The sequence below is a fragment of the Pan paniscus genome, chromosome 15, assembly GCF_029289425.2.
Source record: "Pan paniscus chromosome 15, NHGRI_mPanPan1-v2.0_pri, whole genome shotgun sequence".
Taxonomy (NCBI): Eukaryota; Metazoa; Chordata; class Mammalia; order Primates; family Hominidae; genus Pan; species Pan paniscus.
Genome location: NC_073264.2, coordinates 97,159,373 through 97,303,551, shown reverse-complemented (window position 1 = coordinate 97,303,551; position 144,179 = coordinate 97,159,373). Strand labels below are relative to the sequence as shown.

The 144,179-nt window shown below is 45.9% G+C and overlaps 1 protein-coding gene and 1 pseudogene across 2 annotated transcripts; both read right to left on the bottom strand.

Annotated features, from left to right (window-relative positions):
• Positions 1 to 50,800: 50,800 nt before the first annotated feature.
• Positions 50,801 to 57,030, bottom strand: LOC134728913 (uncharacterized; annotated as a pseudogene).
• C15H14orf132 (chromosome 15 C14orf132 homolog) lies at positions 50,801 to 105,164 on the bottom strand. Of its 2 annotated transcripts, none has more exons than XM_008958280.5 (2): positions 104,916 to 105,164; positions 50,801 to 58,135 (listed from the first exon to the last, which is right to left on the bottom strand). In XM_008958280.5, the coding sequence occupies exons 1-2, from the start codon at positions 104,940 to 104,942 to the stop codon at positions 57,911 to 57,913; spliced, it is 252 nt and encodes an 83-aa protein (XP_008956528.1). In that variant the 5' UTR covers positions 104,943 to 105,164; the 3' UTR covers positions 50,801 to 57,910. The 2 variants fall into 2 exon arrangements, with proteins under 2 accessions (XP_008956528.1, XP_063452184.1); XM_063596114.1 differs by lacking the exon at positions 104,916 to 105,164 and adding an exon at positions 75,539 to 75,684.
• Between the last annotated feature and the right edge of the window lie 39,015 nt (positions 105,165 to 144,179).

The following is a 144,179-nucleotide window of genomic DNA, read 5'->3' as shown; positions in this document are numbered from 1 at the left end:
TACTTCTTTCTCTGTGTCCATGTGAAGTCAATGTTTAGCTCCCACTTGTAAGTGAGAACATGCGATATTTGGTTTTCTGTTCCTGCCTTAGTTTGCTTAGGATAATGGCCTCCCCCTCCATCCATGTTGTTGCAAAGTACATGATGTCATTCTTTTTTATGACTGCATAGTATTCTGTGGTATATGTGTACTACATTTTCTTTATCCAGTATACTGTCGAGGGGCACTTAGGTTGATTTCTTGTGTTTGCTATTGTGAAAAGTGCTGCAACGAGCATAAACGTGCATGGGTCTTTATGGCAGAATGATTTCTATTCTTTTGGATATATACCCAATAATGGGATAGCTGGGTCAAAAGGTAATTCTGTTTTAAGTTTTTTTGAAAAGTGACCACACTGCTTTCCACAAGGGCTGAACTAATTTACATGCCCACCAGCAGTGTAAAAGCATTCCTTTTTCTCTGAAACCTCACCAGCATCTGTTGTTTTTTGACTTTTTTTAATAATAGCCATTCTGACTGGTGGGAGATGGTATCTCATTGTGGTTTTGAATTGAATTTCTCTAATGATCAGCGACATTGAGCATTTTTTCATATGCTTGTTGGTCATGCATATGTCTTCTTTTGAAAAGTGTCTGTTCATGTCCTTTGCCCACTTTTTAATGGGGTTGTTTTTCACTTGTTAATTTATTTAAGTGCCTTATAAATCCTGAATATTAGACTTTGTTGGATGCATAGTTTGCAAATATTTTCTCCCTTTCTGTAGGTTGGTTGTTTATTCTGTTGATAGTTCCTTTTGCTGTGCAAAAGCTCTTTAGTTTAATTATGTCACATTTTCCAATTTTTGTTTTTGTTGCAATTGCTTTTGGCATCTTTATCATGAAATATTTGCCAGGGCTTATGTCTAGAATGGTATTTCCTAAGTTATTTTCCAGGGTTTATATAGTTTTATGTTTTACATTTAAATCTTAAATCCACTTTGAGTTGATTTTTGTGTATGGTGTAAGGAAAGGGTCCAGATTAAATCTTCTGCACATGGCTAGCCAGTTATCCCAGCACAATTTATTAAATAGGGAGTCCTTTTTCCATTGCTTGCTTTTGTTGGCTTTTTTTGAAGATCAGATGGTTGTAGGTGTGTGGCTTTTTTTTCTGGGTTCGTGCATCTGTTTTTGTACTAGTACCATGCTGTTTTGTTTACTGTAGCCTTGTGGTATAGTTTGAAGTCAGATAACCTGATGCCTCCAGCTTTATAACAATAGATTCTTACAGAAAGCTTTTTTCAGGCCATAGTCAATCTACAGTTGTGAATGACAAAGGAATACAGTCCTGCCATGAACAATAGTTATTTTCATTTCTGTTAATGAGTAAGATGAAAGTGAAACAAGGAAGACACGTGCCAGAACTTCACTCATTTATCAATGGCATAAATTACTTTTTTGCTGGATTATAAAATGGGTTTTGAATATTGGAGGAATATTTTCTCTTTTTCTTTTTTGTATAATTCACAATATAACAAGTACAGACACAGCACTCTTTTAGTTGAATCTGCATTGTTAACACCCATTATTTTTAATAGTAGACAATCAACAAAATAACAAATGAAGCTTTTATTTGTAGTATTTGCTGATTCCTGTGGTGTAAATTCTCCTATGGCCAATTACTGATGGACATTCCTGAATGCAGAGCTGGGAAATGTACGTATCATTACATAGAATTTTTGCCATGTAAATACAATAAAAATATGCCACAATGTCACAGGTGACTCAGGCTGGCCGGGCAGGGAGGGCCAGAACCCCTGAACACTGAGCGCACCCAGTCTGCCCCCAGCTGCTGCTCCCACCAGTGAGACCCACCTGCCTGGGTGGCCAGTGGAGACCTAAGCCCCTGTGACACCATGTGGCAGTTTCTATCCACTTTGGCAAATCTTCGTCTTCAACCAAGGACTCAGATGGGGGCTGGCTGAAAGACGGCACTCTTTCAAACAACTTGACTTTTATATTCCAAAATGGGGATTTTTTTAATGATTTTATGTAAACAACGTATTTTGTTTGTAAAAATTCGAATAGAATGATAAATAAAAACGGGAAAGTTTTCTGCCCTTCAGTCATTTCCCACTCCTCACAAAGAATCACCTCTAATCATTTGTTATCTATCCTTCCAGACAGTATTCCATGTGAGCATGTGTGTATACATTTAAACAGGATGGTATGACATTTTAGATTCTGTAACCTGTCCTTTTTACTCAATAACAAAGCATATATGGCATTTGTGATTGCATTTCCTCAACTATTTATACTGCCTAACCTTCCACATATGGATGGTTTCATAATTTACTTAATAAATCTCTGTTGACAAGCATCTAGGTTGTTTCTGGTGTTTGCCATGACAAGCAATACTGTCAGTTTTAACAAGGGGAAACATTATGGAGATAAATACAAACCTTCCACGTGAGATATCCCTCACCCAGAATCACAGTGGCAGTTACCATTTCTCTAGTGCCCGCTGTGTGTCAGACACCATGCCTAGGACTCACCCACTGCAGTGGGATAGCAGTGTTACTACTACACAGTAGACAAAGCTGATCCTCAGAGAGATTCAGTAGCTTCCTGGGGTCACACCAACCGATGAGAGAAGAGCCAGTATTCGAACCCCAGTCTGCCTGAGTCCAGAAGCCTCAGATCAGCCTGGCTTCTGCCAGGATGAGTGCATTAATCTTGCTTGTTATTTTCTGTATTTTATGATGTGTTGATGTCTTGGGGCCTTGCAGATCTGGGAGAGTCTGCCCCTCCCAGGTTTAGCTAATTCCTGGAGATAACAGACAACTTGCCTGCCAGCACACCTTTGATATACAAACAACCAGTCCAGAGCCCACAACCCAACCATCTCTTTTATCAGACCCTTACATACCAAGCCAATATTCCCGGTACCCTAAATCATCTCAGGGCCAGATACTAGACAACTGGGGATCACACCCGTAGATCAGAGCCCACTGAAATTATTCCAACCATTCAGTCCTCAGCTTACTTAGAATATTTACCATGTTTGGACCATTCCTTTCCACAAAAGCCACGATTCAGGGTCTGGTCATGCTTGCCCCTCGCTCCTCCTGCCTCCTGACCAGTACTGGTGCTTCCTGACATGGCCCTGCATGGTGTGGCGGATCCCTTCCTCTTAGGAAATAGAAATAGAAATATTGAACTCTCCTTGCAAGGCCGTCATCTCCACATCTGTCAACTAACCATCATTATAACAAGATCCCAGGCACATTTTAAAATAGCAAGGAGTCCATCTGGGCTCTGGCTAGGGACGTGGACTTCCCACCTTGGTTATTCCCCCTCCACCCTCTTGTCTGTCTCACCCTCCCCAGGACATCCGCCTTCCTCCACTAGTCTGTCCTCTATCCCTGCTCAGGCTTGGTCAGTTTCCCTAAGCCTGCCTAAGTCTAGACGATGATGCTCTAATTTGTTTAGACTGTTGTTTCCAAAACTCTGCTTGCGGATGTCCTGGGATGCTCACCCTGTGGGCACTCACTTCCACTCCTGAGAGTTTTACATAAAATTGCAGATAAGGAGAACAATGACAATCCTCTCCAAGATGACGAGGGCATGAGTGGATGACGTTGTCTGAAAAGAGACTGTGGGGGAAGCAACCATCCTTAGGGAAGCTGACTTATTCCAAGGTCCAACAAGTCTTCCCACAACAGAGTTTTCAGATGTCTAGAATATCAGACAGTGAAGGGTTTCCTAAATGAAATATCAAAGGGCTTCCAGTAAGCTTTATCTTGAAGTCAATAACCTCTTCATTTCCTTATAAGAATTTCTACAAGAGAAATTCTCTTCATAAAGCTTAGAGGGAAAAGAAAAAGCGGCAGGAAAAAAACAGAACATGAAAACTCAAGATACAAAATGATTCAGGATTTTTCCTCAAGTAGGAAACTGGACTGTGTCTTCAAGGTGAGCTTCATCATCCTTCTGTTGGGTCTCAGAAGGAGATAAGCATTCTTGGGAGCTGCTGGGATGCAGAAGAATCTGCCCACGTTGTGAGTGGCGGGGTGGGTGCTGGCTGGCTTCCCCCAACTCCACCCACTTGTCGAGATCTGTTGCACAGCTAAGATGGGACATTCAGGAACATGACCCAGAAAATGGACTCACAGGCTCTTGCAGTCAAAGAGCACATGACACTCATAGGAGGCCCCTGCAGACATCTCACAAAGTCTGGGTTTCTTTCAGTGTTCCACCAGCAGGTCCTGGGGGTTCTTCCTTGAGCCTGAAACCAGGTGGCACTAAGAGTGACCAGAGGTTCAGAGGAAGGACCTAGGGCAATGAGGATAGAGGGTAAAGAGAAGGGAGATGGGGCTCATTCAATGTCTGCAGTGGGTGGCCTGGTGGAGTTGTCCCCAGTAGCGATATGAGGAGGCTTGTGTAAATTAAGGAGCTAGAGGGAGGTGAGTTGAATAGGGTGAAGGAGCTACTCCTAAATCTCAACCCCATGTTCCTGTGGGGTTGGGGAATTTTGTGGGTCAGATGATATGATTCAGACAGTGGTGAAGCACAGTCAGCTTCCTACATTCTTCTGGAGTGCATCTGTGTGTGATGTGTGTGCTCTTGACTGCCCTGATACTAGGATGTCTAAAAATGTATGCCTCCTCAACCTCCCACAAATGAAGGCTTGGTGATGGTGGTCTAGGTAGAGCCTTAGCCACCCCCACTGAGTTTTAGGCAGCTGGCAATATAAAAGGAGTCAGGTGGGGGGGTTGCTGGGATACAGGAGGTCTCATCTAGGGCAAACTATGAGAGGGGTTGACGAATAGGTCTGTATTTCTAAGCCCCATATACACAAGCCCTGGGCCAGAGCTGTAGAGTTGAACTAGGCTTGGTGGGGGTGGGGGACAGGTTGATGATAGGCTTCAAATTCTGTGTGCACGTCATGGACCAGATGGCTAACACAGGACGAGGCAGAGCAGCAACAACTAGAGAGGCAAAAACATGTTAACAGTTCAGAATGGGTTTGGGGATCGTTCTATGTCTTTTTCCAGAAGTTTCATATACTTCCAGAGTGGGCAGTGGTGGGCTGGAGGTGGCTCATATGGGCTTACAATGGCAGATCATGTCTCTCTTTCCAACTCTCTGATCAAGGACATCAGGTTGGTAGTTTGCAAGTAGCCATGGTGGGAATATTTACACCATGGCAATCAGCAAGTGCTACAGACCAGGACTTCTTTTTCCCCAGAGAGCTGGTTGTTAAACATTTACCAGCACATAATGGGCAATAGGTAGAGTGGTAGTCGGGCACGTAGGAATCAGTGAGAGCTAACAGACAGCTCCTAATTCCTGCCTGAAAGAGGGAGGGTTTTATTTGGAAACTAGCCCTGTAGAGTGGGAAAAGCATGGGCTTAAGAGTCAAACAGATCCACCTGGGTTTGAATCTAAGCTCTCCTATGGATCAGCTAATAACCTTGGGTACATTGAGCTTCAAGGTCTTCATTTGTAAGAAGCGGGGACAGCAGTGTATCTGCCTTTTCATGGGGTGCATCTGGTGAGGCAGACACATTCTAGACACTGTCTCTAATACTCACATGCCTTGAATGCATGCAGAAAAACATACACTTGATCAATAAGGATCTCTTGGGCACCTACTTAGTACAGTGTGGTGGATAATGTGATGTCCAACAGGCCACCAGTCTGTGGGAGGAGTAGAGGAACAAGCTGCCATTCATGCAGGATAGAAGTATGACTTTGTGGTGTGACATGGCAGCCCACACACGGCCTCCAGTGACCCCCACCTTCTGGTGCTCACAGCTGTGTAATCCCCTATCTGTATTGTTCCAGGAGTGTTCTCTGCGACCAATAGCACATGGTAGAAGTGTGTGTTGTGTTTTCCTCTGTTAGGTCTTGAGGTCCCTCTCATGAGAGTGGCTGTAAACTCTACCCCTGCTGTGATGTGGCTTCAGGGATCTGGCCATGGATATTTATAGTGTGCCTTCCATGGGATATGTCTCTATTCTGGCAGACAACCTAATGCCTAAGTGCTAGACCCATGACCAGGTGTCCCTCTCCCTGAAAATTTGTTTACACTGGCAGACACCCTTGTGGCTCTTGTCTGACCTCTGTCCAGTTTATTCCTACCAAGATATCCATTCTCTGGAAGATCCCTGATGGAAAGAAGCTGGGTTTGGGTGTGTTAATTGGATGAGACTTAGAGGAGATGACATAGCAAAACACATGAAATGACAGAAGCAGTTTATTACTCACAGATCCCAGAGAGAAGAAGGCAGCATGCCTCACAGGGCCAATGGGAAGCAGGAAGCCATCCAGAATAATGCTTTCAAACAGTGGGTGGGGAGTAAGAGAGAGCTATAAGGCTCCCCACCCACCCACTTGGGTCTGTGGGCCCTAGCTATTATTGGGTCCAGGGCATTACCCAAGCAGGTTTCCTCCTGGGAAGTTCTAATTGGTGGGTTTAGAGGAAACAGGCAGTTTTCATGGAGTTATACTGTGATTGAGAGGGTAGTCACTGCAGCATATCTGTGCTCTCTATGTGGGGTATGGGAATCAGTGGGGTGCGTCAAGTAGGTTGTATCCAGCTGTCCATGGGGAGGTGTTCACCAGGAGGTGGTTGGTAAGGCAGGTATCTGGAATGACCACATTGAGGAACTGGAGGGTAGAGAACTGGAAAGTGTGTTGAGGGTGACCAAACCCTACTTCTGGTATAAGAAATTTCAGTGGCACCTGTAGTCCCAGCTACTTGGGAGGCTGAGGCAGGCGAATGGTGTGAACCCAGGAGGCGGAGCTTGCAGTGAGCCAAGATCGAGCTACTGCACTCCATCCAGCCTGGGCAACAGAGCAAGACTCCGTCTCAAAAAAAAAAAAAAAGAAAGAAAGAAAGTTCAGCTTATATTCAAAATGGACGCTGATACAACATAGCAGTAACAATAACTCACTATCTGCTGGGATGTGACTTCCAAGATTAGGTTATAGAAGACTTCGGCTTTGGTCTTGGGCTCTCTCTCGAGCCATTCACTTTGAGGGAAGCCAGCTGCCATGCTGTGAGCAGCTCTAAGGAGATACCCCATGACAAGGAACTGAGGACTTCTGCCAGTATGTGGTGAGCTTGAAAATGGACTCTCCAGCCCCAGTTGAGCCTTCAAATGACTGCAGCCCCAGCCAACAGCTTGACAGCACCCTCGTGAGAGACCCTGAGCAGAACCACCAAGCTCAGCCTCCCCTCAATTCCCAATGCTTGAGACTGTATGAGACAACAGATGCTTGTTTTAAGCTGCTAAATTTGGGGTAATTTGTTATGTGGCTCTAGATAACAAATCTAAGGATTGTGGCTAGAAAACTACCAGGTAATCTTATAGATGAGGAAGCATAAGTTGAAATAAAGAGAAGCAAATTACCTATAGAGTGCTAAGGAGGAATAAAGTCTTAGAAATCATCTACTTCATGTCATTAAAAGAGATAAGAAAGATATTTATTATTTATTATTAAACAGTTTTATCATGCCAACAATATTGTACCCATAATGCTATTCCTCCAGTGCATCAACTGTTTACATTTCTCCACAGCTCCTTGCACTCTTTAGCTATAAGCTGGATAGTTAATATCTTAGTGTACATGTAGTTTTGTGGCCAACTTTTAAAAACTTGACATTTACATGCTTTCATCTTTCTACAGTTATCACATTGATCATTGTAAATGTATATTAGTTTGGCGCAAAAGTAATTGCAGTTTTCACCATTACTTTCAATGGCAAAACCACAATTACTTTTACACTAACCTAATGGTATTTCACGGCATCAACAAGCCATATTTCCTGGGCTTCTTAGTAGACATTTCTGTTGTGCATGATAAATAACCTTTTAAGAAACAGCTACAGATGCTCCTCTAATTGTGATGGGGTTATGCCTTGACAAATCCATCGTAAAGTCAAAACATCCTAAGTCAAACAATCCTATGTCAGGGAGTATCTGTATATATGTGATTTTTTCATTTCTTCCCCAGTAATTTCCTTTGGATACATTCCCAGAAGTAAAGTGAACAGGAAAGCTGTGGTTTTTTTTTTTTTTTTTTTTTTTTTTTTTTTTTTTTGGCTCTTGGTGTGTACAGAAGGGTTGCTAGGGAAGGTGGCTAAATGTTGTTCATCCTACATTTCTGATATGCCTAAGGGGGTGGCCCCTCCAGGGGTGTGGCTCATCATGGTCTGACTGGCGTCTAGGACAAATTCACCTTGAAAGAAGGTGAAGGGCTGAGCCAGGAAAATAACGCACACTATTCTATTTAAAATTGACTATGTTCTAGTCAGGTCACATGCATTATTCTCATATCCACAACCTTAATAAGTGTGTGGGTGTGTTTGTGTGATGTGTGTATATATGTATGTATATATATATGTGTGTGTATGTATATATATGTGTGTCCCATTTTGTAGATAGAGCAAGTAAGGTAGTAAAAGGCGTGCAAGTGTTTTATCTTCAACAGATAAAACCAGTGGTTCAAGCCCAGACCTACCAGACTTTCACACTTGCACGCCTTTTACTACATGATATTGTCTTGAAATCCTCTTTTACTCCTCATGAGTGTTACGGTCTGTGACTACGCTGATCCCTGGCCCCCTTCAGTTCATAAGACCTGCAGCAGTTCCCTTCACACGGCCTACTGCAGTTTCAGCATCAACAGAACTGCGTGACTGCTTCTGTTTAACCACAAACTCATCTGCACTGGCATTTAACATTTTCTTCCTTTTCTCTAGTTTAACCCAACCAGGACGACTTAAATTTGAAGTGAAGGGACTTGTTAAAAGTCATCCACTGAATTAGCCATACCATTTCTGCTTAGCCCTCTCCCCATCTCCCCCATTTCCAGTTTATTCTTTTTTATTCCTCCACCACTTTCCCTGCCTTCCAGCCTAACGTTTGTACTCCAAAAGGAGGCTGAAAATAGCACCTTCTGGTCATGAACCAGTTTGCTCAAGGGTCCCCTCTGTTTGATAAGAAGCGAGGGTGTGACTGATTCCCATATCCATGTCCGTGCAGCTACACCAAGCTGGGACATCAACTTCCCCGCCACTTCTCAGACCACAGGAAACCTGGACGGCTGCCTTGGCCAACGTTTAAAGTGTCCATTTCCTCAAAGCTCTGTGGTCTCACCTCTCACCTCTGGCCATGGAATGCCTTCGCCCACGAATGTCTCCCTATATGGTGGTTGTTTGTCTACACTCTGGGCTAATTCCCAAAATAGGTGCTCAGGAAGTGTCTCCGTTCCACTCACTTAAGGAAGGGCGTCTTCCAAAAAAGGTTAAAGATATCCTGAGATGGAAATGGGGAAGGGGAAGGCAGAGAGACCTTTGGACTTGGTTATTAAGGAAGGAATGTGATATCTGGTGTTGTGAACTCCAAGCCCATTAATCAGATGTGAGAGAGGGAGAGGTGGCCTGGAGTGGCCAGGCTACTTCCAAAACAGGGACTTGAAGGAGTTGCATAGGTTTTGTTTTGTCATGAAGAGATTCTAGAATAGCTTCTTTTTCTTTAAAAAAAAAAAAAAATTGTCTGGGCTTGGTGGCTCACACCTGTAATCCCAGCACTTTGGGAGGCTGAGGCAGGCACATCTCTTGAGGTCAGGGGTTCAAGACCAGCCTGGCCAACATGGTGAAACCCTGTCTCTACTAAAAATACAAAAACTAGCCGGGCATGATGCCGTGTCCCTGTAATCCCAGCTACTCAGGAGGCTGAGGCAGGAGAATCACTTGAACCTGGGAGGTGGAGGTTGCAGTGAGCCGAGAAGGCGCAACTGCACTCCAGCCTGGGCGACAGAGCCAGACTCTGTCTCAAAAAATATATATATATATTTAAGGCAAAATTCACATTAACATAAAATTAATCATTTTAAAGCCCACAATTTAGTGGAACTTAGTATATGCACATTATTGTGCAACCACCACCCTTATCCAATTCCAAAACATTTTCATCACCCGAAAAGAAAACTCCGTGTCCAGTAAGTTACTCCCTGCTCCTTTTTCTCCCCAGCCCCTTTCAGCTACCAACCTGCTTTCTGTCTCTATGGATTTAACCATTCTGGATATTTTATATAAATGCAGCCATATAATTACTGTGCACTATGGCACATGCCTATAATCCTAGCTATTCAGGAGGCTAAGCCAGGAGGATGGTTTGAGCCCAGGAGTTTGAGGCCAACCTGGGCAATATAGTGAGACCCTGTCTCAAACAAGCAAACAACAAACAAAGGACAAATAAATGGAGCCATATAATTTGTGACCTGACTTCCTTTACTTAGCACAATGTTTTTGAGGTTCATCCATATTGTAGCATATATGGGTGCTTCATTTCTTTTTTATGACTGAATACTGTTCCATTGTATGGATGTACTGCATTTTGTTTATTCGTTCATCAGTGGACATTTGGCCGGTTTTCACCCGTTGGTTATTGTGAATAGTGTTGCTGTGACTATTTGGGCACAAGTATTTATTAATTGAATTTATTTCAGTTCTTTTGGGTATATATCTAGAAGTAAAATTGCTGGGCCATATGGTAATTCTATGTTTAACTTTCTGGGGAGTCACTAAACTGCTTTCCACACTGGCTGTGCCATTTTACCTTTCTACCATCAATATACAAGGGTTCCCGTTTCTTCACATCCTTGTCAGCACTTGCTATTTTTCATTTCTTTGATTATACCCATCCTAGTGCGTGTGAAGTAGTATTTCATTGAAGTGTTGATTTGCATTTCTCTAATGACTAACATGTTGAACATCTTTTCATATGCTTGTTGGCCTTTTGTATATCTTCTTTGGAGAAATGTCTATTTAAGTCCTTTGATCAGTTTTTAAGTGGGTTAGAATAGTTTTTAACCTCAGAGCTGAAAAGGCTTTGGGGATCATCTATTGCCTGCCCAAATTTCTCCCATTTTACAAATGAGGAAACAGAAACCTAGGAAGGTGCACAGGTATCCTTAAGATCACACAGCAATGACTCAACAAGAAATCAGAGCTCTTGACTGAATTCCGGACACCCCACATAGCCTATTCTTCACAGATTTGACCCAAGGGCAGATCACAATTCTAGACAGCTGGACTTTGGCTCTAAGGAAACCTCTAGAGCAGTAGATCCATGGTCCCATTGATCTGGCTTGCTGATCGCCCAGCTAATGGAGGTAGGGACTTAAGAGCAAGTTAATGACCACAGAGAGTGAAGCCAGCAGCACTCACACCTTAGTTAGCCTCACTCATCCTTCCAGTCTTTAACCCCTCCAGGTCTGTGTCCTTCCTGCTGCTTAGTTTCACCATATTTTCATTCATATGCAAATAGATGGGTGGGTGGATGGATGGGTGGGTTGGTGGTGAGGGGGTAGATGGATGGGTGGGTGCATAGACGGGTAGATGAATAGATGGATGGATCAATGGATGGATGAATTGATGGGTGGCTGAGGAGGTGGATGGATGGATAGATAGATGGACAGATAGATGGATGGATCGATCTATCTGTCTGCTCTTCTTTGTGCTCAGTTTTCTCGCTGAGAATGTCTGTTTCATAGTTGGCACTCACTGATGATGCAGGCTGAGTGGTTTTGTCGTTGTCCCTTTAGTTGACCTATTCTTCAGATTGCGGAATTTAAGACATTCACAAAGGCACAGTTCATGGAGGGAGCAGGGAATGGTTCATTCTTGCCGTTAATGTCTTCCTTCTCTGGATCTCAGCCTCTTCAATGCTTCCTCCCTCTCTTGTGTCTTCAGCCTGCCCCATTCTATCTCCTTATTAGTTCCCATCAGCAAAAAACATGCCTAGCTCTCTTATCTTTGCAAATGTCTCCCTTGAAATCATGCCCCACCCATTAGGGCTTTTTTTTTTTTTTTTTTGTCACCCCACACCAGCCATTGACAGGCAACTTCTTGAACAAATTACCTACTCTCTGTAACTCCTATTACCCATTCTTGCTCATTCTTCAACCAATCTTCTGGCTTTTTCCCCCCAGCCCCCTCACTGAAGTTGGTCCTTGCCATGGTGACCTGCATCTCTCTAAATGTGGCCTGTGCTTTGGAGACTTTATCTTGTACACCTCTCCACAGCATTTATACTACTGACTGTTCCTCCTTAAAACCCACTCCCTGGCATCCTCTGACAGTCACCTCTCCTGGGTCCCCTCTGCCCCAACCTGTTCTTCCTCAGACTCCTCTGCCAGCTCCTCCTCTTGTATCCAGCCCTCAAATGCTATAGGGTCTCATAGTTCTGTTCTAGGCACTCTCCATGCCAATACTTTCCATGCAGCAGATAATGACCATGAACCAGTTTATGATCCCCTAATTTCTATAGAAAACCAAGATCTCTCTAAACACTCAGACTACAAAGTCAACCTCTCATGGGCACACATTTCCCTTGAATGCCTCACTGGTACCTCAAACTAGTCATATGCAGAGCTGAATCCTTAGTCTTTCTCTCCAAATTTGCTTCTCTTCTCAGCTTCCCTTCTACAACATGCTTAAGTGTATCATTTGGGAATCTAAGTCTCAATTCTGGCCATGACATTTTATCAGCTCTTGTTCTAAGGGTTGCCCAACTTGCATATCAGGAAATCCCACAGCCAAATGGATGGGGGTAGCCGAGTCAATGTGCGCACTCACAGTATATAAGATCAACCCTGAGGGTTTGCAAGTTTGCATGTAACCAATCATAAGGGCATGAGCAGCAATGTCACTAGGTGACCAATCCCAGAAGGAAATGTCCCACTTGGAGCAGAACTCTGAGCTTTCATAGCCCAGGCACCCTTGTTGCCACCACGGAGCTGCATGCTGTGTCTCCTGTCCCAGTGCGAGAGGGTGAGCCTCTGGCTGGAAGCTCCTTGCTCTGAGAGAGCCCTTATAGCAAATGCAGTCCACAGTGAGAAGCGACAGCATCCGTAGCTATTGGGCCACCAATAGACTCTTGAGATACTCACCTGAGGGTGAGGTACTGTGGCTGTCTACCCCATCCTAAAAAAGTGTTTGTGTGGGGGCAGGGGGGTGCATCACTAGGAAGCTTTGGTTTAGAAAGACTGAAAAATTCTAGATAAGATATTGTTTTATATTGGATAATTCTACAATAAACATGAGTAATTTGAGAAAGCTATCTTTCAGTTTCCACTTATTACACTGAAGCCAGTGGGGCAGCCTGAGCAACATACTGAGACCAGTCTCTACAAAAAATAAAAAATTTAGCCGGGCATGGAGTATGCGCTGGGCTTGGCGGCATGTGCCTGTAGTCCAGCTACTTTGGAGGCTGAGGTGGGAGGATCCTTGAGCCCAGGAGTTTGAGGCTGCAGTGAGCTATGATTGTGCCACTATACTGCAGCCTGGGTGACAGAGCAAGACCCTATCTCAAAAAATAAAAGGAGCCAGCAGAGTGATTGCACTGCCACTCACTGAAGGTCTGAGATCCCCTTTTCCTCCCTCCCCTCCCCCTACTTTGACACCCTCTCAGGTCAAGAGTCCCACTATCTTCCCAGTTGCTCAAGCCTGAATGCCAGGATCCCTTCTGGCCCTCCCAGTTTACACCCCTCAGCCAATCCATCGCCAAGTCTGCCAACTCTACCTCTACAGTGTCTTGAGAATTAGTCACTGGAATGAGACTGCCAGAGTGTGAAACCTGGCCCTGCCTCTTCACTACTACTTGTTAACAAATGATGTTGTTTCTCAACCTTTCTGTGCCTGAGTTTCCTCATCTGTAAAATGAGAACTGTGCACAGAAACCGTTGTACTGATGTAATTATTAATAATACTCCCTTTCTCTCTTGAAAGTGTCCTAGTTTGGATAAATTATATGGTCAACCTAACTGATATGAATATTATGAAACCTAATCAAGGTTCCCTCTTCAGGCAATATGCCCATCCCCCTGCTGGGAATATCACTTTTATCTCACTCATTAATGCAAATAAAAATCTCGATCATCATTCATGTCAGAGCTGCCTTCCTTTGTCCATTGTAACCGCACATGGACTGTGGCCCGACCTCCCCCTGGTGCCCCCAGCCCTGCCCTGAGTCCTTCACTGGGAACCATCCTGTGTCTCACCCACTGTTATACTGTCTCCCAGGGGCAGCCCATGGCTGATGACTGGCTGATTAGGGATATGAAGATCCAGCCCATTTACTGTAATTTGGGGTAACTCTGAAGGGCCTCCCCAGCTCCAGAGTTTCACATGGGATTGTCTGAGGTCTCAGTTGTACCACAGTGTGGGTCCCTTCTCTCTTCCCAATTCTATCTTCCTCTCTTCCTACTGGGAATCCCTCGAGAGCAATACCCAGTAACCATTCTGAATCTGGTTCCCCATATTACAGTTCCTTTCCAAAGAACTGAATCTTAGACACTAGTAACAATCTTTGTCAACATTTCTTTCCAGCGTGGCTGTGAGCAACTTGAGGTCAGGGCCCATGTTTTCTTTGCCTTCCCGGTCTTGGCAAATGGCACATAGATCCTGCTCATCTTAGGTTGGTTGAAGTGCCTGAAATGCAACTGGAAGGGCGAGATGGTTACTACCCTGGGAACAAAAGAGGTAGATAAGTTAGAGACCTGGGTTAGGCACTTACCTCAACCTTCCTCTCCACCAGGAAGGTGGTCTAAGTCGGGTTGCTGAACACACACCTCCCAGAATATGGGATGCAACATCAAGGCTGACACAGCTCCTGCAAATGTGGGGTTGTGTCTGTGTTATGGGATTTGATGCTATTGCCTGCACTAATAGAAGAGCCAACCAAAAGTAGATTAAACTTTAAAGGCATTTATCATCTCAGATAGTAAGAACTCTTGAGGCAAGGCAGCTAAAGGGTTGTTTAGTCCTGTGGTTCAATAATGAGGATCCAACTCCTGTCTGCTCTGCCTTTTTTGACATGTTATCTTTAGTCCTTAGGCTTATCTCCTCATGGTCGTAAAATGGCAGCCATATTTCCAGACATTACATTTTCATCTGTTAAGGCCAGCACAGAAAGCCATTTCAGCCACTGACAACTGCACACATGAACTTCCCCCACTCAGGACCTTCAGGTGACTTAGATACGGGCTCCCTCAGGGGCCCTAAAGTTAGGTAGTCCAAATGTAGAAAGGACAGGAACAACCCACTTCTATAGACCCCACAGGCCCAGCTTCCTGGGTGAGTGGCCTGGGCAGCCCCACAGGACCCCTTGCTCAGTAAGGCCTAGTGCTTGGATTAAGGCTGTGCTGTTGCTGTCTTGAAATTCTTAACACTTTTATCTTTGAATCTGTTTTGTAAGTGAAGTCTGATGGGACACTGGAGCATGACTGTGACCCGAGGAGGGAAGTGCAACGTGTGTGTCTCTGTCCCTTGCTGCTCATTGACACAGTGTTCAAGATGCTCTATGAATCCACGATGCGTCAGTGATCGGTGAGACTCAAAGTGAGCACAAGGTAAGTGTGTTACAGCTACGACTGAATAGGGGGCTCTGCCACCCCCAAGGGGTCACATTCTCTTTTCATATCAGAACTTGCTTTGAAAGCACAAAGTAGGCAGTGGTGTTCTAAGAAACAGGAACAATCAAGGCATCTTGTCATATCCGTTCTCATTCATGTTGTTTCCCTGTATTGACCAACCATATAGGGTGACGATGATGGCATAGAAAGACAAGGAAAGATGGTCCCTTTCCTTTCGGTCCTGCTTTACTCCTCAGGAAGACGAAGGTAGAGTTTGGGTAGAATGTGCCCATAGCAAGACATGAAGGGGCTGGGCATGGTGGCTCATGTCTCTAATTCCAGCACTTTGGGAGGCCAAGGTGGGAGGAACACTTGAGGCCAGGAGTTTGAGACCAGCCTGGACAACATAGCAAGACCCTGTCTCTACACAGACACACACACACACACACACACACACACACACACACATAAAATTGAATTAAAATAGTTCAGCTAATTTGGTATTCTGTCTTAGCTGTACTGGTAAGAACAAATACATATGTATATATAAGCTACAAAATACAAATTGCATAATATCAGTGATTCCGCATGTAAGTTAAATGTCTCTATTTGCATTTAAAACTTGAAATGCACAATGTCAAGATGAACAGAATTTATGCTAATCATTTAACATTTTAATTTTTCTTTGCTTACAAAGTTAAATAGCAAGTAAAAAAAAAAATTCCATGACAGAGAGGGAGAGAGAGAGAGAGAGAGAGGAGAACAGCTTTATATTTTAGTACCTTTAATGGCATTTTTCTCGGTGTTTTTATTTTGCACTGGTGCAGATGCTGGAAGTCCTTTGAAGAAGTGATCCACAATGGAGTGAGTGTCTGGGACTTAGGCAGTAAGGTCCTTTGTTCTGGAAGATTTCAAACAGCAATTAGAAGATGTCTATAAGAGATGCGGTAGAAGATTCCTGACATGCGTACAGTGATCCTCAAGACTCCCTTTAAAGCTAATAATTCCATAACTTTTAGTCGGGGAGTGACAGGTCCACAGTCCCTTCTCTGATACCACTGGGACCAGATTATTCCAGAATTCAGGACTTTCATATCTTATAATGTATGCATATAACTTGCATTATGTAACACCCCTAGGGGAGTTTGGAAAGCACCCCAAAGCCCAACACACTAGTGTCTCTGGAGCAAACCATAAGCAGGTGACAAACACAAACCATGAAAAGCCTCATGTTAGGTTTAGCTGGGAAACAAACTCAGGGAGGTCAGATTGTCCCACCAAATATGGGAAGTCTTTTGGAATTTGAAGCTTTTGGACTTTCAGATAAGGGATTATGGATCTGTATGTGAACTCTTTAAGTCATTTCACAGACTGGAAAAAAACAAAACAAAAATCCCAAACAATGTATACATGGAGGCACCTGAGATGTCTTTAAATTTCATGATGGGAAGAAAGAAACCAACACTTGTACACTGGTTTAGACCTGATGAAAGTGCTTGGGGCTCCACTGTCTATTAGACACTCACCGTGACCTTATGAACGAAGACGCATCATCTCCATCCTTTGGGGACAGGGAAACTGAAGCTTCCACAGAGCCGGCATCACATAGTACATGCTAGTGCCTGTGTGAGAACACACAGATTTGGGACTTCAAATGCCAGGCTTTTTCTATAACCTCAAAAACCTCCTAAATGGTGCCCGGTGAATGTATTTCAGGCAGTGCTGCTATTCAGAGGGATGCCCCCATCTAGCTGTACTGAATGTTGGAGTTCTTCCTTTTAGGTGATATATCACCAAGACCCTAAGTCTGTGGAGGCCTCCAGCTTTATCCTGCTGCCCCAGAGTGCCCCAGACTCTCCCAAAGTGTAGTAACTGTGCAAAGGGCAGACGCCTGGCAGAACAGGGACCCCAGGGGCTGGAGACTGTACCCTATTGTAGCTACATATTTGGAATATCACACCTACTAGAATTGTGCTAAGATACTGACCAGTCCTTGAGTATGTTGCCTTCCACCAAGAAGAGAGCACTCCCCTCCCCCAGAGATGTTCTATGTGTGTTTAGCTGTGAAGCTCTGCACAGCTGCACGCTGGTATATCCATGCTTGCCTGAGAATCACAGCTGCCTGGAGCTCTTGGGAAACACAGACTCCTGGGCCCCATCCTGACCTATTACAGAATCAGAATCTCCTGACACAGGCCCAGGTGTTTTGTGCACAAACGTTCCAGCTGAGTGCCGCCTAGAGTTGGGCAAGTTTGGAGATCACCGTGGCACTCCATTTACTTTAGTAAGAAGGATCTAATCAACCCATTCAAATTTGCAGAGGCAACAGTAAGCAACTCTCTCTAGTTCTTCCACATAAGCACATTTAGAGACAAAATTTTCAGCTCTAATGGTTTCCACATTTCTTTCCTTGTCACTTCCTCCTTTTGTCAATGTCAATGTATATGTGTGTATTTCCAAGGATGCCATGCCTTGCCCCATGTCCTGTAGCAACCAGGCTGTGCCCACCCCACCCAGGCTGGCCGGGTGCTCAGTGAGCACATTCTCCACTATGCTTCACCCCACCCCATTGTGGAGATCTCAGAAACAGTGGGTTCCCCAGGTGACATTCAACCTCAGATGTGCATTTGTCATGCTCAGTTCTAAATTGGCTTGTTTTGGCAACCACCTGATGTTTCTAAATATGTGTTCTCCACATATCCTCTTGCCTGAATCTTGAGAAATCTACACAGGAACTGGTAGCCTAGCTACGGAGAGAAGGTTTTTTCCCCTTCCTTTTCCCTTTGAAGCTGCCTGTGGTTGCACCCAAACGCTGCAGATGCAACCATGGATGTGTGCGCTGTATCCTCAGCCAGCTCTGCGTCAAGAGCCTGCTTGGCGTTTTTATGTTTCCCTTCTTATGAAGGATAAGGAAATGTGGGGGCAAATGGAGTCTCTGTTGGGGACATTTTCAGCCGCCGATGCCACCAAAAGGAAGTGAATTTCTTTTCTGTTTATATCCCAGGAAATAATCTGTCACATTTGAAATCATTTCAGAAATATCTACTGCTCATAAACTTTCTGTTCCTTCATCCCCTGATCTGTTGATTCTGTAACATTATAGAGGGAAGGAAGAATGGATTAAGCAGCATAAAATACCATAAGTTCCTTAAAATGAGGATCCACATTTTCTTGTAGAAATGAGCTGGAATCAAAGCCCAGCAGCTCATTGTAATTCATTGGCTGTGTGACCTTATAAAAGTTACTTAACTTCTCTGAATCTTGGTTTTTCTTTACATAAAATGGAGATAATAATTGTAGTCAATTGTAAAAATGGTCACAATCCTCCACTCCTCCCCAAATGCTCACCACTGGCAGTGGGCTTTGCAGTTCCTCCTATCAAGAAGTGATGTCCATTTCCCATTCCTTTTTAACTTGCTTTGGTCAATGGAATGATAGGTGCTGGTTCTGAGTCTAGGTTCTAGGAGACGCATTGCACATGTCTGTCTTGGAACTCTGCCCAGTTGCCATGCGAGAAATCTGGCCTGGCTTGCTGGAGGATGAGAGACACGTGGAGCTGAAAGGAACCATTCCAAGGAAGGCCATTCTAAATCAACCAGCCTCCAGTCAACCCAGCACTGGGTACAAAGGCAAAGGTGAACCCAGGTAAGGCTAGAAGTTTCTCCTAGCTGAGCCCAATACAAACTGTCTACCTGCCAAATGGTAAGCTATATAAGTGGTTGTTTATTTAAAGTCACTAGTTTTGGAGTAGCTTATTATGCAGGAAATGCTAACTAATATAATGTGCTTGTCTTTCAGTGCTGTTGTGTAAACAAAATTAGGTATCACACATGAAACACCTGAATCCATACATACTGATGAACAGAACTTGTTTGGATGGATTGCTAACCCAGCTGCATATCCATAAATTGCATACTTCCTGTGTGAAAGATGTAAGCATCAGTGTCCATAGTGTATATTGAAAAATAAATGCATTTCCCTATGAAGATATAATGACACCATAGATAGAATGTTTAAAAAGAACCCATAAAATTTGCCTGTTATCCTACTGCCTCTACCATAAGGTTCAAATATCTTAGTAGGACTGACAAAATCCTTCAAAGTCATATTCCAGCCTCATCTGTCTTTTTAAACTGTGTCTACTCCTTGTTACCTCCATTCATAATAAATGACATCTGAGACATTCATTATGTAAAATTTCCTTTTAGCTTTGGTCCTTGCTATGGTTTGGCTCTATCCCCACCTAAAAAATCTCATCTAGAATTGTATCTCTTCTAATCCCCATGTGTTGTGGGAGGGACCCGGTGGAAAGTAATTAAATCACAGGGGCATGTTTTTCCCATGCTGTCCTTGTGTTAATGAGAAAGTCTCACGACATCTGATGGTTTTATAAAGGGCAGTTTCTCTGCGCATGCTCTCTTGTCTGCCACCATGTAAGACGTGCCTTTGTTTCTCCTTCCCCTTCGGCCATGATTGTGATGCCTCCCCAGCCATGTGGAACTGTAAGTCCATTAAACCTCTTTTTCTTGGCCAGGTATGGTGGCTCACGCCTGTAATCCCAGCACTTTGGGAGGCCAAGGCAGGCAGATCACCTGAGGTCAGGAGTTCAAGACCAGCCTGGCCAACACGGTGAAACCCCATCTCTACTAAAAATACAAAAAATTAGCCAGGTGTGGTGACACACCCCTGTAATAGCTACTCAGGAGACTGAGGCACAAGAGTCTCTTGAACCTGGGAGGCGGAGGCTGCAGCAAGCCGAGATTGCACCACTGAACTGCAGCCTGGATAACAGCCTGAGACTCCATCTCAAAAACAAAACAAAACAGAATAAAACAAAACCGCTTTTTCATTATAAATTACCCAGTCTCAGGTATTTCTTCATAGCAGTATAAGAATGGACTAATACAGTCCTTAAAGAAACAAAAAACTCAGAGGTGAAATGTGTTTTCAACTAACGTTATGAGGTATGATTTACATGTGTATAAATTATAGTGTACAGACTGATGAGCTTAGATAAATGAATTTACCATATAACCACCATCTCAATCAAGATAAAAGCATTTCTGGCACCCCAAACATTTCCCTTGCACACTTTCCCAGTCAATTCCACTCCCATCAACAACCCCAGGCTACCATTGATCTGATTTCCATCACTACAGATGGATTGAGTCTGTTTTAGAACTTCTTAAGAATGCAGCCACATACCCTTTCCTGATTGGCTTCTTTCACTCAGGGTAATGTGTTTTTGAGATTGATCTATGTTATGTGTATCAGTAATTCATTCCTTTTTATTGCTGGGTCGTCCAGTGGAGGGCTGTACTACAATTTGTTTGTCTATTCACCTGTTGATGGATTTGGGGTTGTTTTCAGTTTCGGGGTTTTATGAATAAAGCTGGTAGAAACATTTTTGTATGAGCATTTTTTTTGTGTGTGTGTGTATGCATGTTTTCATTTTGTGGGGGACTAAATACTTAGAAGTATAAAGGCTGGGTTATATGGTAAGTATATATTTAACTTTGTAAGAACTGCTAAATTGTTTTCCAAATGTCTGTACCATTTTACACTCTTGCCATTAGGGAATGAGTGTTCTATTAGGTTGGTGCAAACATAATTGTTGTTTTTGCCATTAAAAGTAATTTTTGCACCAACAATAGTAATAGCCTTGCTAGCCCTCGGTATTAACTTTTTAATTTTAGCCACTCTTCTAGGTGTGAAGTGGTGTCTCATCGTGGTTTCAATTTGCATTTCCTTGATGATTAATTATGCTGAACAGTTTTTCATGGACTTTTTGGCCATTTTTATATTTTCTTTGGGGAAGTCTCTTTGGTAGTCTTTTGCCATTCCCCTTTTAAATTGGGTTGTTGGTCTTCTTATTACTGAGTTTTGAGGGTTCTTGGTATATTTTGGACACAAACTGCCAGATATACGTACTGTGAATATTTCTTCTTGTTTTCTTACTTTGTTATTGGTGTCTTTTGAAGAAATTTTGAATTTTTATGAATTCTAATTCATCATTTTTTTCTTTTATGGTCAGTGCTTTTTGTGTCTTAAATCTTTGCCTACAAGGTCATAAAAACTTTTTCTTCTGTTATTTTCCGGAAGTTTTATAGATTTAGCTTTTAGGCCTATGGTTTATTTCACATAAATGTTGTGTATGCTCTGGGGGTAGAGGCTGAGGTTTGTTTTGTTTCATTTGGATATCTAGGTGTTCCAGTGACATTGCTTGAAAAGATTATTATTTTCTCATTCAATTACACTGCATCTTTGTTGAAAATCAATTGGACTTATATATGTGTGGTTCTAATTCGGTTCTCTATTGAATTAGCTTGCTGCAACAAATTGCTACAAAGTTGGTGGTTGTAAACAACAGAAACTTATTCTCTCAGTGTTCTGAAGGCCAGAAGCCCCAAATCAAAGTGCTGGGAGGGGCATGCTCTCTCCAAAGGCTCCGGGGGAGAATCTTCCCTTGTTGTTCCAGCTTTTTCCCCAGCCCCTTCTGTGAATCACGTGCTACATCTCATCCTGACCTAGGTCAAAACTCAGGCCTTCTCCCCTGAGGCAGTTTGCACAACCCGGCCAATGCTAATTCAGCCTTGCAGTGCCCTTTTGCTCTGATGTGGAATGACTTGGAACTCAACGAATGTTTATTGCGGTCTGCAATGTTTGGTTGGAGGGATTCAGGATTGAAATACAACAACAAAACATTCTTAAGGCATGTTAATTGTTCCTAATAAGGGAAGGTAACCGTCCCGTGATTAATCTTTCCAAAATGCAACTCTGAAATCTTGGGTGGTCTTCAGAAAACCTACTGCCTCTTAGTGCTTTACAATCCCATCACAACCTACCTGTTCAGACTTCTTTCCCTTTACGGAGTTCCCCCCTATCTGAGGTTCTGCTTTCCCTGGTTTTAGTTACCTGGGGCAACAGTGGTCCAAAAATATTAAATGGAAAATTCCAGAAATAAACAATTAAGTTTTAAATTGCATACCCTTCTGAGTAGTGTAATGAAATATTTTGCCATCCCACTCTGTACTGCCCGGGAAGTGAATCATCCCCTTGTCCAGAGTTTCCACACTATATACTCTACCCATCTGCTAGTCGCTTAGCAGCCATTCCAGCTATCAGATTGACTGTTGCAGTGAGGCGGTGCTTGTTTTCAAGTCGACCTTATTTTACTGAATAATGGCCCCAAAGTACCAGAGCAGTGGTACTGGCATTTTGTTATAAGTGTTCTATTTTATTATTAGTTATTGTTGTTGCCTAATGTATACATTATTATCTATCATAGGCACATACGTGTAGGAAAAAAACCTTGTATACATAGGGTTCCATACCAGCCTCAGTTTCAGGCGTCCACTGGAGGTCTAGAAATATATCCCTCCTGGATAGGGGGCACTACTGTACTCTCTAATCTAGCCACACCTATATCCTCCCTCCATAGTCAATTCCTGCCTTTGCAGCTCTGCTTAGCCCTGTGAAATTTTTGCTTGCAGCTGTAATGGAGGCTGTGGGACATTCAGGTCTGGAGTTTAGCACAGCACTGTGGACTGGGGACTTGGATCTGGGATTTTCAGCACAGAGACGTATATTAATTTTCTAGGGCTGCCATAACAAAGTACCACAGACTAGGTGGCTTAGAGGCATTTATTTGCTCGCCTTTCTGGAGACTGGAAGTCCGTGATCAAGGTGTCAGCAGTGTTGGTTTCCTCTGAGGCCTCTCTCGCTGGCTTGCAGACGGCCACCCTCTTGCCATTTTCACATAGTCGTTCCTCTGTGCACATGTGTCCCAGTGTCTCTGTATGTCCTAATCTCTCCTTATAATGACATCAGTCAAGCCTGGGCAACACAGAGAGACACACTCTCTACAAGAAAGAAAAATAAAAACAAAATTTGCCATGCTTTTACTCCTAGTTACTTGGGAGTCCAAGGCAGGAGGATCACTTGAGCCCAGGAGTTTAATCCACTTATGCCTAGTACGCTAAGCTTGTGGGAGTTATTTATATCCTACTGCTCAAGGTCATTACCAAGGTCTGATATTTCACACAAAAAATTTGCAACCTCCGGCATAAATGATAAGGCTGAAGTGAGCAATGATCTCTCCACTGCACTCTAGTCTGGGGGACAGAATGAGACCTTGTCTCTAAAGATAAAAAGATTGGGTTAGACTAGAGCCTCCACTAAAGGCATCACGTAACTTAATCATCTGTTTAAAGGTCCTATCTTTAAATATAGACACATTTTGAGGTACTGGGGGCTTAGAGTTTCAATATAAATTTGGGAGGAACATGATTCAGTTTATACCCAAGAAGGTATCTAAGTTATGGGAATGGATGATTTTACCGAGAAGGATAAAAAAGGGGCTGTAAACGCTATGTAATAGAGATTAATGAGCAAAGGGGGCTGGTAGTAACATAATGGCATCTCAAGTCACCTTCTTTTGGCACAGATTCACTTTATTTTACTATTATTCTCATTTTTTAAAATGTCAAAACAAAGAAACGTTTTTCCTGATTTTCTTAAAACAAGCTTCCCTTCCAGGATATCCCTTGGTTTCAGACTTTTGATGGTAACCTTGGCACTTAGAACTAGTTCTCCATCCAAAGAAAAACAACACTGCAGATCCCTGGGAGATGTGAGTGATGCTCAGCCTCAGCCTGGGGGGCTACAGGAGTGCATGGCAGTGATGACCGACAACCAAGAGTGCACACTGTTATAGGGTGTCAGCCACAAGTCAATGCTGCTGGATTTTTGGTATTTCAAAGGAAGCTGAAAATGCATATTTAAAAATGTACATTATCATCACTTTAGAAAATTGTCTCAGCTGTTTAAAAAAAAACACTGTGAAGTTGAAACAAAACACATCACCAGACTGTATTTGGAATGTGAGCCATCCATTTCTAACCTTAGACATAAAGTGAGACATAAAGAAGAGGAACTAGAGGTCTGAGCACTAGACAGAGCTCAGAGGAATCCTGTCTTAAATGAAAGTTGAAATTTTTCTATCTTTTATGAATGAGCTAACAAACATGGCTGGATGCTGAAAGTTCCAGTGGAGGATGAAAAGTTAAAGAGGGACCTTATATGGAGTGACCTTAACTCACAAGCTGGGACAACAGTCATTATGTACTCCCGGTCTGATGCAATAGGAAGTATCCAGTACCAGCTATGTGCTTTTTTTTTGCCCAGATCACTCAACCCAAATCTAATCAAGCCTGTAGACCTAATTTCCAGCTTATAGGAAATTAAAAGGTTAGACGAACCCAGTAAAGGACACTATAAGGATGTGCTCAATCACATCCACCATGTAGGGAATTCTACAAGGCAAATGGCCAGGTTTTCTTCCAGAGGTAAAAAGGGGAGAGGGACTATTATAGATTTTAAAAAGATTTAAGACACACATCAGCCAGGTGCAAAGCATAGGTCACATGTGGATCATGATTTGAACAGTTGTTTGTAAAACACACTTTGAGATGGTGGGAGAAATGTGGACTCCGGCAGACATTAGCAGACATTAATAAATCACTTGTAATTTTATTATATGTGATAACTATTTTGCAGCTATGCATTTTCAAAAGCTCTCTCTGTCAGAGATACAAACTGAAGTATTTTTGGGTGAAATGATAGGACATCTGGGATTGGCTTTAAAATACTTCAGGAAAAGTTAAACAGGGAAGAGGCAGAATGGATAAAATAAGATTAGCAAAATGTCAATAATGATTGATAAATATGATGGATACATGGGAGGTGTTATTGTATTATTCTTTCTACTTTTATATATATTTTTAGATTCCTAAATAAAAGGAAAAAATAGCACAAAGCTCCGGTAGAGCAGGTGACCTTTGCAGAGAGGTAGGAGAAGGCCCAGGCATCATCCTTTCCGGGCTGCCACTTCTCAGAACTGTGCCTGGACACTATCCTTTGAACCGCACCCATGAACCGCCTTGTTCTACCTTTTCTTTCTTTTGGCAAACACTGAAAGCACCTCTCATGTGGTTAGGGCTGGGCAAAGGGCTGAGTTAAAAAAATCATTTTAACAAAGAAATGTTCTTTTTCCTAATTTTCTTGATATAAACTTCTCTTGTTTCTCTGAGTTCTGGAGGCCTATCTATGTGCTGGATCCTCCCAACCAGTGAGGGAGCCGCTGGAAGGCAGGAGGCTTGCCTTATTCCTGTAAACTCTGTTGCTCCAAAACACCATTGCCATTTACTAGCTTGCTGTGTGCCAGGCATGGTGCTAAATAGTTATTATGGAATTTAAAATTTTGATGTTTTGCATGGTTTATTTTGCATTAATTTGGCATTTGTAAAACATTACATTAGAATAGTATTTACCTTCATTACCTCAGCTGTTTTTTGGCACCCTTTAAATTTTGTGAGGAGGTTAGTACCTAACTCGCCTCACCTAATCCTGGCCCCGCATGGAGATCTCAATACTTGCCTCAAAACTATGTGAATATCTGTTATTCTACTGGTGAATGTTCTGGAACGTTCCTCGGCACCTTGCAGGCATCAGTAGTCAAAGCAAGACAGAGAGAATTAATTACAGAATACTGGGTGGCATTCGGGAACAATAGGTCTCACCAAAGCCTGATTCTCAGCATCTTACTTAAACTACAAATCAACAGCTGGGAATACAGGGAAGAAGGAGGACACTAGGTTCTCTTTCTTGAAGTCAAAACTTTCCACTGCCCTGAATGGGCCACTTCATTCATGGCCCCTTCAATTGGCTGTTGTTTGTTCTCAAGGAACCAGGATTCCTCTGGGCTTGTGCCTTCTGGAGCTCTCTTCTTGTTAGAGTAGGTAGTTAGGCAGACATGAGCAGGGCAGGAGAGGGCCCCCCCCTCCGCCCACAACTGACACCCAGGAAAGTCAGGCGACCATCAGGTAATGGTCAGGCAGTTGTTAAACTTTCTCTCTAAAATAATAATTGGTTGCAGCTGGTGCCGGGGAAAGGCAGTCTCCCAATAGATAGAAAATAACTGAAGCTGATGATCAGCAGCTTCCTGATAAGATCTCAGGAGTTGGGCAAGTGGGCTCAAGCATGTGCACTAAGAGGCAAAACGGCAGAGTTTAACTGGTATGTGATCTTCCTCTAGGAACACTCGAGTAGCAAGGGGAAAACACCTAAAACGAGCATGCACATAACTTCAGTAAATACATTGTGCATGCAGCCCCTCCCAAGTGCTGGCGCATGAGGACAGCTCACCCCAAGGGAAGAATCAGAGGAGGAGAGATGCAGATGCTGGAATCATGCTAATGTATAAAATCCCAGGTCAAGGACTAAATGGCACTTGAATCTCTCAAGTCACCTTCTTGGCCTTCTTTCAAGTGTACTTTACTTCCTTTCATTCCTGCTCTAAAACTTTTTAATAAACTTTCACTCCTGCTCTAAAACTTGCCTTGGTTTCTCACTCTGCCTTATGTCCCTCAGATGAATTTTTTCTCCTGAAGAGGCAAGAATCAAGTTGCTGCAGACCCATATGGATTTGCTGCTGCTAACATACTTTGGTGTCATGACTCAGATACGTCCCCAATGGTAAGATACTGCTAAGCCTTGCCTTCTTTGGCTGGGGTTGTTTAACCCCCGTGTGTGGTTTTCATCTCCCCTTTCACACTCCTGCTTACTAACCAACCCCTGGAACAATCCCTCTCGGTCACAGTGGCTCTGTTCCCCCAGGCTGATCTCTCAGCTCACCCTGACAGGTGGCTCATGGGAGTAGGAAGGACCTTGGCATCTGCAACAAGCAGACCTGAGGCACTGATAGCTCTCCTGGACAAGAGGCTCATGAGAGTGGTAGGGCTAAGGCCTGAGACCATGGAATGTCTGGGGTTTCCTCTGCTGTTTTAACTAAAATCTTTTCTTTCTCAAAAAACCTGCACATCCTGTTCTCCTGTTTTCTCTAAGTGTGTTTTGAAATAGCCTTGTGCACCCACTGCACTGTCTGCCTCAGGGGCAAGTCTGCCTCTTCTCTGGTTTCACCTTGCATGCTGTCTGACTTCCTTCTCTGCCTTAAAACACCCACTCCCTGTGATTTGTGCACCCGCGGCTCTTGCTGTATTTGTGCAGCAGCAAAGACATGGGCTCCCTGCAAATGTCTGTTGGCTCATTGCCAGGACAGACACTAATTGCAACCACACTCTGCCAGCTCCTTATAAATTACCATACACTTTTCATCCCTGTTACACTCAAGGGCCAAGATTTTTTGGTGGCTTTTGAAACAGCTTGTCACCTGCATAGGGCCTCACTCTCACTCCTTTAAGGATCCCACTTACTTGCTTTTTTTGAGTTGGCATCCCTTTGGGAGGACAGAAAATTCCTCCCTTGACATTTGAAGCCCTTATCCTAAGCCCCAAGTCCTCTAGAAGTTCCTTCTTTATGTCAAGAGGGTAAATAAATGTTGCCCTCTGAAATCCAAGGGTTGCTGTTTTTGCGAGCATATGAAGGCTTCCCATGAGTGTCATTCTCACCTCTTCCCACTTCCTCATGTAGCAGGATTGTCCTGTCTGCTTAAGCATTGTTTCTGCGTGTTGCCCTGGGAGGATGAGGAACCCCAAATACAAATTTTCTTTCATTTCTCTAATCACTCCCATGCCCTTCTCAACATGCATCAAGACCTTCAAGGTCACATTCAAAGGGAGGAAAGTCCAGCCCCTTGTGGCAGTTGGCAAAAAAGCAGGCTTCTCATCTACTTAAAGAACATGGGAAATGGGAATCTGAGAAAAGAGATAATCATTTTGTTTCTCCGAGTGAGAGTCGCTATAAGGTCATGGAGACAAGGATATAGGCCAGCCCAAGGCCACAGGTGCAAGAGACAAGAGTACCCATAAGGGTCAGGTGCGGTGGCTCCCTGTAATCCCAGCACTTTGGGAGGCTGACCTGGGTGGATCACGAGGTCAGGCGTTCAAGACCAGCCTGGCCAACATGGTGAAACCCTGTCTCTAGGCCGGGTGTGGTGGCCCATGCCTGTAATCCCAGCACTTTGGGAAGCTGAGGTGGGCAGATCACCTGAGGTCTGGAGTTTGAGACCAGCCTGACCAACATGGAGAAACCCCATCTCTACTAAAAATACAAAATTAGGCGGGCATGGTGGCACATGCCTGTAATTCCAGCTACTCAGGAGGCTGAGGCAGGAGAATCACTTGAACCTGGGAGGCAGAGGTTGCAGTGAGCCAAGATCGCACCATTGTACTCCAGCCTGGGCAACAAGAGTGAAACTCTGTCTGGAAAAAAAAAAAAAAAAGGAAACCCTGTGTCAACTAAACATTTAAAAATTAGTTGGGCACAGTGGCAGGTGCATGTAATCCCAGCTACTTAGGAGGCCGAGGCAGGAGAATTGCTTTAAACCGGGAGGCGGAGGTTGCAGTGAGCCAAGATCGTGCTGCAATAAGCTAAGATCACGCTGCGGTGAGCCGAGATCGTGCCACTGCACTCCAGCCTGGGTGACAGAGCAAGACTCCATCTCAAAAAAAAAAAAAAAAGTACCCATAGGACAGAGTTGAAGACTGATCCCAGGCTACAGGAACAGAACAGATTATCATTAGAACAGAGATGAAGGCAAGGTTGGGGTACTGGGCACGACCAATTCTTCCAAAACCCCAAGGATGAATAAGCGGTCCCCTGTTGACTCCAATATCTCCTCTGTTCTCAAGTGGATAATCGGGACCGAGGTTAAGGGTACCTAGTAAGATTGGCTCATTCTGGAACCCTAAGGATGAATGGGGGATGCCATGTTCAGAAAAGGATAACAGAGGGGACACCTTCTTTTTCCTTTTCCTCCTCTGTTCTCTCTTTGCAGATGAGGAATTGTGTCTCCATACCACAGGACACCCCCCTTGGATGCATCCCTAAGAACTGGGAAAAGTTTGATCTCCCAAACCTTAAAACAAAAAACTAGTTTTCCTCAGTAATACTGTTTGGCCTAAAAATGAACTGGGAAAAAAATCACGAAAGTCAGCCTTAGAATCCAGTGCGCCTATGCAAGAAATCCTCAAATTAGCCTCTTCAGTCTTTTATAACCAAGATCAGGACAAGGAGGACAGGGCTAAGAAAAAGGAGAAACTCAAGGACAAGAGGCTGCTCACATATTGGCTGCTTTACAAGCCCCCAGCCCCCTCCAGACTGCCCTAAGGCCACTCCTCCAGGTAACTGCCATTGGTGTGGGAAGCCAGGCTGCTGGAAGGCAAACTGGTTCAAGGGGATAAATGGGAAAAAGCCCCTCACAGTTTGACCCCTCTGCCACAAGCTCATCCACTAGAAATGGGACTGCTGGGACAGAATCCCAGCCCCTGAATGCTGTGAGCTGAAGGAGCTCTCTACTCAGCTGGCTTCCAAATCAGACATCATCATCAATAGGACAAAGCCAAGGACAACTCCTGGAGGTGTCAAGTAAAATTATACATTTTCCTTTTGGATTCAAGAGCTGCCTACTCTGTGCTAATCTCCTTCTCTGAGCAACTCTCCTCCATATCATATTGGATAGTGGGGGCAAATTGCACCCCCTCCCTCCAAAAGAACAGATTCACTCCCCTTTGGGGCAAAAATATACTTTCCAAGATGGATGCCTCCTTAATATTTACCCAACCTCTAAATTCATCTTTCCCTCTAATAGCCCTGTTTCTCCCGGGAAAGCTACCTAAATCTTTAACCAATAACTTTAACCTGCACAGTCCTACTTCAGAGGTTTAAAAATAGCCCACACTTATTCAGACAAGCCCTAGCAAGAAATCTAACTGAGCAATCTCTTGAGGGGGGGATAACTTCTACAGTATGTAGATAACCTCCTTATCTGCTCCCCTTCACAGGACTTGCACAGCAACATGTAGTGCAAGCAGCAACTTTCTAATAGAAGGAAAATGACTTTTGCCTAATTCAAAGGTTATAAAGGTACAGAGGTATTTTTGGTAAGGAACATTATAAAGAAATGAGATTTTATATGAGAAAGGATCTTGTATGGTAAATTCTTGCCATACAGTAAAATGACTGGTTGTTTTAAAAGAGGGATATTTAGGACAAGTCAGAAAGTCCAAGCATGTCATAGCTGGTCCGTGTAATTTGTGAAAAGATTTGTGAAAGGGAATTTATGAAAATTGTACAGTTTCAAAGGTCATTAGGTATACTACATGCTTTAAGGTCATAAACTGCTACTATAACTCTTAATAACTGTATAATTTGCCTGCTTTAAAGCCATTAAATTCTAAGTAAAGCTTAGGAAAATATGGAGTTAGCCATGACCCCTAGCTAAAGAGTCAGACTTTTTTTTTTTTGAGATGGAGTCTCACTCTGTCACCCAGGCTGGAGTGCAGTGGTGCAATCTTGGCTCACTGCAACCTCTGCCTCCTGGGTTCAAGTGATTCTTCTGCTTCAGCCTCCTGAGTAGCTGGGACTACAGGTATGCGCCACCCCCCCCCCCCCAGCTAATTTTTGTGTTTTTAGTAGAGACGGGGTTTCACCATATTGGTCAGGCTGGTCTTGAACTCCTGACCTTGTGATCCACCTGCCTCAGCCTCTCAAAGTGCTGGGATTACAGGCATGAGCCACTGTGCCAGGCTCAGACTCTATTTCATTTCAACATCTCTACTTGTCTAAAAACTCAAGGAGTCTTCTATGTTTGTGGCCAATCAGTTCACCAATGCCTTCCCACTAACTGGACTGAAACTTATACCATAGACTATGTATCCCTGAACATCTTTGTAGCCCTTGGCAATCTCTCTCTTCCAGTACCAATACACTGGCATTCCATCTTGCTCAGGGTGAAGAGGGCTATCCAATTAATTCCCTTTCTCACAGGACTTGGCATCATAGCCAGTACAGGAGCTGGAATTGCTGGCATCACAAAAGTCTCCTTAACCTGCAGCCAACTCTCAAAGGAAATCAACAACATTGAGGCCATGGCCAAAACCTTAACAATCTTGCAAGAACAAATCAACTCTTTAGCAGCTGTAATCCTCCAAAACAATCAAGGACTAGAGATGTTAATGGCCAGTACAATTTGTTTAGCCTTAGACAAAAAATGATGCTTTTGTGTAAATCAACTGGGAAAAGTATAAGACAACATCAGACAACTCCTAAATTGAGCCTCCAATTTACAGGAACAAGGCTCCCAGAGTTGGCAAAATTGGAAAGGAACCTGGAAATAATTATCCTGGATTCTTCTCTTTTTGGTTCCACTCATTAGTCTTTGATTTTTGCTCCTTTTTGGTCCATGTCCTCTAAATCTAATAACTCCATTTATCTCCTCTTGCCTTCAGGTCATCAAGCTCCAGATGATCCTCACTGAGGGATGCCATCCTCTCAATATTCAAGTCACCCTTCTACAGCGGACCCCTAGACTGCCCAGCAGAGGGACATGACAGAGATAAAATCCTGCCCGTTTCCCTTGGACCTGGCTGAATACCACTTTCACCAACCCATGGAACCACCCTGCCCTGACAGTTAGCAAGAGTCCAAGACCCACAGAACAACCACCACCACCCCTCTGTCAGCAGGAAGCAGTTAGAGAAGACTGACCTTCATCCCGTTTCCCAAAGAATTGGGTCTTGGACTCTTGAGTGGGAAAATGTTAGAGCAGGGCAGGAGAGCACTGCCTTCCCAACCCCCTTCTCTGACACCGAGGAATGTCAGGCAACCATTAGGTGCTGGTCAGGCAGTTGTTAAACTGTTTTGCTAAGATAATAGCTGGTTACAGCTGGCACCAGGGAACAGCAAAAACAACTGAAAACAATGGAAGCTGGTGATCAGCAGCTTCCCAATAAGATCTTGGGAGTTGGGTGAGTGGGCTCAAGCATGCGCACTAAGAGGCAAAATGGTGGAGTTTAACTGGTAGATGACCTTCCTCTGGGAACACTGGACTGATTAGGGAAAAACCCTTCAAGTGAGTGTGCATGCAACTTCACTAAACGTATTGTGCATGCAGCCCCTCCCAAGTGCTGGCAGGCCACTGCTCATGAGGACAGCCTGCCCGAAGGGAAGAATGGAGGAGGAGAAATGGGGATCCAGGAAAAATGCCAGTGTAAAAAGACCCCAAGTCAAGGACTAAATGGGACCTGAATCTCTCAAGTCGCCTGCTTGGCCCTCTTCCAAGAGTACTTTGTTTTGTTCCTGCTCTAAGACTTTTTTTTTTTTTTGAGATGGAGTTTCACTCTTGTTGCCCAGGCTGGAGTACAATGGCACAGTCTCAGCTCACGGCAACCTCCACCTTCCAGGTTCAAATGATTCTCCTGCCTCAGCCTCCCGAGTAGCTGGGATTACAGGTGCCCACCATTACACTAGGCAAATTTTTGTATTTTTAGTAGAGACAGGGTTTCACCATGTTGGCCAGGCTGGTCTCGAACTCCTGAACTCAGCTGATCCACCTGCCTTGGCCTCCCAAAGTGCTGGGATTACAGATGTGAGCCACTGCACCCGGTCTCTAAAACTTTTTAATAAACTCGCTCCTGTTCTAAAACTTGCCTTGGTCTCTTACTCTGCCTTATGCCCCTCAGATGAATATTTTCACCAGAGGAGGCAAGAATTGAGTTGCTGCAGACCCCTATGGATGCACCACTGCTAACATTTTCTCCTCTGTCCTAGGAACTCCCTTCCTCTTCCTTTCACATGTCAACACATCAGGACCTCAAATTTTGGCTGGTAATTTCTGTGGGAGCAGCGGGAGGGGGCACGCACTACATGGGAGCTACTATGGTTACCCTGAGCTTGTGTCCTCAGCTCCTACCAGCAACTTCCCCTTCTGGAGCTCCATGGCAGGTCCTTGATGGAGTTATTCCTGGGAGCCACCTGCAAACTCTGAACTGATTGGCGTTTCTACCCCCTGCCTTTATTTCCTTTTCTTTTTAAGTTCTGAAAAAAGAACAATTCATGGTACTTCTCAATAATTTATATTGCCAACTCCCCAGTTCTCATCTGTATACTGAGGCTACAGGTCAACCATGTGACTTGTTCCAAAGGGAAACCCATGTCTGTGTGATTCAAGCCAGAATCCACTTCCATAGCTACAGAAATGGAGGCCAAGTTGATCTGGGGCTTATTTATCTAAAAGCTTTAAAGAGAAGCAGATGACAACATGGCATATGAGAGGGAGAGATTTTTCTGCACAAACCAGCATCCCAGACTGCAAGTGATTTCTCCAAGATGTTCTTGAATTAATAATGGCAATAGGTCTCCTGAGAGGAAAGTGGTTGCTTTCTTAAAAGGGTCTCTGATATGCTTCTTGGGCTCCCACATAAGGAGCCAGTGCCCCCATGATGCAGGGGATGTGCCTGTAGATTTCCAGAACTGTAGCCTCTGCTCTGTCTGAGATGAAGTGAAAACAAGTAAGCCTTGGACGCTAAGCTCTTGATCCTGTGCCCAGCAAGTAGTAGGCACTCAATGAATATTTGCTGAATGGATGGATGAACTGGCTCTTAGCTATCACGTATGTGGTCTGACGTTCAGAGATTTTTGTAGAGGATCCATTCCCCCACTTCCCATATTTTCCATGGCTTTTCCTGGGATGTCTGGAATTGCCCCATGAAGGCTTGTGGCTGAACACTTTGCTCTTTCTGAAATGTCATTAACACTCAGGATGAAAGAAGGCTCTGGAGAACCAGTAGGAGACAAGAGTGGCTTTTCCATGCTTGTTGTGTTTCTTGCTGTTTGCACTTGGAACTGTGGTGTCCTTCAGGGCACGGACTGGGCATCTCATCTGTGTGTCCTCTAGGCCTTGCACTGTGCTCAGTGCATGCAGGCACTCAGGAATGTGCTCTGAACAAGTGACAGAGAGGACACTTTTGTCTTTTTAGTGTTGAGCGCTGGTCTTGGCACACAGTAGGTGCTCAATAAAGGCTTATTCCATGGAAGGCCAAGTATGATTTCTCAGGAACACTGGGAAGTGAGAAACATTCTGATCTCTGGAAAAGGCCACATCCAGGCTGGATAAAGAGGCTTTCAAATATCTTTCAATGAATGAGACCCACGGCTGACACACTTGCTTCCAAAACGTTCGCTTCCCCTCCTTTGACTCAGCCCCTGGCCATTGCCAGTGCAGATTGAGATGTTTCCCAGTGAGTTTCTGGAGGAGTTCCTACTGAGGAATCCCAGGGCCTGCGCCCAGCTTCCTGGGAGAGAACAAAAGCACTGTGAAATGCTGGGCCCAGGCAGCCGGAGGCAGTGGGACATGTGGCCTCTTCCCCCATCTTTTGAGTCCAACCAGGAAGGACAGTGCCCTCTGTCCAACATTTATTCAGTGCCAAGCATTTACCAACTGAATCTGCACACGATCCTAGAGAGCAGGTGTCATCCCCACTTTACAGATGGTAGAGCTAATTCTCAGGGGTGTTAACCAACTGGCCCAAGTTCCTCTGGGGGAAGTAGCAGAGGTGGCATCCACACAGGCTGCAGAACTACCTGCACTCTAGAGCTGCTTCCCACAAGATGGCTGCAGGGTGTCAACACACAATGATGCCAGTACTCACTTGTGCGCCCATCAGTCCCGGTGCACTATGTGCACACAGATGGGGACCTGTCATACCTCCGTTTTACGGAGGAAGGAAGATGCTTGAGCCACCCAGCTCAGAAGGGGACTTGAGTCTGTAAGCAGGCCCTGAAGCCCAAGGCCTGGCTCTACTGGCCTCTTCCACACCTGTCCCACAGTGGCCATGATATTCCTGGCATAGACCACTCAATGGTCTTCCTGCCCCACCCCAAGACTTGTCTGTCTTCAGTTTTTCCCACCCCAGCACCCCCACACCTCATCTGTCTGCATTTCTTTCTAAATCTCAGATCTGTCACACCAGTGCCCATACAAGGCCCTCCGGTGGCCCCTTCTGGGACACGTGGTGTTTTCCAAGAATAGACACAATCAAAAAAGCCATTTATCTTGGAAACACTTCACACAAATACTTTCTTAATTAAATTCCATCTCTATCTCAGCACCTACTAATTTAAGCCCCTACTAATAAAATTCCGTCTCTATTTCAGTAGGTGTATTAAGCACCTACTATGTGCCAAAACCTGTGGGAAGTGTTGGTGGGTGCCGTGGGCGCACCCAGGAGGTCTGCTAACCTCATAGGTGTGGTGTTTCAAGCTGAGAAAGAGGGATCCGCATTCACCCTTGAATCCTCGATTTACCCTGTGCATCGGTGCAAGGCCAGGGGATTACATGTGTCAGTACGTTTAATCAACCCATTTACCCTTGAGAGATGGAGGCTCAAAAGGGCTGAGCGGCTTACCTCAATGATAGGTGGTGGGAACTGAATCAGCCCAGGTCTCTGTTTTTCTCACAGTGAACACCATGGCAGGACATGAATGAAGGCGAGTGCACAGGTGGCGCTGAATTCGGGCTGAGACTGGTTCTCAATGGGGGCATAGTGGCAGCTGACGCTGAACAACCTCCAGGATTCCTCTCTCCTCATTCACAGTGTGCATACAAGATCCCAGGAAACCAGAAACATGAGTAGGAGACTGAGTCTCAGTTCACAAGCTGTGTCACAAGCTGTGTCACCTGGGACAAGTACTTAAGTTTCTTAGCCTCATTGTCCCACCTAGGAACATGGACAGCGTAGCTGTGAAGAGGAAGGAGTGGACTGGGTGAAGCCCATGCCCGTGCTCTGTTCCCATGCACAGGGGGTTCCCTGTAAGCACCGTGGGGAGGGGAGGGAGGGGAGGTCTGGGCTGGACTCTGCGTGTGGGCAGCACTGAGGTCCCTGCCCCCCCAGCCCTTTCCTCCAGGGAACACTGTGGGTACCACAGTGGACATGCATTAGTTCTTCCTGGGGGTCAGAGACTGCCCTAAGAACTTGATGGGTGATAGCTTATTTAATGCTGACAGCAACCCTAGGAGAAAGTGCCATTGCTGTCTCTCTTTGACAGGTGGGGAAACTGAGGGCTGGAGAGGTTGAGAGATGTCCCCACCCAGGTGACATGGCTGATGGTGAGAGAAGAGGTCTGAGCATCAGTGCCTCTGCCCTTGACTGCATGCGAGGAGCTGGGGGCTCCAGCAGTGGAGGCAGGTGGGGACAGGGGCACCTGCACTGCCAGGTGGAGCTCTGTTCCCTCTCCATTCCCATGATGCATGAAATATTCACAGCTGACACCCACCGACAGCCAAGGTGTGTCAGAACTATTTCTCTTCCAGTTTCCCTTAGACCTAAGAAACACCCTTTGGATCCTAGCAGTCATTGCTAAGCCTGTGTCTTCCAAGTAGAGAAGTAAAAAGGAGAAACAGCAGAGAAAAACTGGGGCCGAGATGGGTTCTAAACAGAAATCTACTGTCCTGGGAACATTTTGGAGTCTGTCTTCATGGGAAGGGGAGTGGTGAAGTGAACAACAGGTGCACCTGAGGGACTGGGGAACGCTTGACCATGGATCAAGGGGCGCTGCATTTTAAAAGAGGACAGAGAGGGGAGGGAGGAGGCTTAGTCTGCTGTGGCTGCTGTGACAAAATACCATGGGCTGGGCAGCTGAAACAGCAGAAATGTATTCCTTGCAGTCCTGGAGGCTGGAAGTCTGAGATCAAAGGGCTGGCCAGTTTGGTTTCTGATAAGGGCTCACTTTTTGGCTTGCAAACAGCTGCCTCTCTGTCCTTAAATGATGAAGACGGGCAGCAGGGTGCAGGGGGGTGTGGAGAGAGAGAGAGAGCGCTCCACCTCTGGCGTCTCTTCCTGCAAGGACACTAACACTTTTGGATCAGGGCTCCACCCTCACAACCTCATTTAATCTTAATTACTTCCTTACTCCACATACAGCCACACTTGGGGTTAGGGCTTCAACATATGAATTTGGGTGAGCACAATCTAGTTCATAGCATGAGGGAGTTGGGAAGGTGACATTTGAGGCATCCTTAGGGGAGAGTTTGTGGGTGGGGAGAAGCCTTCCTGGAGTCCATCGGAGAGATTCCCTTCTCTGACACCCAGTGTGCCTCAGTTTCTTCATCTATAAAGTGAAATTATACAACTTCCTCATAGGGCTCCTATGAGATGATAATGAGAAAATCTATCTTGAATGCTCAGCACAGGGTCTAGCACACAGGAGGTATTTCTCTTCTTAGTTAGCAGGGTGGGGTGGGGTCTATTGCCCACCACTTGGCAACAGCTGGGCTTGCGACTTGCTTCGAGCAATGGAATGTGTGGAAGGGACACTGAATTTCAGAGCTGGGGCCCCCAGGTGCCTTGCAGCCCCCCACCCGTCACCTCTCTTGGTAACCTGTGAATAAGCATGAGCTAGCCTGTTGGGTCATGAGAGTGAGGCAGAGGAGAGTGAGGAGACATAGGAGTTGGAATATTCTAGACCATCCAGGTGCCACCTGGTCACCGACTTTTGGGGGAGCCCAGCAAATATCAGCAAATATCCTGGCCCAGACTAGGAACATCATCCAGCTGACCAACCGAATTATGAGCTAAAAAAATGATTGTGGCTATAAGTGACTACATTTTGGAGTGTTTTGTTTTTAAGCCCAGCAAAAGCTAAGTGGTAGCTGTATTATCTGTCCATCTGGCTGTTGTGTGTCTATATTGTAAATGGCAAAGATCTTGGCAGATATGAGGGATTTTGTCTTTCTTGTTAAACTGGAAGATGACCTCTGAGTTGCTGTTGAGGGGTACAACATCAGAACTGCCCTATGGCCTTGTTTTTTCTTTTCCTTTGAATATTTAATTATGTGAATGAAAAAATTATACAGATAACCTGTGTACATGTTCTCTGTGCAAAAACCTGAGTCAAGGCTCTTTTGACCATGTCCACCTCCCAGTCCTCTCCCCAGGGTAATCCTGGGTCCCACTTTCTCCCTGTGCATTTCTATCTGTGGACACACAGACACTGCAAAGCAGAGTTTTCCATCTTCTAAATGGCATTACGTCAATATTTTTCAACCATTTGCACTTTTGCCCAGTGATTACATTTTGGAGAACCTTTATCTAGATGAGGGCATCCTCTCCGCTGATGTGTGTCAGCTCTCCCGCCCTAGGCCTGGCACACAGCACACTCTCAATGAGTTGTTGCTGAGGGAACGCCTGAAAGAAAGAACGCACGTGGGCAGTGACATTGTCATCCCGCCCAGCTTGCAGCCTGCTCTGGCACAGCCTCCTTATGGTCTGCACACCCATGACTCCGAGGTGAGTCCTGGTGGCCCCGCCTAGAGCTCCAGGGAGGACCACCCCGCACATGGCCCTGGCATCTCACAGGAGGATGGGAAGAGGAACTTTGAAGGCCACGGTCATTGCCATGGACACCAAGCTTACTCTGCTTGCACAGAGTAAGCAGGGGGGCGGGGGGATAGGCTTCAGTAATTTGGGGGAGGGGTGTCTGAGGTGGGGGCAGCTCCCTTTTGGAGGATCAAAGTGCATGCGCTCCAGCCTCCTCCTCTGTGCTCCAGAGCCTTGCCCAGGTCTCAGAGGGGAGGGCGGGTTTCTCAGCTGCTCTGGTTTATATCACACACAGATGGGGCCAGGTGTGAAGTCTCAGTACAGACGGTTTCTGGGGCAAGGCTGTGTCTAAGGGATCTGAAAAACGGGTGCCTGAAGTCCCAGGAGCTCCCGGTGCGTCCCCGCTGCTCGTTGCTCTCCAGCCCATTAGACTCACATACCAGCCAGATCAGGCCATTCCTCACCGCACAGCTAAATGCCAAGCAGCCTGTCTTCTGCCTGGAGCGCATTTTCTGTGACATCAGTCACACTGTGGGCTGGGAGTCCGAAGGACACAGGTGACTTGGGGATTCTCCTCCTGCCTTTCTTTCTTTCTTCCTTCCTCCCCTCCATCCTCCAAACATGATATTTTGAGGTGCAGCGATAAGCCAGGCAGTGTGGCAGGCACTGAGGATTTCAGGGACCTGAGTCAAGTAGAAGGGTCCCTGCCCTCCTGGAGCTTACGATCTAGTTGGGGACAAATATGTAGCTTGAAGTTAGTGAAGGCCTATGAGAAAGACACAGGAGCAGTGACCCCAACAAAGTGGGTTGGTCCGGGCCCCAGGGCAGGGCAAGCCATGGCAAACCAGAGGAAGAAGATGCTGGGTGGGGGGTCAGCATGGGGCGGGCCCTGAGACCAGGCAGAATCTAAAGAGAACGAGGCCGTCCTGTATTGGGGAGCAGGATCAAGTACCATGGGGCAGGCTCTCTCCACACTGACAGCTGAGTAGGGTGACCAACCCTCTCAGATTGCCCAGGACCTAAGGGCTTCCCTGGACACGGGGCTTTCAGTGCTAAAACCAGGAAAGTCCTGGGCAAACAGGGATGAGTTGGTCACCCTGGGGCTGGGTCACTGGGCGAAGCCTCCCAGAGGAGAGACAAGCTGTAGCTGGGCCCGGAATGTGGTGTGGGCTGAAGCAGCCCAGGGAAAGGCTGTGAGCGGGGTGACTGCATCCCTGCCTGGTTTATTACTGCAGGGAATGATCTGGCCAGCTGGCCACCCACTACCAGCCTGAGATGAACTTTTGCTTTCACCGCTGGCTGCACTCGAAACCAATGACGCAAGCCGAGGCATGTAAATAATGACTTCACGGCCACTTGGCCTGCCTCCCGTGGTTGGGCAAGTCTGGAAGGGGCCGAGGATGCAATGACTGTAATCTCCACCATATGGTCTCCTTCCCTTCCTCACGTGGTCAGAGGTCACTCCTCGTTTCCCCCAGGAGGTTCCTGGGGCCGGAAAGAGGCAGGAGGTGGATAGGGGCAGAGGTTCGGAAGCCCCAGTATTGAGCGAGTGGCAGTGGCTCCCACTTACTGAGCTCCAAGCTGTGCCCCAGGGACCGGATGCTTAGAGGCCTCATCTCAGTTCATCCCTCCAGCGATCCTCTAGGGGAGGTGCTTGTGGTAGAGTTTCCTACATCTGCTGTCACCAATGACTGCAAATTTAGTGCTTAAAACAACATCAATTTAGTACCTTACAGTTCTGGTACTAGAAGTCCAAAATTAGTCTCACTAGGCTAAAGTCAAGGTGTTGGTGGGGCTGGGTCTTTCTGGAGGCTCCAGGGGAAAATCTGTTTCCTTGCCTTTTCTGGCTTGGAAAGGCAGCCCACACCCCCGGGCTTGTGGCCCCTTCCTTGGGTTACTCCAACCTCTGGCTTCCTTTGTCACATTCTGAGAGCTCACTCTGACCCCCTGCTCCCTCTCATGGGGACCCTTGTGATAACATTGGGCCCACCTGGATAATGCAGGATGGTCTCCCATCTCAAGATCCTGACTTAGTCACATCTTCAGAGTCCCTTTTGCCATCTAAGGAAACATATTCATGGGTTCAAGGGGTATCTTTGGAGGGCCTTCATCAGCCTAGCACAGTGCTACTCTTGCTCCCATTTTACTGATGAGGAAACTGAGGCTCAGATAATGTGTGTCTCTTGCCCAAGGTCAGAGCCAGGATGGATATCCAGCCCAGCCCCTGGAGGGCAACCACATTAGCTCATATGCCTCGTGAGTTCTTTTATGAAAACTAAGAGGAGGTGTTTGTCCTCTGGGCACAGGTGGCCCACACTGGGTACACAAATTGGTGAGTGGCACAATCTGCACGTCAGCCCCTGGATGCCCCTAGGCCAGATGCCTCTGTGTAGTGACAACCTGTCACTGTGCAGCCATATGTGGCCTCCAAGGCTGCTTCCGTCTGTCTCTGTTAACCCAAGGGCTAATGATAAGTGACCTACTTGGGGTAAAGATGGGATGATAGGACAAATGATTGTGGGGCTGCCTTCTCTGTGCCAGCTGTGTACCGAACTGCTTCCTCCTAAGCTCCCTAGGGGCAGCTGCCCCCAAAGATGACAAAAGGGAAGGTGAAGAAGCGAGACTTTCCTGCTGGACTAGCCAGGTGACCTTGCCTGGTCTTTAGGAAGGGCTAATTCTCAGAATTACCTTCTCTGGTGAGGTTGGCAAACGTTTTCTATAGAGGGCCAGACAGTAATTATTTTTTACTTTGCTGGCTATATGGCCTCTGTTGCAATGACTCAGCTCCTGTTGCAGTACTTAAACAGCTATGGACAAGGACTAAACTCATGGGTGTAGCTGTGTTCCAATAAAACTTTATTTATAAAAACAGGCAGTGGGCCAGACTTGGCCTCTCCTTAGTGCACTTTCCTCTCTCTTGCCTCCTCCCAAATACTAAACAAGGAGAAAGGTGCTCCCTACAGAACTCTAAGGCAGATGAGGCCCTGCCCAACTCTCCCAACCATGAGGGAATGGGTGTTAGTGGGAGGTGGGCTGCTCTGTTGAGCAGTGAGCCCCCACAGTGGCAATCATTGCTAGGGTCTGTGAGCACACACTGTGAGTAAGGCCTGCTGCTGACATCATCTCCTTAAATCCATAGGATGCTCCTCCACTGTATTCCCAGGAAATAGAATCGTAATCCCTCACCTCCCAGCCCCCGCCACCATAGCCAATACAAAGGTGGGGGCAGGGTGACTTTGATGGGATTTCATAAATATTCACAGAACTAGAACCAGTCTGAAATTAATAGGCTGGCTAATAATTTCATCCCCTCTATCTCTTTCCAAACCGATATTCTTTAAGTCCAGGGTTGCAAACACAACACCTACAGAGCCAGACAGGCAAGATGAAGCTAAAGCCAGCTGCTATAGAACAACCTGGAGTTTCAGGGAGGCTTCCATTAACTCATGCTGGTCCAGGGCTACTGCACAAATGGAGGACAACATGCCATTTGTCAAAACGTTTTAAAGATATGATTCAGCTAATGAATTGTGAGCAAAATATGCCCTCTCCTTTTACCTGGACAGATGCACCTTTGCACCCTAGAAGGAAGGCTGGGTTTGAATATAGCCTTCTGGGAATCTGTGATGGTGACTTTTATGTCAACTTGGCTAAGCTATGGCGGCCCAGTTATTTGGTCAAACCCAGTCTAGCTGGTGCTGTGCAAGTATTTTTTAGATGTGATTGACATTTAAGTTACTAGACTTTGAGTTAAGCAGATGACCTTCCATCATGTGGCTGGGCCTCATCTAATCTGTTGAAGGCCTCAGGGGACAGACTTTCCCCCAGGAGGAAGGAATTCTCAAGACTGAAGCACAAAAACTTTGCCTGAGATTCCAGCCAATTGCCCTGTGGAATTTGGACCTAAGACAGCAATATCTGGCCTACCAGCCTGCCCTACAAATTTCAGCCAGCCCTACTTGCCAGGACCCATAATTGCACAAACTAATTCCTTATTCCTTAAAATAAATCTCTCTCTCTCCCCCTACCCCATGTACACACACACACACACACACACACACACACTATATTGGTCTGTTTCTCTTGTGAACTCTAGTAGTGGCTTTTTAGGGTGCTGTGCTGGGGTGTGGTGCCCAGGACAGTGGGCCTGGCCCCAGGTCTGCCCCCCTTGTCTTCCCATCCACAGCTTGAACATCATTTATTTACTTATTTATTTAGACACGGAGTTTCATTCTTGTTGCCCAGGCTGGAGTGCAATGGCGCAATCTTGGCTCACTGCAACCTCCACCTCCCGGGTTCAAGCGATTCTCCTGCCTCAGCTTCCTGAGTAGCTGGGATTACAGGCATGTGCCACCACCATGTGCTGGCTAATTTGTATTTTTAGTAGAGACAGGGTTTCTCCATGTTGGCCAGGCTGGTCTCAAATTCCCGACCTCAGATGATCCACCCACCTCGGCCTCCCAAAGTGCTGGGATTACAGGTGTGAGCCACCGCGCCCAGCCAGCTTGAACATCTTGAACATGCCCTTTCCTCATGTCACAGACAGCTGCTCCTGAACCATGGCAGTCAGCTCTCAAAAATACGAATACAGACAGAATTCTGGGGTCCTGAGTACAGAAGTGTGATCTAGAAGGGGGATGACAGAGCCAGGTGGACATGTCTTCTGGCCTTTGGAGTCCTTGCCTTGTGAGGAAGGACCATGTAAGAGGAGGAGAGGGAGGGCCTTTAAAACAGGGGCACAGGGCAGGCTCCCCTCTTCCCTGGGCTAGGGGGCCGGGCATGAACTGCTGTTCCAAGTATGGGCAGGCAGCCGCTGTGTGAATCTTTCCATGTTCTCCAGAAAAACCAGAAATCCAAATTTTCTGTTACTGTTATTGTTGGCAACCAGTTTAAGCGAGTTTCACAACAAGGTGCAGGCTGAAGACATTTCTGAGAATGTTCTGCTTGTTGACCCCATTTCTGGATTTATGGAGTATGAGGACTTTGTCAAAATTTGTTGAACAGTATACACAGTTTTCTTTTTGTATGTTGTACTTCAATGCAAAGCTTTATTCAAACAAATCAGAGCCATGCCCAGTTCCATCAGAGGAGGTCTGAGGACCGGGTTCGGCCTGTTCACCTGTTTGTGTCCTGGCTTAGAAGGTTTGCTTGGCATTTATTTTGGGGGTGGGGCAGGGTGATCCCAGGGAGTTATCAGTTAATTTCCTCTCTGGGACCTCGTGGTTTGTGGGTTATTTCTCGTATGGGAACATGAGTTCCTGAAAGGTACTGGGGGGAATCTCAGAGCTTCTTCTGTTTTTCTTTGCAGCCACCAGCGGGCGACAACCCACTGACCCCAGAGGCTGCCGGGGTCTGTTCCCATCCCTAACACCACACTGCCCCCTGCTGGTCCTGGCTGACTGCATTTTTCCATCCGACTGATTTTCTAGGCCCAGTAACTCGTAATTGCCCCGGAGGCAAATTTTGGGAATAAATTAAATGTTCTGGAGTTTCTGGGGCAAGGCAGGATTTTGAATGTGCCTCCAGGGAGTCAAAAATTGAGCGTCAGCACAGGTGCAGACAAACAATACTCCTTGAAGGAGGAGAGTCCAGGTAGGGAGGAGGGGAGCAAAGGTAGGGAGGAGGGAGGTAGGGAGGAGGGGAGCATAGGGAGGGAGGAGGGGAGCATAGGGAGGGAGGAGGGAGGTAGGGAGGAGGGTAGTGTAGGTAAGGGAGAAGGGAGGGCATCTCAGCCGTGCCACGAGCTCCTCTGAAGGCAGCCCCAGCTCACACGACCCCCTGATGCTGCAGGCCTATGGGTGTAAGGGAGCCCGGGTGCTCACGGCTCTGAGTGGCCCACCAAGGATTCCGCCTCTGATCCAGCTTCTAGCAGCACTTGGAGCCAGCCAGTAGGAGTCACATGGGGCCATCACACAGCCACGTGCCTGTGACTGACTGGTCATCCGTCACATGGTGTTTTCATGTTCACATTTGCCCAGTAGTGTTCTTGCCCCCTCCCCCAAACAAAAGGAACCCTAAGCACACCGCAAGGTGGGGAAGCCTTGAATGGATATAAGAAAACCTTCGTCAGTGGCTTCATAACAAGTACCTTTTTCTTTTTTTTTCTTTTTTTTCTTTTTTTGCAAATTTGACTCTACAAAAGCACATTATCACAATATTGACATTTTGTATAAGTATTGCCCACGTACGTACGAACATTGAAACTTCCTCAGTAAATGGAGAGATGTCCTTTTTGTACATCTACAAGTATGAAGAATGAAATTTCTCGGGATCTCGGCTCTTTGGTCACCATCATGGTGACCCATCACAGTTTTCGACAGAAAGTCTCAAAATACTTAGGTTGTTCATTGCAGTATCTCAGACGACTGCAGTTAGTGAGCCAGCCATTGTGGTATGTGTTTATACATTTCCCTTTTCCACCAGTTTCATTTCTTTCCTTTTTTAAATTTTTTTTAAATTACACTTTAAGTTCTAGGGTACATGTGCCCAAGGTGCAGGTTTGTTACATATGTACACATGTGCCATGCTGGTGTGCTGCACCTGTTAACTCGTCATTTACATTAGGTATATCTCCTAATGCTATCCCTCCCCCCTTCCCCCAACAAGTATCTTTTTCACCGGGTAGAAACAGTCACAGTTGGGTTCAGACCCTGCAGCAACGGGGGCTCTGTGTTTCTCCTCTTCAGGGCTATCTGGATGGACATGAAAGGTTCCATCCTGGGATCCACATGGTTGGCTTACAGAGCAAGAAAAAGGATGGACAAGGCTCGGGAGAGAGGGCAGATGAAACTCAGGGCTGTGGCTGCTGTGGCCAGTGTTTACGATGACTCTGGGCTGCAGAGAGCTCTCTAAGGCTCTGGTGTTAATGTCCAGCTTCTGAAGACTTGATTGCTAATTGCAATCCCAGGCATCTAATTAATCAATGGAGGATGGAGTGCCTTGGGTTGTGGGGTCTAGAAGAACTGAGTTTGAAGCCTACCCTGTCACTCACTGGCTGTGTGATATTAGACAGGTTGCTTAACCTCTCTGAGCATTAGCTTCCCTATCTGTAAAATGTAGAAGAACATATCTAGCTCTCATGGGAGTTAGGGCCATTTCTTTCAATGTGTTCCCCAGAAACAGACCTGAGACAAGGGTTCAATGCAAGTGATTTATTAAGGAAGTGCTTCTGGGAAATGGGGATGTTTGCAGGAAGCAAAGCCAGGGTAGCAGTTTCAGGCAATGTCCTGCTGGGGGCAGCCTCAGCTTGGTCCTGCAGGGAGCTCTGGGGTGTAAGTTGTTAGAGCCCATTGGAGGCAAAGGAGCTGGGACACCTGTCATCAGTGCCACCGTGTGGGAGGAGGAAGGGAGCAAACTGCCTGGCCTTCCTGGCTGCTCCTTCTGTGTGGGCAAAGCTGCTGGACCCATAGCCAGAGGGCAGGCTGCAGGGGTTGCAGTTGGAGACAAAGGCACACTGCTGCTGGGAGGGGGGCACACCAAAATGCACCAGCCCTCCGAGGGCATCTGGGCAGTGCACTGCAGGGCTCCTGTGTGATCAAATTAGAAAATGTATGTGAAATGTCTTAGCTTGGAGAAACAACAAAGATTTATTTCTTGCAGCTTTAGAGGCTGGAAGTGCAAGAGCAAAGTGCCAGCAAGGTTGAGTTCTTCCGGGTTGCAGAGGGCCGTCTTATTACATCCTCACCTGGCAGAAAGGGGGCAAGAGAGCTCTCTGGGGCCCCTTTGATGAGAGAACTTTCCATTCATGTGGCTCCACCCTCATGATCTAATCGCCCCCCAAAGACCTCCCCACCTCCTAATACCATCACATTAGGGGTTAGGATTTCAACATAGGAATTTTTTTGGGGGGTGACACAAATATTCAGTCCACTGCATGAAAGATTTCTGCAAACTACGAAGTGAGATGCATAATGTTGGTGATGTTAGGCTTCCCAGAGCAGCAGTAATGACAAAGGGCTGTACCGGGGCAGCCCCCCGCCCCACTCTACTGGCATGAAACAAAAATGAGGAGGGAGTTTGTTTGACAAATTGTAATTCTTTGGAGGCAGGATCAGGCTAATTCTGGGGTCAGGTCCGACGTGTTGAGCCTCATTGGTGGACAGTACCTGAGGCCATCAGAAACCAGCAGATAAGGCCAAAACCAAGGACAATGTGTCGAGCCAGAAAAGCCGAACCTGTGGCTGGACTCAAAGTTCAAGCTTCGAGGGACGAAGAGAACTGGGTGACAGCAGGGATAGAGTGAGGCAGCAGCCAGGCAGGAGAGCCCAGGATGGCCGAGGATGAATAGGACGGCCCCCTAGAGCTCCTCAACCTGGGGGTGGCCATCCCCATGTGGGGAGAAGGCCAGAGTGCACTGAAGGAGTATCACCAACATCCCTTCTATGACAAGGGGCAGAAACCCAACTCAAACCGGTTCAAGTAGATGGGTAATTGATCAGCTTACATAAGGAGAATCAGATGTGGCTTGATCCACAGGGGTCCAGTTAGACCCTGCAGGAGCCAGTCTCTTTCTTCCCATCTCTGGGCTCTACTTGCTGTGCCTCCACTCTCAGCAGCTTCTCTCACAGCGGTGAGATGGTGGCTGCCATGACAGGCGCACATCCTCCTGGCTTTCCTTCCAGCAGAGAGACAGAGTCCCCCGTGCAGACTGCTTCGCAGTGCTCGCTTACAAGTCAGGGCATCTGTGCTGCCTGCATCTGTCTGGTTGTGTAATCACTCCTGGCCCAGCCACTGGGATCAGGGGGTTGCAAGGTCACCACTGCCCAGGCCAGAGCCAGGCACACACCCTGCACATATCATTGTGGCCATGGGGCATTCAGGCTACCCAGCCCAGGAGGGATCGAGTACACAGACTGCGGATTGTGGCTCCCCAAGAGGAAATAGCATGCTTTACCGAAAGGAGTGACAACAGATGCTGAGAGTCCAAGACCAGCATGCACCTGCCCCAGCAGCCATGTCTGACTTCTTGAGATAGGTGCTAGGGTGCTAGGCCCCAGCAGCACCCGCGGGAGCCACACAGGGAAGTGCCTTTCCCACTCAGAAGGGTCCAACGAGGTATAAGGCACCACCTGAGCATTCCCTGTGGGCAGCACTCTGCAGCCAGTGTCACCCTCATGCAGACTTTGGCTGGTTAACCAGGTGCCTTCTGAGACTTAATCTCAGGGGAGAACTGGGTCCTGCTGCCCCAACCGTGATCACGACACAGGGACTTCAAGCCTGGACCGTGAGTACCGTGGGGGCAGGAGCCAGGGTGTATTCTTGCCTGTCCAGCTCAGAGTAGAGACTCAGTGAAGGAATGGATGAAGGAATGGATGAATGAATGAATGAATGAATGATGCTATTTCCAAGAGCACTTCTGGGACAAGACAATACTCTGTAAGAACTGAGTACAAAACTCTCTCTATCCAGAAGCTTGGGGTGGCCAGGCACGTTGTCAGGTCACCTCTCTGAACTGTCACCCTGTCCTGAGACACTGGCACCACCTCTCCCCTGGGGATAGGAGTGTCTTGATCATCCTCTCGAAAACCGCATGCCCCTCCCGCTCCAGCCCCACACTTACTTTCTGTTTCCCCCAACATTTGTCTCCATTCCATAGCGCATTCTTTCACTGTTTCTTTCTTTTGGTTTTTCAGAAAGTAAGGCTTGATCTTTATTTCTTTATTGGCTTCTTGTCTACCTTCCCTTTGCCATCAGCAGGGTGGGGGCTTTGTTTTGTTCACTATACACCCTGAGTGTCTAGAACAGTGCCTGGCTCATAGCAGGTGCTCATTCATTGCTTATTGAATGAACAAGTCGATGAACTTCAGTTTTGTTTTCTAAAAACTGGAGGCTTGTCTCCCTGGCGTTCTGGCCTGGAGTGCTAGGCTGGTTAGGAGGCCCCACTCAGCCCCGGCCCATTTCAGCTTCTCACTATCATGCAGTTACAACCCATTGTCTTCATCTGATCCTTTGCCTCCCCCAACCCCCCACCACACAAGACAGAGAGTAGGTGCCCTGCCTGGTTGTGCTTGGGGCATGGGAGGGGCCGACACAGGTCACCTGTTCAGAGGATGGAAAGCTGGAATGGAAAGCGCTTGCAAACCCTGAGGGCAGCGCGGCTCAGATGCTGGTTGCTGTGGTAGTTAATATTATTTGTCTTGCTTGTGAAAGAGGCCTCAGCAGCTGGCTTGTATCAATATTAATCGTGGGGCCATCTCTGCTGCCTGGTAAGGCCAGCACCCTGCGGGAGACTGAGTCACTGGAAGCCAAATGGAAAATCCCCAGCAAGGGCAGGCTTTGGAGACCATGGGTAGCAGGCAGCTAAATAAAGAGGCAGCCCCACCAGAATCACTAAGGGGCCCATCTCAGCCCTAGAAACCCGTCCCTCCCCTTCCTCTCCCCTCCTCCAACCCTAAAGGCTCAGGCAGCTCTGGGGAGCGGATGCAGAGCCTGGCCATTCCAGCAGGCACCGAAGGGAGGCTGCGGTGTTCATCCCTGCCCCCCTCATTAGTTCATTTATGGAAAGCCTGACACTGTTATCCCTGGGCTGGGCACTGGGGAGGACAGAGGGGTGAGCCAGAGGAGGCATTAGCCCTCCAAGGGTACACAGCTAATGGGGGACCGGCTCATCCCTAGGGGAGAGGAACACCCCACTACCCACAGCATAACCAACTCCTGGACAGAGTGAAGAGCTGTGGTTGTTTGAACCTTTATTTCTTTACAGGCCCCACATTACAGATGGACATTCTGCTCCAGGAAAGCTGCCCATACCCTTACAATACCAGGGTTGACTAGGAACAGGCACATTGCATGAGGATGAATGTGTTTACAATTCTGATTGGTAAAACCAAAAATTCAATTAAATCAATTAAATGTTAGCAAGGAGGGTGGGGCAGGAAGTGAGGGACACGTTGTGGCCTGGGCTGGACTGGCTGTAGCTTCTTGAGACATAAATTCAGCAGCATTGGACCAGGGATGCCTCCTTTTCTTGAGAAACCTTGCTGCTAGCCATTTTTGCTATTTCAGAATGATGCTTATCAGTCTTGAGAACGCAGTCCTTTGGGCCATGTGAAAGCCTCTGCCATCTTTGCAAGGCACACGATTGGGAGGGAGACCCCACCTTATCAGCCACGCTGGTGCAGGGCGGAGGTGCCATCCAGCGAGCTAGGGAAGACGCCAGAGGGGCAGGTTCTAGGGGCAAAATCAAGAGCCCCTTCCCAGTTCTCTTGCTGCCTCCCTGCTCCAGAAACTGCAGGCCTCTCTACTTGAGAACCAGCCCTGCTTCCCTATGGCCAACAGTGGCCCATGGCCCACTATGGTGCCCACCTTGACATTCAAGGCCCCTTCCAGCTGGCTGTATCCCTTCATCCTCAGCAGCCTCAGATCCACTGCTGCCTTGACCTTTATCCAGCCTGGTCTTCTAGCCCGAACCCCATGCAACCTCTGCTGTGCACCTGTTTCTGCAGATTCCATACCAAATTAAGTATTGCCTCCTCCAGGCAGTCCTCAGTGATCTCTTTAGTTGCTGCCTACAAAGTCCATGCAGCTCTTGACATTATGGAACACCTTCTTGTTCTAACCCCTCCCTTGGCTCTCTTATCTGTTGGACTGTTGGCAGCCTAGGAATGGCCAGGCTCTGGTCTCTCCTCATCCAGCAGGCTAGCCTTGCTTGCATCCTCAGGGTTCCAAAGACAGAACAAAAAAAGGCTTCTTGAGGCCTAAGCCCAGGACTGACCCAGAATCAGGTTTTCAGTCCTGGTTCACCAGTTACATGGCCTTGGGCAAGAAACCTCTGCATGCCTCAGACTCCTCATTTGTAAAACGAAGATTAAGTGAGTTAACATGTGTGGAAAGAGCTCAGAACTGCGCCAAACACCTCATAAGTGCTATACGAATGTTTGTTACTATCAGTGAACTAATAAGGAAAATGATATGGTCCATGTTCCTCGTAGTGTTGAAATGTACTGGGCCGGTCATTCAGGTATCATTCACTCATTCACAGAATATCGGACGTTTGCTAGGAGCCAGGCACTGTGCTGGGTGGTGGGGATAACACATTGAATAAGTTTGCTCTTAGATGGCTCAAATAGTTGGGAAAACTGACTGTAGCTTCCGTGATTTGATTTGCTACAGGTGTGATGATGGAGTGGGATCAGGAGGGGATAGGGAGGAGGGGACCTGTCCTGCCTCGGTGGGGCAGGAAAAGCATCAGAATGGAGGTGACGCTGGGGCTGAGCCTTTTAAAGCTGAGTAGATCGTCTCCTTTGCATAAAGCACAGATGAGAACCAGACACAGAGGAGTTCATGTTTTCTTCTTTTCTCTTTTCAATTATCATAATAGAAAATGACCAACAGCAACAACGCTAATAAAGTGAGATTTCACAGATACATTTTTACATCTTTTAAGGTTAGATATTTTTAATCAAAAGAGCACAGCGAAATCCTATATTAAGAAAGAGTCTTCACTGTAGAAAAGTCAGTGATCGCATGGTGAAACCAGGTGCTTGGGTAGCAAAGGACTCCAAGAATAGTTAAAATACCTTTTATGAAGTCAACTGCTTACATTTACAAGTTGATCATGAAAACATCAGTAAGACACAAAAACATTTCCGATGCTCTCGGCATGAAGAATTGGTATCTGGAGAGTAGCAAGTTATAATAGTAAGGTTTCTGCAAAAGATTAAATAGTATAAAGAATATTAGTATGCCTTCAACTGGCGGAAATAGGACTGGGCACGTGGAAAAAGGTCAGAAATAAGAGAAGATGCAGATTTGCTCAAAGGCTGCTACCCAGCACTCCCATGCCCACCCCATTCCTAAGCTCTTCCCCAAGCATACTCTTCATATGCATTGGTGAGGGGCCAGGTCCCTGGAGGGCCCAGAGACACAAAGTTAAGGGTAGGGAAAAGTTCAGCCCCACACTCCCATCCACTTTGTAGGGCTTTCTCCCTCCAGTCTGGGGGTCCCCACAAATGCCCAAGATGGTGGAAACAGTCACATGGATTTCTAAGAGACCACATGACATGCTGGGAGTTCCAGATCACTGTCCTCAGCTGGCATTATTTGAACTCAGGGCAGTGACCATGATCACTGCTGCTGCTCAGAAGAGCTTTAATTTATTCAATGACTCACAAATGGGGAAAAGTGGAAAGCATGCATAGTTTCAGAATCAGAGATAGGATGGCCAGCACAGGGTCCCCTGACCTCGGCACTATTGGCATTTTGGGGCTGGATAATTCTTATTTGTGGGGGGCTGCCCTGTGCATTGTAGGATGTTCGGTGGCATCCCTGGCCTCCACCCATGAGATACCAATAGCAGTCCCCACCAAGCTGTGAGAATCAAAAATGTCTCCAGACATTGCTGATGGCCCCCAGCCCTTCCTTGAGAATGACTGGCCTCATGAAAGCCACCACTAAGTCTCCTAGTGAAAACTCGATAGTTAGGTGTCCTGGGCTCAAGACCCCTGTCTCCTGAAAAGCTCCACCTGGCAACACTCCCAAGCCTCTCAGAGATTCATTTTCCTCAAGTTAAAAGGTTGGAAGCTCCCTTCTGCCAGCATATAGAGCCCTTGTCAGAACCATCTGCATTGTTGGGACAACGCTTCGAACGGCAAACGCAGTAATGGTGTGGTTCTTTAAGAAACTGGCAGAAAGCCAGCCAGTGAGACAGATACAGGGGACACAGGGGTGTTGCTCAGCCACGTGGACGGGGCTCGGTGGGGAATGGGCTCTGATTCCCCCAATAATCGAGGCCTGCAAATTCCCTGCAAATATGCTGTGCACATCTGTCAGGATTTATTTCCAAGGCAGAATGGGGCTCAAACCTCCTCTTGGGGAGGCAGGAAATCAGCTTGAAAAAGGACCCAAGAGCAGATGACAGCCTTGCCAAATGTCTGGATGGAGCCATCCGGGCAGGCGCGAGGCTGCCGCCACGGTCAAAAGACCAGCATCCAGAATCCCCCGGGGACCGCACCACCTATGCAGCCCCTCCGAGGACCAATGTCCACGTCATTCTCAGCTCTTTTCTATCTTGATAATAAATGCATGACTTCTACAGTGACTCAGAACACATCATACACTTTTATTTCAGAATTTATGGCGTCAATTTTGTGTACTTTTTGGCTCTTCCATTCTGCTTCTGGCAGTAACTGTTTTCTCGCTCCAGGGAGTCTTTGATCGTCTTCAGTCATGAAGATTTGCTTTGTTTTGTCCTTTGTCACTTTCCTTCTTCCTCAAAAAGAAACCCAGTAAATGCTCAAGGTCTGAGCTCAGAAGGATGCGCTGGGAATGCGAGGGTGCTGTGATAATTCTGGTTATCCAGATTTTTCAGAGAGGTCCCTTTTCCTGCTTGGAAGCTGTGGGCTCTGTCCTCTGGGTTCTCAGTACTCAGTTCAACCACCTTCTCCTCCATCCCTCTCAGTGAGTGACCACGGTCAGGGGCCTGTGGAGTGGCCCAGGGTGGGTGGGGCTGGGGCAGGTGAACATAGAACATTCAGGATCTGCCTGTTCACTTTGGCTCCCTGAGCAGAACTCCCTGGGCCTCCCTGTCATAGCAGCTCAGCCCAACCCTGGCACTTGCTCAGGGACAATCACTGGGCATCTGCCAGGACGAAGCAAAGCGGGCCGGTGGCAGCTGCAGCGAGCACAACCCACCTCGGGGCTGGGGCAGGTAATCCCGGGCAAGCCCTTTGCTTCCCACTGAACGCACAACGTGCTGGACCACGGACCCCCGGGCCAGGCACCCAGACACTTGTCAGCTCTCCACTAATTTTCCACATGGCCTCAGCTGCTCTCCCCGAAAAATTAAAGGTCTCGATTAGATGCTCTCTAAAGCCTCTTATCACTATGAGGTTCTGAAACTGATAAATCCCTGTGCACTGCTGCCTGCCCCTTTCCTGGACTTACACTTGAATGTGGCAATCTGGCTACAAGCTCTTCAGGACCAAACCTCAACCCCAGCCTCCGAGGCCTCATATCCCGAGATGGTCCATCCCAGGGGGATCACCCTGGTGGGCGTGGATGCAGGGTGCCTCTAGAGCTGACAGAACTGGGTCTGAATCAGAGCTCCTTAGCTGTGAGCATTCAGCCCTGGCCTCAGTTTTCTCCACAGAAAAATGCGACAGTAATTAACGTGCATCTCTCTGCATCCTCATTCCTGCCCCCAGGGGCAATTTGAGAATTAAATGAGATACAAATAGAGCAACAAAAAGATGTGCAAAACTGGCACCGGTAAGAATAATATTACTGGGAATAATATTACTGCTAATAACGAAGGCAGATGATGCTTCTGAAGAAGGAAAGTGCCATTTGTCTTGCAGGGATCAGGCAGCAGCGCTGACAACAGACAGACTCCACTGAGCCTCTTCGGTCCCCAGGGACCCACTTCAGGAGACGCCAGAGTGGTCTGGCCGGCCTCCAAGCCTTCCAGCTGAACGGGGCTGGAAAAGCATCTGCTGCCTTTCCAGCGAAATGCTGCTGCCCCTCCTCCTGTCCTTTCTCTCTCAGATCCTGGGGGACCTGAAAGGAGAGAGAATCATTTCTCTCTGGGGGGTAGAGTGGAGCAGGGAGTCTTATTTGCCTCTTGACCTTGATTTCATGGGAAAGGGGAAGGACAGCGTTGGCTTGGAGTAGGAAGAGCTGCGCCATCATCCTGCCTGGGTCCCTGGAAGCACAAGTCCTCTTAAGACACGCCTGGCTACATCGGCGTCTGGCCTCTTCTCAAAGACCTTCAGTGGCGGCCACTCACAACCTCACAAAGCAGTAAGTTGCTCTTTTTTTTTTTTTCTTTTTTTTTTTTTGAGGCAGAGTCTCGTTCTGTTGCCCAGGCTGGAGTGCAGTGGCACGATCTCAGCTCACTGCCGCCTCCGCCTCCTGGTTCAAGCAATTCTCCTGTGTCAGCCTCCTGAGTAGCTGGGATTACAGGCACATGCCACTATGTCTGGGTTTCACCATGTTGGCCAGGCTGGTCTTGAACTCCTGTCCCTGCCCGCCTCGGCCTCCCAAAGTGCCGGGATTACGGGTGTGAGTCACTGCACCCAGCCTAAGTTGCTCTTTTGAATCACCTAACTGCTTGTAGAGGAGCAATGGAGGGGCACACAGAGGGGCAAGCACAGAGAACATTCCAGAAAATGCAGGACCCTTTCTCTGAGGCACAGCTATGTAACAGGCAACCCCACCCAGGAAGAAGCCAGTACAGAGGCCCCAGCTAGAGTCTGAATGAGGACGATCCCTCTCCCCTGTCCTGGGGAGCCTGGGGTCACCTTGCAGAACAAGATGGTCCCAGGACTCTGACTGCACTTCTGGCTGTAGTGAGCTTCTTTCTACGTGTGGGTGCTTCTGCTGGGCTCCTGGGTGTTGGCCAGGGAGGGTCCCCTTCTGCCTGCATCCCAACAAAACCAGTCTCTGGGAGCTTCACCGGGGCCTTCCAAGGAGACTTGAGTTCAGTCTTAAAGAAGGGGGCAGGCCTCGGGGACCGGCACCCCTGAAATCTGGGCAGAGAGAGAGCAGTGGGTGGGAGGTTGAGCATGTTCCACTCTGAGGACAGTCAGGGACCTGTGGAAGCCAGAGCTGGCCCAGGCCACACCATGACGGGCATCTTGAGAAACAGCCTCTGCAGATTCAGGGCCTGGTGTAAATGTGCCCTGGAGGTGCCACCCAGTCACAGAAGGCAGTACAGTGTGGCAGAAGGCAGTACAGTCTGGCTTTAGAGCCCAACTTCCCAGATTCAAATCCTAGTTCACCACTTTCATGCTGTGTGACCTCAGGAAGGCGACTTCACTCCTCTGACCCTCTGGTCCCTCATCTGTGCACTGGGGCGATGATGCTGTGTGGTGATTGTAAGGAGTTAGTGTGCATGCAAGTCTAGTGGCACCTGGACACAAAACTCAAGCAGTGAGGACCGGCATCTTTTTCCCCTTTCCGAACTGCTAAGACGGACCCCCGCTGAGGCAGGAGGGAGAGTGCAGCTCGCTGTGGCCAGAAATCCAGCCTTTGCTCCTTAATCAGACACTAATGGGCATATCTATCTTCATTGTTATTTGAGAGATGCTGGTAAAAAAAAAAAGCTGATGAAGAAACCATAGGAGACCAAGATGGGGCAACCCCGAGGAAGTCACTGTAATCTGCAATGCAGAGTGGTCGAGGCCTCCAATGCCCTGGACCATCTACTGCTCTGACACTGAAAAGGGAGAGAGGCTTGAAAACTGAATTTAATTGACATTTATGTTAGGGCTGGAGGCTGAGGGGCCTCCATAGGGAAAACTGCAGCCAGAAGCACCCAGTGCCTGGGATGCTGGAGTCCTCTTCAGGGCTAGAAGCCATCCTTTTTCCTCCTGCCTTCTCCTCCCTTCACCGCAGCAAACACAGAACCCTGTCTCCCGACTGCCATCTCCATGGGCCATTTGGAGGCCAGGGAGCTGCCTCCTGTATCTTTACAGGGGTCAGGCCCTCCTAGGGATGTGGGGCCAGAGGGAAGATTTGAGCATGTGGGGCAGGGTGACTCCATGAGGACTTCAAGCAACCCCCGCCATGGCTCTGGGCTTCTCGTCTTGGGTTTTCTCATGGAGACATCCATCTGTTAAAGACCTTGCTTATGGGGCAGACCTGGGGTTTGATGGAGAGAGACTTGCTGGAGACAGAGCCATTCACGCACACTGCAGCTAACTCCCCAGCCCAGCCTCCACCCTGCCAGTGATTCCAGGAATTCCAGGCAGGTGGTCCATGTCCCTTCTCCCTCATTGCCAAGGGTCAGGTTCTTTTGCACTCGTGACCTCCGCTTAAGCTGATGCACTGGCAGATGATATACGGTGGCAGTGACGGATGTGATCGGTAAGAACTGGCAGCCATGAGCAGGCACTGTCTGGAGCCAGGCTAGTAATCCTATTAACATGGCAGCTTCCAGGGAAGAGTGCCGCTTCTGGACAACTAAGATGTCCCTTTGCCTGTCATCAAGAACACTCATTTCTCCTGAGACCACAGTGGCAAGTCCAGCTTTCTTGTAATTGTCCCTAAATATACACGAGAGCTTCCTAACCAGCTTTTTAAGTTTCTCCACCACAGAGGGTGTTATTGACACAATTCTTCTGTTTTTGCAGTGTATAAAGTGAGGAGAAAGCCTCTCTGGGCCTAGAGGTGAGTGAGCCCCCTTCTGGGACCTTTCCCACTCTATCTGCACTGGGAGGCTGCCTTGGGAAGGTGTGGGGGGTGGGTCCTGGGCAATAAGATTTCCTAATGAAGAAAGAAAAGTGTGCCCTTCTCTCTGGTTTTTACTTGGAAGCTTCCTTGCTTGCCAGGACCCAGATGCTGATATTTCAGAATTTAAGGAAGTGGCTTGGGCAGAAGCACTTTCACAGCTTCAGGAGAATGCACGGTATCCACACTGAATGTAAAGGACGGGTATCTGAGTGGCCTGCCAATCTTGCACCCACCTTCAAGATGCCTGGACATTCTCCTGAGGGCAGCTTCTCAGCAACCTCCTCAGGGAAGTGCTTAGTTGGGGCAGAGAGCTCAGTGAGCTGAGAGTGAGGACACATCTTTCTGTTCCGACTCCTCCACAAACCTGCCTGGTGACCACAGGCAAATCACCCCCCTTTCTGACCCATCCGTTGAATAATTCAGTGGATGTGAATCTTGTTCATCTTTAAAATTCCACGATTCCTCAGAGAAGAAACAGCATCCTCACGTGGGTGGCCTGAAGAGTCCACTGCCTGGCACATCTAGCTCTTAAAGACATCCTCTCCTCTTCTTAAAAAGAAGAGAAAGTCCGACCAGGAGATAAAAACCACCAACAACACCCCCAGAAACCCCACCTATTACCAGTAACCCCCCATCCCTGGGTCTCCCAATGCACTTGGGTCTTGGAAGGGACCAGGTGTCTGGTGGCAAAGGTGCCATTTCAAAGTCAAACTAGGAACATCCAATGGCCCTACTAGATGGCCAAGGGACTGAATGTGAAACCAGAATTGGGTCAGGAACACTGAAGTTCTGAGGGCTTCTCTTGCCCCAGCACCCCACGCCCTAGGTTCGATAAGTTTGCATAAAAACAAGACACACGAGTGATTATTTACCACCAGAAGCGATCATCAAATCATGTCTATGTTTTAAACTTAACTAGCTGTCTCATCTGGTCCCATGTTCCTGGAATGTAGTTTCAAGGATCCCCAATCTGCCCTCTGAAGGCCTTGCCCCATCATGCCTCTAGGGGCAGGAGGCCCATACTTCCATGTCTTCTGACTCAGCTTGACCACAACATGGGATATTTGAAATCAGGGCTGCTGGGGAGAAATTCCAGAAGGACGGCCGCCGCCCCTGGTCAAAACTCCTGGTTCTAGAACACAGGAGAAGCCAAAGGCCAACAGCAAGTCAGAGCTACGTGCCAAGCCTCACCCCATGGTGGTGCAGGGTGTGCCGTCCTCAGAAGGTGAAGGCATACACCACGCCCACCACCACGATGTTCCCCAGCGTAGCTATGATGGCAATCCATAGCAAGACGGCGTCGTTGGAGGACCGAGGAGGATCTTCCGGCTGGCCCTGGCCATTGGCGGCCGCATGGACATTGGCAGAGGAGTTAAACAGGGAGTACTCAGTGCTGAAGTCCTCGTTGGGCGAGTCCATGAAAGCTCCCCCCATCATGGGCAGCTGCAAAGAAGGAGAGAGAGAATTATCCAGGGCCATGGGGGCTTGGGCAGATGTACCCTGCAAAAGGGAAGTGGTCTGGTCAAACAACCCCACATGAAGCTACGATCTCTACTGCACCTGCAAAATGGGGCTTTGCTTTGGTGGTTTTATAATTGATGGTAATCTATAAAAATCAGTGTTCACAGCAGCCTTTTGAGGCAGACGTTCTCATGCCCACGCTACTATGAAAGCATCAAGGAACTCACCCAACAGCTAGCTGGTGACTCACCAGGACTCACAGCAACCCCTCCAGCCATTCCCCTCCCACCATGCCAGGCTCCTCCATAACGATATGGGTTGTAAAATGCCTTCATTCCTCTTCTAATTTTAAAAATAATATATGCTTAGCATAGAACCCTAAGAAAATATAAAACAGGATAAAAAAATGAGAATCATGATCCCACCACATAATCAGTGCTAACATTTTGATGGTTTTTCTTTCCAATCTTTTTTTCCTCTGTGTGTGTGTGTGTGTGTGTGTGTGTGTGTGTGTGACAGAGAGAGAGAGAGACAGAGTGAGAGAGAGAGACAGAGACAGAGACAGAGAGAAAACACATTTAAACGTGTTTTTTAATCCCTGTTTCAAAATGGCCATCAAAATTCCATTTTAACAATTGTGTATTATTCTATCATGAACATAAGCCACAGTTTAACCACTCCCCTAGTGTTGGAGATTTAGCAATTTCCACTTTTCCTATGATAAATGATGCACTGATCAACATCCTTGTACATCCATTAGCATGTACATGCATCATTGTACACACATTGTTATTTATTAGGGCAGACTCCCAGACACACAATTTCTGAGTCAATGAGTATGAACACTGTATACCTTCCAGTGGATAGGAACAAATACGCTAGAAGAGGTTCCCTAATTCCCACCGCCCACGCCGCACATCACTGCACACGGGATGCCAGAATGTTTGCATTCATGAATCAGAACTTCCTATTTCTGTTTTTAAAGGTTCTCTGCTGCTCAGACTTCAGGTGGGAGGTGGGGTGCTCCAAGGGAGGGGGTGATCCCGGACACAGCAGTGAAGAGGAGGCCCCTTCCTGCCCCAGCCCAGGAGGCCCATGTCCGGGCTTCCCAGGCCCTCTCCAGAGGCAGAATATGCATGTGCATTCCCGGGCTGGCACTGACACCTATTTGGCCCATAATCAATGTTTCTTTTGAAGGGAACCTGAATGAATGAACATGACACAGTGAGGCCTGCATCGGATGCACAGTTACCGAGCACTGCATGAGACAGTATTCTGTGTGGAGCTCCTGCTGTGGTCAGGGGCTGTGCTAGAGACATTAAAATACTCTCAATCACTCAACAATCCTGGTGGAGGCTAATACTGCAACCCCATTTTACAGGTGGATAAGCAGAGGTCAAGGCCATAGCACTAATCTGTGGTGGTGTCAGGGTTGAGCGCCACGAGTGTCTGGCTGTGAGCCCAGGCACTCCTGGCTCTGCATGCAGCCCCATGGGCTTCAGGGTCAGGCTCCTGGAACATGAGAGGCACGCAGGTGCCTGGGCAGCTGCTGCTCAGAAGCTCTCTGGCCTGCCTTGAGTCTCAGTGGCCTCCTCTTAAAGGATGACCATTACCAGGTCACCAGGTGGCCCTTGAGCATCTGCTTCTGATGGGCTCCTGCCAGGAGGCACTCGGCACCTATATTCCTAACATGGTGCTGTCCTTGAGGGGACGGAATAGGGCAGTTGTTGACCTAGAGAGTGCAGTGACTGGAAAGGACTGCTATGGGGCTCAGGGCAGGCCAGGTGCAATTTCTGAGTGGGGGCTGCAGGTTACCATGCTGTGTTCACCCCTCGTGGGGTACATTTTTATATAAGTACTTCTTATATGTATAACATATTCTATTAATATATTTCAATTAAATATAATGACCAATGCAAACAAGAATATTACAACAGTTTTTTATGCTAAAAATACAATTATAAGTGGAAATAAAAGAATTGCAGGTCAGATGGGGTGTGGGTGCATCAGACACATGCCAGCCTAACGGGAGGCTTCCCCTTCCCCAGGCGACATCATTGGTGCCTTTGCCCAACCTGTCTACAACAGAAGGCCTCCAGGCTAAGGTAAAGCCACCAATATTTGCTGGTGGCCTCTTGGAAAGCATGCTCAGTGTGAGAAGCTGTGCTTTTTTCCTCTTGGGCATGACGGGGGCTGCAGGGACTTGTTCTGCCCCCACATCCCCCCGCGACCCCTGCCAGATTCCCAGGAATTAACCAGCGTTCCTGTCCCTTCCCACTCATTGCTTCTTGTCTCTCCTCTCTCACCAGGCCCATGCTGCTGGCTGCTCAGACAGACGCCTCCCTGAACTCCACGCATGGGATCTGAGCCACTCTCCCACCCTATGGAGCTCTCTGGGCATATGTCCTGTCTCTCTCTTCTCTTTAGAGCAAATGTGAGTGAGATGAGTATTTTCATCCAAATCACTGGGGAAAGAGGAAGGGAACCTGGACAGAGCTTTTTGTAGGGCTCCCGCCAACCAGGCCATCAGGTGGCCCTTGAGCACCTGCTTCCGATGGGCTCCTGCCAGGAGGCACTCGGCACCTGTATTCCTAACATTCCTGCCAAACGGGTCAGGGTGATGCCCTCCAGCCTCTGCACCCCTCACTTCTCTGCCTCCCTGCAGGTATTTATTTAATAGCTTTGCAGGTCAGTTTCCTGTTGCTGCTGTGACTAATTCCCACAAGCACAGTAGCTGAAAACAACACTAATGTATCATACGGTTTCAGAGGTCTCACCAGACTAAAATCGAAGTGTTGGCAGAGCTGCACTCCTTCTGGAGGCTCTAGGGGACAATCTGTTTTCTTGCCTTTCCCAGCTTCTAGAGGCCGCCCACATTCCTGGGCTCATGGCTGGGCTCATGGCCCCTTCCTCCATCTTCAAAGCCAGCAGTGTAATATCTTCCAATCTCTCTCATCTTCCAATCTCTCTCTCTCATCTTCCAGCCTGGCTCTTATAAGGGCCCTTGTGATGACATTGAGCTCCCCTGGCTAATCCAGGCTACTCCTACCATCTCAAAATCCTTAACTTAATCACACCTGCAAAGTCCTTTTGGCCATGAACGGTAATCCATCCACAGGTTCTAGGGGTTAGGACGTGGACATCCTTGGTGGGGGCATCATTCTGCTGACCATACCCCGGACTTCTGTTCCAGAAAGAAGTCAGGATGGTGTGCATAACTGGATGTCCACCTCCCATTAGACAGAGAACTCTTGAAGGCAAGGATATGGTCTACTGATCACAAACCCCCTCAGCCCCATCCTTAACATACAAAAAAAGTGACAAGTAAAAGCATGCAGAATTAATGAATTTGAAATCAGCAGGAGGGCTCCCCACAGGTGGTACTTCATAAACCCCAATCCTGGAGCTCCCAGCCGTGGGACAGGCCTCATGGGGAGTCCCCTTTGCCCTGCACCTGTAGTGGGAGCTCAGAACTGCCAAAGAGGATGGTCAGTGTGGGACGGATTCTGCTGTCTCAGAGCATGGGAAATGAGGGTGGGTTCTGGCGTCAGAAAGGCTTGGGCGTGAATCCTGCTTTGCTACATATGGTGGAGCTTGGGTGAGTTACTTACCCACTTGCCTCAATTTCCCTTCTGTAAGTAATGAAGAGAATGCAGTCCAACCAGCGAGATTGTTGCAAGCAGTGAATAAGATCATGTATAAGAAAGCATGGCCCAGGACGGTTATGCAATGATTACCAATATTCCTTCCCTCTGTCGTCCTGTAGGACAGTATCACATGCATCTCTTATCCAGCTGCTTAAGCTAAAGCGAGGAAATCAGGAACATGGCATTTCTGGTCATGTGCTTTTTGTGTGATCGATAACCAGGTACTCATTTTCAGTTGTCAGCAGATGGCCGCCCGTGCCCCCAGGGTATGCTGAGACAGGCGGCTGAGAGGTGCTCCAAAGCTGGTCAGCCCTGTTGCTCCATCCGTCTGTCTCAGGTTTGTTGGTTTTATTTTGTTTTGATATTTTTTTCTTTGTAAAATAGGTTCTAAATGGAAAGTGCTGAGTTAGACATAAAAATAACTTCCAACAGCAGAATTCCATGACTCAAAAACAAAAAGCCAGTCTCAATTCCATCATTTGGAAGTTACAAAAATTTGATCAGGAGCTGGCTTGTGGTCAGAATGAGGGGTGTTGGCTGAGGTCATCCTGGAAGCAGGTGGTGAGAGAATGTCACTCTCAAAGCCCGCCCGACCAGCTCCAGTCTACTTTTAGCCACTTTTAAAGATGCCCTTCTGGTGGCACGCCACTGCTGGAAATGAGCAACAGGGTTTTCTCACGCCAGTGGGCAAGGGTGGCCACTGGCCTTCAGAGAATGGGATTCTTGGATGAGGTTTTGACTCAGAGCAGATTTGGGGGCGTGAGCCTAACCTTAAACCCTAGAAAAGCTACCGTGCAGAAGACAGAGTGGCTTAAGAGGGCAGAACAAGAAAACTAGTCTCTTCTTGCTGAGTTAGACACTGGCAACCAGGACAACACAGGGTGACCTAGGGCTTGTTTCCCTATCGGAGGAGATATTCACGTCAAGATTAAAAAAAGAAACAACAACAACAACAAAACATTTGTTGGCCGGTGCGGTGACTCATGCCTGTAATCCCAGAACTTTGGGAGGCCAAGATGGGAGGATTGCTTGAGGCTACGAGTTCAAGATCAGTCTGGGTAACATAGTGAGACTCCATCTCTACAAAATAAAAAAAAAATTAGCGGAGTGTGGTGGTGCACACTTGTGGTCCCAGCTACTAGGGAGGTTGATGTGGGAGGATCGCCTGAGCCCAGGAAATCATGGCTGCAGTGAGGTCTGATGGCACCACTGCTTTCCAGTCTGCGTGCCAGCGAGACCCTGTCTCAAAAAAAGAAAACAAAAACACTTGTTGGCTTGTTGAAGACAGAAGGCTGTATTTTCTGCCTACGCTTTTCCGAAGGCAGGGCTCTTCCACAGTATCACAGGATCCCCAATGCCTAGACCAGAGCAGACACTCAAAAACTATTTGGTGAATGAATGAATCCTAGGACCATCAGTCAAGAATCCTGAGGGCGTGATGAGATTTAGCCCCAGGGCCAACATTGCCTCGTGGTGTGATCTAGGCCCACTTCTTAATCTCTCTGAGGCAGAGGTTTCTCAGTTAAAAACAGGGGAAATAATAAAGACAGCCGTATAGAAGGGGGCTGCTGGGAGGTTCTTAACACTGGATGAAAAATGCTTTCTAGGGGAAAAGGCAAGTCACAAAATAAACTCAGATAGCATTCTTGAAATCAAAAACATGCATGCGTAATATGACCATGTACTATGCATGGATTTATACAAACGTTAGTAAAAGTACCAACTTGGATTGTGAAGCCAGATTCATGATCGCGGCTGCCTCTGGGAAAGGGGGAGATGGGACAAAGCAGACTGATTTTATCTGCAGTCGTTTCTTATAAGGAAAGACAAGGCAAACATGATGAAATATTATAAATGGCCTATTCTGGTCATTGGGTATATGAGTGTCTGTTATTTTTTGGTATTTTTGCACTTCCTAAAATTAAGAGCAGTGCTTTGAGCATTGGAGTGCACCAAACGCGTGATGGTTATAATCAATTGTGGCTGTGGGATTAAGTGCTCTCTGAATTCAGAAGGGTGCCCCAGGCTCGGGGTCCCTGCCCCGCAGTGTCGGGGCACCATGTAGCATGTGGTGGCTGAGTGCGATGTGGGGTGTTCCAGGTGGTCCGGGCCATTGTGGAAAATGGGACGGCATCCTCCAGGGGCCTCAGAGGACCCTGCCTTCCCGACAGTCTCCATGCTGCTCCAAGGAGTGTGGCGGCCTTTAGGCCTCCACCTGTTCCTACTAAGGAGGTGACTGTTATATAAATCTCCCCTAAGCTCCACCTCTACAGAGAAAGGAACGGAAAACGGTTTCAGAAGGAAATCTTCAAAGCGTGGTTATCAGAGGTGACCCCAGCAGGCCTTTCAGAGGATGGGTAAACACAAAACAACAGAAGTGTGATTGTGATGGCTTGTGATACGGGGGCCACCAGACCCTCCTCCCTTAGATGCAGTCTCAGTGCCCGTCTTGGCTGAGCCCGTTCTGCAGCAACCTGGCCCAGAACAGTTAGAATCTGATGCTCCTGGGCTATGAATTTTAAAGTTAAATTTGTGTGGGGGTAAAGACAACCATGTCCCCAGTGGGCTGTGCTGCTCCCACACTGCTCTGGGTCTGGAGACCTGAGATCTGGCCCTGCTCCAGCCCTGCCCTGTCTTGGATCCTTACACACTAGGGAGTGGCTTGGATGGGGTGATATCTAAGGTCAGAAGTCCCTGCCCAATACTAAGAAGGCTGAAGTCAGTTATAGACGGGCCTAAAGTGAGAGTCTGTGTGGCAAATATTGCCATATAAACCCTTCAATAAAATTCTCAAACAAAATTTAAGACGCCTAGTTAAATTCAAATTTCAAATAAACAACAACACAATTTTTAGCATAAGTATATCCCACGTATTAGCATAAGTATATCCCACATATCACACAGACTATACTTATCCTAAATAATTATTTGTTGTTTATCTGACAATGAAATTTAACTGTGCATCTTTTATTTGCTACATCTGACAACTCAATATGTGGCTAATCTAAAAACTAGCAGCAATTTCAGAATTTGTACAAGGGACCACGCCTTCAGTTTTGTCTCTTCAGAACACACCATCTGTGGCCCAGGCTCTCTGGGGGACCTAGCACATCAGAAAATTCCAGAGAAGACTCCAGTTAGTGTACAAACATTCTAAAGATAATTTCTCTCATCACTAAATTCTCGCAGGGTCTCTGTGGTCTAAACATAAAGGCTGGACAGATTTGAATACCATCCATCCATCCTTTCATTATTCATTCAACAAATACCAAAGGCCCACTTGCACCAGCAAGACCAGGAAGTGATAGACAGACATTAGGCACACCAAGGGTTACTCATGACTTCTGAAGGGCTCAACATTTAAAAAGAATATAGACTGAAACACACAGTCATAAAATGGTGTCATGTGCACTTTCACAGAGAGAGGAAAAAGGTGATGGGATTTCGACGGGGTGAAGACATTGCGGCTAGAAAGAGGCAACACAGGTTGGGATTCATTACAAGAGCTGCAGAATCAGGCATGAGACTGAGCTCCCACGTGGTTCGTTTTTAGCTGTATGATGAGGGCAAGTGACTAACCATCCAATGCCTCAGCTTCCTTATCTGTAAAATGAAGATAAGAGCAGGAACCACCTCCTAAGGTGCTATGGCGTGACAGAAACTCACAGCACCCGGCTGTACGTGTTCCATGCTCGTGAACTGTCATTGTAAGTTTCATCCTTGCTGCCTGGCCCCATGACTCCCAAGGCAGAGAGCTGGACCTGCTGTCTCAAGGTGTCTCCAGAGTGGGGTCTCTTTTGATTTTCTCCATTTTCCACTTTTGGGTCTGGTTTATTTTATGTGGATTACACTGGGAATGTAAGAAAAGAAATGGAAGGTGCATGGCTAGGTACACGCTGATCCCCTCATAAATGTCCTCTGACGGGGAGGGCTGAAGCCCCACAGAGCAGGAGGGTCAGCAAAGGATGGAAAGCACCTGAGTTTTCATTTCCCACTCGTGGACTCTTACAAATCAGCAGGAACTGCTGGGAGGCTGGGCTCTGAATGGCACAGTGGCCTCCTGAGCTGGGGCGGGCAGGACTGCAGGACCGTGAACAGGCAGGCAGGTCCTCCTGAAGGGATGGGTGGTACCTGAAGGGGTCCCAAAGGGAGATGTAAGATCTTGGTGCCAGCCCAGTCTGCCTGCTGGACTGGGCCACTTCTATTGCTGGATCTGTTCCCTGTCTCAACATGAGAACTCCTGCCTGGGACCCACAGGACCATTATGAAACTAGGAGAGTATGAAAAAATGCTTGCGGTGCCGGCACAGATAGAGTAAGCCCAGGCAAGCTCCAACAAGCAATGGCCGAGGCCCCTGGCAAGAAGGCGGCAGCAGCTGGCTCAGGGAGGGAAGATAAACCTGGAGAAAGACAGGCATCATGAGCTTACTGGGGTTTTTGCCTTTTTTATCTCCCAGGACTGAGCGCAAAAGCTCTAGAAGAAACCCCCTCTCTCTAGACAGAAGACTGAGAAGCCAGGCTCCTGTGAGCTGGCAGTTTGAGGGGAATCCCCGATTTTTACTTGTTTTCTCTTTTTTCTCTCCTGGTCCTGCCTCTCAAAGCAGTGTCAGTTGCTGAGCTGTGTTGCCACGGTTGCGATGGCAGCAGTGACAGTTCCGCCGGCCAGAGGAAGCCGGGGAAGGGCCCCATGGTCTGAAGAGCGTGGGGGCTCCCTTGATCTCTTCCATTTTCTCTCACTGCTTTGCCTGCAGGGTGCCCCGGCAGTGCAGACCTCTGCAGCAGCACACGAGGATGCAGCGGGCAGAAACGCAGGCTTTGCAGCCAGAGGGTTACACAGAAAGGCCCATGGGAGCTAGACAGTGTCAGGGGAACCCAGAGGGAGGAAGCTGGAGGAGGGAACCCCCTAAGTTTGTGGTGTGAACCTGTACATATTTTGGGCTCACCCCAAACTGCATGCACAAAAGAGATTCAAAGGAGCACAGTAAAGGCTCTGATAATTGAACTATGGTGCAAACCCCTGCCATGTCGAGACTAACTACTGAGGGGTGCACCTGCAAGACACACCCAAACGACATGCAACCACCGCTTATAGAAGGTGACAGAGAATTTTCAGACCAGACCCAAACTGCCAAAACAAAGCAATGCTCTAAAAGTTTTAACAAGACACAGTGTACTAGTTAGCTCTGGCTGCCATACAAAGTACCCCAGACTGGATGGCTTAAACAGCAGAGATTTACATCCTCACAGTCCTGGAGGGTGGACGTCCAAGATCAAGGTGTCGGTAAGGCTGTTTTCTTCTGAGGCCTCTCTTGTTGGCTTGCAGGTGGCCGCCTTCTCCCTGTGTCTTCACATGGTCTTCCCCCTGTGCATGTCTGTGTCCTAATTTCCTATTCTTATAAGGATGCCAATCATACTGAACTAAGGCATACCCTAGTGACCTCATTTTAACTTAATCACCCCCTTTAAAGACCCTATCTCCAAATACACTCATGTCTAAGGTATTGGGAGTTAGGGTTTCAACATAGGAATGGTGGGGTTGAGGGAGGGGGCAACAACTCAGCCCACAGCCCCCAGCATCTCACAACATAATATTCAAAACACCCAGAATCCAGTCCAAAATTATCACACCTCAGCACTTCTCTCTTGGTATAGAAAGAAATAGGAAATCAACAAGGACACAGAAGACCTAAATGTCACCATCAACCAACAAGATCTAACTGACGTGTACTGAACCTTCCACCTGACAACAGAATGCACATTCTTCTCATGGGCACGTGAAATAGTCACCAGGACAGACCATATCCTGGGTCATAAAGCAAACCTTCACAAGCTTAAAGGAATCAAAATCCTATGAAATATGTCTTCTGATCATAATGGAATTAAACTAGGAGTCAATAACAGAAAGACATTGGGGAAATCTCCCAAAACTTGGAAGCTAAATCACACACTCCTAAATAATCCATGGGTCAAGAGGGAAGTCTCAAGGGAAACTAGCAAATATTCTGAACTGAGTAAAAGTGAAAATACAAGTCATCAGCACTCATTGATGCAACTAAAGCAGTGCTTAGAGAAAAATTTATAGTACTAATTGTTTATATGAGAAAAGAAGAAAGGTCTCAATTTAATAATCTAAACCAACCTTGTCCAACCCACAGCCCACGGGCTGCATGCAGCCCAGGACAGAATGTGGCCCAACACAAATCCATAAGCTTTCTTAAAACATTACTAGATTTTCCTGCATTTTTTTTTCCTCATCAGCTATCATTAGTGTTAGTGTATTTCATGTGTGGACCAAGGCAATTCTTCTTCTTCCAATGTGGCCCAGGGAAGCAAAAATGTTGGACACCCCTGATCTAAACTATACCTTAAGAAATTAGGAAGAGGAGAAGATTAAATTAAACCCAAAGCATACAGAAGGAAGGAAATAATAGAGATAAGAACAAAACTCAATAAAATTGAAAACAGAAACAATAGAGAAAAATCAGTGACTCTACAAACTGGTTCTTTTAAAAGATCAATAACAATGATAAACCTCTCGCCAGGCTGAGCAAGAAGGGAGAAAACACAAATTACCAATATCAGAAATGGAAAAGGGATATTGCCACAGATATTACTGACAGCAAAAGGGCAGACAATAAGGAATTACTGAGATAATTAAAAACAACTGCATACCCATAGGTTTGACAATGTAGGTGAAATGAATCAATACCTTAAAAAACACAAACTACCAAAACTTACTCAAGAAAAAAAGATAAACCACACAGTCCTTATAGCTATTAAATAAGTTAAATTTTTAGTTAAAAATCTTCTGGGAAAAAATCACCAAATGATTTTATTGAAGAATTTACCAAAAATATAAAGAAGAAAAATACAAGTTGTAGACATTCTATTCCAAAAAATAAGAGGAGAGAACATTTTCCAACTCATTTTATGGAACACTTCCCAAATCATCTTAATGAGGCAGCATTACTCTGCTAACAAAATCAAAGACATTACAAGAGCAGAAAACTGTGGATCAATATCTCAATTGAACAAGACAAAAAGTAGTCAACGAGATATTGGTAAATTAAATCCAGCAATATATAAAGAAGATAATGCAAAGCATTCAAATATTCAACATCCAAAAAAAATCAATCCTTACAATTCATGCCACACTGACAGAACTACGAAGAAACAAAACAGTCATATCAATAGATGCAGAAAAAGCATTTGACAAAAGTAAACATCCACTCATGATTTAAAACTCTTAGTAAACTAGAAATAGAAGGGAACTTCCTGGATCTGATAAAGAACATCTAGAAAACAAAACCAAACAACCTATAGCTAACATTATACCTAATGGTGAAAGAGTGAATGCTTCCCTCTATGATCTAGGAATACGAGAGGATGTCTAACCTCACCACTCCCATTCAAAATCACACTGAAAGTTTTTGCCAGTATAATAAAGCAAGAAAAAGAAATAAAAGTCATATATATATAGAGATGCCTTATATATAAAGAAGACATAAAACTATCTCTAATTGCAGAAGACATGATTGTCTATACAGAAAATCTCAAGGAATTTCCAAAACATCATATAACTAATAACTGAATTTTGAAAGGTCATAGAACACAAGGTCAATATTAAAAGATCAGTTGTATTTCCACACTCAAGCAACAAACAATATGAACTTTAGCCAAAAAGCACCATTTACAACAACACCAAAAAATAAAATACTTAGCCTAGATCTAACAAAATACGTGCAGGATCTGAATGCTGAAAACAACATACTGATGAAATAGCAAAGAAGATCTAAATAAATGGAGAGAAATACTACGGTCATGAAATCAAAGACTCAATATTGTTAAGATGTGAATCCTCCCCAGATTGATGTAAAACCTCAATGCCATCCCAATGAAGATCCCAGCAGGAATGTTTGTCAATGCCAACAAGCTGATTCAAGCATTTATTTGCAAAGGCAAAGGACTAAGCATAATCAAAACAATTTTGAAAAAGAAAATAAGTTTGGTGAACTCATGCTACTGTATTTCAAGACTTACGATAAAGCTACAGTTATCAAGACAGTGTAGTGTTAGCAAAAGGATGGATGCATACATTAAATAGAGGGTCCAGAAATGAGATGCACATAATATGGCCAATTAATTTTTGAAAAAATTGCAAAGGCAATTCAATGGAAAAAGGATAGTCTTTTCAACAAATGATGCTGGAACAAGTGGACGTCAATATGCAACAATATATAGAGAGACAGATATGTGAACTTGGAACCCAATCTCTTACACAAAGATTACAAAACAGCTGCAGCAAAAAAAAAAAAAAAAAAAAAAAAACTCATGCCTTATACAAAAAACTCAAAATGGATCTTAGACCTAAATGAAATCATAAAACTATAACACGTTTAGAAAAATACGTTAAGAGAAAAATGTCTGTAATCTTATGGTAGGCAGAGTTATTAGATCCAACATCAAAAGCATAATCCATACAAGAAAACACTGCAAACTGGATTTTATTAAAATTAAAAACATTTTCTCCATGAAAAACACCATTAAGAGAATGAAAAGACAAGCCACAGGCTGAAAGAAACTATTTACAAATCATCTATCTGACAAAGAACTTATAAGTAGAATATATAAAGAACACTGAAAACTCAACAATAAGAAAACAACCCACTTTGTTTTTTCCTTCAACTTCTATTTCAAGTTCTGGGGTCCATGTGCAGAAGGTGCAGGTTTGTTGTTACATAGGTTAACAAGTGCCATGCGGTGTGCTGCACAGATCAACCCATCACCTAGGTATTAAGCCCGGCTTCCATTAGCTATTCTTTCTGATGCTCTCCCTCTTCCCACCCTTCCCAACAGGCCCCAGTGTCCCCCATGTGTCCACGTGTTTTCACAGTTCAGCTCCCACTTGTAAGTGATAACATTCAGTGCTTGGTTTTCTGTTTCTGTGTTAGTTTGCTGAGGATAACAGCTTCCAGCTCCATCCATGTCCCTGCAAAGGACATGATCTCATTCCTTTTTATGGCTGTGTAGTATTCCATGGCATATATGTACCACATTTTTTTTATCCAGTCTATCATCGATGGACATTTGGGTTGATTGCATGTCTTTGCTCTTGTGTATAGTGCTGCAATGAACATATACATGCATGTATCTTTTTAATAGAATAATTTATTATATATTCCTTTGGGTATAGCCACAATAATGGGATTGCTGGGTCAAATGGTATTTCTGCTTCTAGATCTTTGAGGAACTGCCACACAGTCTTCCACCATGGTTGAGCTAATTTACACTCCCACCAACAGTATAAAAGCATTCTTTTTCTTTACAAACTTTCCAGCATCTGTTGTTTCTTGACTTTTTAATAATCACCATTCTGACTGGCGTGAGATGGTATCTCACTGTGGTTTTGATTTGCATTCTCTAATGATCAGTGATGTTGAACTTTTTTTCATAGGTTTCTTGGCCACATGAATGTCTTCTTTTGAGAAGTATCTGTTCATGTCCTTTGCCCACTTTTTAATGGGGTTGGAAAACAACCCAGTTTTAAAAATAGGTAAAAGATCTGAACAGCTAAATAGGAGATAGGTCACTGAACAAGAGATATATATACAGAGGGCAAATAAACACTTGAAAAGGTGTTCATCATCATTAATTAGGGAAATGTAAATTAAAACTACTATGAGATAACACTACACATCTATCACAATGGCTAAACTTAAAAAAAAAAAAAACTTGATGTTCCTAATTTCTGATGAGAAATTGGAGCAACCAGAACTCTTGTACCTTGCTGTGGGAAGCAATTATGCAGCCATTTAAAGAAAGCAGTTTAGCCAGTTCTTACAAAGTTAAACATATGTTTATCATATGACCCAGAAATCCCACTCCTACGTATTTACCCAAGAGGAATAAAAACTGGTGTTCACCAAAAACCTGTGTGCAAATGTTTACAATAGCGTTATTCATAGCTGCCCCACACTGGAAACAATGCGAATGACTTTCAACTGGTAAATGGGCGAACTGTCTACATTCACCCAATATAATCCCACTTGGAGATAAAAATGAACAGGTTATTGATGTCCGCAATGACATGGGTGAATCTCAAATGCATTAGGTTACACTGAATGAAGCTATGTGGAAAAGGCCATTTAGATGGTATTCTGGATGATGCAAAAAACAATGGGGTGGACAACAGCAGAGACAGGGATGTGTCAGGTAGTGGGTGGTTGACCGCAAGAGACTGCAAGAGGAAATATTTTGGAGTGATGGAAAGTTCTAAATTTTTATTGTGGTCATGGTCACAGGGTTCTGTGCATTTGTTACAAGTTAGAGAACCGTATCATCCCCTTCACCAAAACAATTTTCTGGTATGCATATTAGCAAGTAAATCAAAAGCACACCTGGGAAGAAGACTGCAGCATTTGCTCTGAGCCAGGCACTGTGGCAAGCCCGGCATTCACCATTCCATGCAGTCCTCAGGGCCCCTGGGAGGTGGTGGTGGCCTTCCCACTGCACAGACTCAGCTGAGGCCCAAGCGCCCAGGGTCAGGCTGGACCCCAAACCACATCTGCCTCCACGTCCCAAGCTCTTTCTACAGCGCCAAGATTTTACTGCATATATGACAAAGATGCTTGGCAAATTGAGACTTAGTGGACCTCAGCCCATAGCAGAGATCACTGTGGTGTTTCGACAGGCCTGCAGAACATGCGACAACTCTCCTGAGGAAGTGCTCGGAAGGATTCTCCAACAGCGTGGGCATGGCTCCCTGAGTCCCAGGCCTTTCCATTCATATCCCCCACCTTAACCCTGATGGCCATTCCGACTTGGGGGATCTCTTGAGCCCTGCATGACCATTGAGTCAGAGGCATTGAGCCCTGCATGCCTGTGAGTCAGAGACAACTCCAAAAAGAGCCTCTCCCTTCACACCAGGTCTCCCTTCACCTCTCTGTGAGGCCACATTCACATGGCTCTCCTAGGCATGCCCCGGAACTGTGCTGAAGCTCAAGCTGATTGATTTCAGCAAAAGTCCTTTGTGACGAAGGCCCAGGGCTGGACAGGCACAAGGCGATGTCCACCAGCCCTGGCAGGGCACCCTGTGTGCCCCACCTCCCTGCAGCTGTCTACACTCCCCCTGGGGCTGGTCTTCTGCTGAGACATCTGGGGCTCTCACTCACCACAGAACAGGGCCCAGCTTCCCAAGGTTGAGTGGCACCATCCCTCAGGGTGGCAACAGGCTGGGTCCACAGGCTGCCATCTGAACCCCTTCAGGAGAGAGGGCTGGGACTGTGGCAAGCTGGTCAAAGACTGGGGATCCCCAGGGGGCAGTGTGTGTTCATGGCTTAATTGGGGTGACAGTAGTAGCAATGATGGCAATCAGAACACTTGAGTTTATGCCACCAAATCCAGGGAAAGTGGAGAAGAGACGGGCTTGCTTGCATTTCACTATAGGAGAAAGACCCCTGGTGATGAAGGCTTGAAGGGAGACATGGGCAACAGAGGAAGAGTGAAATGGTTTGGCTGTGTCCCCACCCAAATCTCATCTTGAATTGTAGCTCCCCAAATCCCCATGTGTTGTGGGAGGGACCTGGTGGGGGGTAATTGGATCATGGGGGCAGTTATCCCCATGCTGCTGTTCTCGTGATAGTGAGTGAGTTCTCACACAATCTCATGGCTTTATAAAGGAGCTTTCCCCTCTTTTGCTCAGCACTTCTCCTTCCTGCCATCATGTGAAGAAAAACATGTTTGCTTCCCCTTCCGCCATGATTGTAAGTTTCCTGAGGCACCCCCCAGCCATGTGGAACTGTAAGTCAATTAAATCTCTTTCCTTTATAAATTACCCAGTCTCAGGTATGTCCTTATTAGCATCATGATAATGGACTAATACAAACCTCATTGGACGTTGCTTCCCCTTCTCAGCACATCACCAAAGGCTCAAAGTGAGCTCAGCTGTCTCTGCAAACTGCAGACAATGATCGATGACCTTTACAGTGTGGCAGTCATTAACTCACAGTGGTTTAGCTGCCTTTCAGAGACCCTACTACCCTAGGGATGAAGAAACTAAGGTGATGCAGGTGCACCCCATGAGGACACAGGGCATGCAGCTACTCCCCTGCACACCTTCCATTGGAATCTTCAGAACTGCCAGTGACTCTGGTGGGGTAATTTCTATCCGTGCCTTTAACAAAAGGGGATGCAGAAACTGTCTCTAGAAAGGATTAAGCGATTTGCCTAAGGTTAGTCCCTCAGCTAGCAAGGAGTAGAAGGGGTCAGTGCAGTGTGTGTGTGTGAGAGAGAGAGAGAGAGAGAGAGACTTCATCTACACTGGCAAATGAACCTTTGCAATCCAGTTCAAATCAGAATCTGGGTTTCCTGGGACATGCTTCAAGTGTCTCCTCTTCCCTAAGGACTTGCATTTCTACAAACTTGGCTCCAGTTTTATCTGCCATGGGCTTCCTCAAGGAGAGAACTTTAGACGGTGCAGAAGGAGAAGAATGAGGCGGTGATAGGTAACCGGCTCCAGAAAGGGAAGGCTGGGCTGAGGTCAGCTCCAGTGATCCAAGGGAAGGATGGCTACCTGGCTCATGAGACACTGAGGTGGGCAATCAATTATTTAAAAAGTAAACAACGAGGTAAAGAACGTAGGACTCAAGGCACCTAGAATTAATTACCAAGGAAAAGGGACAATTCCAAGGGGCACAACCTGAGTGCCCCCAACAGTGGAAAACCCTCATTTGTCCACAGGGCTCCTACCTCATAGGCTCTTGGTTTAGCCCTGGCTACAAGTGGAGGTGAGGTCTGGGGATGCATTTCAGTAAATCTACCTGGCTTAGTTCAAAAGTCGACCCCTCTTCCTGGGGCAGGGCTCTCCGATGTGGAATATTAAGTGGAAGCAGGACAACAGCATGCTCTGTGAATTTCCTCCGCGGGGTCTTGGAAGGCCCTGGAAGAAATGCTAACGAGCACAGGTTTGAAGACTTCTCCTTAGGGAGATGTCTGTGCCAAGAGCATCAAAATAAACTTCCAGGCTGTAAAAATAAAGGTTGGTTGGTGTTTGCTGGGAAGAAGGGATCTCAAAGTAGAAAGCCATCCTCTCCAAAATAATACATGTTGAGGTCCTTTAAAACTTAAAAAAAAGCAGGATTTTGTGGCATGCATTTCCACATCATCAAGGCCCTCAACTCCATTACATGAGTAACTCATGGAAGTCCCTGGTCAGATGTCAGCCTCTGAGTCCTGGGCCTCTGAAGCCAGTGCAGGAGGCTGAAGCCTTCGAAAGCCGCCTGCCTGCCCAGGCTGACTGCGCCAGCTCCAAACTGGGCTGCCAGTTGTCCAGCTTCATGCACATCCCATGCCTGCCCTGGCTAATCATGGTGTGCCTCACAGGGAGGTGGAGGTGGTGTCTTCCCACCACACAGGTATTATAACTGAGGCTTTGATAGTTTAAATATTTCCAAAGAACCAGAAACTAAATTCAAATTGCCTGAGTATCACGGTATACTTTGCAATATTCCAGGGTTATAGAAATCAATAGTCTCTACCAAATCTGTGTTAGTCCGGGTTCTCCAGAGAAACAGAACCAATAACATATATATATATATATATATATATATATATATATATATATGAACATAAACAGAACCAATAACATATATGTATGAACATAAACAGAACCAATAACATATATACATATATATATACATACATATATATATGAAGAGATTTATTATGAGGAATTGGCTTACACAATTATGGAGGCTGAGAAACCCCACCATCTGTCACCGGCAAGCTGGAGACTCAGGGAAGCTGGTGGCATAATTCAGTCCTAAGTCCAAAGGCCTGAGAACCAGAGGAGCTGAGGGGGTAAAACCCAATCCGAGAGCAGAAGACCAATGCCTCAGCTGAAGCAGGCAGGCAGGAGATAAAAGGGGCGAATTCCTCTTTCCTTCTCCCTCAGTGGACTGGTTGATGCCACCCACATTGGAGAGGATCATCTGCTTTACTGGGTCCACGGATTCAAATGCTAACCTCATCCAGAAACACTGTCATGGACACACCCAATCTGGGCATCCCAGGGTGCAGCCAAGTCGACACCTTAAATGAACCATCACGGTCCTCTGGTGCTCGGCACAGCGCCTGGAGCACAGCACATGCTAAAGGTGACAAGAGCTAACGGGCAGAACTTTGCACAGAAGCCAGGTGCATAGGCTTTTGCTGATGAATGTGGCCAAGCTTTCCTCCCAGGGATAGTAAGCGGCTGCTGCTCCCTACATGGTCCGTGTGCTCATCCTGAGGGAGGTGGAAATAGAGAGCTCCAAAGAGTCCCAGCTTTGGTCTCATCTGGAAGTGAGAAATCCTTTTCTACTCCCTGTAGAGGGTATCAGTGGGTGGGGTCTGCCTCTTTCTACAGACAGGGAGGCTGAAGGCTGGAATCAGCGCCCACGCATCTGCAGTGAGTGCCCGCTGGACGGGCACGGAGCACCCCGCCTAAGATCACTCACATCACACACCTGGGAATGGCGTCCAGGCCTTCTCCAATCCCCAAACCCCAAAGCCTTTCTCATTAACTTGCCCAGCCCTGCAACACGTTGAGGTGACATCCTGCAGAGAACTGGCCTCCAAATCTGGCTGTTTTGCTGAAAAAACATAATCTGCTCTTTCATTAAGCTTTCCAACACACAGGAGCTACCGAGCCTTTCTGTGCTGTTCGCCCATGCAGGGTGCAGTTAAGGGAAAGATTTGGTATCAGTACTTGCCACTCTCCTTGACTAATGTTTCCATGCTGGAGAGTCTTCAATTTACAATGAGGTGGATGAAATAAAAATGAAAGCTAATATTTATTGAGAGTCTGCTCTATGCCAGATATGGGCTGAGCACGTTACAGGCATGATTGGGTTTTATTATCACAACCCTATGAGGTGGGTACTATCGTCACCCTTGTTTGACAGGCGAGGACACAGGCACACATAGTAAAGAAGACATAACTCTCTCTGGAACCCCTATAAGTGGCCACCTGCATATGCTAACATTGAGCAGGACAAAGAGGGCTGCTTTCTTCCCTCAAAGAGCATCTAAGCTGGTGGAAGGTAGAAGGCACGCCTACAGCACTCCAAGTGTGACCAGGCACAATGACACTGGGACCTACACTGAGTGCATGGTAATTTTTTTTTTTTTTAGACGGAGTTTCACTCTTGCTGCCCAGACTGGAGTGCAATGGCCTCATCTCCGCTCACAGCAACCTCTGCCTCCTGGGTTCAAGCGATTCTCCTGCCTCAGCCTCCCGAGTAGCTGGGATTATAGGTGCCCACCACCATGCCCAGCTAATTTTGTATTTTTGGTAGAGATGGGGTTTCTCCATGTTGGTCAGGCTGGTCTCAAACTCCCGACCTGAGGTGATCTGCTCCCCTTGGCCTCCCGGAGTGCACACTAATTTTTAGAGCAATGTTCATGTTTGTTGCAGTGCCTCCCTTGTAAGCAGTTTACCACTGTGCTATCTTTCTGGTTCAGTGGAAGCTTTCAAAAGGGGTCCCACCCAGAGCCCAAGGATGGCAATGGGTTCAGATCCAGTCCCCTGCACTGGCCACACTGGCTTTCCTATCTCCCTGTGAACTGATGTGCCAGGTGTGCTCACGCGGCCACCTTGCTGCGGGCGCGACTGCCTGTGACGGAAGTGCTGGCACGCTGCTGCCTGCAGGTCCCTCTATCTATGCTCTCTTCCTCTCCTGAGCCCCTTCTGGGCACCCCAGCACCTGGGCAAGGAAGAGCAGTATCTTTCGAGTAACAGCTGCTCTGAGACTGGCTGCTGTAACTTCATGGTGTCCCCTCATTTTCACAACAGCTCAGCATGAGATAGAGGTTTGGAGCTCAGAGAGGGATGTTCATTTCCCTGAGCCGGCACAGCCCATACGTAGTTGATCAGAAATCAAACTCTAGATCTACCAACTCCTAACCCTCCTCACTCCAGGTTGAATTAACAGCTTTCTCTATTGGGGTCCTACACTAATTTATTCCTAGAACTGACAAAATATTTATTACATTACATTATATTTACTACATTACATGTATTATAGTACATTATATTATATTACATTACAATATATTATGTTATGTTACATTATCTTATAGTTAGATGTGTACTCACGTTACATTATAGTTAACTGTGTACTTGTCTATTTTTCTTAGGGACTGTGAGCACTTGTAGGATATGAGTTGAGTCTAACTTCTCTTTGAATCCCGGTGCCTAGCACATCTACTGACAGAGCAGATGCTAAAAATATTTTTTATTAAAAAAAAAAGTTTACCCAATCAATTGCTGTGCACTGAGCTACTTGATGTAATATATACATGGTGGAGGAGATGGCTCTATTTTCTGTGTGTCCGACATGCCTCAACCCACAGTTGGACCCAGGGAAATAAGGATATTTTTGGAAAGCCTGAGAGCATTTCAGAATTAAGAGGAAAAAGCAAATTCACCTCTTCTGAAAGTGTTGCCATAGTAACTCTGCACAACGCAGGGGGAGAAAACGCTGTCTCATCAGAGCACAGCATCTTAGATTAGCAATAATGGAGGAAGCACTTGCCCTGGGGGGACAGAAAGGCTCAGATGGTGTGGTCCAGGGCCCTGGGGACCTTGTCCTCCACGCGCATCCCATGGTCCATGGTGAGAATTCAGGGGACTGGGACAAGCCCCAGAGCCACAGCTTGCGTTCAGAGGAGGCTGGCTAAGAACCTTAAGAAGAAACAGCCAAGGCCTGTTTGAGATGCCCCACCTCCCTGGCTATACCTGAGGAGCTCCTCCAGCTGGCTGTGGCTTCCTGAGGTGGGGATAAGGGGGAGGAGGCTGTGCCTCTGTTGGTTCAGCTATGGGAAGTTCAGGCCACTTTCACTGGATCTCAGCAGTCAAGCAAAGCAAGAGGATGGGGAGTTTAAAAATTTTCCCTTACGGAGGAGCTGGCAAAGGTTGCCATAAATTAGTATTTATTCTACCCCAATTAACTCGATAGCATCTTTGAAGTGATTCAGCAGTGTCATTGGAACCAAATGGGCGTCCCCTGTGTGGGTCAGCAGCTTCCTAATCAGATTAAATTCCTTGCCACTGAGCAGAATAAAGTCTCAGGGCCTTAGGAGGATGGGTGGGGAATTTGTTTGTTCAATTGTTATCTCGTTCATTGGCTAAACAGACATTTTACTGAGCACCTACTACATGCTGGGGGTGGGGGGGGGCGGTCAGGGTAGAAGCCAGAGGTACCAAGAAAAAAACTATGTAATCCCTATTTTGGAGGAAGAGAGAGAGAAGGGGAAAATGGTGGGGGGTGATGAAGGCTAAGAGGAGAGGACAAAAGGAATAAAAGTGAAACTGAGCATCATTCTCCATCAGCGAGCACACGCATACTGGAGTGAAGCGGGGGTTGGGGCAACGGCAAGCCCAGGATGTTTACCTCCCTAAGTGGATCCTTTTGGTTTATTTTTAAACATCCTCTCCTCTATATGGCAAAATTGTCTTCAGTAGTAATCATGGCATGAAACAACAGCAACAAAAGGCCAGATTCTCCACTGGAGATGCACATCGGAATCTCCAGGAGGACGTTCTAAAATGGTCTCCTCCAACCAATGTAGCTCTCAGGGGAACACACTGCACCCTCCTCCCCAGGGGCACCTGTATGAGCAGAAGAGGAAGGCACAGAGGTGGCCATCCTGTGCCAACACAATCCGGCTCAGGACCCTGCAGCCTCACAGTTATTTCAGTACACCCAGCTGGGTCAGAAGCCAGAGAAAACTCCCCCGACCGCTACACATGATGTCCAGGAAGTCACGTCAAAACCCCCTACCTATGTATGGGAGGAAGACAGCACACTGGGTTAGGAAGAAAACAGGGCCAGAGAAGCTAAGGGAGGTGGCGCCGTGTGCGTGCACAATCCCTGCCAACCAGCAAAGCCTGTTCAACAGAGCTGGCCAGAGCGGAATCCCAGCATGGAAAATGCAAAATGCCAGGAGAGCAAATTAAGATGAGGACGTGACTTTTTTGTTTTTTAATTTTTTTAATTTTATTTTTCCATGAGTTATTGGGGTACAGGTGGTTTGTGGTTGCATGAGTAAGTTCTTTAGTGGTGATTTGTGAGATTTTGGTGCACTCATCACCCGAGCAGTAGACACTGCACCGTATTTGTAGTCTTTTATGCCCCCCTTCCACTCTTCCCCCAAGTTCTCAAAGTCCATTGTATCATTCTTGTGCCTTTGCATCCCCACAGCTTAGCTCCCACATACCAGTGAGAACATATGATGTTTGGGTTTCCATTCCTGAGTCACTTCGCTTAGAATAAGAGTCTCCAATCTCATCCAGGTCACTGCAAATGCTATTAATTCATTCCTTTTTATGGCTGCCTAGTAGTCCATCATATATATATATATATATATTTACCCTAGTTTCTTTATCCACTCGATGATTGATGGGCATTGGGGTCAGTTCCACGATTTCGCATTGTGGATTGTGCTGCTATAAACATGCCTGTGCAAGTATCTTTTTCACATAATGACTTCTTTTCCTCTGGGTAGATACACAGTACTGGGATTGCTGGATCAAATGGTAGTTCTACTTTTATTTCTTTAAGGAATCTCCACACTGCTTTCCATAGTGGCTGTACTAGTTTACATTCCCACCAGCTGTGTAGAAGTGTTTCCTGTTCACCACATCCCTGCCAACATCTACTGTTTTTTGATTATGGCCATTCTTGCAGGAATAAGGTAGTATCGCATTGTGGTTTTGATTTGCATTTCCCTGATGATTAGTGATGTTGAGCATTTTTTCATATGTTTGCTGGCCATTTGCATATCTTCTTTTGAAAACTGTCTATTCATGTCCTTAGCTCACTTTTTGATGGGATTGTTTATTTTTTTTATTACTGATTTGTTTGATTTTGTTGTAGATTCTGGATATTAGTCCTTTGTCAGATGTATAGATAGTGAAGATTTTCTCCCACTCTGTGGGTTGTCTGTTTACTCTGCTGACTGTTCCTTTTGCCGTGCAAAAGCTCTTTAGAATAATTAGGTCCCAGCTATTTATCTTTGTTTTTATTGCATTTGCTTTTGGGTTCTTGGTCACGAAATCCTTGCCTAAGCCAATGTAGGGACGTAACTTTCGTTGTTCCTCAAAAGGATGCCACATGGCTGGGTGTGGTGGCTCACCCCTGAAATCCCAGCGTTTTGGGAGGCTGAGGCAGGTGGATCACCTGAGGTTAGGAGTTTGAGACCAGCCTGGCCAACATGGTGAAACCCCGTCTCTACTAAAAATACAAAAATTAGCCGGACGTGGTGGCGTTTGCCTGTAGTCTCAACTACTAGGGAGGCTGAGGCAGGAGAATCACTTGAATCCAGGAGACAGACGTTACAGTGAGCCAAGATTGTACCACTACACTCCAGCCTGGGTGACAGAGCGAGACTCTGTCTCAAAAAACAAACAAACAAACAAAAAAAGGATGCCACAGTCCTGTTCCTTGGGTGGACAGTACTTTTCAAGAGGTCACTTCTTATAAGGAACCTCCATCCTATTCACCCTCTGTTCCTGAGGGGATGGCAGCTTGGACACGAGCAAGGAGGCCTGAGACCCGCCCCAGCTGCAAGTCAACGGCTGCTTCACAGCTCTCTGGCCTCTGCTTACCCAGCTATCAAACAGACATGACGATCCCTGCCTCATCCACCTTCCAAACTCTTTAAAAGCATCAGATGAAAACATTTTTTTCTGTGATAAAGGTACTGACATCCACTCTTTTTGTGACTCTGGGCAGAGAGGGTCTGTGGTGTGTCTTTGATCCTCAGTGTTTTGCACATAGCAGGCACTCAATAAATGCTCAGTGGCTTGTTTGGGCAAAATCAAGTCTATATTATGCTCCATAAGTAACCTGTCTGTTGGAAAGAAAATCATCTCAGAAACAAGATTGGATTCATCCTGAGAGTATGTAAGGGCACTCCGAAGGCCAAGGAAGAATGTACCTGGCAGCCCAGGAGTGAAGACAGCGCTTTAATCCTCTGTTGAGAAACGTGGGTTCCAGTTGCTGAAATGTTTGGCAAAGGGATCTGGACCACTCCCTAGCAGTTCTGACACGGATGCAGCTCAGAGTGGTGGAATTGCGAGGATGTGAACCTTAGCAGCTGTGAGCAGGGAGCTGGGCAGGAGGACTTTTTCCTAAGAGGCAGGAAATGCCTCCTTTCCAATTGAAACAGGCAGTGCTGGTGTTTCAAATTATTACCATAAAGACACATGTGGAGGGCTGCAATCTCCATGTCAGCTTTTGCAAAAGGCAGGGGAGAGAGAAAGTAGATTAACGAAAGGAAAACACGAAGATCCATTGGTCCTTTTTGTTTTCTTTCTTGATTAATGGGGAGCATTTGGAGCTGGTGATGCTCATCTCATGGTTGAGGGTGAAAGAGGACTAGGGGTTCAGGCCAGGGTGCAAAGTCAGGCTCTCTCTCTGACTGGTAGCATAGCCACACATCCAGTCCTTCACTCCAAGCCCATTTTCTTTACCTGACCTGTGGTTCAACACCCTAGTGGGCAGACTGTGGAAGGTTCAGAGAAGACATATGCACATGGCAGGGACTCGATCCATGGAGCGACTTGCTGGAGAAAAGCCATGAGCAGACAAGAAAAGCTGCCTGCAAGGGCTTTTGACTTCAACATGAGCCAAAGGACCGGACCAGCTGGATAGAGGGTTTATCCTCAGAAAGTTTGATTAACTCCTCGTTAAGGGGGAATGTGGTGACTGAGATAGAAGACAAAGTATTAGAATAATTGTTCTGTTGAGCATTTGTAAGAAAGCTGTGGAATTATGTTGAGATGTTTGTTTATTTATTTATTTATCTATTTTTAGAGAGAGGGTCTTACTCTGCCACCCAGGCTGAATGCAGTTGTGTGATCTTGGCTCATTGTAGCCTCAAACTCTTGGGCTCAAGCAATCCTCCCGCCTCAGCCTCTCAAGTAGCTGAAACTACAGGCATGCACCACCACACCCAGCTAACTTTTTATTTTTTGTAGAGACCCGCCCTGTCTGGTCTCCAGCTCCTGGCCTCAAGCCATCCTCCTGCCTCAGCCTCCCAAAGTGCTGATATTACAGGTGTGAGCCACTGCACCTGTCCTGAGATGTTTATTTCTTTAAATATTGCCCACCCAAAGGCACATGATGGCAAATTAGTGCTACTTAAAAGAAAATACAATAAGTTAAACCCACAGAGAATCAGAACCCCAGTGAATCATATCTGCCACTGCAGACGTTCATCACACACAGCTCTAGCTCTGGTGGTGGGCTCTCCAGGCAGCCACATTTGCTGTTTGTCACACATACAGTTAGCTCCTTAAATGAACCTATGAACTAAAATGAGGGGTGTGAATACATGCCCAATGGCAATAGATAACACCAACCCCAGCTACTCCAACAGGGAGAAGGTGCAGGAACAAAGAGCTGGGCCATCCGCACCCCATGTCTGACTTGGCTACTAAGGAGCTGTGTGACTGTGGACTAATCCCTTACCCTCTCTGGGCCTTATCGTTCTTATCTCTAAATGTGGGTAATGAAAATATTTCCCTCCTTGAGGTGCTGTGAGGACTTCTTGAGCTGACAGAAGAACAGCCCTGAGAATGAGGCCCAGTGCATGGTTCTAGGCACAGAGCCCAGCACCAGGGAAATGGTAATTTAATAAGCTGCCATTGTGTTTAGTTTTAGTAGCATTGGTAGTAGGTGATGGTCGTGGCATTGTCTTTGTTTTTACTATTTAAAGATGGTGCATGTTCTGGGAAGGACTTTTTCAAACTTGAGAATTATGAGCTTGCTGTTTTCCTTCCCTATTCAAAGGTCTATGGCAAATACACAATGGGCTATGGAAATGGGCAGGGATGTGTCTCAGGGCTCAGGGAACCCTTTACCCAGACCCTTCCCATCTCAGCTGCTTGGATGTTTGGCACAGGAGATGTGGGATTTATTCCTCTTTCCACAGATGTGTTTGCTGGATTTGCTGATGCTGGGCTGAGTCCCTGGCACTGGGCACGGGTGGGAGAGAAGAGGCCTCTGGCCAAAGCATAGAGGTGAAGTTCCTGCCTCTTTCAGGCATGCAGCACGGGAATTGGGGGTGGCTGAGGAGGAAATCAAGTGAATGGGTGAGGCAAAGGAGAAAGACAGAGTGGGGAAGGACACTGCTCTGTCAGGGAGCTGAGCCCTGAGTCCCCAGATGGTAGCACGAGAATGAGGGTGCAGAGGATAAAAAATCTGCTGAATAAACTCAATATTCTGTTTAGCCACTCAAGCAATGAACATGCACGGCGCTGGAACTCTACACATCATAAAGCACGTCGCAGCTCACTTGGCTGGTCAGTGCTCGCCGTGCCAATAGAACAGCTGTCATTCCATTTTTACTGTTGCAGAGATGGTAGCTGTAGGGGGTCACCTTTGCAAAGATCACACAGCCAGTGTGGGGGCCAGCAGAGACCTGGGCCTGTGACACCAATCCCACCTCCTTCATTTTCTGTGCAGAATCAACTTCATACCAGCCCTGTGTCCTGTGCTGGGGAGCCACACAAGAACCAGCCGATCAGCTCCACAAATGACAATCTAGCCGATAGGGAGGGAGAAATCCCCAGGAATTCTACAGAAGAGCACTGGCCACTCGGAAGAAATGACAGTGCCTTAGCGTGTGGGATCCAGGCACCTGGCTTTGTGGGAAGGGGATTCTGAATCCAGCACTGAAGGAGGGGAGGGGGCATCCCAGGGACAAGGCACTGAAAATTTGGGGCACCACTATGGGGAGCTGCATGTGTCTCAGCCTGACTGGTGTGGGCACCAAGAAGATACATTTCGGGCCCAGGCCTAGAGATGGGGTCTGCTCATGGGAACAACAGTTGGCCCAAGGACCTGGCACTGTATCCCATGGATGGAGGAAGCCACAGAAGACCCTCAGCAGGAGAAAGCTACCTCTGGCAAGAGTGAAGAAAGGAAACAGATCAGGAAGCAACTGGAGACACCCCCCAGGTGAGAAGCACCTGCAGGCGTCCAGGGAGGAGGAAAGGCGGGGCCAAGGGCTGCAGCAGTGGCATGGGAGTTTGGATGGATGTTACTGGGTCAAGAAATACCCAACCCAGCTAGGGCTCCCTCAGCAGACACTACTGCCAGGTTAAAGAATATCCTATGAGCTATGCTGCCATGTGACAAGTGAGCACAGCACAGCGGCTGACAGCAAGGATGCCCAAAAATGACCTGCAAATCCCCCTCTGCCACTTGCTCCCTGTGTGGCTTGGTGACATAACCCTGGGGCTTCAGTTTCCTCATCTGTAGAATGGGAATGATGAGAAGTGCTGAGAGCAGTGCCTGGCCCTTCATGAGTGCTCAATACATGTCAAGCTGTGTCATTACTATCTGTTATATTTGCAAAGCTGTTTGCACAAATTACCACATCCAGTGTTCAAAATAAACCCATGGGGCAGGTTTTTCGTTTTGTTTTGTTTTGTTTGACAGTGTCTCATTCTGTCGCCTAGGCTGGAGGGCAGTGCTGCAATCATGGCTCCCTGCAGCTTCGACCTCCTGGGCTCAAGCAATCCTTCCACCTCAGCCTCCTGAGTAGCTGGGACTACAGATGTGCACCTGACTAGGCTAATTTTTTAACACCACACCTGGTTAACTTTTTTGTAGTTTTTGTAGAGACAGAGTCTCACTATGTTGCCCAGGCTGGTCTTGAACTCCTGAGCTCAAGCAATCTGCCCGCCTCAGCCTCCTAAAGTGCTGGGATTATAGGCATCAGCCACTGCACCCAGCCTGGGGAAGGTAATCTTGAGCCCCTCTTCAAATATGCAAACAGGCTCAGTCATGACTTTCTCGGGATATGCAACCAGGCTCTTGCAGAGCCAAGACTGGGGAATCGAGGGCCCTTGGGCAACCTGTGGCTACCCTGCACAGGAGATAGCCCCCTAGCTGTTCCCAGCCCTGCCAGTGGCAGCCCTACTGCTGCAATGCTGTAGGAGGCACCTGGGAGAGCTGGGCCAGGCAGGGAAATCTATGGATCCTTCCCATTCTCTGTTTGAGATGCATCCTGTCTGATCCATGAGCCCAGGTGGCTGCTGCTTTCTGCTTGAGGGCACAGACTCGTGGATGCATTTTCCAACATCACTTTTAATCTTCCCAACATGCCTGAGTGTCTGGCTGTGTGGGAAAAGCCACAATGTTAACTTCAATTAAAAACTGTTCTCATGCCTCTTGCTTTGCTTGAAATGTTCTCAGCATGGGTGAAGGATTGGAGTCTTTCAAGATGTCTCCAGCAAGAAGGTAGATGATTAAAACCTGCCCTGGGAGGCCTGAGATGGTGCATAAGTATAAATAAGCCAATGTTCACAAGATTCTTAAAAGAAGGGGGAGGTGAGTTGAGGTGGGAGCTAGGGAAGAGGGGAGGTAGAAATGGTGTCATTAAGGATCTTTATTCCAATGGAATAAAATAGCATCAGGTCACAGAAGGCAGTTATTTCCAGGAGCCACAAGTTGTGTTTGTGAGTAAGTTGGACACAGACAGAGGTGTACAGTGACCGAGTGAGGAGGATGTGCCTCATGAAGTGCGGGCAGGGAGGAGAGTGGAGACCCTGAGCTGAGGAAGTAAGCGATGAGACACAGCACGTGGGAGCCAGGTGGCTGGTTCAAATCTGAGCCTCAGTTGCTTCACCTGAAAATTGGGCTTAATTGTAATCTCAACTTCAGAGCATGGTGGTGAGGCTTAGCTGTGCTGCTCTGTGTAACACATTCAACAGAGAGCCTGGCACACAGCAAGGCAGGCGTTAACATGGTCAGTATTGTCAGTTATGGTTATGGTGACTCAAGGGACCAATGGCACCTAAGGTTAACTTCTCCAACCTCCGCGACAGGAACCAAGAGACGTGAAGGAATTTCAGTGCCTCCACATGGTTCTCCACAAAGGATCCAGGGGTGGAGTTGAGCTTCCTTCCAGGTAGAATGCAGGAGGCCTGCAGGATTCTCTCCCAGGATGTCTACTAGCACCACGTGATTTTCCTGACCAAAAGTATAAAAAATGGACTCTACTTCCAAGGACCAATAGACATCATTCTATTGGCAGGAGGCCAAACAGATTCCCCTTTTGCAGAAGACATCACTCCTGCATTGTTTGGCAAAAAGAAGTCTGCTGCTGGGCCGGTTCACCCTGTGTGCCACTGGGGTTCAATGAGCTCCTTCAGCCTTAACCATTCCAGTAGGTGCCCTGAGGTCTAATCCTCAGCATCAGAACAGAGTGACAGGCAGCTCCAGCCATTGGAACCGGTCTTAGTTTAGCTTGTTTGTGCTGCTATAACAAAATCCCACAGACTAGGCAATTTATACACAATAGAATTTTATTTCTCCTAGTTCTGGAGGCTAGGAAGTCCAAGATCAAGGTGCAGGCAGCTCTGGTGTCTGCTGAAGGCTTCTCTGCTCTCTGCTTTTGTGCCTTGCTGCTGCACCCTCTGGAGTGAGGAAGCCTGTGTCCTCACAAAATGGAAGGGACAGAAGGAGTGCATTCACCGCCTCAAGGCCTTTTAGATGGCATTAATCCATTCATGAGGGGGTTAAGCCCTCACGGTCTAATCACTTCCTAAAAGCACATTTGTTTCCTGACTGGGATAATACCATTGCATTGGGGATTAAGGTTCAACATGAGTTTTGCAGGAGACAAACATTCAAACCACAGCAAAACCCTGTAGTTGTGCCTGTGAGCCCCATTAAGTGTCTGATGCTTGAGTTACCTTCATACTGGCTATAGCCCTGATTAGATGGAGCATACTTTGAGGCCAGCGGCCCTGGTGATTGACAACCCTGGAGCTTGAGAGGGACCTTGAGCACCTACCAAAGTCCTCTGTCAGGTATGGTGACCAGTGTTTTTGCCATACATCACAGAAGGAGGCGTGGGGAGCTGGCACCATCTACAGGTGAGGTGCAGATAAATTGTGTGAGGCTATAAAGAATTTGGACCGGGGTTTTCTGACTGCAGCTCCAGGAGTTTTTCCATCTCCCCATGAAATAAGAGATCTTAGGGTCTACCCACTCAACCTGCATTTTGCAGACCAAAAAACAGAAAATAGTGCAACGTCATCATAGGCACCATTTCCTGGCCAGCCTCTGCACATACATGGCCTTACCTAATCCTTACACCTCCACGAGCCAGGAGAGGTCATTATCCCCACTTTACAGAAGAGGAAACTGAGCTCAGGAAGATGGGTGATGTGCTCGAGTCACCCAGCTGGTTTCAAACTCGGGATTCAAACCTAAGTCAGTCTGATTTCCTCTGAAACCCTTGACCACTATGCGGTGCTGAGTTCCTCAGTGGAGCCCAGCAAGAAGGAGGAGGTTCCTCACCACTCTCCTCTCCCTAAGGTCGCACAATATGAGAGCAGTATTGTCAAGACCAAAAAGGCCCAGCTGACCACCCTGACCCCCTTGCAGGGCGCCCTGGGCAGTTCTGTATTCCCCAAGCCAGAAGCTCACAGAGGGCCCTGTCACGTGAATGCTGAATGTACAGCCAATTGCTGCTGCATGCCACCAGCATGCTGAGTGAGCTGCAAGAGGCTTGCAAATTGTCTTGCTTTTTCTAATAAGTTCCCTCTGGGGAGCAGCTAGAGTGGCCTACACCGCATTCCGAGAGGCTCAAGCTATCCAAATTGCATCATAAAGTCTTTACTGAGCACCTGTCCCTTGCAGGAACATTCCAAACATTTCATGTTTATTATCTCCTTTAATTATTTCTTAAATCCCAGGGGGTGGGTTCCTTGTAACAAAGGACACTGAGGCTAAGCTTAGAAAGTACCACCCAGTCCCAGAGCCTAGGTGCGACCCGGGCTCTGAGATCTCTGCTCCAGGCCTTGCAACACCAGCTACCCAGGTGATTCTGCCCCACTTGGCAGGGAAGAAACAGGAGCCAGAGGACTAAGTCGGGGAGGGATAGTGAAGGAAAGAGATTTGAGTGGTCAGAAGGATGGGCTCTAAATCACAGTGATCTTGGCCCTGCTGCCTCCTCTCCATGGTCTATTCTGTACCAGGCACGGTGAGGAGGCCTCATGAACACTACTTCAGAGAATCCCTTACAGAACTTCTGGAAGATAGGAATTATACCTCCTCTTACAGGCTGCGGAAAACGGAGGATCAGGAGTTTGCCCAAGGTGATACAGCTCAGCAGTGGCCAAGCTGAGATGCAGGCCCAGATGTACGCAGCTGCATTTGTGAAGGATACGTATAAATGCATAGTTGGAAGGCAATTCTCCATAGAATCCTGTTCTTTGTGCCTTTTGAATAGAGGATTTGATAGTCTCTGTTCTGGACTATCTTTTCAAGATGTGGGTAAAGTAAACAGCCTTGAAAAAAGACGGTGTCCCCTCTGGGGCAGAGGGCACATCTGTTTCCTGACCAGGATAATTATATCTCTCACTCTGAGGCAAAGGCTGGGCAGGTTTGTCAGCAGTCTCCCTGAAAAGAGTGGGATTTTCTAAGCTTGGGTTCCTCAGCTGTCACACAAACCCATGGCATGCACGGAACCCACCCGGGCTGCTCCACATTGCCCCATGGGACCTGCAGAGCAGGGAGCACTGATGTGAGCATGAAGCTCAAGTTGCTTGCTGCGGTGTGAGTAATAATGCCCTTTGACTCCGGGAGTCTCATGTCTTCTGTCTGCATCTTTGAAATTTTGGAAGACTAACTTGAAGGCAAAGTAAAATTGCAAACCCCTCACAGTTCTTGACATATCTGTGCTAAGCTTCAAAAAAATCAGTTGTAAAAATCCTGGAGGAGAGACATGGCTGAACAGCAGTGTTTAGGAAAGAGAGATCTCCTATCAGAATGAGTCAAAGATTTTGCATTAGACAAGGCAAGATTTGGCCCTCACTGGCCACATTAATGAATGCATTAGGGCTAGATCCAAGGAGGTAATAGATTTTCCTGAATTATTATGTCTTGTTCTGAAAAAACTGTTCTATAAGAACACTGACAGACCAGAGCCTGACCTAGTGAAGATTTTTAGAGAGAATGTGCATTTGGGAAAACAGTTGAGGAAAACGGCTACATTTAGTCCAAAAAAAGGGATGATGCGGAGGGGGGATATACAGTTTTGGTTCAAACATAATAATTCCTGGTGTCCATGCTGCCCTGCACAGTTTGTTCTTTCTCATTCACCATCTCATTTGATTCTCCCACCCATACTATGAGCTATTACTACTGTTCCCATTTAACAGAAAGGGAAACTGAGGCTCCAAGAAATTAAGCATCTTGTTCCAAGTCAAACAGCCCCAAATCATGAGTGGTGGAGCCAGGCCGGGAACTCAAGCCTCCTGCCTCCCCATCTCAGGTGCCACATTACCATATTTAAGCGGCAAAATCCCAAGGCTTGTGGCAACGTATCATAACTACCATCAGTGCACTGCACAAATGAGAATGCCGTGGCTGGGGACCATGACGTGATTTCCCCGGCAGCGCAGTGGCAGGGCCATGCTGTAGCCCAGGGAGACCTGACTCCCATGGAAGTCTCTGTTTGGTGAGGTGGTGAGCCTCCTGTTGCTAAAGATACAGACACAGCAGGTGACTCACCCTGCATAAGGGATGATGGGGAGGGATTCTGGCACATTACAGTCTGTGCTTCTACATGGGCGGTTTGGTCAGCGTCCCAGAATAGCGCAAACAGACGAGTCAGAACTTCCACCACGCTCCCCAACTGAGGGGTCATTATGCTCACTGCGGGCATTTATTAAGGCCTTCCACCAGCCAGGCCCTAGAGAGCTGTAAAGAGAGGCACAGCTTACTGCATTAGCCCTGAGGGTCTCCTATGCAGAGGAGAGGCAGACAGATGGGTAAAGAGAGAGATGCGACAGACGCTTTAGTGTTCTGCTGGAGGCTATGGCTTGACTCCCTGGAGTGCTCCCTCCCCAAGGCCTCATGACTGTGGGTGGGGCCACATCCCTCCTTTTTTTGGTACCTCCTCCCACAGTGGGCTGCTGGAGACTGACAGGGTGAGCTGTGTGACCTGGCTAACAGTGTTCTGTAACACTGGGAGGCTTCTGGGTGACAGGTGGCCATTGGAGATTGAACAGGCAAGGGCCATCATGGAGGTGGGGCTCTGCTCCTCCTACAAGACCACCAGCTGCTGTTGGGGCTCAGCCTGGGATTTCTAGGACCACAGAAGAGGAGGGGGCCTGCCTGCTCCTTGCTGAGTCTGGCCAGCCCAGGGAGAGTCCCCTTCTGGGGGCCAGGGGTCTGCCCAGGCTCTGCTTATCTTCTGCTGCCTTCCTGATGGATTCATCAAAGTCAACATGTACTGGGCACCTCTCTGCATGGCTGCCGGGACACAGAAGTGAGCAGACAGCAGGGACTGTGTGGTGCCCTTGCTCCTTGGTCACCTTTCATAGGAGGTGAGCAGCTGTCAGGACAAGGTGCCCTTAGCGAGAGCAGGGACTTTAGTGCTTGTTCCCCAGCATCCCCAGTGCCTAGAATGGTGTCTGGCCCATCCTCAGTGCTTGTTAACACTTGAGAATTAAATGGGCCGGGGAAAGGTGTGGATTCTGGACACGGTTTCAACCATCCCCACTCATTTTTAAAAAGCAAGAATGTTAGTCAAATACAGTGAGATCCAAAAAGCCTCTGGGCTTTTAAATGGCCTCTGGGTAGGGTGACCAGCCATCCCAGTTGGCCTGGGGCTGTCCTGGTTTCAGCACTGGAAGTGGAAGTCTCCTGTCTTGAAAGCCCCTCAGCCCTGCAGAAACCGGGGTGGTTGGTCACCTTACCTCTGAGTCACCATTTTGACAGAGAAGTCCAGAGGTTTAGAGGGGTCAGCCCTCTCCAAATACAAGCCCCATTGAAAGACCTTGAGCCGGTGTCTTACCCTCTCTGGCCTCCACTCTCCTCCTGAGTCGACTGAGTCATCCCAGGTTCATACCACGGAATCGTTCAGAGGAAGAAGAGGGTACTGCGCAGAATGCCTGTAGTGCTGGGCCCAGCATGCAGCAGACAGTTTGCAGGGGGACAAGAGAGGGGCACTGGGGACTGGGGAGTTTGAGGACGTGGGGCAAGGGTGGGGGACTTGGTGCTGTCTGGATTGCTGGCCTTGGGGAAAGTCATAATCCAGACTCAAAGAGGAGATGCCCGGCAAGCTGATGCAAGACATAATTTTCTGTCCAGTTTCTTTCTTGTGCCTTTATTAATTCCCTGCTCTTCCTTGGTTGGTTTATGAAATATTTACTGGGTCTAGCCCTGGGCTGGGCAGCAGCAATCCTGACATAAATGAGATGAGAACCTTGGCCCTCAAGGGAACCTCGGAAGGGAGGGATGCTCTGATGGTGAGCTGCTTGGAGCTACAGGGGCAGAGGAGAGGTATAGCCTCTCCCGGGGGGAGCAAGCTTCCTGTCCTCCAACGCCCCTCTCAATTCTTTCAGCCTCCTGTGGGGTCCCCACCCCCACCTCTGGCACCAGCCTGTCTGAGTCGTGGGACACCTGGCTTCAGCCACAATCCACTCTGCCCAGACAGGCTGCAGAGACGGCCAGGCTGGAAGGAGTTGTGACATAGAACCACACTCTCTGGGGCTCAGATCTGCCTCCATCTCACCCCAACACTCTACAATCCATCAGCTGTGACTCAGATCTAGCCTTGACCCCAGCTTAGCCTCTTCTCACCTGGATGACTTTGGGCAAGGCCCCAAAGCTCTCTGAGCCTCGGTATCCTCTTCTCTAAAATGGGCATGCTGAATGTGTTGCCTTCATAGGCTGCCCATGCAGCACAGAACTCTTAGCAGGTGCTCAAGATTCACCTACGACAGCTATCCTCTTCTTCCACCAGAGGGCGGGGCTCCTGCCTCACAGGTTTTCGTGCCTAGGAATGATGGTCTGTATGCAATGTGTGCTCTCACGCTGTTGGCAAGGATGACAAAGACAATGAAGGCTGGCAATCACTTCTTTCTGGCTTTCCACATTCCCCAACACAGCCTGCCTGCGCGGCTGGCCCTGCCTGATTGATTTGATTATTGGGATACGCAGCAGGACCCGGGTGGAACCTCCATAGGAAGAGAAGAAGGATTGGCAGGAGGTCAGAGAGAAGGCAGGAGATGCAGGAAGGGCTGCTAAGACTCAATGCAGACAGACGGTTTCAGGGTGCCTGGGAGAGCACATTAGTCAGCCCCCCTCAGATGTCCCTCAAAGCTGCTGGAAACCAAGTCTTAATATATTTCTAATCAGCTTCCAGAGCTTCATGCTGAGGAGATGGATGAGGGGTCCTCACGAGGGCTGGAAGAAATAAGCAGTGTTCCAGCTCTTGGCTAAATGGAAGGCTGGCAAACTGCGTGGGCCTCAGGCTGGAGCAACCTGCTCCCAGCATTTCCCCTCACTTTCATCCTTCTGGGGAACAAGGCTTCCTAGGACCCAGGTATTAGAGATGGAGGCCTAAAGAACCCATCTCTGCTCACTGAACTGCCCAACTCTGGCTCCTGGTCTGCAGACCCCACACCTGAATCAAAGACGGGCTCCCTCAATGTCTCATGGAACATCCTGTCACAGGATACCTGGAAGAACTCCAAGTGGCAACGGCAGACTGGAAAGGAGTTAGGCTGGTCCATGCATGATTTGGCATCCTCACTTGTTATTCCCCAGGCTCACTTGACCTGTAGAGTATGTATGTATGTTACTCACATTTTGTGGCATTTGGGAGACAGGGAGAAAGAGAAGTGCTGGCTGGATCGGGGGCCCATAGCTGGGAGGTAGGGGTAATGGTCTAGATTTAGATTCAAGTGTCAACATTCCTTTTCCCACAATGGGAGAAAAGGAGGAAGGGTGGAAATATAGCTGTTAAAAACACAGGCTTATGAAAATTTCATGTCCAGCCAAAATGGAGTAACAGGGAATAGATTTACCCTCCCAACTGAAACAACTGAAAAACCAGATAAAATACATGAAAATCATTTTCAAGACACCGGACATCAGACAATGAAGGACAGTGACCCTCGAGAGATGGGAAATTGGCAAGATGAGCCATACAGGTGCTCTGGTTTACTGCCTATGGAAAGTTTCCAGGCCATGGAGCAGGAAACTCAGGCAGGGCTCAATGGACTCTCTTTTCCAGTTGAAGAATGGAAATGAGAGTCTGAGGAGAGTGAGGCAGCTGGAGACCACATGGCAGAGTATGGAGAGAAGACAGCCGCCCACAGAGAGAACCCTGGGGTTTGAGAGAGGGACCACTCAAACATTCAACAAAGGACAGATGAGTGCATGTTTGTACAGAAACTGCCTGAGGCAGGGAAAGAATCACCCAAAAAATTATAGAAAATAGTGCCTGGAACCCATATAGGGCCAGAAATAGTGCCTGTTTCCATCATCCATCTTGAAAATCTCATCATTTATGAGGCACTGAGCAGGTAGAATACTCAGAACAGCATTGCCTTTGTGATGGGGAATAATTACTCTTAGATTAAATTTGGCTTGATCCTGCCTAACAAATCTTAAAAACAATACTTGCAAAAATCAAACTGTTCTCAAGCATCTGAACTGCATCCCAGAACAAAGCACAAGAATATTTATGGGAATACAAAAATATCTAGCATACACCACAGTAAAATTCACAATGTTTGGCATCCAGCCAAGAATCATCAGGCATGTAAAGCAGCAGGAAAATATGAACCATATGAGGAGAAAAGGCAATCAATCAAAACCAATCCAGAATTGACATATTTAGAATTAATAAGTGAGGACATTAAAACAGTTGTTATAACTGTATTCCATATGTTCAAAAAGCTACAGGTAACAATGAACATGTTAAGAAGAGAATGGAAGAGATATGTTTTTATATAAAAGATCCAAATTAGCTTCTAGAGATGAAAACTATAATATTTAGTATCAAAAGTACACTGGGTGGGGATATTATTAATAGCAGATTAGATATTGCAGAAGAAAACCTTGTTAACTTGAAGACATATCAATAATAACTATCCAAATAAAACACAAACAGAAACAAAGACCAAAAAAAAAAAAAAAATGAAGAGACTATCAGTGAGCTGTAAGACAACTTCAGGTGACCTAATATATGTGTATTAGTCCCAAAAGAAGAGGAGAGAGAAGACAGAACTATATATATATATACATATATATATATACATATATATATACACACACACACACACACACACATATATATATATATATATATATATATATATATATATATATATATATATATATATATAGTTGAGGCAGGAGAATGGTGTGAACTCAGGAGGCAGAGCTTGCAGTGAGCCGAGATCAAGCCACTGCACTCCAGCCTGGGTGACAGAGCGAGACTCTGTCTCAAAAAAATAAATAAATAAAATAAAATAAAAGCTTCAACACTCCATTTAAAAAGCAGAGATTGTTGGATTGGATTTTAAAATAGGCTCTTAAAAATTTATGTCCACAGAAAAACCTGAACACAGATGTTTATAGCAGCTTTATTAATAATTGCCAAAACTTCAGGTGATCTGCCTGCCTCGGCCTCCCAAAGTGCTGGGATTAGAGGCATGAGCCACCACGCCTGGCCCAACACGGCAAAACCCTGTCTCTACTATAAATACAAAAAATTAGCTGGATGTAGTGGCGGGCACCTGAAATCCCAGCTACTCGGGATGCTGAGGCAGGAGAATTGCTTGAACCCAGGAGGTGGAGGTTGCAGTGAGCTGAGATCATACCACTACACTCAAGCTTGGATGACAGAGCGAGACTCCATCTCAAAAAGAAAAGCAAAAACTTGGAAGCAAACAAGAAGTTCTTCAATAGGTGAATGGACAAACAAACTGTGGTACATCTAGACAACGGAATATTATTCAGCACTAAAATGGAAAAAGCAGGCTGGGTGTGGTGGCTCACACCTGTAATACCAGCACTTTGGGAGGCTGAGGCAGGCAGACCACCTGAGGTCAGGAGTTAGAGACCAGCCTGGCCAACATGGTGAAACCCCATCTCCACTAAAAACACAAAAATTAGCTGGGTATGGTGGCATGCACCTGTAATCCCATCTATTCGGGAGGCTGAGGCAGGTGAATCACTTGAACCCAGGGGGCAGAGATTGCAATGAGCTGAGATCACGCCACTGCACTCCAGCCAGGGCAACAGAGTGAAACTCCATCTCAAAAATATAAAAAATAAATAAAAATAAAAAATAAAATAGGAAAAGCTATCAAGTCTTAGGTGCATATTACTAAGTGAAAGCAGCCAATCTGAAAAGCTACATACTGAATGATTCCAACTATGATACCCTGGAAAAGGTAAAACTGTGAAGATAGTAGAAAGATCAGTAATTGCTAGGAGTTAAGGGGAGGGAGAGGTGAATACATGCAGCCCAGAGGACTTTTAGGCCAGTAAAAATACTGTCTACAACGTGGAACCATGTCATTATACTTTTGTCCAAGCCCACAGAATGTACAACACCAAGAGAGAACCCTAATGTAAACTATGGACTTTGGAGTGTTTTGTTTTTGTTTTTTGAGATGGAGTTTCACTCTGTCACCCAGGCTGGAGTGCAATGGCTCGATCTCAGCTCACTGCAACCTCCACCTCCCAGGTTCAAGCGATTCTCCTGCCTCAGCCTCCTAAGTAGCTGGGATTACAGGCGCCCACCACCACGCCCAGCTAATTTTTGTATTTTTAGTAGAGACAGGGTTTCGTCATGTTGGTCAGGCTGGTCTCAAACTCCTGACATCAGGTGATCCACCTGCCTCGGCCTCCCAAAGTGCTGGGATTACAGGCATGAGACACCGTGCTCAGCGACTTTGGAGGATTCTGATGTGTCGACGTAGGTTAGTCAGTTGTGGCAAATGCACAGCTCCGGTGGGGATGCTGATGGTGGAAGAGGCTGTGCATGAACAGGGGCAGAGGGGCATCTGAGAAATCTCTATGCCCTCCTCTCGATTTTTCTGTGAACTTAAAACATCTCTTTAAAAAAGTTCTTAAAAATAATAGGCTGACGTGATGCAGAGACCTGTGTTTGATCCCCAGCTGTGTGCCCTCTAAGCCTCAGTTTCCTCACCTATAAAATGGATTGGAATGTGCCTATTCCAGGGGGCCATTGCAAGGATTCAGTGAGATTCTGTGTGTTGCTCAGCACAGGGTTTGTCTGGTACCTCAAAGGCATCTGTTGAATGGTAGCTGTGATGGGAAGGTACAGGGATGTCTTGAGGGGACACAGTGAGGAGGGAGTGAACACAGATGGGTCTCCATCACCTCAGTGTAGAAAGAGCTGCAGTGCAGGACCTGAGCAGGACAGAGCACACAGCAAGTGCTCCCTAAACACTCAAGCATTTCATTGGAGACCGGCCATCCACCTGCAGATATCCCAGTTCTCTTAGCTTTGTGAGATTCCATTGTTTCAAGTCACATGTCTAAAATCTTAAAACACTAGAAATTTGGTCTACAAAAATCACTGGAATGTTTACTTCTTGAACTGCTCATTACACCTCTGCATAAAATGCGGCCTTATACCCTCTCCTGAAGCAGGTCTAATTAGAAGGATAAAATATTTAAATCTTTGCAATGGAAACCTGAAGTACAACCAGACAAGCCCTAAGATAACAGACAATTTGTATTTTAATGATAATTCTTGCTTGAAGAAAAAGAAGCACTCATTGGCTGAAGAAAATATTCTCTAAGAAGCAGACTGCCAGACTCCCTGGAATTCTATTTTTCTGGGCAGTGATATGTTCCTCTGGGGACCAACAACTTCTGCTAGTTTCTTGCATATCTGTCAGAATGAGGCCCTTCCCCGTAGCTAAGACAGTTTCAAGAGATAACAAAATCACCTCTCCAATAGGAAGAGATGTCTTTTGTGTCTTTTTTCCCCTCCGTGAAAAATGATTAAAATGCAAATTAACTGTGAGTCTCTCAAGGTCCTGGGGGACCTTCTCTTTAGAAGAGGAATTAGCAGGGGATATGCCAGCATCTCAGCTGTGATTAGATACACATGTAGTGTCTCCCAGAAGGACAGGCCCAGTGTTAATATGATGTTAATATGTAGGTGAGACTGAATCCTCCCACCTGGCAAGGGCCAGATTCCAAGAGACAGGTGAAAGAGAGAGGTGGGGGAATTCCCAGCTCCTCAAGCACAGGAAACCTACTTGGATCTCCCCAATATGAAGCTGAACCAAATAAAATGGTCATTTGATAGGTCAAAAATGGTCAAATGTCAGCAATTTCACATGGTTCAGCCTAATAAAGCCATGGCCTACCTCCTTAGTAATAAGTGACTTTTCTACTGGGCTTGGCAGTATTTTAAGGTTTTGCCAAGCTCTACACACCCTTGTTTAGTCTAGAGATAATACACTGGGCTGGATGAATCCAGCCCACACACCTGTTTTGTTTGGTCCAAGTAGTAGCCAGTCCTCAAGGACAATGACCATCCATTCTGTCCCTTGCTCCTAGACACACACACTACATCAAGAGCTGGAATCCGACTCCCCTCCCTTTAAATCTGAGCTGGCCTGGAGACTTTCTTGACTAAAAGAATGTAGTGTTAATGACATTCTGGGACTTCTAGGCAGGTCCTATGAAGCCTGCAGCTTCTACCTGGAACTGCTGGAACACTCTTTCTTGGGGGAGCCAGCACCATGCAAGAAGAGCAACAACCTTGGGACCTCCATACTGGGAGGAAGCCCAAGTCACCTGAAGAAGCCCTTGCAGGATGAAATCCCAAGAGGAGAGTGGCCAAGTTGCCTAGAGGCACCAGACAAGTTCAGAGGAAACTACACGCTGGAAGCCTCGACTCCAGTCCCTGCTGTTCCAGCTGATGCCACTCGGGCAAAAACAAACTGTCTAGCCAAGCCCTTCCTCAATTCTGGTCCCACAAAATCGTCAGCACAATAAATGATTGCTTTAAGCCATTAAGTAACTGAAGTCATAGGCAGTAAGTAACAGAAACAGTCCACACCATGGTTGGTAGGTCTGGTAACAATTTCTAATTAGTTGTTAACATTAAAACACCCAGAGTGCATGAGAAAATCAAAATTTCAGCTTTCTTTTAAACACAGAAGCACCTGCAGCCCCAGGCCTGTGTTTCTGCATGGCATGAGCAAGGGGCTAGAGCTCCAGTGCCCCATCCAGGCCAGGCTGGCCAAGCTCTCCAGGGCATCACAGCCCCCACTCCATCCAACTCCACTCCATGAGGTCACCTGGCTGGTTTCGGGCTCCCTGGACTTATACACCCACCCCCTCACCACCTGACCCCTCTGCTCCAATGGCCACTAGCAACTCACACTCCCAACAGGAGATACTGTTTCAAGCCTTCTTGCCTTTGTGCACACAGTTCCCTCTGCCCAAAACACCCACACTCCTGTGTCTGCATAACCGCCATGCATCTCTCAAACTCAGTTCAAGTCAAAAACCCCTGAAGGCTTGCCTGATCTCTGGGCTCCTGGAGCCCCTGTGTTTACCCCCATCTTGTTATCTATCACTTGGAAGGCTCTGAGGCACATCCCTTAACCTAAAGCATTCCATGTAGGGAGGGCCTGGCACACAGGAAACATTTTCTAAGACACTAAATGAACAGTTCCGTGAGGACACAGTTTTGTCCCCATTTCACAGATAATGAAACTGAGGTTTAAATAAGCGATCTGTTCACTGCTGCCCCAAGATCAACAGCTGCTAATATGAGGGCCAAGATGCTTATCCTTTACGGGTCTTCAGAACCTGTTGTGGGTTGAATTGTGTCCCCTCGATAGGTAGAATGAAGTTCTAATCCTGGGTCCTCTGAATATGTCCTTATTTAGAAACAGAGTCTCTGCAGATGTAATCAAGTTAAGATAATGTCATTAGGGTGGGCCCTAAGCCAATACGGCTGGTGTCCTCATAAGATGAGAAGAGACTCAGAGAGACACACTGGGAGAATGCCACATGATGATGCAGGCAGAGACTACAGCAATGTGTCCACAAGCCAAGGAATGCCAAGGACTGCAGGTAACACTGTGATGCTAAGAGAGTGGCCTGGAACAGATTCCACCCCCACCCCCAGCACCTTCAGAGAGACTACTTTGGCCCTGCTGACACCTGGATTGTGGACTTCCAGCCTCCAGAACCGTGACAGAATGAATTTCTGTTGTTTTAAACCACCCAGTTTGTAGTAATTTATCACAGCCTTAGGAAACTAATAGAGATTGGTTCAAGAATTTGTTTAAAAATGTACACAGCTGGGTACAATGGCTCATGCCTGTAATCCCAGCACTTCAGGAGGCCAAGGCAGGAGGATCGCTTGAGCCCAGGAGCTCTAGACCTGCCTGGGCAACATAATGAGACCTCATTTCTACTAAAGATAATTTTTAAAAGACTAGCCAGCCATGGTGGCATGTGCCTGTAGCCCCAGAGACTCAGGCAGTTGAGGTGGGCAGAGTGCTTCAGCCTGGGAGATTAAGGCTGCAGTGAACCATGATTGCACCACTGCACTCCATCCTGGGCAACAGAACAAGACCGTGTCTCAAAATAAAAAAGAATAATGATAATAAAATAAAAATGTACACAAACACAACCGCCTGGATGGATCAGAGGATGAAGCTGATCCACAGAGGGTCCCTGGCCCCCCCAGCTCTTGCAGGGGTACTGCGATGACATGGAAGGATGGTCCTGCATCAGTGGATGTGGCTCCGCTCCTAGCCCTCTGTTTGCCGGCTGAGCCTCCCTGGCTATTCATTCCAAATCTCCCTTTCTTGATGATGGGAATAATAAAGGCACCCACCTCAACTACAGGTTTCCCACCTCTGGCAGGTGTGGCCTGGAGAGAGGGAGAAGCTCAGTTTTGGAGCAAGTTCCAAGGCTATGTCACTCTGGGCCCAAACATTTTAAGTTGCTGAATCGATACTGTGTTAGGTGACTTCCAGTGACCACATGAGTTTTTAATGGCCTAAGGGTGACCAGAGAGCCAGGGATCTGTTTCATCCAGGGAGGGAGAAGTGGGAGGGTGGATGTATCCTATAGGGTGGGCTTACACTCTGAGTCTCACCCTTCATTGACCACTGGGATCAGCTGGGGAATGCAAGGAAAGTGCTGGTGCCTGGCTCCCACCCCTAGAATCTGATGGGAGTATCGGAGGTGAGACCTGGGCAGCAGGACTCTTGAAAGCTCCCAGGTGATTCTAATGGCAACAACATTTGAGAACCACTGGCTTGAAACCACTCACTGCAGGGACGGGACAGTGCAAGACAAAAAGAAGGTTGAGCTTTTAGACCCGAGGCATGCTTTAACAGGGGAGTTACGCCATAAGAACAAGTGAAGGAGCCCTCCTGTCTCTGTTGTCCATCCCATTCCCCCATAATGAGTGCTGGCTTAGCATGCAGAACGTTCCTGAAATGTTTGCTCCCTTCCCCCAGCACGTGCCTCTGTGTCACTGCACTTCTTGGATGATGTGGGCTTCCCCCGGAGCAAGTGAGCGTCCCAACGGGCCCAAGTGGAAGCTAAGGCTTTTTAGGACTTGGCCACAGAATGTCACCAATACTGCATTCTCTTCACCAAGAAAGCCACTAGACTTTCTCTTCACCAAGGACAGTCCCAGATTTAAGGGGAGAAGAATCAGATTCCAGCTCTTGAAGTGGTGGGCAGCAAGCATGTCCAGGAGGGAGACAGGGAATGCATGGCGGCTGTCTTTGAACATGCGTGATCCTGCCAATGAAACAGGGATTTTGGACTCAGTCCTAAAAGACTGTGATTCTCCCCTTGTCCCCAGCCCACTGGACATCCAGGTGGCCCTGTCCTCTTGGCCACTCCTGGCCTAAGAGAAATGAATGCCCTTTTTCACTGTTCACATCCTCCAGAGTCACCAGAGACTCAGGCACTGTGTGGAGTGGGGCTGGGGTGTTTCCAGGGTAGGGGAGAGGGCAACTGGGAGCCTCCAGGGCTCAGAAGTAAGATGGGGCCCACGAGCACACTCTCAGTGCCTGCAGCCTCTCTTACACCGTCATACAGCCACGTGTACTGCACCAGGGAGGGCACCTCTAAGAAGATTTGCCAGATAACTGGTGTCTACTCTGTACACCCAAAGAGGATATCTATTTAATGCTTAGCTTTTGAGTGGAAAATCTTTCTAAAATGGCTTATGTGTTCTGGGTCTTCTTAAGCCAAAAACAGGAATCACATTTAACAACATGGGGAAGAAGAAACGTGGGCTAGGAGTCACGTGGATCTGGTTTCACTGACTTAGTTAATCACACAAGCGTGCATGCCCAGCCCCAGGCGTCCCTCCAGCTTCTATCCTCTACAGGGGCTGAGGTTTTCCCAAGGGACTGCTTCAACTATATGCCATTCTCCTGCTCAATAACTTGCAATGGCTCCCACTGCCTTACTGATTAGATGCAAACTTCTCACCCCAGCAATCAGCACCTTCTATAATCTGGCCCTGGCCTCTGTCTCCCAGCCCTCCTGCACCCCTATCCTCTAGCTTTCTGAAGAACTCTGTGAATATTTTCTGGACTTCCCTATCTCGATATCTCTCCACCTAGAACAGTCTTAACTCCCAGGCCCACCAGGAGATATATGCCTACAGTTCTAATCCATCTTCAGCCCCCATTCTCAAAGTCCTGATGATGACAGCTGTTCAGTGGCATTGGCATTTGACACTTTGAATTCACCATCTTTTCCTGTTAATGTCTTTTCATGAACATACATCTTGTCCTCATCCAATCCTCTAATAAATACTTGAGGACCTGCTACGTGCTGGGCACCTTCTTCAACCCAGCCCTTTAGCCATTCCCCTCTTTGTGTCTTAGGCGGGCCCATCATTTCTCGAAGCTTTTATAAACATGCAGAAAGAAAATCTACGTCCTATTCAAGTTTGTCCCACAGGATCCCTGTCCCAGTGCCTGATACGGAGCTTGTCACAAGGCAGGTACTAGACATTTGCTGAGCAAGTGGATGGATGCACCAACATTTCGCTGCAAACTGCCCCCTGATGAGGGAAAGACTGCACAGGGAGACAGTGACTGTCACACACACCTGGTGGCCACAGGACACACCAGGAGCAGGGTCTGAGCACTTGCTCCAGCCAAGCACTGCGAAGTATTGTAGGTAGGGAAGTAACAGTTCCCATCCTTATGGGGATAATGGGATGAATCAACAGCAGAAAGCAATCTACTAGAAAGGCACAATAGTAAGCCCACTTCCCAGAGGGAAGAGAAGAGAGAAATCATTCTGAAATAGATCTGTCCTGTACCTTACATCGTATCTTTCTCAGGATGAAGCAATAAGGTGGAAAACCCTTTGCAGATACTCAGGCCCAGATTTGAAATCCAGTTCTCCTCCTTGCAAATGGCATGCTCTTGGGCAAATTATTTAATCTCGTTTAGTGTCCTGACCTGTAAAATGGGGCCTCCGTCATGGACTTGTAAGGATTTGCTGTGATAAAATATGCCAAGCACCCAGCGTCTGGCACATAGTAGGTGCCCAAAAAACCTTAGCATCTGTTCTCATCTGTGTGGTACTTCATGTTTCTGTTCCTTGCAGCTAGCACAGTACTGCGCATGTAACCAGTGTCAAAAATGTGTCAAGGAGAATACACTGACCAAGTGGAATGTGAATTGTAAACAAAAAAGGAAAAATAGGAACCTGGTCTCTGGGCAGATTCTGCCTAAAGACGTTAAAAAGCCCTGTATTTATTTTGTCAAGTTGCCATGGCAGCAACTGATGCTCCAGCCAGCTCCAGGGTTAGCAGGGATCAATTTATCTTGTAACCATGGAAATTCCGGAGGTTCAGTGGGATCCAGAGGGGAAGGCAGACACAGTTCTTCTCCAGTCTAGAAATAAATCCTGGAAAGCCTCCTTAGTTTTCATGTAGCTAAAACCATCATTATCTAAAATGATGTTTACATGACAATTTTTATAAGTATGGATTTAGGCACAGGAGATGTAAAATCAGGCAAAAAAAAAAAAGGGCCAGCGATACTCAGAAGGGCAATTAGCATCATGGAAAACTTAAGGGGCTGCCGGAGAGCCAGGATCTAGACCCCCAGAACTAACTTGGGGCTTCCACATCTTTTAAGCCTCCATTTGCAGACTCGCTGTCCACACACAGTCTGGATTTTGCTGTCACTTTTTAAACAGGCTTCCACTACAGGTGAAGCTTGGGGAAAAAGCAAGTGTCCCCTCAAACTTCATTCCCTGTAAAAGAAAACAGCAGCAGATGGGGTCCCTGCCACACACCCTGGAGACAGAAGGGAGCCTGGGTGGCCTCCCGACCTCTCTGCTCGCACCATAACCAACCAACACAACCAGAGAAGGTGCAAGATGTGGCTTTGGTAGATTGGGACTTACTCTCCCGGGCCAAACGCAGCCCTTCCCTGGAGCCAGCTCTGGGTCTTCTCTAGGGTCACAGACTGATGGAGAAATCCGGGATTTGTCTTTGTTCTGGCTCAAGAGAGTTAAGGCACAGAAATAGAATCATCACCCAAGCTCAGAACTCCAGGGCATTCTGCTGGAGGAAAATTCAAGCTGTGAGAGATTTGTTTTTCGGGCCACTGGGAGCCTGTTTGTGTCGGGGAGGGGGGTGGGGGGGTTCTGGCCGCGCTGGGCACTGGTGGCTCCATCAGACTCTACACAAAGCAAAACAGGACAAACGACTGCGGCGCGTCGACGCTTGGCGGGTCACGGTCACAAAGCGGGTCTCAGCGCCTTCCTCAGGCGGCGGCAAAGGGGGCGCCCGAGGTCACCGGCAAGAGACAGATTACTGGCGCCTCAGGAAAACAGAGTGGGGAAGAGCGAGACTGTGCGCCCATCCACGTTCGCGCGGGTCTGAGCTGGCCCGGCCTTGGAGGGCTCCGGGACCCCAGAAGGGGGACAGCAGTGGGGGATGGGCAGGAAGGGGGCGACTCGGGCTACCCAGGCTCCTCGCAGCCTTCCTGCCAACGAGAGGGGCCCGGGTGGGAACAGCTCGAGCCGCGGGGGTGCGGGGCGCGCAGCCCGCCCCACCCCGCGAGAGCCGCGATCGCCGCCCCCGACGCGTGCACCAAGTGGGGGTGCCCGGCTCGGGACAAAGGACCGGGACGCGGATCGCGGGCGGGCGCCACTGCCCAGCCCCAGGGTGGAGGGCGAGACCGTAGCCCCGAACCTCCCCAAACTTGGCGGCCCGGGGCGCGTGGGGAGGGCGCCCCGTTACCTGCGCGGCCATAAAGGAGAGATCCATGGTATCGCTGCAGCCAGCGCTCGAGTCCTCGCTGCTGCCGCTGCCGCTGCGGGTCAGCCGCCTGCACAGTTGGCGGGGATCGGGCTGAGCAGCGAGCGTCCGGAGACCGCACGGCGCCCTCGGCTGTCTCTGGGCTTCTGGCTCCAGATCTCTACTAGGCGGAGGGCCCCGAGCGCGGGGGCGGGCGGGGCGGGGTGGGGCGGGGCTCGGGGGACGGGGCGCCCCTCCACGTGACCACTCCCCGCCCCACCCCCGGGGCGGGGTCCGTCAGAAACCCCAAGCGCTCGCAATCGCCTCCCTTCGTGGGCGGGATGGGGAAACTGAGGCCCGAGGCCGCCCCGCTGGTTGGTGCAAGAACCAGCCTGCAACCCAAGTCCTGAGCTGTTGGCGCCCCGCCCCGTGCAGTTGAACCCAACCCGCCCGGGGCTGTGGGCAGCGCGCTCTTGGGGCTGACACGTTATCCCGAGCCTGAGGACCAAGATCGGAGTGACCTGGCTTTCCACGCCAACGCTCCTCCCAGAGTCCGGTGTACTCCCGGCTCGGCATCTGGGCAGAACGAGGTTTAATCCTAGCCCTGCTTTGTTGTGCAGCTTGAGCAAGATAAGTGTCTTTGAGCCTAGATTTCCTCATCTGTGAAAAGAGAATACAGAACCGAATAATTAAATGAGATAGGGAATATAGCACGCGGTGTCCTCAGTAAATGAGAGCCCTAACATGGCTAATCATCCAATAGAGACGAGGCTGTGAGTGGTGTCTTCGAGGACCGCACGGTGCTCAGGTTGCACAGCGGGTACTCCATGGCTCTCAGCTCAAACAAGTATCGAAAATCATGCAGGTGCCACAGTTCAAGTAAGGGGAACAGAAGAGATGCCCACAGGGGCCCATTGCTCTGTGTGTGTGTGTGTGTGTGTGTGTGTTGGACACCACAGACTTGGTGACACGTGGAGGCTTTGCCCTCCGGGGGCTCACTAGGAGGGAACCAGTTGTACTCTAAGGAGTCTCAGTGAGTACGACTGGTCCCTTTGGGTGATGTCTCTTCCAGGTACTTTACACTCGTGGTCATCACGAGCCTCTGTGAGGGGCAGCCTGGGACTCCCAGACTTTGTCACAGGCAAGGAAGCTGTGGCACAGGGAGATGGAGGGGTTTGTTCAAGGTCCCCCGGCAGCTGGGGGCCCAGTAGGGACGGTGGCTGTGGGAATGGGACCAGAACCTCACTGACCTACAGAAGGCTTTCAGTGTTATCTTTCCTGTAACTTTCCTTTCTTTTCCTTCCCTTCCTTTCTCCCTCCTTTTCTTCCTCCTCTTCCTTCTCTCCTTCTCTCCCCTTCCCCCCACTTTTTTCTTTCTTTTCTCTTTTCACTTTTCCTGTCATGCTTGCCTCCTCCCTTCCTCCTCTGGTCTCTAAACCCTCCAGTTCCCTGGCCCTCCCTTCCCTCCCTGTTTTTAGCCAGTACTGCACTCACCACACCCATCATTCCTGCCACCTCCCAGCCTAGTCCACACGGGGCCTGCCCAAACAGTCCATGCCAACAGCCGCCCACCTCCTCCCATCCTTCCTGTGGCCAATAGCAAAGCAGCCTGCCCAGGACTGTCCAGGGCTCCCCGTCTGCTGTAAGAAATATTATGTACACGGCATACTTCACAATAAAAGGGCATATATGTTGTGTGTGTGCAATTTGAAAAATAATATAGCCTTGCATAGGTTAAAAAATGGAACAATAAAAAACAGTCGTGAAGTCCTACTGTGTATCTCTCCAAAGGCATCTCCTACCTGCCCCCTTTCCAGGGTCACCTCCATCCTATTTAGTATCCACTCTTGTCAATTCTCTTGCTTTTCTTTATAGTTTTACCTTTATAGATTACCTGCTTTAACCCTTTGTAGAAAAATTAAATTGCTCTAAATTTGCTCTTCCATGTCTTCTTTGTTGTTTTCTCAGCATTATTTGTGTAGTTGACGTATATTGTTTTTCAGTGCTACACAATGTTCCATTTGTATGTCCTTATCACAGTTTTTATTGATGCACTAGCCCTTTGATGGATACTTTGGTCATCTCCAGGTTTTCTGATAACGCCAAAAAAAAAATGCTGCTATGAATACTCTCGATCTTGTCTTTGGATGCACAGGTGCAAGGGGTCCTCAGGGAATACGCTAAGAATGGAACAGTTGGGTATTGTGGTCAGCTCATCTGTGCTTTTACTAATTGATGCCCATTGATTTCCAGTTTCTGATTTCCAAGGAGGCTTCATCCATTTTATTATCCTACCTATAGTAGGCATGGGTTTTTATTGCTCCACAATTGACCAACACTTTGTATTGTTAGGATTTTTTTTTAAGTTTTGCAAATATGATATGATGAAGTAGTGTTTCATTTGGATTTGATCCTCATTTCTCTGATTACTAATGACATTAAGCATCTTTTATACATCTATTGATCAGTTTCATTTCCTTTGATGAGAAATGCCTTTCACCAGGTCTTTTGTGCTTGTTTTAAAATTTTGCTTATTTTTTTATTGACTCAGGAAAAGTATATGTTTTAAATATTAATCTTGCCAGTTATAGGTTTTTAAATATCATCTTTCGTTTTACATTTCTTTTCACTCTATTATATCTTTTCATGAACAGAAGTAAAGAATTTTAATTTGGTCAAAATTTATTAATATTTTCTTTTATAGTTAGCCCTTGTTTAATAAATTCTTTGCCAACTTGAGGCCATAAAGATAAAGATATTGTCCTGTAGTATTTTAGTAAAAATTTAAATACTTTTCTCATATTTCAGCCTTGTATAACTGATATATTGTGTGTGAGGCGGGAGTAAGGAAGCAATTTTATTTTTCTCATATTAATGTTCAATTATTCCAACCCCATATTGACTAGATCAGCTCTTTCCTATTGATCTGCAACACCAAATTTGTCAGGTGTCCATTTAGCCATCAGTCTGTTTCTAGGTTGTTCTGTTCCATTGGTTGTTCATCTGTCTAATACTAATGTTATTCTGATTTAGTTACTCTAATTTCATGCTAATTCATGTATGGGAGAGCAAGTTTCCTCACTGCGTTCTTTGTTTCCTTACTACCTTTCACTCTTTGCTCTCTGAATACATTTTAGGGTGACCTTGTCAGCTCCCCCAAATAACCTGGACTTGAACACAATTCTATTAACTTTTTTGGGGATAATTGACATCTTACAGATAACAAATATTTTCTTCAAGAACATGCCATATCTCCTTATATGCTTAACTTTTTTTTAGTATTTCTATATAAAGATCTTGCAAATCTTTTGCTGAAATCATTTCATGGTGCCTTTCTTAAAGATTTTATTTTGAGGTGATTATAGGCTCATGTGCAGTTGTAGGAAATAATACAGAGATCTCATGTACCCTTTACCCAGTTTCTCCCAATGATAACATCTTGCAAAATTAGAGTACAATATCGGCCCAAGGATGCTGACATTGATATGGTGAAGCATTTCTCACTTTGCTCTTTTACAGCGAGACCTACTTCCTCCCTGCCCCACCCACTCTTTAACCAGGGGCAACCACTCATCTGCCCTCTCTTTCTATAATTTTGTGATTGCAAGGATGTTATAAAAGAATCATACAGTTTATACTCTTTTGAGATCAGCAGTTTTCACACAGCGTAGTTCCCTGGAGGTCCATCCAGATTGTTGCCTGTATCAATAGTTCGTTCCTTTGCATTGCTGGGTGTTATTCTATGTTATGGATATATCATAGTTTGTTTAACCATTCACCTGTCAAAGGACATCCTGGTTGTTTCTAGCTTTTGGCTGTTGTGAATAACACTGCTATAGACATGGTGTATGGCTTTTTGTATAAACATGTCTTCACTTCTCTGGGATAAAGGCCCAGGATCATATGGTAGTTACAGTTTTCATTTCAAAGAAACTGTCAAACTGTTTTTCACAGTGGCTGTAACATTTTACGTTCCTACCAGCAACGTAGGAGTGGTTTTTCCTTATCCTTGCCAGTATTTGGTGTTGTGATAGTTAATTTTATGAATCAGTTTCTATCGGGTGCCCAGATAAAACATTATTTATGGGTGTGTCCCTGAAGATGTTTCTGGATAAGGTAAGCATTTGAATCAGTGGACTCAGTACAGTAAATTGGCCTCCCCAAGGAGGGTGGGTATCTGTATTAGTCTGTTCTCACGCTGCTAATAAAGACATACCTGAGACTGGGTCATTTACAAAGGAAAGAGGTTTAATGAACTCACAGTTCCACACGACTGAGGAGGCCTCACAATCATGGCAGAAGGCAAAGGAGAAGCAAAGTCACGTCTTACAAGGCGGCAGGCAAGAGAGCTTGTGCAGGGGAACTTCCCATTTGGAAAATCATCAGATCACGTGAGACTTAATCACTACCATGAGAACAGTATGGGGGAACCACCCCCATGATTCAATTATCTCCATATGGCCCTGCCCTTGACACGTGGAGATTATTACAATTCAAGGTGAGATTTGGGTTGGGACACGGCCAAACCATATCAGTGTCATTCAGTTGAGGGCCTGTATAGAACAAAAAGCTGGAAGAAGGCAGCATTCTCTTTTTCTTTTTTTTTTCTTACCTCACTGCCTGAGCTGGGACATCTCATCTCATCTTGTCCTGCTCTCAGACTGGGATTTAGATATGCACCATGGCCTCCTCTGATTGTCAGGCCTTCCGATTTGGACTGAATTACACCACCAGCTCTCCTGGGTCTCCAGCTTGCAGATGGTAGATTCTGGGACTTCTTGGCCAACTCTTCATAATAAACCTCCTCTTATATATCTCTAGGAATGTCCTACTAGTTCTGTTTCTCTGGAGAACTTTGACTAATATGGGCATTGTCCTTTTTTTTTATTTTAGCCATTATGGTAGATGTGACATGATATCTCATTGTGGTTTTACTTTGTATTTTCCTAAGAAAAGGCTAACAATGTTGAACAACTTTTCAGATCCTTATTTGCCGTTGGTATATCCTTTTTTGTAGAATGTCGATAGATGCAATAGTACAATTGTACTCTTTTCTTCGTCTGACTTTTTTGTTCAGCATGATATTTTTGAGAATCACCCACATTGTTGCCTGTATCAGTAGTTCCATTTTTACTGCTGAATAGTTTTCTGATGTGTGCATATAACACAGCTCATTTATTAATTCTCCTGTGGATGGGCATTTTGGTTGTTTCCAAGTATTTGGCTATTATGAACAAAGCACCGATGAACATTTGTGTGTCAGAATTTGTATGGATATTTTGTTTGCTTAGTTGTTTGTTTATAAGAAACTGCCAAACAGTTTCACAAAGTGTTTGTACGTTTTACATTCCCACCAGCCATGTATGAGAATTCCAGTTGCCCCACATTCTCTGCCACACTTGGTATTTTCATTGCTTTCAATTTAGCCATTCTAATGGGTGTAAACCAGTATTTTATTATGGCTTACATTTGCATTTCTCTGATGACAGATGATGCTGAGCATCGAATCGTGCTTGTTGGCCATTCTTTTATTTTCTTATCTTTCACCTATTTTTTAAAAGTTGGATCACTTGTCTTTTTATTATTTTTTTTATTATTGAGTTGTAAGAGTGCAAGTCCTATGTCAAATACATACACTGCAATATTTTCTCTCAATCCATGGTATTTTTTCATTTAAAAAATTTTTTATTCATTAATTTCATTGTTTCTGGCCTTTTAACTGTATACGTTTAAGTGTACGACATGCTGTTTTGATATATTTATCTTCATATACACATATACAGTGAAATGATTACTGCAGTCAAGCAAATTCACACTCATCATCCCACAGAGTTACCTTTTCTTTTCTTTCTTTCTGTTGTGCTTTCTTTATGGTAAAAGTAACTAAAATCTACTCTTTTGGCAAATGTCCAGCATACAATATGATATGATGAGCCACAGTCCTCTTGCCGTCAGATCTCTAGACTTCCTCATGCTGCATAAGTGTCACTTTGCATCCTTTGATCTACAGGTTCCCATTTCCAAGCTCTGTGCCTGGTAATCCTTGTTCTACTAGGTTTCTACGTGCTCATTTAAAAGTTTACGTATGTAAGAGAGATCATACAGTATTTTTCTTTCTGTGTCTGGCTTATTTCACTTAGCATAATGCCTTTTAGTTTTGTCCATGCTGTCGCAAATAGTAGGGTTTCTTTCTTTTTTAAAGCGGAATAATATTCCATCATATATGTGCGCGCACACACACACGATGTCTTTATCCATTTATTTGTAGTTTGTTTCCATATCTTGGCTACATAAATGGTGTTGTAATGAATGTGGGCGTGCAGGTATCTTTGCGATGTGGTGATTTCATTTCCTTTCTATATATACCTAGAAGAGAGATTGCTGGGTTATGTGGCAGTTCTATTTTTAATTTTTAAAAGAATCTCTATATTTTTTCCATAACGGCTGCACCAGTCAACATTCCCACTAACAGTGGGCAAGGGTTTCTTTTTCATCACTTCCTCATCAACATTTAGCTACGTCAGTCCATGGCTTTTTTCTTCATTTTCTTAGCAGTGTTTTTCAAAGTTCTTAGTTTTGATAAAAATCCTATTGATTTTTTTTTTTATCTTTCATGGTCCATGCTTTTTGTGTCCTATTTAAGAAATCTTTGCCTGCCTCAAGGTCACGAAGATGCTTCTCCTTTTTTCCCTAAAAGTGTTATAGTTATAGCATTTATGCCTAGGGTTCTAATCTATTTTCATTTTTATGTATGGTCTGAATGAAAGGTTAAGGTTCTTTTTTTCCCTAAAGGGATATGCAATTATACCAGCACTATTTGTTGTAAGCACCATCCTATCTGCTCAATTACCCAGGACTGGGGCTAGACTTAAGGAGACACAAAATTTAAGGTTCCACTCACTCTCAGGCATAAACCCTACATTGGCGGGAGCCTGACAGTGAGTGCCTCCTTAAATTTTGATTCCTTGGCTCCTTGCTGGCATCACCCACTATCTGGTAAGCACCTCCCAGGCAGATATACACATTAGAAAGATCACCCTACATGCTCTGAGTGAGTGACCTCATCCAGGCGTCTAAAAAGACCCACTGAGGACACCCAGACCTCTGTTGTGAGCTTCAGGGGCACATTCCACTGTCTCCTCAGCGCCGTCTCCTGAGTGGCTGATGGCATCTCACATTTAGCCTGGCCACAACTGAGCTGATTTCCCCACCCACCTGGCTCCATCACAGGCAGGTAATGAATGGAACTACCCAAGTCTTCCATGCATGATTCTGAAAGTTGTGCACTGCACAAGGGCACCTGGTGGAGAGGTAGGGAGGGCCTAAAATTCATGCTGCCCTCATGGAAGCTATGCCCAGATAAGGGGATGTGTCTGCCCAGAGGAAGGGATGCTTTGCTAATTCCCCCAGAAGGGTCTTTGGGGGAATTAGCAAAGTCATCCTCAACTCTTCTCTTCCTTATACCCATTCTCAGCCCACCAACCCTCGAGTTCACTGTACTCCAGCATAGGAGGCTTCTTTCCGTCCCAGGAGCACACCATGCAAAGTGTCTTTCTCCCTAGGCAATTAGTCTTTTCTATTCCTTCTGCTTGGGATTCTCTCTAGATCCTTCTTCTGATGGCTCAGATTTCATTTCAAAAGCCACCTCCTCCAGGAGGCCCTCCCTGATCACCCTAGCTTAAGTAATTGACCACTTTCTATCATAGCACAATATTTTGTGTTTTCCATGGCATTTCTCCACTTTAAAATTATTTACTTGTTGGGAGAAGCAACCTGCGATGGGCCCTGATCATCCCCTGTAGGGTGTTACGGGTGATGGCAAGAAGGCAAGGTTCTAGTGACTCTTTTCCTGGGCTACTTTTCAGGATTGCTTTTTTTTCTTGAAATTTTATTTTAGATACAGGGGTACACATGCGGGTTTGTTACATGGGAACATTGCACAATGCTGAGGTTTGGAGTATGAATCCCATCCCCAGGTAGTGACCACAGTACTGGAGAGGTAGCTTTTTTGGTGTTGCTTTTTGTTTTTTTCAGATAGAGTCTCACTCTGTTGCTCAGGCTGGAGTACAGTGGCACAATCTCGGCTGACTGCAACCTCCACCTCCCAGGTTCAAGTGATTCTCCTGCCTCAGCCTCCCGAGTAGCTGGAATTACAGGTGCCTGCCACCAGGCCCAGCTAATTTTTGTATTTTTAGTAGAGAGAGGGTTTCACCATGTTGGCCAGGCTGGTGTCGAACTCCTGGCCTCAGGTGATTCCCCCGTCTTGGCCTCCCAAAGTGCTGGGATTACAGGTGTGAGCCACCAGGCCCAGCCTGGAGAGGTTTTTTTTTTTTTTTAACCATCCCCACTCAACCCACTAGTAGGTCTGTTGTTCCCATATTTATGTCTATGTGTACTCAATGTTTAGCTCCCACTTATAAGTAAGGATTCTGTTTTTAATGAGCGCCTGGAGAGAGTGGGGTCACATCTCCCCGTGGACATAGAGCAGACTCGCTCACTGCTCACCTTCAAAGTGCTGAATCCTCGAGGCTCTGTGTTGCCCTCCTGTAACACAGCCCACTGCGTGAGAGACACTCATCATGAGACAAGTGTCCACTCCCTGGGGATACGGAGGTGTCGGGAGAACTGTCAAGAGTAACAGGGAAAACAGCACCAGCTTCTGCGTTGGCAGCTCTTGATCTGCACGAGGAGCTGAACCGGCAGCCTCCTCCATATCCTCTTCTCCCATGCTCACAGCAGTCAGGCAAGGACACCTAATTATCCCGCTCTGAGACCAGGAGCAGCGAGGTGACTTAGCCACACAGAGCTGGTGAGGGCTGGAGGTGAGAGGAGGGGGACCTGGAGCTGAGTCTCGGGCCGGGCCACCTGCATGCTCTTGGGCAGTGTGGTGCGGGGATGGAGTCGGGGACTGCACCTTTGGGATCCTGGAACAGTTTCCAGAGTGCTGTTACGCCAAGTGCTAGATACATAATTCATGTATGCAGAGAACTTGGGATCTGTGAGAAGGAACATTCCGTTCCTTAAAAGGCTCTTAGCCTTAAGGCCATAGCAGGGGGGCAGGACCTTGTCACTATGCCTCATCTGAGACCCAGATGGAGAAGGCAGGGGTCCACAGAGGCCTTGGGGTGGATGACTGGCCTCCCTGGGAAGCCCTTAAAAGGGTTTAAGAATTCATGAGCTTCTCGCTGAGTGATCTCATACATTATTGAAGGCACATCACAGGGGGTGGACATGGCCCATGGCCCACCCTTTTCTAACAGGCAGAAGCAGTTGAGGCCAGCAGGGATGGCAACATGCACAGGAAATCCTGCTGTCCTTCAAGGCCTGGCCCCAACACTCCCTTCTGTGTCCACTCACTCAGTAAGACACATTTTTTTTCCCTGACCACTCTCTACAGGGTGTCCCACCCACCTGCACTTTGGAAAAGGTGATCCCTGGACCCTAGTATCTGAATATCTGGATCACCAGGGGACCTTGGTAAAACACAGATTTCTCCTGAACCAGGTTCTCCGGAAGGAGGGCTGTGTAATATGGATCTTACAGGTTTTCCAGGTGAGTCTGATGCCCACTCATCTTTCTCCCAATCCAAATTAAGCCTTCTCTTTTCTAGGGCTCCCTAGGACTCTGCTATGAAATTGCAATTCAACTCAATTTGTTTCAATTTAAATCAATTCAAATTTAATAAGAATTTACTGAGCATATCACACTATGCCACACACAAGATGGACAGTAAACTACAAAAAATGGAGGCTCAGAAAGGTTAACTTGCTCGGGTCACTGAGCAAATATGGGCAAATCCAGGATTTGAATCCAGACCCAGATGAGTCTAAAGCCCCAATGTCTTCTATGGTATTGTATCTATATTTTAGTCAGACCAATGCAAAAACAGAAAGAATTATAAAGTGAGGAAGAATTAATCTATTCCTTCACCTATTCATTCTTTTATTGAGCAGGTATTCTATTCATCTATCCAATACGTGTTTCCTGAACATCTACTATGTGCTGAACACTGTGTGCCTGGAAGGGGTGGCCAGAGTGGCAGAGTTTCAACAGCAGTGACAAGCAGCTGAAGTATGGCCAAAAGTTGCCTATTTGAGAGGCTGAAGAATCAGGTTTGCATCTTGGCTCCGACCCTGGTAGCTGATGACATCAGGCAAGCGACTTAGCCTTTCTGAGCCAAGCTTTTTCATCTGTAAAAGTGGAGGGCTGAATGAAATGGTGGTAAGAGTGCCTAGCGCCGTACCTGGCACAGAGTAGGCACTCTATCAGTAGAAGTATAGAAGGAAGGTTATGTGTGCAGCAATTGCTCATGTGCTTATGTTTGTTCTAGTTTTAACAAATATTCTGCTAGAACAAGTGCACCAGAGGATTACAGAGAAAGAGGCAGGATGGCTTTTTCTTTATCCACGAAACATGCCAGCACCTGGAGACGCTGGGCTTAAATGGAGTGCTCTGAGAATGCTTCCCCAATGAATAAACTAATGAGCTCATAAGCATCTATGGCTGGGTAAGTGGATGGATGAAAGTAGGCAGAAGAATGCAGAAAATAAACATCTCCCTCTGCCCACCTCAATGGCCCCACTTGCTTTCCTTTGTCCATGCACACCCATCAGGGCTGAGAGTTATAATGAGTGATTTTCAGATGGACAGAAGCTCACCTGTTGGCCGCAGTTTCCTCACTGTTGCCGGGTTTCTGCAGCTTGGGAAAGAAAAGGGCACTAGGAGCAGGATGCCCTGGCCATTGCTACACTTGGAGAATTAAATGTCCACATTTTCTAGCATGATTTCTTAATGTGAGAGCAGAGGAACCCTCACATGCAATCATTCATTTACTCCAAAGCAATTACTAAGCTCCTACCAAGAGCCAGGCATTGTGCCGGGGTCCCCGGGGGTGAATATACCTTCCTGGACCACAGTTCCACAGGAGGAAAATGAACCAAGTTGATAAATGGAAACAAGGCCACACCCAGCATTAAAACAAAGTGCAGACTGCAGTGTCCAATATGGTGGCCATCAGCCACATGCGGCTACTCAGCCCTTGAGACAAGGCAAGTCCAAGCTGAGATGTAAGTGTAAAATACACGACTTCTAAGACCTAGTCTAAAAAAATTAATGATTTTTAATATTAATTACATGTTGACATGACAATACTTTGGATATAATGGGCTAAAGGGAATATAATTAAAATTAATTTCACCCATTTCTTTTCAATGTTCTTAAAGTGGCGACTAGAACATTTTACGTTGTACAGATGGCTTGCATTCTGTTTCTGTTGACAAGCACTGGCATAGTCCATTCACAGCACAGCTCATCTTTGAGGCTGAGCTAGGGTGCAAGAGGGCTGGAGGGGGCTAGGCTGGCTTTGTGGTCCTTGAGGATGACTGGTTTGGGACACGTAAGCAGAGGGAACAGACAAAGTGCTCCAGCAAGGGAGCCAGCACAGGCAATTCTAACAGAATAAAGCCCTCGTTTCCCAAGCAGACAAAACAGAGCCATTTCAAATGCAGCCATGCTCGTTTTGCTCTCTAAGGAAGATGACAGCCCCCTCTACCCTGGCATCCCAGGCCTGGACCCAACACCTTTACTGGGAGCTGGGATGTGAATGCTCACCCTCAGGAATCCCACATCCCCCTCAGAAATCCCAATCCCAACCCCTGCTGCATGCCTGCCAACTTCTCCCACATGCCAAGAGGAAAGTGTCTCCTCCCCAAAGCCCCAGCTAAATCCTTCCATGCCACCCACACTTGCTTTTCTTCACAGGAAACTTGCAAATCTTCAGGCGCCATCCCCAGAAGGCAATTGCTGTTTTTGTTTCCTTTGTTGGCTGCACCTTCAAAGAGTCTGGTGAACTCATTTTAATTAAAGTGCCTGATGCACTGGGAGGAAATAATGGGGGAACATGCAGCTCTCCTGGGGAGGGTGGCAGGGTGGTGATGCAGGAAGCAAATTGTAAGATACTTCTTCCTGCAGCTCTGCCTGCCCAGGGCAGCCACATCCCATCATCTTGCAGAACAACAACAATAATGATGACAGTGATCACAGGGTCTCCAGCCTGCTCCTGTCTCCCTGCATGTTGATTTTCCCAGCCCCTTAGCACCCATCACATAGTTACTTCCCAGAGCAGCCCTGCAAGGCAGCCCAGGCCAGGGCAAGGTGTCTGCATTCGGAGAGGAGGAGCAACTTTCCTAATGTCACCTAGCTCATGAGTGGAAGGGCAGGCCTTGAACTCAGCATCTGGGCTGGCAATTGCCACTGCCTCATGTCCCACTGCTTCCTGGAGTAAGTTGAGTCCCTTGGGAACCTTGCAGGGCGAGAGCTCGGCCCAGATCCTGCCTCTGCCCAGACCTAGCAACTTAATCTCAGGAGCCTCTGTTTCTTTCTACGTTGCATAAAATGGAGCTAATACCACTGACCTCACAGGACAGCCAGGACTGGACTGTAATCTCAGTGCCTCTGTTTGAGCCCCTCACTTGCCCTGTGATGCTCCTCACATCACCTAGGACATGATGTCCTGACATCTTGATGTCTGAGCTCCTCAGCATGGCTGCCCCAACCCTTCCAGTTCTGCCCTCCCTCCGGCCTCTTAACTCCTCTTTTTCATTTCTCTCTTTGCCATCTCTTTGAACTAATTTGTCCTCTCCAAACAAGCCATGTTCCGTCTGCACCCTCAGCCTTTGCCCATGGCGTCCCTTCCTCCTAGAGCATATTTCTCCCATCTCCTTCTCTTTCTGCTGCATCCTCCTCCTCCTTCATGGCTCCGTGAAGACATCCCTTCCTTCAGAACCTGCTGGGGCTCAGTGGGTACTCGGTTTCTGTGCCCACCCTCCTTGGAGCGCTCATTGCTTACCATACCAGATGCATCTCCCTACACCCTGAAAGTCCCTGGAAGATAGGCTCCTGGCTTCCTCACCACTGGGACCCAGTAGCTGTCTCTTGGACTGGGGCTGGAGGTGAGCAAGGATTTGGAACCAGTCTGGCCTAGATGCTGTTATGCATGTCCCAAAACGATATGTTGAAGTCCAAACCCCTAGAACCTGTTGAATGTGACTTTACTTGGAAGTAGGATCTTGCAGAGGTTACCAAGTTAACATAGATCATTAAGGTGAGCCCTAATCTCATATGATTAATGACTTATAAGAAGAGGAGAAGAGACACAGAGACTCACAGGAAGAACAACGCATGCTGATGAAAGCAGAGAGGGAACAGATGCCACTGTAAGCCAAGGAATGCCAAGGCCAGCCGGCCACCACCGAAAGCAGGGAAGAGGCAAGGAAGAGTTCCACTCAGATTCTTGGGGAAGCACAGCCCTGCTGACATCATGATTGGGGGCTTCAGGCCTTCAGAAGTGTGGAGAACAAATTTCTATTGTTTTCAGCCACCCAGTTTGTGATACTCGGTTGCAGTAGCCCCAGGAAATGAAAAGAGATATTAAACTCTACAACTCATGGTGTCTAATCTTGAACAATTTGCTTATGCTCTGTGCTTCAGTTTTCTGTAAAATTAGGATGATAATTATAGTTCTCACTTTGTGGATTTGTGAGGATTAAATGAATTAATAGTGTAAAGCCAAGTAAACAAAAAGGATATATATGAATTAGCTGTTACTATTATTTGTAATAATAGGTGCTAAAAATTTTATGTTGAAAAAATAAGCAGAAGAAAGACACATAGTAGATGTTCCAAAAGTGTTCACTCCCTCCCTTTTTGTGCTCTCCAAGTACAGCTACCATGTAAGCCTGGCACCTTATAGTGGGCATGTGTTGTTTGTGCCTGTCCAGTCTTCATTCTCCCTCCTCTGGTTACTGTGCTCCAGTTTTCCCTGTCAACAACTCTCTGTCCAAGGGGTTTAGCTGGGGCTAATCCTATTCTTCATCACCATGGATGATTTTACTCAGGGAAGGACACATGATCCCAAGGTGGTCCAATGAGAGTGAGCCTTGGAGTTTTGACTGGAAAGAGAAACTGTCTGCCTGAGAAGTTGCTGACCTGATAGGCTATAAATGGGCAACTGCTAGCAGCCATCTTCCTACCAAAGCCAACCTGTAGGGAAGCAGAGCTGAGAGATGAAGAGAGAGTTTCCAGTAACAGCATTTGAGCATCTGGATCCTTTGGGGCCTGAAGGTGTATCTACCCCTGGAATTTTCAGTTACCAGAAAAAATAAATTACAGTTTTTGTCTCCTGCAACCAAAAGCTCTTACTCAGTGTTAAAGTTGGTAGCAGAAGTGGGGTGTTGCAAGTGATAGAACCTGGAATGAAGGATCAGCTGAATGGGACTAGTGCGAGAGTGACGAGGATTTCTCTAACCGCAGGTGAGAAGTTGGCCTTCCCTGTTATGCAGGAGCAAATCAGCTGGCTGAGAGTTGCTTGCGTGTCCTGGGACTGGGGCCCCGTGCTGACTGGTATTGAACTTTAAGAGATATGGCAGGAAAAAGGATCTTGGAGCATGCTGGCTGCTTCTTACAGACTTCAGTAAATCCTTACAAGAAAGAGATGAGCTTTGATGGGAGCTGGCACATCCAAGTGGTGAGAAAGAATAAAATCTGGCTTTCCTACAAGAGGCTTTATTTGGTCTCTGGCCAATAATCCAAGTTGACCGACAGTCAGATAATCTTTCTCCTTACAGAATTAGAAAAACCAGCTCTATTCCTTAATCAGGTTAATTTGGGGGAAAGAAACAGAGCAAGACATGTAGGATCCTGGAAAAGCATGACATCCACTTCACGCTCCAACCCCTCCAAGTATCAATCTCATGTCCCATGTGTGCCAACCACCAGGGTGAGATTTGCTCTAGAAAAAGACATCACTGGGATTTAGCCTGGGCACAGAGCAGGTGAGAAAGTTCACCTCTCTACACTTTGTTTATTAGGTTGCCTAAACAAAGCCGTGGCCACATTGTTGAGGGATGATTGAGGTTGAGAGGGAACAGAGGGAGGCCTGCTTCTAATCTGTAGAATTTCCCAAGCTGTGCACGACCTGCAGGCAAAGACTAGACTTCAAACAGACTTCTAGCTTTGGGTGCTCGTCCATGGAGTTCTCCAGACATAATAGACCAGAATCTTAATGAGTTTGCAATTTACTGGACTTCTAGAGAAATCCCAATCATGGGAATTAAAAGCCTGATTTACTCAACCCCCAAGACAATGATGAAGTTTTGAGCCTACACCAACAAGAATTGGATTGCCAAAGACATGTAACTGTCAAAGGAGCAACCTTCATGATCCAGCAGTAAAGGTCAGCAGCTGAGGGGGATCTCCCCAGAGAGCAGAAGCAGGGGAACCAAACATGGCTAAGCAAGGAGCTCATCCATTGCCAGGAGGAACTCCTAGAGGCTATGCATAAGCTAAATAATGTGAAGTGACAGTCTTATGTTGTTTCCTCTTTTCCCAAAGGGATTTTTCTTGCAATTTTTCTTTTTTATTCTCTCTCCACTGTTGTACAAGAGATAGGCTGAGTGGGGTAGGAGTTCAGTTGTAGGTTGCTGAACCTCGAGAAACTACATTCAGATCTAATGGAGATTAGTGAAATTTGCCCATTTTGTGGAATTGGATATGGATATGAACATGACTTTAGGTTGTCTATATTTGGGGTAGGAGAGAGGGCAGTGTTTGGTTGAACATGATTTGTTGCATTCTGTTAGGCGCAGGCATTTTTCAGGGTGTCGGAAGACTGGTATATGGAAGTTGTACAGTCAGAGGGCAGGATGTAGTTGACATCTATGGTTTTTGCCTGCCTCACACCCACCCTGGCCTTTTTTTGCTCTAAAAACTCTGCTTTTCTTCTGAACACCTTGCCAACAGTCACACAGAGTGGTTAGGTCAGGTTGACAACTCCTCCATCTCCCAGCTTCTCAACCTTGGAGGTTACTTTACAACTATCAGTGATTACATCTCACAATCTACCAGGGATAGACATATTCCAAGAAGAGTCTAGAAATACTCTCTCTGGACCAAGGGAGAAAAAAGAGGTTTCCTTTCCTATCTGTATGAACTCTTGGATTCTTATTTTATTCAATGAACTACAGTCTTACTATTGTCTTAGTCTGCTAGCAATGCCATAATACAATACCATAGACTGGGTGGCTTAAACATCAGAAATTAATTTTCTCCCAGTTCTAGAGACTGAAAGTTCAGTATCAAGGCGCCAGCATGGTTGGGTTGCAGGTGACACCATCCACTGTGTCTTGATGTGGTGGAGAAAGAGGTAGCAAGCTCTCTGGTGTGTCTGTTCTTCAAGGGCACTAACCCCATCATGATGGCCCCACCCTCATGACCTCATCTAAACCAAATCACCTCCCAAAGGCCCCGTCTCCAAATGCTATCATCTTGGGGATTAGGGCTTCGACATAAGTATTTGGGGACACAATTGAGATCGCAACAAGAATCATTGTTCTAATGCTCACATTGTCAAATCTGGCCATTCAAATCGATTCAAGTTGGTTTCTGTGTCCTTTTTATATGTTCCCATCATTTTCCTTTTTGAGCACTTACTTACTTCTAAGACACAATTAGATGTTATAGACCCATGTCATACTTTTTCTGTCTCCGCCTGGGGACCAGTCATTCTTCCAAGGAGCCTTGGTTTCTTTTAGTGGGATTGACATTTAGAAACCAGTATCTAGTAATTGTTGGGTTTTTGAGCCTAGAATCTGGCAACACTTGGGACTGATGAGCTTCTCTGGTAGCTCAGAGACCTTGGGAGTAATTCTTCATCTCTGACTCTCATCTGTAAGATGCAAACAGTGGGCCCCAGTTTCAACCATTCTATTTTTTGCTACAATGTACTTTGTTCAAAGAAGTTCAGTGGGTAATACAGATGTGACTGTAGGAGTATTTGAGAAATTAATTGATGTCTGGCTTCTTCGACTGCTGAGGACTCTTCAGGAAAAGTGAAAAGGAATTTGTCCATCCTTACACCAATAGGATGGGCAGCCAGGCTTTCAGTTCCAAGTTGGAGGCTCTCTTGCCTCAAAGAGATTTAATAACTTTGTGTTTTTCGTGACTAAGCTGATTCTTCTCATAAAAGAAAGAGCCTATTTCTGAGCTTTGAGAAGGGGCATGGAGTGGTCTTGAGCTTGGAAAGGGGCTGATTTAGGGTGTCCTGGAGTGGAGGATGGTTGGACTCTGTTCCCACAAACAGCCACTGAGGATGAGAATAGTGAACACAGGTACCACAGAGGAGAGTGCAGATCTCTCTCCCAATTTTAGGGTCTGAGTAAGCTTTGGGGTTTCTGGTTTAACTGAAGGAGGTGGGAGAGAATCCTCCAGTGTTAGATATTAGGCTTTTCAGAAACTTTTATGAGAGCAACTCGGAGCCGGATCTGATTTGACATTTTAAAATTTTATTTTCCAAGTGTGATATTTTGTGCTGATATGTGCATGTGGGAGGCGGGGGTGGTATTTATACCTGGCATATAGATTTTTTAAAAAAGAGTTCTCTGGTTGAAGAAGGATGTCCAAAGGCATATGGAATTTTCCACATTTTATGAACACACAGTGCTGAGATTTGACATGTGGCATGGCCATGCCTGCTCCCAGGTGTTAAAGAGGAAACATCTCAGGACCTGGACTTCAAAGAGTTTCCTCATTTGTAAAGTGAGCTCAGTGATGGTACATCATAGGGTTGTCATGAAATTAAATAAAAGTGCCTGTTTCAGTACCTGCACATAGCCATGCTCAAAAAAGGCTATTATTATTCTTAGTTTAATAGTTAATTGACTTACTTTTTTTATTTGTTCATGAGCTCCAAGTCCTAGATCTTTTCAGTGACCTTAAGGCATACAGCCTGCCTGACCCACTTCCCAGTCTTTGGCTCAGGGTGTCCTAAAGACAGATGCCCCAAGTAAATATCCAGGCCACCACAAATCATCACTGTCCTCAGCTCCTCCACAGGGAGCTCTTTGTCTTACATTCCATACATGTAAAGCAATCTTGCCATCACCTGGTTGAGAAGGGCGAGCATGAGCATGAGTGTTTGAGCCATTGGCATTGCCAGAGGGGCTCCACCTTGCATTGTCTTGGGAGGGGTGCCCTGCCACTTAATGGGGCCCAGGCAGGTTTCGTGGGCATCCTGCCTTCTCTCCAAAGAGAGGCCTGGCAGCTGGAGACAGAATCCCAGGGCGATGACCTTGATTTCCAGTGATGGATTACTATGCTAATTAGCTAATTGTTTCCAAAGCTGAATATCATCACTTTGGGGAATCTACTGATGCATTCATTCCAAGTGAGCCTGTGTTATCATCATGAATACCCTCTTGGACCTGCCGACTGGGGCAGCACATCTGTTCATTCCACACTCTGGAGAACTTAGTTTGCTGAGCTGTACTCTGCAAAGTTGCTAGAGTGCAGGCTTCTTCTGTCTAATTATTCCCCCATCCCTCAGTGTTGCCCTCAACCACTTGATCCAAGAGGCTGAGTTGAGTGTTGCCCTCAACCACAGATCCACCATGTCTGTGCATGAGCCAGTGGGCAGCAGAAGTGGGCACCTTTCAGTCTCAGAGACTCCCTATGCCTGATATCCATGAGCCTCCTACTGCCATTTCAGTAAGTCCATTTGTATTTGAGCTCACTTGAGTAGTTTTCTATGCCTTGCAGTTACATATCTCTAGCATATCCTAATTCTTAGGAAAAAAATAAGTCAGTGAATTAAATTTTATCAAGTTTAAATTTTTCTTCCATAATTGAAGACAGAATGAGAAATGGACCTGCTACTGTGATGACTGTCATCAGAAATGAATATCTTAGCCCAGACATCAGGCTTCCCTGTCCATTATGTGTGTGTGGAGCTCATGCTATTATTATTAATTTTAGCCATTGCACTTTTATTCACATTTTGTATTTTGGCATTTTCCAGAGAAGGACAAACAGGAGACAGGGTGGCAGAAAGACTGACGTAGAAAGACAAGGGGAGTCCCCATCTTCCTCATATCCTTCCATATTAGTCCATGTTTACACTGCTATAAAGAACTTCCTGAGACTGGGTAATTTATAAAGAAAGGAGGTTTAATTGACTCAGAGTTCCACATGGCTGGAGAGGCCTCAGGAAACTTACAATCATGGCAGAAGGGGAAGCAGGCATGTCTTACATGGTGGCAGGAGAGAGAGAGCGAGCGAAGGGGGAAGAGCCCCTTATAAAGCCATCAGACCTGGTGATAACTCACTCACTATCACGAGAACAGCATGGGAAAAACACCCCCATGATCCAATCACCTCCCACCAGGTCCCTCCCCTGACACATGGGGGTTACAATTCAGATTACAATTTAAGATGAGATTTGGGTGGGGACACAGCCAAACCATATCACCCCCTCCTTGTCCAACCACACAAAGGGCAAACACAAAGCAGGAGGGAAGGCACAGATGCTCCCTCCCCTGGAAGAGGATGCACGAAGCTACACCCACGCACGCACACAAACAAGATCCCTTCCCTCCATGCCAGGGGGCTAGGCAGGGTGATGGAGAGAAGCAGAGCACTGTGGATTCCGGGGGCAGGGGAAGCAAGAAAGTCTCCTTATGGATCAGGGGTTGGTCCCTCCTGTCCCCTTCCTGCTCCATCCCCAGAGTCTATTGACAGCTCCTCTGCTTTGCCTGGTCATTCTCTCATGGCCTGCAGCTTCTTCCTGCTGCTGGGGACAAAAGGAAAAAGGCTACAGAGTAGGGGGGCTGAAGTCCATCCCTCAGTTCCTTTCCTTCATGCTAGGTGGTCTTCCCTTGCCCTCAGGCTACATAAGGGTAAGGGCAGGCTCTTAGCTGGCCACTCTCTGATAGAAGTAGATGTATTCCAGGTCCTTGGGTGGCTTCTCAGAGGCACCCACTTTCTGGTGGTTGTGGGTCACCCATCTGCCCTCCTTCTTGATGTGGCAGATGTAGTGACCACAGATGGTAGAGGTGCCCATGTGACTAATGAAGGCAAAGACCCGATATTTTCCAGGTCCTTCTGAGACTTTAGTCCCACTGGCCCAGACTCAGAAATGGAGTTGGCAGCTGAACGGCCCTCTGAGATATCCATGGCAGCTTCAGTGTTCAGGTTCTCAGTGTAGTTCACATTATTTATTCTTCTGCTCCAAAATAGGATGTGAGGAGAAGATTTTGAAGTATTGACACATATATTTTTTGATTCTAGGTAATTCCTTTTTACCCACAATCATTCTAACACTAAAAGTGTACTAGGTGGCAGAGGCTTACAGCCTCAGGGGAATGGCCAACCTTTGAGAAAACGAAGTTGTCAATTGTGTTCCTGTGTACATTATTTTTATACTCTTAGCCAACACAACAGTTGTGAAAGACAAAGTTTCAATCAATTGTAAAAGCAAGTATTTTGTTGAAGTTACAAAATTTTGCCATTGAACATCAAGGGTCAAAACCTGAAGGACTCAATTCACAAAAAGTATCACATAAACAACAAAATTTAGAAGAATGCAGGGTGATGTAAGAGCTAGTTTCTGGACAAAAGCAGATAAAATTGATAGGCTAGGGAAAGAGGGGTCAGAGGGTACATAACAATAGGTTGATTGAAGCTGGGGAAGGAGAGTTTTGATATCTCAGAGAAGTTTTGGAGGATTCGGAACCAAGAGACTGGCTTCCCAAGGGTAACCTGGGCTGATGGCACCCCTTGGAGAGAAAGCCCTGGAGGGTGGAGCAGCAAAGGTGCTGGGTTATGTACCATATAGAATTGCCTTATTCAATCCTATGGTTGTATTATTATTATTCTCATTTACAGAAAAGATTTTGATTCACAAAAGCTAACCACTTCTCTCAGACTCTGTATCAATCAGGATAGGATGGGTTATGCTGTAAGCAACCACAAAGTCCCAATTGCTTAAAATATCAAACAGTATTTCTCATTCATGTTGTATATTCACAGCAAATTGGAAGCGGAGTTCTGCTTACTGTACTCAAGGAGGAAAAGGAGGAGAAAGAGAAGGAGGAGGAGAGGGCAGAATTCCAAGACCCAGGCTGATGGGAGCAACCACCATCTCGAGTGTTGTCAGTTGCCATGTAAGAGAGAAAGAAACATTAGAAGACCTCAGACTTCTCTGGGACAAAAGTGATATAGATCGTTTCTCACAACTCTTGACAATAAATAGCTACATGGCCCCATCTACCATATGGAGGCAGGAAGTGTGGTCTACCAGATAGCCAGAGGAAGGAGAAAGCTCTGTATCCATGGGTAGCACCAAAGATCATCACATTCCAAAGATTAAGTGGCCAATCAGAGATTCAAATCCCAGATCTGCCAAGCATCCATTAATCTATCCATCTACCCATCCACCCATCCATCTGCCCATCCATCCATCCATCCATCCATCCATCCATCAATCCACTCACCCACCTATCCATCCATCAATCCACTCACCCACCTATCCATCCATCCATCCATCAATCCACTCACCCACCTATCCATCCATCCATCCATCCATCCATCCATCCATCCATCCATCCAGCCAGCCATCCATCCTTCTATCCATCCATTTATCCATCCGCCCACTCATCCATCCACCCATCTATCCTGCATTCAACAAATATTTTGAGCACCTTTTTCTCCCCATTCTCCTTCTCTCTCTCTCCTCCTTCTCTTCCCTCTTCTCCACTGCTGTCCTTTTCTCCCTCTTTTTCCCTGTCCTCCTTTTTCAATTACTACCTTATTATTACTTACACTGAGAGAAATTGTAGTCACTTCTGGAGGCCAAATGACTAAGAACACATTTATGCCCTCTTTCCTTACAGAGCTCATGATCACCATGTGGAAGAACCAAATGACTAAATAGGTGATCAAAATATGTTGTGAAAAGAGCTAGAATGTGCCAGACATTACAGAGGCACAGAGGGCAGGCAAATAACCCAACTTAGGGGGCAGCAAAGGCTTATGGGAGAAAGAAATACCTAATTGAGACTGGAGAGATTATTAGGTGAAGGTGAAGGAGAGGAAGGACAGGGGTGTGGAGTGAGACTGGAGAGGTAGACAAGGGACAGGTCATGGCAGACTGGGAAGCCACATGGAGTCAGGACTTTATTCCAAGGATGGTGTTGTGGGTTAATCAGGCTTCTTTCAAAAGATAACACTCCTGCTAATAGGAGAATGACATTAAGGAAGGCACCAGTTAAGAGATCAGCTGGGAAAAGCTTATAGTCATTCTCGGGCACAGTCTGGATGTGGCTGTGATCATGGGATGGATAGCAGTCAGCAATTTCCAGAGACATTTATGAGAGAAAATTAAGAAGCCTACTCACTAGGACTGGGGATTGATTAGATATGGGAGGTGACATAGAAGGAAAATGCCCAGGTTTCTGGTTTGGCCAAGCAAGTGGGCAGTTTTGCCCACTCTTTCCCAAGGTGAGGATGCTGGAGGAGGAGCAGAGTGGGAAAGGCATGTCCAGTTTTAAGCACATGGTAGTTGAGGTGTAGATGGACCATCCCGGTGGAGAGGTCTGGTAGGCAACAGACATGCAGCTCTAGGGCTCGGAAGAGAATGCTGGGGTGGAGAAAGAGCTGTGGGAGCTGTCGTGTCTAATTACAAAGCCTGGGAGGATAAATGCTGTAATGAACAGGCTGGCCCAGACTGAATGCCTGGGGGGATTGTTTATTCAACACTTAGGGCATACTTACTCCATGCCGGGAACTGCTAGCCATTGAGAATTCCACAGTGAATATCTTATCTGTGGTTCCTTCCCTATGAGTCTAGTGGATCCCTCCTAGTTTCAAGAGTCCATAGGTAACAATATATTTTTAAAATACAGTATTTACATTACTGTGGGAAACCACTGCTTCTCTTTCCTGGGGATTTTCAATTAGACACAGACACACACACACACACACACATACACATGCACACACACTGCAGCAATCATCCATGCAAAGTAAAGCAGACCATTGATTATGGTAACTAAGGTTGTCCAGCATTGCTTTAAAAATATTAATATTTCTGCCAAAGAAATCCTGCGTAGCTTTAGAATCACATCTATCGGCTACCTCCTGAAAGGGAGGGTTGTTGGCAATCAAGATAAATGAGCCACGGAAGGGGTATATATCAGCCAGTTCAACCCACCAAACAGAGAAATAATGCTGGAGACAAGTCTCTGAGACCAAAAAGCAACTAACTTACAAAACGAAAGCCTGAGCACTAGTACTCAGCATTCAGCCCCATACTGCACTGTACAGGAAGGCTCCAGGCTGCCACTTGGCAGAAAATCTCCAGGAGTTGTCAGTATTCTGCAAAACTCGACCTAGGAATTTCATTTTACGTGTGTGTCTTAGTGAAATAAAAACACATGGCATAGGAAAGCACGTACAGGAATATTTACTGAAGCAATGCTATAATAGCAAGAAAAGGAAAGAAAATGAACAAAAGAATCAACCTCAGTGATCATCAATTAAGGACTAGATAAACAGATTAGAATATATTTATAGTGTGAAACTATGCAGTACTCAAATTACTCCCTGTACTAACATGTAAGGATTCTAAGGCATTAAGGAAAAAACAACCCATCTTAAAATTAAGATATAATGCACAGAAAGCAAAATTTACCCTTTTTAGTGTTCACTGTTGTGAGTTTTGGCAAATGTAGGCGGTTGTGTAATCATCACCAAAACTATGAATAGAAGAGTTCCATCACCCACCCCCAAAGTGTACCCCATGTTCCTTTGTAGTCAGCCACTACAACCATCCCAGCTACAAGCAACCACTGATCTGTAATCTATCCCCATAATTTTGTCTTTCCGAGAGTGTCATAGAATGAAATTATACAGTATGTAGTCTTTTGAGTCTGGCTATTTCACTTGGTGTAATGAATTTGATATTACACCGATGTCATTGTGTTTCAGTAGTTCATTCTTTTTTATATTGCTGAAGGGTATTCCATTGTATGAATGTGTAAGTTTGTTTATCCATTCCCCATTTGAGGAACTTGAAGTTTTTCTCCTGCTCTTTTCTTCCCTTGCCCCTCCTCTTCCTTACTTGGCTTATAAAAAAATGAACCCACTATAAACACTCACACATAGTTTTAAAAAATTGAGCTATAACTCACGTGCCTTTAAATACATCATTTTAGAGTGTACAGTTCAGTAATTTTTTCTGTATTCAGAGAATTGTGCAACCATTATCATTATCTAATCCCAGAACACTTTTGTCACACCAGTAAGAACCCCATATCCATTAGCACTTACTCCCAATTTGTTTCTGCTGCCAGCCTATGGCAACCACTAATCTATTTTCTGTCACTATTGATTTTCCCCTTTCAGTATATAAATGCACTCACAAAATATATGGCATCTTGTGTCTGGCTTTTGTCACTTAGCTTGTCTCAAGTTTCATCACTGTTGGAGATGTACCACTACTTTGTTTCTTTTTATAGTGGGAATATTACATTGTATAGGCACACCACATTTTGTTTATTCATTCATTAGTTGACAGATATTTAGGTTGTTTACTTATAGCTATTATGAATAATTCTGCTGTGCACACTCATGTACAATTTTGTATGAACACGTTTTCAATTTACTTTGAGTGGAATTGATAGCTCTTAGGATAATTCCATGTTTAACTTGCGGAACTGCCCATTTTTTTTTCTAGCATGGCTGTACCGATTTATATTTCCACCAGCAATGTATGAGGGTTCCAATTTCTGCACATCTGAGTTATTCAATACTTGTTATTGTCTGTTTTGTTGATTATAGTGTCTAAGTAAAATGAACAATAGAGATGAATCTTTACATTTAAAATGTTTTATTTGGAAAGCAAGAATTGCAATTCAGGGCACACACACAGACCAAGTGGTCCTCAGCATGTCCCAAAGAGAATGTTGGAAATTTTGTTAGAAAGAGACATATTATGTATTGTTTTGAAAGAAGTTCATTTGCACTACAGAAGCTTTTGGGAGATAGCAAGCTTCTTGCTAGCTCTGATTAGTGAGTGATGGTGGTAAGTAAAACCAGTGTTAGGGTCCCAGCAGGTTGTTTCAGCAGCTGCTAGGTAAAGCTGTTCTTGGAGTTACAGCAGGCCATTTAGGCACCTGGGCCTGTGGAAGATTTCATTCTTGGAGCAGGTGCTATGAGCTCCCAGGGCTTTTTCCCCGTAGCCCCCTTGACTGATTTATTTGGGTATGACAAGAATGACCCAATTTGAATAATTAACTTTCACACTAGCAATCCTAGTGGATGTGAAATGTTGTCTCACTATTTGAATTTCAGTAATGGTTAAATTATGTTAAGCATTTTTATGTGCTCATTGGCCATTTGCATATCTTAATTGGAGAAATGTGTATTCAAATTTTTGCCAATTTTTAAATTGCAGAATTTGTCATTTTATTGTTGAATACTAAGAGTTCTTTATGCATTCTAGATACAAGTCCCTTATCATATTTATGATTTGCAAATATATTCTCCCCTTTTGTAGATTCTGCGAGCTGTATTTTCACTTTCTTGATGGTATCATTTGTAGCACAAGTGTTCTTAATTTGGATGTAGCCCAATTTACATATTGTTTCTTTTGTTGCTTGTGCTTTGGAGATTATATCTAAGAGAACATTGCCTAATCTAGGGACACATTGCCAGATCTAGGGACTTAAATCTATTTCCATTTCATCTAGATTATCTAATTTGTTGGCATACAATTGTTCACAGTATTCCTTTAAAATCCTTTTTATTTTTCAGAAGTCAGCAATAATGTCTCCTCTTTTCATTTCTGATTTTATTTAGTAATTTGAGTCTTCTCTTTTTTTTCCATCAGTTTAGCCAAAGATTTTGTCAATATTGTTAATCTTTTCAAAGAGCAAACTTTTGGTTTCACTGACTTTCTCTGTTTTAAAAATTCTCGATTTCATTAACTTCTACTCCAATATTTATTATTTCTTTCTGCTGGCTTTGGGTCTGGCTTTGGGATTGCTATGACTTAAGGTGGAGGCTAGGTTATTGATGTGGGGATCTCCTTTTTTAATATACGCATTTACAGCTATAAATTTTCCTCTTTCCACTGTTTTATCTGCATTTCATAAATTTTGGTATGATGTGTTTTCATTGTCATTCATCTCAAAATATTTTCTAATTTCTCCTATAATTTCTTCTTTGATCTATTAATTACTTAGGAGTGTTTTGTTTAATTTCCACATATTTGTGAATTTGCCAAATTTCTTTCTGTTGTTGATTTTTAATTTTATTCCATCATGGTCAGAGGAAACGTAGCAGGACGAGCTGCAGACAAAACCTCTCAGACACCGAGCTGTAGAAGGAAGGGCTTTATTCAGCTGGGAGCATCGGCAAGCTACTGCCTTAAAATCTGAGCTCCCCGAGTGCACAATTTCTATCCCTTTTAAGGGCTCACAACACTAAAGATTTCACATGAAAGGGTCGTGATTGATTTGAGCAAGCAAGGGGTACGTGGCAGGGGCTGCATGCACCAGTGGTCAGAGAGAAATAGAACAGGGCAGGGAGTTTCACAGTGTTCTTCTATACAATGTCTGGAATCTATGGATAACATTGGTTGCCAAGTCATGAGTTGATTTTTAACTACTAGGTTTAGGCCAGGCAGGCCCAGGCCTGGTTTTGCGCCTGGCACCAGGCTGCCTGTCTTTGGTTTCACTTCCTTGTTTTTTCTTAAAACAGGTACTGAGTATAAAACAATATAAAATAATATGAGAGGGTGTCTCTCTTCCCTCAGAAATACTTAGTATGATTTCAGCCGTCCCTTTTTAATTTATTGAGAATTATTTTATGGCCTAACTTATGGTTTATCCTGGAGAATGTTCCACATACATTTAAGAAGACTTCATTTTTGTAGTGCTGAGTGGAATGTTCTATAGATGCTTGTCTTCCTCAGTGACAGACATAGCTGCTTTACAGTATTGTTCAAGTCTTGTATTTCTTTGTCTTTTGTCTATTTGCTTTGTTATTAAAAATGGGGTGGAAATTTATCACATAAAGTCCTTACTGCACCATTCCTTGTGGTGGTATCATTCATACACAGCTTTTATGTGAATATAGTTTTAATTTCACTTGGATTAATACCTTGGAGTGGGATTGTTATGCCATATGTTAAGTATGTATTTAACTTTGTGAGTGATATAGTTTGCATATTTGTCCCAGCTCAAATCTCATGCTGAATTGTAGTCTTTAATGTTGGAGGTGGGGCCTGGTGGTAGGTGTTTGAATCATGGGGGCAGGTCCCTCATGAATGGCTTGGGCCAACATCTTGGTGATAAGTGAGCTCTCACTCTGAGTTCACATGAGATCTGGTCATTTTAAAGTATGTGGCATCTCCTGCTGCCCACTCTTTCTCTCTCCTTTGCTCTGGTTTTCACCGTGTGATATGCCTCCTTCCCGTTTGCCTTCTGTCATGATTGTAAGCTTCCTGAGGCCTCCCTGGAAGCTGAGGAGATGCCCACACCATTCTTCTTGTAAAATATGCAGAACCATGAGCCAAGTAAATCTCTTTTCTTTATAAATTACCTAGGCTCAGGTATTTCTTTATAGCAATGCAAGAATGGCCTAACACAGGAAATTGGTGCCAAGGAGTGGGGCATTGATATAAAAATATCTGAAAACGTGGAAGCAGCCTTGGAACCGGTTAACAGGCAGAGGTTGGGAGTGTTTGGAGGGCTCAGGAAAAGAAAGGAAGATGAGGAAACATTTGGAATTTCTCAGAAGCTGGTTCAGTGATTGTGACCAAAATGCTGACAGTAATATGGACAGTGAAGTCCAGCGGCTGAGGTGGAAATGAGGAACTTATTGGGAACTGGAGCAAAGGTCATGTGTGTTATGCAAAGAGCTTGGCTGCATTTTGTTCATGCCTTAGGGATTTGTTGAAAGTTAGAACTAAAGAGTGACAACCTAGAGGAGCTGGTGGAGGAGATTTCTAAACAGCAGTGCCCAAGATATAGCCTGGCTGCTTCTAACAGCCTATGTTCAGATGTGCAAAGAAAGAAATGACTTAAAAGTTGGAATTTTGGAACAGTTGGAAACAGGAAAGAGAGAATAAAAGTTTGGAAAATTTTCAGCCTAGCCATGTGGCAAAGAAAGAAAAAGCTTTTTCGGTAGAGGAATTCAAACAGACTGTGGATCAATCATGTGCTAGAGATATTTGCATAACTGAAAGGGAGCCAAGTGCTAATATCCAAGACAATGAGGAAAAGGCCTCAAAGACATTTTAGAGATCTAAGAGGCAGCCCCTCCCATCACAGGCCTTGAGGCCTAGAAGGACTAAATGGTTTTAAGGGCCAGGCCCAGGGCCTCTATGTGCAGTCTTGTGACACTCCTCCCCACATCTGGACTGCTCCAGCTCCAGCCTTGGCTCAAAGGGACCCAGATACAGCTCAGCCTGCTGCCTTGGTAACCTCTATGTCGTGTTTAGCCTTCAGGTGTGCAGAGTGCAAGAGTGAAGAATACTTGGCAGCTTCTGCCTAGATTTCAGAGGCTGTATGAGAAAGCCTGCGTACCCAGGCAGAAGTCTGCTGCAGGGGTGGAGCCCGCAGAGAGACCTCTGCTAGGGCATTGCCAAGGGGAAATGTGGGGTTGGAGTCCCCACACAGAGTCCCCAATGGGGTACCACCCAGTGGAGCTGTGGGAAGGGTGCCACAGCTCTCCAGAAGTGGAAATGGTAGAACCACCAGTAACTTGCAATCTCAGCATGGAAAAGCAGCAGGTACAGAGCTGCCTAAGAGCCCACTCCTTGCTCCAGTGTGCCTGGATGCAGGATATGGAGTCAAAGGAGATTATTCTGGAGCTTTATGATTTAATGACTGCCCTGCTGGGTTTTGAACTTGCGTGGGGCCTATAGCCCCTTTCTTTGGCTGATTTCTCCCTTTTGGAATGAGAATGTTTACCGAATGCCTATACCCCCATTATATCTTGGGAGGAAATAACTTGTTTTGATTTTACAGGCTTATAGGTGGAAGGGACTTGCCTTGTCTCAGATGAGACTTTGGACTTTTGAGTTTACACCAGAATGAGTTAGGACTTTGGGGGATTATTGGGAAGGTATAATTGTGTTTTTCAATGTGAGAAGGACATGAGATTTTATGGGGCCAGGGATAGAATGATAGTTTGAGTATCCATCCTCACTGAAATCTCATATTGAAATGTAATCCCCAATGTTGGAGGTGGGGCCTTGTGGGAAATATTTGGATAATGGGGGCAGATCCTTCATGAATGGCTTGAGCCATCCCTTTGATGATAAGTGAGCTCTTGCTCTGAGTTCACATGAGATCTGTTCATTTAAAAGTGTGTGGCACCTCCCCCTCTCCATTCTCTCTTTCTTGCTGTTTCTTTCACCATGTGACATGCCTGATTACCCTTTGCCTTCTGCCATGATTGTAAGTTTCCGGAAGCCTCCCTAGAAGCTGAGCAGATGCCAGCACCATGCTTTCTGTAAAGCCTGCAGAACCGTGAACCAATTAAACCTCTTATCTTTATAAATTACCCAGTCACGGGTATTTCTTTATAGCAATGCAAGAATGGCCTCATACAGTGAGAAAATGCCAAAGTATAAGTGTCTGTACCATTTGCATCCCCAACAGCAAGGTATGAGAGTTCCAGTTGCACCTCATCCTTACCTAAGCTTCCTGTCATCAGGTTTGCTTTTTTATAAAGTTATGTTAATTGGTATGTAGCTTTATCTCATTTTGGTCCAAAATTCTATTTTCCTCATGACTAAGGACATTGAGCATCTTTTCATATACTTATTTGTTATCTGTATATCTTCTTTGATAAAGTGCCCATTTAAATATCTTGCTATTTTTAAAGTTGTTTGTTTATTGAGTTTTAAAAGTTCTTTATACATTAGAAACAAGTCTTTTACCTGACATGTTATGTCAAACATTTCCTCCCAGTCTGTGGCTGGTCTTCCCATTTTTTAAACGGTGTCTTTCAAAGGGCAGAAGTTCTTAATTTTGATTAGGACCTATTTATCATATTTTCTTTTATGGGTCATGTTTTTGGTGTTGTATTTAAGAAAGCTTTACCTAATTAAGGCTATAAAGATTTTCTCCTATTTTTTTTCCCAAAAGTATTGTGGTTTTAGGCTTTACATTTAGGCCTGAGATCTATTTTGAGTTAATATTTCTGTAGTGGGTAATGCATGCCTTGAGGCATATCCATTTATTTGCCTAGGGATATTCAATTGTCCAAGAACAATTTGTTGAGAAAAACTACCATTTCTCCATTAAGTTGCCTTTGGGACTTTGTCAAAAAACCAAATGACCACTTGTGTATTGGTCTATTCTAGTCTGTTCCACTAATCTAGATGTTAATCCTTTTTTAATAGCAGATTCTCTTGACTGCCAGCTTTATAGTAAGCCTGAAAATCTGGTAGTGTGAGTCTTCCAATTTTGCTACTTTTCTTACAATTTGTTTTGCCATTCTAGATATTTTTTTAAATTTCCATAAAAATTTTAGAATTACTTTGCCAATTTCTACAAAAAAGTCCTGCCAGGATTTTAAAATTTATTTTTATTTTTATTTTTTGAGACAGGATCTCATTCTCTCACCCAGGCTGGTGTGCAGTGGTATGATCATGGCTCACTGCAGCCTCGACTTCCCAGGCTCAGGTGATCCTTCCACCTCAGCCTCCTGAGTAGCTGGCACTACAGGTGAACACAACTACACCCAGCTAATTTTTGTATTTTTTGTAGACATGGGGTTTCACCGTGTTGCCCAGGCTGGTCTCAAATTCCTGAGCTCAAGCAATCCTCCTGCCTCAGCCTCCCAAAGTGCTGGGATTAAAGGCATGTGCCACCACTCCTGGCCTGGGATTTTGATTGGAATCGCACTAAATCTATATATTAGTTTGGTGATAATTGCCATCTTAATAATAGTGAATCTTCCATTCATGAACAATATATGTCTCTTCATTTATTTAGGCCTTCTTTCATTGCTTTCATTAGTGTTTTGCAGCTATCAGAGTATAGATATTGCACATATTTTATAATATTTATGCCCAAGTATTTCATATTTTTGGTAGTATTTAAAACGTACTGTTATTTTTATTTCAAGTTCTAATTTTTCATTGGTAGTATAAAGAAATATGATTTTTTTCTTTTAAATTTTGGCAATCCGTTTCTCTGTTTTTTTTTAAATTTGATTTGATTTTAAGTTTCGGGATACATGAGCAGAACATGCAGGTTTGTTATATAGGTAAACGTGCGGTGGTGGTTTGCCGCACAGATCAACCCATCATCTAGGTATTAAGCTCACATGCATTAGCTATTTATCCTGATGCTCTCCCTTCCCCTGCCCTCTGCAACAGGTCCCAGTGTGTGTTGTTCCCCTCCCTGTGTCCATGTGTTCTCATTGTTCAGCTCCCACTTATGAGTGAGAACATGCAGTGTTTGGTTTTCTGTTCCTGTGTCAGTTTACTGAGGATAATGGTTTCCACCTCCATCCAGGTCCCTGCAAAGGACATGATCTCATTCCTTTTTATGGCTGCATAATATTCCATGGTGTATATGTATCACATTTTCTTTGTCCAGTCTATCATTGATGGGCATTTTGGTTGGTTCCATGTCTTTACTATTGTGAATACTGCTGCAATGAACATACATGTGCACGTGTCTTTATAATAGAATGATATATATTCCTGTGGGTATATACACAGTAATGAAATTGGTGGCTCAAATGGTATTTCTGATTATAGATCCTTGAGGAATTGCCACGTTGTCTTCCACAATGGTTGAACTAATTCACATTCCCACCAATAGTGTAAATCATTCCTATTTCTCCACAGCCTTGCAGCATCTGTTGCTTCTTGACTTTTTGATAATCACCATTCTGACTGGAGTGAGATGGTATCTCATTGTGGTTTTGATTTGCATTTCTTTAATGATCGGTGATGTTTAGCTTTTTTTCTCATATGGTTGTTGGCCAAATGTATGTCTTCATTTGAGAAGTGTCTGTTCATGTCCTTTGCCTATTTTTTGACGGGGTTATTCATTTTTTTCTTGTAAATTTGTTTAAGTTTCTTCTCAATTCTGGATATTAGACCTTTATCAAATGGGTAGATTGCAAAAGTTTTTCCCATTCTGTAGGTTGCCTGTTTGCTCTGATGATAGTTTCTTTTGCTGTGCAGAAGCTGTTTACTTTAATTAGATCCCATGTGTCAATTTTTGCTTTTGCTGCAATTGCTTTTGGCGATTTCATCATAAAATTTTCATCCATGCCTATATCCTGAATGGTATTGCATAGATTTTCTTCTAGGGTTTTATAGTTTTGGGTTTTATTGGGTTTTGTTTGTTTTGTTTTTGTTTTGTTTGTTTGTTTGTTTTGAGACAGAGTCTCACTGACTCCCAGGCTGGAGTGCAGTGGTGCGATCTCAGCTCACTGCAAGCTCCACCTCCCAGGCTCATGCCCTTATCCTGCCTCAGCCTCCCGAGTAGCTGGGACTACAGGTGCCCGCCACCACATCAGGCTAATTTTTTTGTATTTTCAGTAGAGATGGGGTTTCACCGTGTTTGCCAGGATGGTCTTGATCTCCTGACCTCATGATCCACCTGCCTCAGCCTCCCAAAGTGCAGGGATTACAGGCGTGAGCCACTGCACCTGGCTATAGTTTTGGGTTTTACATTTAAGTCTTTAATCCATCTTGAGTTAATTTTTGTATAAGGTGTAACAAAGTGGTCCAGCTTCAGTTTTCTGCATATGGCTAGCCAGTTTTCCAAGCAACATTTATTAAATAGAAAATTCTTTCTCAGTTGTTTGTGTCAGGTTCACCAAAGATCAGATGGTTGTAGATGTGTGGTCTTATTTCTGAGATCTCTATTTTGTTGCATTGGTCTATGTGTCTGTTTTGGTACCAGTACGATGTTGTTTTGGTTACTGTAGTCTGTAGTGTAGTTTGAAATCAGAAAGCATGATGCCTCCAGCTTTGTTCTTTTTGTTTAGGATTGTCTTGGCTATATGGGCTCTTTTTTGGTTCCATGTGAATTTTAAAATAGTTCTTTCTAATTCCGTGAAGAATGTCAATGATAGTTTGATGGAAATATCATTGAGTCTATAAATTACTTTGGGCAGTATGACCATATTCAGGATAGTGATTCTTCCTATCCACGAGAATGGAATGTTATTCCATTTGTTTGTATCCTCTCTTATTTCCTTGAGCAATGGTTTGTAGTTCTCCTTGAAGAGGTCCTTCACATTCCTTTTTAGCTGAATTCCTAGATATTTTATTATCTTTGTAGCAATTGTGAATGAGAGTTCATTCATGATTTGTCTCTCCACTTGTCTATTGTTGGTGTATAGGAATGTTTGTAATTTTTCCACATTGATTTTGTATCCTGAGACTTTGCTGAAGTTGCTTATTGGCTTAAAGAGCTTTTGGGCTGAGACAATGGGGTTTTCTAGTTATAGGATCATGTCATCTGCAAACAGAGACAATTTGACTTCCTCTCTTCCTATTCGAATACGTTTTATTTCTACCTTTTGCCTGATTGCCCTGGCCAGAACTTCCAATACTAGGTTGAATAGGTTGAGAGAGGGGGCATCCTTGTCTTCTGCCGATTTCCAAAGGAAATTCTTCCAGCTTTTGCTCATTTGGTATGATATTGGTTGTGGTTTTGTCATAAGTGGCTCTTATTATTTTGAAATATGATCCATCAATGCCTAGTTTATTGAGAGTTTTTAACATAAAGGGATGTTGAATTTTATCGAAGACCTTTTCTGCATCTATTGAGATGATCACATGATTTTTGTCATTAGTTCTGTTTATGCAATAAATGACATTTATTGATTTGTGTATGTTGAATGAGGCTTGCATCCCAGGGATGAAGCCGACTTGATTGTGGTGAATAAGCTTTTTGATGTGCTGCTGGACTCAGTTTGCCAGTGTTTTATTGAGGATGTTTGCATCAATGTTTATCAGGGATATTGACCTGAAGTTTTTTTTTTTTGCTGTGTCTCTGCCAGGTTTGGGGATCAGGATGACGCTGGCCTTATAAAATGAATTAGGGAGAAGTCCCTCCTTTTCAATTGCTTAGAATAGTTTCAAAGGGAATGGTACCAGCTCTTCTTTGCACCTCTGGTAGAATTCGGCCGTGAATCCATCTGGTCCTGGGCTTTTTTTGGTTGGTAGGCTATTTATTACTGCCTCAACTTGAGGACTGGTTATTGGTCTATTCAAGGATTCAACTTATTTCTGATTTAGTCTTGGGAAGGTGTATGCATCCAGGAATTTATCTATTTCTTCTAGATTTTCTAGTTTATTTGGGTAGAGGTGTTTATAGTATTGTTGGATGGTAGTTTGTATTTCTGCAGGGTCAGTGGTGATATCCCCTTTATCATTTTTTATTGTGTCTATTTGATTCTTCTCTCTTCTATTTTATTATTTTTTTCAAAAAACAAGCTCCTGGATTCATTGAGTTTTTGAAGGATTTTTCCTGTCTCTATCTCCTTCAGTTCTGCTCTGATCTTAGTTATTTCTTGTCTTCTGCTAGCTTTGGGATTTGTTTGCTCTTGCTTCTCTAGTTGTTTTAGTTGTGATGTTAGGGTGTCGATTTGAGATCTTTCTAGCTTTCTGATGTGGGCATTTAGTGCGATAAATTTCCCTCTTAACACTGGTTTAGCTGCTTCCCAGATATTCTGGTACATTTTCTCTTTGTTCTCATTGGTTTCAAAGAACTTCTTGATGTCTGCTTTAATCTCATTATTTACCCAGGAGTCATTCAGGAGCAGGTTGTTCAATTTCCATGTAGTTGTGTGGTTTTGAGTGGGTTTCATAATCTTGAGTTCTAATTTGATTGCACTGTTTTCTGTGATACTGTTTATCATGATTTTGGTTCTTTTGCATTTCCTGAGGAGTGTTTTACTTCAAATTATGTGATCGATTTTAGAGTAAGTGCCATGTAGCAGTCAGAAGAATGTATATTCTGCTGTTTTGGGGTGGAGAGTTCTGTAGATATCTATCAGGTTCACTTATCCAAAGCTGAGTTCAAGTCATGAATATCCTTAATTTTCTCTCTCAATGATCTGTCTAATATATCGACAGTGAGGTGTTAAAGTCTCCCACTATTATTGTGTGGGAGTTTAAGTCGCTTTGTAGGTCTCTAAGAACTTGCTTTATCAATCTGGATACTCCTGTATTAGGTTCATATATATTTAGGATAGTTAGTTCTTCATGTTGAATTGATCTCTTTTCCATTATGTAATGCCCTTTTTGTCTTTTTTGATCCTTGTTGGTTTAAAGTCTGTTTTGTCAGAAACTAGGATTGCAACCTCTGCTTTTTTCTGCTTTCCATTTACTTGGTAAATTTTCCTCCATCCCTTTATTTTGAGCCTGTGAGTGTCTTTGCACATGAGATGGGTCTCTTGAATACAGCACACCAATGGGTCTTGACTCTTTATCCAATTTGCCAATCTGTGTCTTTCAGTTGGGGCATTTAGCCCATTTACATTTAAGGTTAATATGGTTATGTGTGAATTTGATCCTGTCATCATGATGCTAGCTGGTTATTTTGCACACTAGTGGATGCAGTTTCTTCATAGTGTCATTGGTCTTAGTATTTCAGTGTGTTTTTGCAGTGGGTGGTACCAGTTCTTCCTTTCCATATTTATTGCTTCCTTCAGGAGCTCTTGCAAGACAGGCCTTATGGTGACAAGTTCCCTCAGCATTTGCTTGTCTGAAAAGTATTTTATTTCTCCTTTGCTTATGAAGCTTAGTTTGGCTGGATATGAAATTCTGGGTTGAAAATTCTTTTCTTTAAGAATTTTGAATATTGGCCCCACTCTTTTCTGGTTTGTAGGGTTTCTGCTGAGAGGTCCACTGCTTCCTTTTGTAGGTGACCCAGCCTTTCTCTCTGGCTGCCCTTAACATTTTTTTCCTGCATTTCAACCTTGGAGAATCTGAAAATTTTGTGTCTTGGAGTTAATCTTCTCATGGAGTATCTTACTGGGGTTCTCTATATTTCCTGAATTTGAATATTGGCCTGTCTTGCTAGGTTGGGGAAGTTCTCCTGGATGATATCCTGAAGTGTGTTTCCAACTTGTTTCCATTATCCCCATCTCTTTCAGGTACTCCAATCAGTCGTAGGTTTAGTCTTTTTACATAGTCCCATTGTTTTGGGAAGTTTTGTTCATTTCTTTTCATTCTTTTTTCTCTAATTTTGCCTGCCTCCCTTAATTCAGCAGCATAGTCTTCAAGCTCTGATATTCTTTGTTTGACTTGATTGATTCAGCTACTGACATTTATATTTGGATCATAAATTTCTTGTGCTGTGTTTTTCAACTCCATCAGGTCATTTATGTTCCTCTCTAAGCTGGTTATTCTAGTTAACAGCTCCTGTAACCTTTTGTCATGGTTCTTAGCTTCTTTGCATTGGGTTAGAATATGCTCCTTTATCTCAGTGAATTTTGTTACTACCCACCTTCTGAAGGCTACTTCTGTCAATTTGTCCATCTCATTCCCCGTCCAGTTCTGTGCCCTTGCTGGAGAGGTGTTGCAATCATTTGGAGAAGAGGCACTCTGGCCTTTTGAGTTTTCAGCATTTTATTGTTGATTCTTCCTCATCTTCATGAGATTGTCTAGTTTCAATCTTTGAGGCTGCTGACCTTTGGACGAGTTTTCTGTGGGGACTTTTTTGTTGAAGCTCTTGTTGTTGTTTTCTGTTTGTTTGTTTTTATTTCAACAGTCAGATCCCTCTTCTGTAGGGCTGCTGCTGTTTGCTGAGGCCCTATTCATCTGGGTCCTTCCCCCACCTGGAGATGTCACTGGAAGAAGCTGGAGAACAGCAAAGATGGGTGCCTGCTCCTTCTACTGGGATCTCTGACTTCAAGGGGCACTGACCTGATGGCAGTAGGAGTGCTCCTGTATAGGGTGTCTGGCAACCCCTGTTGGGAGCTCTCACCCAACTGGGGGGCATGGGAATCAGGACCCATTTAATGAAGCACTTTGGCTGTCTCTTGGTGGAGGGGGTGTGCTGCACTGAGGGGAAACCCACTAATCTGGGCTGCTCAGATTCCTCAGAGCTAGCAGGCAGAGAGACTAAGTCTGCAGGTCCACAGAGACCATGGCCACCCCTCCCCATAGGGGCTCAGGCCCAGGGAGATCAGAGCTCTGCCCCTAAGCCCCTGGCTGGAGTTACTGGAGTTCCTACAGGGAGGCCCCGCCCAGTGAGGTGGGATGAGTCAGGGTCCAGCCTAAAGAGGCAGTCTGGCCATAGTCTGCCATAGCTGGTGTGCTATGCTGTAGGGAATACCTCTTCGGACCAAGCCATGCAGTTTCCCTGGCTCTAGCAGGGGAGAAATGCAGCCTGGAGCTATAGTGATGGCTGCTGCCCTCCCCACTCCCCAGGAGTTCCGTGTCTTAGGCAGCTAGCAGCCGGAGTGATGTCTGCCGTCTCTTCCCTGGGGAGCTCAGCTTTCTTAGCCAGCTGGCAGCCACAGTGATGATGGCTGCCCCTTTCTCAGGAATCTCAGTTGTCTTAGGCAGCTGGCAGCTGACAACCACAGTGATGGTTGCTGCCCCTCCCCTAGGGAGCTCAGATGACTTAGACAACAGGCAGGCACAGTGATGATGGCCGCCCCTCCTGCTGGGAACTCTGTAGTCTTAAGCAGATTTCAGCTGAGAGGCTGTTGAGAATCTGTGTGGCTCTGTGGTTGGGACTGAAGGCCCTGGTGGCGCAGGCTCATGAGTGGAAACTTCTGATCTGTGGGTTGCACAGATCTGTGGAAAAAGCACAATTTCTCAGGCTGGGTAGCACACTCACTCACCGCCTCCTTTGGCTGGGCATGGGGGTGCTCCCTTTGCCCCGTGTGGCTCTCAGGTAGGCTGATGCACCATCCTGCTTCTCTTTGCTCTCCGTGGGTCATGCCAACCACCTAGTTAGTCCTGATGATAGAACCTGAATATCTTGGTTGCAGGTGTAGGATTTGCATGCTGTTTTGTTTCTTCTCGGTGGGAGCCTCCGACCCTTGCTGCTTCTAGTCAGCCATCTTGACCCCACCCCCTGATTGATTTTTAAATGTTGACCTTTAATCCTATGACCTTGTGAAAATTAGTAGTTCTGGTAGCTTTTTGGGTAGATTCTTTGGGATTTTCTACATAGAAATTCACATTGTCTGCAAGCAGAGACATTTATTTACTACATTATTAAACTAGCTAGGAACTCCAGTATGATGTTAAATAAGCATGGTGAGGAGGGGCATCCCAGCCTTGTTGTTGATCTTTGGGGAAAATATTTAGCCTTCTATTTTAAGTATGATATTAACTGTGGCTTTTTTTTTTTTTGGTACATATCTTTTCTTGAGTTAAGAAAGTTTCTTTCTATTCAATATTTTTTAAGACTTGTTGAATTGTATTAAATTATTTTTTTCTGCATCTATAGAGAGGGTCACATAGTTTTTCATTTTTAGTCTGTTGATGTGATTAATTACATTGATTGATTTTTGGATGTTGAAATGGCCTGAACTTCCTGCAAAAGATCCCACTTAGTAATAATGTATTACCATATACGTACATATATATGGCACAATTTGCTAATATTTTTGCTGAAGAATTTTTTGTATCTGTATCCATGAGTGATATTCTTCTCTAGTTGGGTGTGTGTGTGTGTGTGTGTGTGTGTGTGTGTTGAATTTCTTTGGATGGTTTTGGTACCTGTGTAATGCTGGCCTCAGAAAATGAGCTGGGAAGTTTTTCCTCCTCTTCTACATTCTGGAAGAGTTTGTGTGTAATTCATATTTCTTCCTTGAATGTTTGGTAGAATTCACCAATGAAGTCATATCTAGCATATGGGCTGCTTTTAAAGAGTGTTTTTTTTTTAGTCAATATCTGCTTCACCCTTGACTTTAAGTTTTCCTTTGTGCCATGCCTGGAGAGACAGAGAGAGAAAGAGAGAAAGAGTCTCTCTTCATGCTCTTGTCTCTTTCCCAGCTGGAAACTGCTGTTATTTGTTACTTGACGCTGTTGTAGCCTGTTGACAGGATGTGCTACAGAGTTTGCAGGTGAAAAATAAAAATGAAGGGCTCCTTGCTCAAAAAGTATTAAAACTGTCAGGATGGCAATAGTAGAGTATTAAACCAAATGCAGGACCCTTCTAAGCATGGGCTGTGTGATCACACAAGTCATTGGCCATGAAGTCATTTCTGCCTCTAAAGAGAGACAGAGCTGGGGCATCCTCTCCTGTTCTGGCTAAGCCTCAGTTTTAGAGGCAAGAACTGTGTCCCTGGGTCTTGGAGATGGGGCCTTCTCAGCAGTATCGCACACTTCCAACTGTGGGTCTGGTCAGGAGACAGTGATCTTGCACCTTCTGCAAAGGTAGAATGTATTTTTATGTTCCTTCTCCCAGCTAGAATGGGTTT

Bases quoted from the DNA above. Each gene is read 5' to 3' on its own strand.
- C15H14orf132 (XM_063596114.1), bottom strand. From the start codon at position 75,568: ATGGTGGGGTTTCTCAGCCTCCATAATTGT. The intron at 58,136-75,538 runs GTAAGCCAATTC...CCTTCTTTGCAG, and splicing joins TTCTCAGCCTCCATAATTGT to CTGCCCATGATGGGGGGAGC.